The 144,179-nt window shown below is 44.2% G+C and overlaps 1 protein-coding gene across 2 annotated transcripts; it reads right to left on the reverse strand.

The window, feature by feature from the left end:
- Positions 1-17,729: 17,729 nt before the first annotated feature.
- WWTR1 (WW domain containing transcription regulator 1) lies at positions 17,730-103,619 on the reverse strand. Of its 2 annotated transcripts, none has more exons than XM_083178038.1 (6): positions 102,641-103,619; positions 55,819-55,955; positions 43,739-43,962; positions 25,889-26,022; positions 25,108-25,220; positions 17,730-24,311 (listed from the first exon to the last, which is right to left on the reverse strand). In XM_083178038.1, the coding sequence occupies exons 1-6, from the start codon at positions 103,048-103,050 to the stop codon at positions 24,130-24,132; spliced, it is 1,200 nt and encodes a 399-aa protein (XP_083034164.1). In that variant the 5' UTR covers positions 103,051-103,619; the 3' UTR covers positions 17,730-24,129. The 2 variants fall into 2 exon arrangements, with proteins under 2 accessions (XP_083034164.1, XP_083034165.1); XM_083178039.1 differs by having other exon boundaries at positions 43,754-43,962; positions 102,641-103,616.
- Between the last annotated feature and the right edge of the window lie 40,560 nt (positions 103,620-144,179).

The following is a 144,179-nucleotide window of genomic DNA, read 5'->3' on the forward strand; positions in this document are numbered from 1 at the left end:
ACCCCCTTGCGAGTCATCCAGACCCGCCCGGCGAATGGTGGTACACCCGCCCCAATTCGTACGCCGGGTTCGTTCGTCCGGCATGGGAATGGAAGTTTAACATAAACATCCATTCGCTTGCCAGTAGTAGCGGTAGCCGGCCATCGAATGATGGGAAAGGCACACACAAATGTACAGGTCGTACATATAAAGGAAGAAATGCAGTGATATGGGCGGGCAGCTGACATCTGATTATGTCAGCTAGCCCCCCTCACCCCCCCCCCCCCCCCCCCGCACGTGCGTTTTTTGGGAACGCCCATGAAACCCTGGGCGTATGCATATGATAATGCCCCTGGCTAGCTCCCCACACCCCTCTCCATCCCCTGCTCGGAAGGCAGGGAGTGTGCACTCGGCAAATAGATTTTACGTCATGTTCGCTCGCTCCCAACATATGCACATGCGCAGAAATGCTGCTGCACATACGCAAATCATCGGTTCTCAGGGCGAATTCACGCCCGAGCAAGTGAACCAGAATAAGGGCCATAATGTATTACATACATCATAACACGTAATGTATTTTTGTATATGCTAGGTCCCCCCCCCCCCCCCCCCATGACGGAGTGGTCGGTACTGTGCAGCTGACACTTGGCTGTCAGGACATGTTCACTACAGGGAGCAGTATGCTATTGCCTCCAGGGTCCATTTGGGCCTGTAGTGCTATTACAAAAAACACACACATATCGAAATAAAATGGGTGGTAAAGGGGAGTGGTCAGATAAAATCATGCATGTCACACAGCGTGTGATGAGTGCTTAAAATAGTAGTTGCAATCTCATTTGATAGTGGAGGGGGCCCTGTGTTCCAGGAGAGCTATTCAGCCTGTGTGTCTTTTCAGGCAATCAGAGTCTGTGATATTACTAGGGGTGTGCACCCGGACATTTTCCGAGTTTTGTGTTTTGGTTTTGGATCTGGATCTACTCCGTGTTTCGGATTTGGATGGGTTTTCGTTTTGGAACTGTTTTTTTTTTAAAACCCAGCTCAACACACAGAATTTGGAGGGTTATTTGTTTCTACAGTATCAATGACCTTAATAACATTAATTTACACTAATTTCCAGTCTATTGTGAACACCTCGAAGCTCACACTATTATTTTTAGGCCAAAAGGTTGCACCGGGTTGGCTGGGTAACTATGCTAAGCAACAGAAGTGTGCGGCACAAACACTGGACTGATACGGCACACTTAGCAGCACCTCTGGACTGATACGGCACACTTAGCAGCACCTCTGGACTGATACGGCACACTTAGCAGCACCCCTGGACTTATACGGCAAACATGGTAGCACCCCTGGAATTATAAAGGACAGTAAGCAGCACCCATGGACTGATACGGCACCCCTGGAATGATACAGCACACATTGCAGCACCCCTGGAATGATAAAGCACACATTGCAGCACCCCTGGAATGATAAAGCACACATTGCAGCACCCCTGGAATTATAAAACACACATTGCAGCACCCCTGGAATTATAAAGCACACATGGCAGGACACTTAGAATTAAACGGCACACATTGCAGCACCCATGGACTGATATGGCACACATGGCAGCACCCCAGGACTGATACGGCACACATGGCAGCACCCCTGGAATGATCTGGTAGGGTACACTTATCAGCACCCCTGGATTGATACAGCACACATGGCAGCACCCCTGGAATTATACAGCACAAATGGCAACCTCTTGAATTGTCGAGCCAGCCTCGGATCAGTTAAGTTCGGGGGCCCGCTCATCCCTAGATATTACCCAATCTGTGATGATGGTGACAATATTTCAGAAGTTGTACGCGGTCACACAGAAAGAAGGAGGTCAGCAGTGGCTGTCTCTATGCTCAGGTTAGCTTCTGAGAAAATAAGCATATACTTGGGGCACAACAACTGTGGGCATTATGTATATTAGCAGCACTGCTATTGTGGGTTTTATGTGTATAAGGGGTACTGCTACTGTGGGTGTTATGTGTATAAGGGGTACTGCTACTGTGGGTGTTATGTGTATAAGTGGCACTACTACTCTAATTTACAAAAAACTGGGATCAAAAACTGGACTCAACCAAGTTCACTCCATACAGATGCACTTATTGTATCCAATCTGGATGTTTTATATGTTTTAATGTATTAAGTAAAATATCTTGTATTAACAATTGATGTTTTATTATCACTTGAGTACTTTATGGGCTCCTCTTCCAAAGGGAAGTATACACTAGAAAAATAGCAAAGTGTTGAGGGGCTCCCCTTATCAATTAATGTTGTTATATATTTTGTAGTCCTTGGGGGACAAGGGATTATTTAGGAAATGGCTGCCTTTTGATATACCCTCATACCAACAAATGACCCCAAAAAATAAAAGCCCAAAGGCCACTCATTTTGTACTGCTAAAGTGTCTTAACCTATTGAGTGTAAATGTTGCTGTGAAAGATCCTCAAAATATCTGATAAAAATGCCAGCGTTGCTCACAGCGACTGTTCTTTTTTTGGGTGCGATATTTAACTAAACATCAATCAATTGACTTGGCTGTATTTAAATGTATTTAATTATACTAAAAGAACAGTTGCTGCTAGAGACGCTGGAATTTTTAGTGGTTATTTTGAGGATCGCTCATAGCAACATTTGGCACACAAAGGATAAACTCTTTCAAGTCCAATGTCTATTTAGGTTCAACAGCCCTAGCGCTAGTAGCAGATTCAGTGGGGAGCCACTTTAAAATTAGAACATTAACATTGTTTAACATTCAATGTAGACCATTTTTGAATTAAAAAAAAATTACAATTCATTTAAATATTTAAACCAGACTGTTTGGATTGCAAAAATAAATAAATAAAAATAAAATAAAAAAAATTGGACTGCAAAAGGTTCAAATAAAAATGATTTACAATTACAATATTTTATATTAATCCATTTTAACCGTATTTCTAGTTACTCAAAAATCGCCTTCAGGTTTAAGCTACTGATATGTATGTGTGTACATGTATGTGACTAAGGGCCTTATTCTAGTTCACTCTTTCTGACAAGATCCTTCTTAGATGGACAGAACCATGTGCACTGCAGATGGGGCAGATATAACATGTGCAGAGAGAATTAGATTTGGGTTTTACTTCAAAGTGCAGAGCTACCCGCTCAGCAAGTCCTGCAAAGCAGGGAGGCGCTGCGCTGGATAGGCGCTCCCCTGCTCTGCTACAGTTCGGATGTGGACTGCTGTCGGCTGCGGCAGCCTGCACCTGTCTGACTATGCATGGCAGCGGCGCTGGCAGCATTAAGAGCGGGCAGCGCCAGGTCTCTACTCTTCCTCAGCCCTGAATACTGTCCTCTCCTCTCAACATATCCAGTCTGTGGCAGGCCGTATAATCAATCTAAAATCCTACAACATAGCATTGCCGAGAGGCTTTTAGATTGATTATAAAGTCTGCCATAGACTGAATTAGTTGAGTCTTTCCCAGCTCAGCGGCTGTCAGCGTGCGTAGCAGCGGCGTAGCTACGTTTTGGCCCCCCCCCGCCATTAGGGGGGGGCGCCCCCGCCGCCCATTCAAACCCCCCCAATCCCCCGCAGCGTAACCTTTCGCGCTGGTCCCGGTGGCTCCGTTCTTCTGCTGAGGACCACCACAAAATGGCCGCCCCCATACAGCAGACAGTTTCAGAGAACTGTGTGCTATATGGGGGCGGCCATTTTGTGATGGTCCTCAGGAGAAGAACAGAGCCGCCGGGACCAGCGAAATAGGTAAGCCTGTGGGGGATTGGGGGGAGGTGTAACTATAGCACTGCAGCCCCCAGCGCCCCCATATGCACAGCGTCCCCCCGCGGTGGCGGGGGCTGCGGTGCTATAGTTATGCAACTTGTGCGGAGGTCCCTGCCTGGGCTCCTATTACCATGGCATCCGCTCCCTGCGCTTTAACATCTGCTGCAACGTTCTTCTTCCCTGTGAGTATGACCCGGGGTGTGTGTGCGCACCCACATCGCTGTAGGTAGGGGTCGTCCAATGCTTGAGATGCCCTACATCTGTGAGAGAAGTAAAGTACCAACCCCCCCCAATACCCTGCAGTAGCCGGCACATGGCAGGTGTGCTCCCCCTGTCACTGAAGGGGTGTTAATTGATCAGCGGTGGTGACACTGCGTAAATGAGGTGCCCATTCCCATTATACTGGTGTATGTGGCTGCTGCAAATAGACAGACAGTGGGGTGTCTCTCTCTCTGTCCTTTCTCCCCCCCCCCCCCTCCAAACAGCCCAGTACACTATGTGGGCACTATGTAGGTAGGGATGGTAAATAGATGGGCATGTGTGCTCGCACAGGCCGGGTGCGTGTAGTGCTGTGCTGTGGCTATAGCAGGAAGTACATGGCGGTGGCTGATGAAATCTCTCTCACTGGTTGCATCTAGCAGCTCGTCCCCTCCCCCAATGTAGAAGGGAGGGCACAGAGGGGGTGTGTGTGATTGGAGGGGGGGGGGGGGGGCACAGGGAAAATGGGCAGAGCCTGCAGGACCCCGTAAGTGGGTTAATGTGTAATGGGCAATACAGTGTGCATAATCCTGGTGCAATGTGTCTAAGGGGCTCTAGCTGACGCAATGTGTTTAAGTGGCACTACTCTGTTATGTAATGTGAATAACGTACACAACTGCGTGGCGTAATGTGAACGGGTGCTATCATGTGGCCACACCGCTTCCCCACGTTCTAAACTATTCTGTGCGCACTGTCTGTGTTTTTAGTGTGTGTGTGTGTGTGTGTGTGTGTGTGTGTGTTTGGTGGTGGTGGCACCAATTCCTTTTCTGCTGCAGGGCACTAAAATGTCAGGTTGTGGCATTGCTGCAACTGGGAACATTATGGGACTGATTCTTGGTCACTCTTAGTGAAAATAATTCAGCTCCTGCCCGATGGTCGGGGTTTCATTTCTGCACATGAGCAAATCCCAACTCTCAGAGGGCTGTGGCAGCGCCGGTACATGGCAATGCCCAGTGTTTAATGGAAATCCCCATGAAAATGCTGGGTGTTCCCATGGGTATGTGTGCGGGACAAAGTTTGTCGGGGGCGTGCGGCTGGCGTCAGCCTCCAGCCCTGTGTTTGTTGTGGCGCTCTCATATATACAGTCTCCCCTGACTTATGTTTGCGAAGGCAGGAGAAATCATTGGACGGTCAGCGACTATCTAATGATTTCTCCTGCTGCGGGCGCATGCGAGGGGATGTGTCTTCGGAACATATCTCCTCGCATGGTTGCAAGGGGATATGGCGGCAGGGGGGCGGGTATTCACCGGTGCAGCTTTGCCGCTTACAAGTCAATAAGAATCACTTCATGTGTATGAGGCACTACTACTATGGGCATGATACAACCTTTTTGCAGCATTTGCCTTCGGCGCGCGCTGTCTCTTTATAAAGTATGGGAGGGCGCAAGTTTATAGTTTGCAGGAGGGCGCCGAACACCCTAGCACCGGCCCTGTCAAAGTGAGATCTATACTGCAGTGTAAAAATAAAGCAGCCAGTATTTACCCTGCACAGAAACAAAATAACTCACCCAAATCTAATTCTCTCTGCACAAGTTACATCTGCCCCACCTGCAGTGTACATGGTTTAGTCCATCTAAGAAGGATTTTGTCAGAAAGAGTGAACTAGAATAAGGCCCTAAGTGCATACCTCCCACAATTCTTAAAGCTACAAGTCAGCCACTGGAAAATGCTTTGCCCGTGAGCCATGCTCTCTGGGAGCTGCTAGGAGTGCGCCCAGTCCCACTGTCCAATGAATCCATGTCATACATGTGTGCACACCCTCTACTCACTGCTTGCTCTGATAAGCAGAGCAGCAGGTAAGGAGGGACATCCTAACTCCCATCCACACATTCCCACATGGTGCACAGGTGAAATCACATGAGTTGTGTGTTACATTGTCACAACAATCGTTATTTATTATTTATTGCCTTTTACTTTGGTTTACTATTATGGAATCTATGTGCCTAATTCAGACCTGATCACAGGACATATTTTTTTTAAAATGGGCAAAAACAATGTTCAATGTAAGTGGGGAAAATGTGACATGTGCAGAGAGAGTTAGATGTGGGTGGATGTGTTCAAGAAAAATCGCAGTGTAAAATAAAGCATCCAGTAGTTACCCTGCACAGAAACAAAATAACACCCAAATCTAGATCTCTCTGCACATGTTACACATACTCACCTACTTTTTTTCTCCTCTCCGGGTTCTCCCGGAGAGGAGACCAGATACTGCTGCCAGGAGGGGCGGGACAATGCTGATGTCACCAGGCCCCATGAGTCCGTGGATTGGGAGAGGGGCTAAATGAAGCGAAATTATGCTATACGCTTCAATTTATCCCCGCCCATTTGCCGCAGACCTGCAAAATCCAGGACTTGGTGCAGCGGGGTAGGGGGGTGCGGGGACAAAGCGGGAGGGTAGGCAAGGATTATTGGTTTAGTCAATTTTGAGAACAAATTTATACTGCGATCAGGTCTGAATTAGGCCATATATGTACGTTTTAATGCACATATGATGAATAAGCATGTTACTATGGATGCAATATCACTGTCTGCAGGTAGATGGCAACAATGCTTCTCAGTGCAAAATACATTACAGGGAGTGGACAGCAGTAAAACAGGGAAACAACAGCAGATTAATGAATAACAATTATGTACTTGTCAGATTACTAGCACATAGAATGTAAATGAAAATATTAAGTTAATTTATGTTTCCCCCTTTATTTGTATACAAATGCAGCGAAATGAAATTATGAAAATGTTTCTGAGTAAATCCTTTTCTGCCTTGCTATGAATATATATTAAATTATAGCCCAGTTTTTTACCACACAGACATTTTAACCACTTCGCTGGCAAATCTTAATTATGAAAGTAAAGTAGAAAAGTAATTGTCCCTTGTTTATGAATAGTACCCCTACCCTGGGCCAATAAACTTTTATGGAGTATTACTCTGCACTCTACATTGTCCCTAGATCTCCAACTGTTGCCTTTTCCCCTTACAATTCTGCAGAGTGCAGCAGAGAATGGGCGGTATTCAAAACCGCCGACGAGGAGGTTTGTGCGGTGAGGATCGATTGTTTTCGGGGGAGGATCGCCGAAAACAAGCCATCTCCGCCGTCTAAGCCCCTCGCTGGCTGCTCACTGTATTCAATGTTCTGGTGAAATCCTCGCCGTCAGAGGATGGCAAGGATTCCCCGGAAGGGCTAGGTTTGCCACAAATGTAATGAACCCGATGCATTTTTTGGCGAGCCCGGCCATTTTGACGGCTGTCACTCGCTATTTCCACTTCGCTGAAAAGAACCAGCGAGGTGGAAAGGGCGAGTGAAGGGGAACACTATTGAATACTCTGACAGCGAGCTATCAGTACTGCTCGGCCTCAGAGGCTCACCTGACACAAATGTGTCAGGGTAGATCATTGCACCTGCTGATCTCTGCATTCAAAAACTGGAGGAAATTAAGTTGCCCCTCTCGCACTTTTGTGACAGGTGCATGTCATTTTTGGGTGCAAATTTGGCAGTGATGTCAGCGGTTAGAGCAGGGTTGGGCAACACCGGCCCTCCAGATGTTGATGAACTACACATCCCATCATGCCTTGCATCAGTTTCAGCATGGCCACATAGCAAAACTAATGCAAAGCATCCTGGGATGTGTAGTTCACTAACTGAGACTTCAATTCCAAGGGCTCTGTTCCATGGGGTATATCCTTGTCTGTGAAAGCTCAGCTGGCTGCAGGCTTAACCTATGTGACTGTGACAATTTATTGGTTAATGAAAGTGGGATAACGGTACTTGTTTCCTAGCAGGGCGTCCACTAAGCAAATAGCTTAGCGGGCGATTCTGCGTAAGAAAATCGCATCGCATGCCATTTTTGCATGCAATGCAATTTTCCTATGTAATTTATTCACTGCTATCCCCCCCCCCCTCCCGGGCGGTGCGATCGCAATGCACCACAAAATCGCATGCGATTGTAAAGGGTGCGATGCCATTTACTTTGTTATACAGTGTGGCGAGTGCAGCGAGCCCCGCTACCACACTATATAAAATCAACTCCACGCCGACGTGGATAGTGGAGGTATGAAAAGATCAGGAGGACGAGTTCGGCTGCGCTTGCCACGCTTCAGGGTGGCGTGAATACTGGGGGGTGCCTCAATCTTATTGCATCTCATACAACTGTATAGTAAAGTAAATGCGATGCGATAGCACCGCCCGGGGGTGAAAAATAGCAGTGAATAAATTACATAGGAAAATAGCATCGCATGCAATGAGATTTCACTACGGTACCGTACGTAGTGAAAGTGGGCGCCCTGCTAGGAAACAAGTACCGGGATAACTCCTTCCCCTCACTGTACAGTGGTTTTATTAGCTGCTTTGTGCTTTGGCAGGGCAGTGCCAGGATTACACAATGCTCATTATCAAGCCTCAACACAGGCTACCTAGATGTGTAGGTGGCTGGTCTACTATCTCAGGAGTCTAGGAAAGTATGGTGACCAACTCTTATATAATTAATTCCTCCCACTTTTTATTACATATTTTTATATAGTGACAACATACATCGTAGCACTTTATGATATAAACAAACAGCAAACATTTTAAACCGGGTACAAACATACAGAAAAAGTGGTATAATCTAAATGCATAGTTACCTACCCTCCTGCATTCTGCACAAGACTTCCTGAAATAACAGCAATCTCCCTCATTTCACCTAGCCCAGGCATGTCCAAAGTCCAGCCCGGGCGCCAATTGCGGCCCGTGTCATCGTTTCAAGTGGCCCGCAGCCTCCAGCCAGAAGCGGGCGGAGCATCAGATGCAGGATGTACAGCACAGGACACTAAAGGTGGGGTCCCGGCGAGCATGCCTTTACCTTGCTGTCTGCAGCAGTGAGGAGGTGCCGGACGCCACAGTGAGATGTGTTTGGTGGATTTCGGGCGAGTGTGCATCCAACCCCTGGCATTCAGAGAAGGGGGGGGGGGCAAGCTATGGGACAGATTGAATGGGTGCAAAGTGGGGAACATACAGTGAATGGGGGAATACAGTGAAGGAGGGGCAGGCTGGGGGACATACAGAGAAGGATGGTCAGGCAGGGGAATATAATGTGAAGGGGGCAGAGTAAAGGACATACAGCGAATGGGGGCAGGCAGGGGAATATACAGTGAAGGGGCAGGCTGGGGGACATACAGTGAATGGGGGCACGCTGGGGGACATAAAGTGAATGGGGGGAGAGTGGGGGACCATTCTGATGTGATTAATGATTCAAAGAATGTCAGGCTGAATGGTCGGCCCCCACACATTTTCACCTCACCAAATCTGGCCCTCGTCGCAAAAAGTTTGGACACCCCTGACCTAGCCTACATTACACTGTTACATTTTTTGGGAAAAAAAGGAATGAGAGATAGATGCATTTACATTGAATCATCTGCACCATTTCCCAGCACATTACCAAGTATAGTATCTCTTACTAACTGCTTTGGGGCTCATCTACACTTGGATAGAAGTCATTTTTAAAGATTTCTCTCAGATGTAGCAGTACACACCTACGCTTCTAGGTGCCATGTTCACAATCTCTTTTCACAATCTCTCCATATATGGAACTAGACACGCACTTTGGGTGGAGCATAACACGCCCCCTCAATGGGGTGCAGAGCAAAATTCTACTACCAATTATAATCTCCCTGAAATTAGTTTTCAAAAGTAGGCAAGTATGTCTAAACTAGGTGATTCATCGCGCCTTACGGGCGCTCTTCACACCGTCGTAAGGGGCTGCGCCCCCTTAATTTGTGAACATTTGTATATGAGAAATATGGTTAGAATTGTATGAAAGATGCCCTGTATTGCAACTTAGGTGTCCGCGAATCGCGGAAGGGGGGGTCGCGGAGGGTGCCGTGAATTGCAGGAGGGGGGGTCGCGGGGGGTGCCGCGAATTGCAGGAGGGGGGGTTGTGGGGGGGTGGATGCTGCGAATCGCGGGAGGGGAGGGATTGCAAAGAATCGCGGGAGGGGGGTCGCGGGGTGGGTTGCCGCAAATCGCGGGAGGGGGGTTACGGGGGCGGGGGTTGCGGCGAATCATGGTAGGAGGGGTCGCGGGGGGTGTGCCGTGAATCACGGGAGGGGGGGTCACGGGGTGGGGTGCCGAGAATCGCGGGGGTGTGTGTGTGTGCCGTGAATCGCGGGAGTGGGGGTTGCGGGGGGGGGTGGGGGGGTGTGACGCGAATCGCCACAAGAAAAAATCAACACAGAAAGGTCAACACATGTAAATGTTGACATAAGTGTGGCACTTCATTGGTGTCCATGTCGACACATGAGAATGAATATGAAAACATTCAAAAAAAAAAAACTTCAAAAACTCATGTCAACCTTTTTCATTGTCGACCATAGCCATGTCAGTGTTTTCCATGTGCAATTTAATTCTGGAGCTCCCGCGAATCGCGGGGGGGTGCCGCGAATTGCGGGAGGGGGGGTCGCGGGGGTGGGTGCCGCGAATCGCGGGAGGGGGGGTTACGGGGCGGGGGTTGCGGCGAATCATGGGAGGGGGGGGGGGTCGCGGGGGTGTGCCGTGAATCACGGGAGGGGGGTCACGGGGTGGGGTGCCGAGAATCGCGGGGGAGGTGTGTGTGTGTGTGCCGTGAATCGCGGGAGTGGGGGTTGTGGGGGGGGGGGGGTGTGACGCAAATCGCCACAAGAAAAAAATCAACACAGAAAGGTCAACACATGTAAATGTTGACATAAGTGTGGCACTTCATTGGTGTCCATGTCGACACATGAGAATGAATATGAAAATATTCAAAAAATGACAAAAAAACTTCAAAAACTCATGTCAACCTTTTTCATTGTCGACCATAGCCATGTCAGTGTTTTCCATGTGCAATTTAATTCTGGAGCTGCCGCAAATCACGGGGGACGTGGCGCGAATTTCGGGAGGGGGGGTCGCGGGGGTGGGTGCCGCGAATCGTGGGAGGGCGGGGTTCACAGGGGTTCCGGTGGGGGGTTGCCGCGAATTGCGGGAGGTGGGGGGTCACGGGGGGTGCCGCGAATCGCGGGAGGGGGGGTTGCGGGGGGGTGTGACGCGAATCGCCACAAGAAAAAATCAACACAGAAAGGTCAACACATGTAAATGTTGACATAAGTGTGCCACTTCATTGGTGTCCATGTCGACACATGACAATGAATATGAAAAAATTAAAAAAATTAAAAATAAATCTTCAAAAACTCATGTCAACCTTTTTCATTGTCGACCATAGTCATGTCAGTGTTTTGCATGTGCCATTTAATCCTGGGGCTGCTGCGAATTGCGGGGGGGTGCCGCGAATCGCGGGAGGGGGGTCGCAGGGGGGGTGCCGCCAATCGTGCAAGGGGGGGTCGCGGGGGGGTTCTTTTTGCCGCGAATCGCGGGAGGGAGGTCACGGGGGGGGGGGGTGTTTTTTCCGCGAATCGGGGGGGGGGTCACGGGGGAGGGTTTGCCGCGATTCGCGGGAGGGGGGGTCGCGGGGTGGTGGTTATGCCGCGAATTGCGGGAGGGGTCGTTGGGGGGTTCTTTTTGCAGCGAATCGCGGGAGGGGGGGTCGCGGGGGTGTTTTTGCTGCGAATCGCGGTAGGGGGGGTCGCGGGGGAGCGGGTGTTTTTGCCGGGAATCGCGGGAGGGGGGGGGGGGCGCGCGCGGGGGGAGGTTTTGCCGCAAATCGCGGGAGGGGGGCGCTCACCTGGTGGCTGTGGGATAGCAGTGCTGGGCAACATGGGAAGGCAGTGGGTGTCTGGCACTGTCTGTGGGCTCACTGGGCTGGTTCTCTGTCACATACCTCCCAACATGACCCTCTCCAGGAGGGACACAATGCTCTGTTTCTAGACTTCCCCTTAATGTATGATTGCCATCACCTGTTTTAAACAGGTTAATTTCTCAGAAAGGTGTTCAGCACAGATGAAGGCAATCACACATTAAGAGGAAAGTCCAGGAACCAGTGGCGGAACTACCGAGGGTGCAGGGGGTGCAGCTGCTATGGGGCCCGGTGGCTGGGGGGGCCCCATAGACAGCAAACAATCCCCAGCACCCTTAGTAGTTTTATTGATTTGTTAGGGAGCCACTGCCTGCTTGTGCGCGTGCCGCCACCGCAGGGCTCTCTTATACCTTAATAGCGCCGCTGCCACTGCAGGGAGAGCCAGGAGGGTGGTGGTGATGCGTGCAGGGCAGAAGAGCCAGGCGGGGGATGGCGCCATGTAGGGAGAGCCGGGCGGGGGGTGACGCCGTGCACTGTGCAGGAGAAGCCGGGCGAGGAGAGAAGCAACAATGACACTCCTGCTGGTGCCCGCCCCGTGATTTGACAGACAGAAGGCCATCCTCCTGCACTCCCAGCTGAGCTGAGGGACTGGGACAGGAAATGAGGAAGAACTTGAAGACGATCTTGCTGGCTGCTGCTGGTGAGCTGGGCTACAGCACATGAACATGTTGCAGCAGCAGCAGCAGCGATATTATATTGAAATAATACGTTTAACTTGTTTTATTTACAGTTTTCATTTTTTAGATTATTTTTTTCAATGTGTTTATCTGACCTATACAGATGTAATGTTTGCTGTGATGCGACATGCTGCACCGGGCTGTGACTATTCACAGGTGGTGATCATTCCATTAGAAATTAATGGAGCGATCACCAGCTACAAATAGACGGAGGCCGGCACAACATGCTGCATCCCAGCAAACATTAACATGGCTACATTCAATGGCATAACTATGGTTCTGCAGAGGGAGGACGGCTTGAGGGAGCCAGCCTCGGCAGTGTCTGCGGGAAGTGCCACTACTAGGATGATGTTGAATTGCGGTGTGGCACATAATGGGTAATGGGCATTGCGATGTGTTGCATTCGGGGCATTTGGGTGTGTCGGATATTGTGTAAGGGGCATTATGGTGTGTGCCAAATTGTGTAAGGGACATTACAGTGTTTGGCATATTGTGTAAGGGTCATTGCAATGTGTCACAATGTGTATGGGGCATTGCGGTGTGTCGCATATTGAGTAAGGGGCATTGCGGTGTGTCGCATATTGAGTAAGGGGCATTGCGGTGTGTCGCATATTGAGTAAGGGCATTACAGTGTGTCATATAATGTGTAATGGGCATTGCCCGGGGGCCCCATTATATCTTTTGCTATGGGGCCCACAAAGTTCTAGTTACGCCTCTGCCAGAAACAGAGCGTTATAGACACAGACACCCACTTTGAGTGACAGATGTAGCCAAATATATAGGAGATGACATTTCAGCGAGTTGCCTCAAAAGCACATTTTCTGATTTTTATCTTTGCTTCAGACTTTGTATTACGTAGAAAACCTCATGTTTTAAAAAAATCTGTAATAGTATATATATTTTTAAAAGAGAATTATTCAACATGTCTTGTCTGCAAGCTAGGGTTTGGTCTTTGGCTGCTTTACATGCATTGGACTGTTTAGGAGTTCATACTGGTCTGTGGTTTTTGTGGCAGTAATGTGTTCCAGGTCTGTAAATGATGCTGTTTTTGCGTGTCTGGGATGGAAATGCTAATTTCTGAGAGAGCTGTCTGGGTCTACTGGGCTGTGGTAAAGGTATGTCTGTATTAAATTGTGGATGGTGGACTGTACAATGCAGAAATGTTATTTACATTTGGGAACGATAAAGTTTGAGGTTAAAAATATGAAATGTATTTGATGCTTTTTTTAAAATGTTACTAAGGGGTTTATTTCCTAAGATGGGGGTTCTATTGAAGATCAGAATGTTGCCATTAGCAACCAATCTGAATCTACTTCTTATTAATTTAGCACCTTCTAGAAGATAATAAATCTGATTGGTCGCCCATAGCAATATCCCATATTCAATAGAACTCCCATCTTAGTAAATTTACCTCTAATAGTCATACTTACCAAACAGGTGCAAAACATGCGATTGCTGGCAGCAGAGCACAACTGGGTTTGTCCTTTAAGGCAAAATTGCAAGAGGTCCCTCAAAGTACCATCATGGAGTCATACCTTAACCACAAGCCATGTGAGGAAGACATCAGGGGTAAGGTGATCTGCTCCTGAGGGCTGGGGAGGGTGCAGGGCTGCTGTTGAGTGCTAGGGAGGAGGAGGGGGGTGCTGCTACTAAGGGCTGAGGAAGGGTGGGTGATGTTAATGAGGGCTGGGGTAGAGGCGGGAGCTGCCAATGAGGGCTGGGGAAAGGGGTGCTGCCACTGAGGGCTGGTGATGAGGGTGCTGCTACTGAGGGCTGGAAAGGGGGAGTACTGCCAGAGGGCTGTGGAAAGGGCAGGTGCTGCCACTGGGGGCTAGGGAGTACTGCCACTGAGGGCTGAGGAGAGGGCAGGTGCTGCCACTGAGGGCTGGGGAGAAGGGTCGTGCTGCTTATGAGTGCTTGGGAAGGGTTACTAAGCACTGGGGGGCTTAGATCTAGGCTGCAGAGGTCGAAGGTTAGGTTAGGCTATGGGGAGAAGAGGTTTGGGTTAGGCTGCTGGGTGGGGGGGTTATATTTAGGCAGCGGGGTACGGGGGTTAGGTACTAGCAGGGAGGGTTAGGGTTATGCTGGGGGGGGGGGGGCTGTAAGGAGGGGGCAGGGGAAAAGGTGAGTATACTGTACTTAGATGACCCATGTCAGAATTCTCTCCTTCAGGATGCCGGCATCAGAATTCAGAAAATGGCAGCCCCACCGCTGGACCTCCGAATGTATACCATATATATATGTATAGTAGGTATCCTATCTATATATATGTGGGTTAATTTTTAATTAACCGTTTGTGATCATACATGCCATCTTGAATGTAGTATAAATGGGCAGTAGATGCACATACCCCATTTTAAGCTGTCCTAATTACTAAATATGTATACATAATTAAAAATAAAAAAAATAGTTACAATGGGTTTCATATTATTCTATTACCAATCAATTGAAACAATCAGATTATTAGTTATTAGAAATGGTGGGAATGGGGGCATTACTGTTTTGCCTAGGGATGTGATGCCCTCAACCCTAAATTTGCACATGGTTGTATTCTCTCTTTTTGCTGTGCTGCATATCTGATACCATACCCCAGGGATTACTCACTAAAAAAGGGGTATTGCAAGGGGGATTCCAAATGTTTGATTTTACAGCAATTGTTACCAGCCTATGAATAATAACCAAGTAGAAAGATACATCGTCTGCCACAAACAAAGTGCAGATTATGTATTACAGCAGGGGTGTCAAACACAAGGCCCGCGGGCTAAATCCGGCCCGCCAGACCTCTTCATGTGGCCCGCGCAGCCGCCGCCAGCCTTCACCTTTTATTCTAGATTTTTTTTTAAAACAAGAAAGCCGCCTCTTCAGCGCATGCGCGGCAGCCTACAAGCCAGAGAACATCTGCCCTCTAGCACAGTGCTGCCGGTCGTCAACCCCTCCTCCGCTCCCACCTGCTGTATAGGAGCCAGAGAGAGGAAAGAGCAGGTCCGTCGTGGTGAATGGTGCTGCTGCTGCTGTGCGCTCCAGGTCACTTACTGCTGAGTGTGCACTGCACAGTGACCGGGAGCACGCTGCCCCCCACTCCTGGATAGATAGTGCGAGGAGCGCTACTCACAGGAGGGAGGGGGAAATGCGCCTGTGTGAGAGCGCAGCTGTGTCCTTGGTGATGGAGCAGCTCAGACTGGAGTGGACGCATCAGAGCGGGCAAGTGTCAAACTCTCTGCCTATGTGTGTGTGTGTGTGTGCACTGGCACATTGCAGCCCATCATTAATTGCTGTGTCCCATGATAATAAGCAGGACATATGCCCTAAGACTGAGTGCTGCCCCCCTGTGCAGGCAGCGTGTGCCCTAATGCACTGCAGTTCACAGCAATAGCAGGAGGGAAATGCTACTGCTGAGTTACAGTGGTATTATTTGGGACATACTTGTATGAAGGACATTATTATGATAATAAAGAGTGGACACATAGTCCTACAGATACAACCGGCCCTTTGAGGGTGACCAAACTGCTGATGCGGCCCCCGATGAATTTGAGTTTGACACCCCTGTATTACAGTATAGCTCATTTCATGACACTGTGTGTATGCTGTACCCGGCGGCTGATGAGTGCTCTCGCGGGTCGTTTATCCCCCCTTCCCCTCGTCGTGCACGTCATAGCATGCACAAATGACGGAGCGGATCATTAATGATGACCACGCAGAATGCAGGAAGCCCCACGCTCTTTGCCCACCGGCATTGACAAGACTGTATGCACGTGCCGAGACCCGCCGAGTCCCCATGTCCACCGATATCAGTGACTGCAGCGATCGCAGGTGTGCACGCACCTCTAGCCACTTACCAGATTCTCTCTCTGATGCAAAAATTGAGCACTAAGATACACAAACACACACACACACACACACACACACACACACACTAGACTTGGTAGGAAATTCTGCTGCCACTGGGCATGTGCAACATTCCACCTTTTGCCAGGTTGTGGGGGTTTTTCATTTGCCTATGAAATGTGCGGTACTTGTTTCCTAGCACGGCCACACCGATTTACATCGGGGTGGTCGTGTCGGAAAAATCGGGTCGATCGCATCGCATACGATTTGGTCGCATGCGATGCGATCGACGCGACCGACCGATTTTGGACCCGATTTTTTTTTTTTTTTTTTTATGTAAATCGGGTCCCTGGGACCCGATTTTACATTGCATTCAATGTAAAATATTCCCAACCCCCCCAAATTTAACGGCGTACACCGCACCCCACCATAGACGCCAACCCGAAGCGTGGCGAGTGCAGCGAGCCCGCGAGGGGCGGCGGTGCGCGTCCTCCGACCTTTTCATTCCCCTACTATCCACGTCGGCGTGGAGTTGAGAATAGAATAGTGTGGCGAGCGCAGCGAGCCACCGAGCCCGAAGCGTGGCGAGCGCAGCGAGCCCCGCGAGGGGACGCGTATACCTGTGAAGTTATACGCGTCCCCTCGCGGGGCTCGCTGCGCTCGCCACGCTTCGGGCTCGGTGGCTCGCTGCGCTCGCCACACTATTCTATTCTCACCTCCACGCCGACGTGGATAGTAGGGGAATGAAAAGGTCGGAGGACGCGCACCGCCGCCCCTCGCGGGCTCGCTGCGCTCGCCACGCTTCGGGTTGGCGTCGATAGTGGGGTGGCGTTTACAATGGGGGGGCATGACGGGGCCATATACAATGAGAAATGGCCCATATTGGCCCATTTCCCATTGATTACTATGTTAAGATGGACTTAATCAAGTCCATCTTATCTTGTGCCATTATAATGGCACAAGACCGACACGACCGACGCGATTTCAATGTTAAAAATATTTTAACATTGAACCCTATGGAGAAATCGGGTCCATCGCGTCGGTCGCGTCGTGTGCCTTATTAAAGGCACACGACCGACGCGATGGACCCGATTTTCCATTTGACGGTAAAATGGACCTGATTTTAAAGAAAATCGGGTCCATCGGGGGCATCGTGTGCCTTAAAGTTAAGGCACACGACCAAGAAGATTGTGGCCGTGCTAGGAAACAAGTACCAAATGTGCAAAGAAATTGCAGTAACCAATGAGACAGTTAGATACACAGCATAACTTGCACTACATAAGAATGCGAATTGCTGACTGGTTTATATGGGGCACTGTACAGCTGACCTTTGTCAGTAAACAAATCCTAAAGTATGGCTACCATTCACTCATTACTGTGCTCTGATAAGAGACAGAACAGACATACATACATACATACATACATACATACCGCAGTAAAAGTAAATAAGAGAACAAGGCAGAATTACTTTCTGGAGGGTTTATTGCATAGTTGGCCAAACAGGAAAGCAGCGTCGGCTATTCATTTCAACAAGATGGTATAAACCACGAAAGGAAATACTGTATTTGCCATTTGTTCTGTCCATGTGGCCCTCAGCTTCATAGGCAGCGTTTGTTCATATGCAGAACAGTCAAACAAACAGAACATTCACTTTGATTATAAAGTACATAAAGAGATGGAGCATAATACAACATTCTGAGGATTAATTGTAGTGCCTGAAATTAGTTTACAGAAAAAAAAAAAACATTTAAATGTAGTCATATCATATGTAAATAACACTGCATTGCACTGCACTGATGTAGCGCCAATCAGCACAGGGCTGCAAAATGGCGACTGTAGTGTTGTTCATACATCTTCACATTCAAGTACTTATTTAATGCCATAATGCAATGTGCTTAATGTGATATAACCCCTGCAACCAATCAGCTTATACAGTAACTGTCACTTTTCTGGGACAGTTAAAAGCTATAATTTGATTGGTAGTAGGAGGAGCAGGACGTTAACACACATTGTATCATTCTATTAAATAAACCCCTAGAAGTGCATGTGTCCAGCTACAAGGGACTGATACAAGATACTGTCATTTGTATTCAACCGTTTATAGGGTGATTATCAAACAACATTTTAGTGTTCAACAGTTCCATTATAGAATGGGAAAGAAAACAGAATTGTTCAATGAGAATAAGAGATGCAAAGCATTGCCCCATTTAATTACCAAGTTAGCAGATCTTAACATGTGTTTGGTAAAATTTGTATATCAATGGTTGTAATTTAAGGAACTTAGGGAGTTATTCAGGTTGATACGCAAGGCTAAGAATTCGCAGCCTTGCGAGTCCACCAAACCGCGCCTTGCGAATGTGGCCTGGCCACTACCCATTCGCAAGGGCGATTGGCAGGGCATGTGAATGGATGTTACACTGTAACATCCATTCGCAGCCTAGTGGGATTCACCCACAAAAGATGGCGAAGGTGCACGCATATAAAAGTGACTCTCAAGTCACATATGCGTGGACGCTCGGGAGGAAATGGGTGGGCAGCTGGCTGCCCCCCTGCACTCGCGTTCGCCGTGGCCGCACATACCGTGTGTCTGCACATGCACAGAAATGCATCTGCGCAGACACAAAACATAGCTCCCCCATGTGAACACACAGGGGAGTGAATGAACCAGAATAAGCCCCTTTATTTCCTCTGCACTATTTGATTGGACAACTTGAAAACGTTTTTAAACAAATGAAAACGTTCCTATACAAGGTCAAATATTCACAAATGAAAGCATGGATAATACCAATCAACTGAAATCCAAATGGCTTCGCCGGATGCATTTGGCATTACCTTATCGTATTATATATGTCACATTATTTAAATGTAAGTATTTTCAATATGGTCAATAACAAAAAAGAAAAAAACAGTAACACAATCGGATACTATGAGCCTGATTCAGACCTGATCACTGAGTTGCGAATCTTCGGAACCCAGCCAGTGGCTCCCTGTCCCTTTGCAGGGCTGCAATGACCATTCATTACTGGCTTAGTTCACACGCACAGCTCACACATGTGCACTGCATATTGTGCGCATGCGCTGTCATTCGATAATCAGCAGGGCTGCAAATTCCTGGCCCTGTGATAGGGTCTGTATCAGGCCAAATATCGCATGCACCCTGCAGTTGGGATGTCTATATATTTAATAATACAGCTCCTTGTTCTCCCCCATTTCACAGATGACTTTGATCAATGATCATTTTTAAATAAATGTTCAGTAGGGCATATACATTCCATTTACATCACCCTCTTTATTAAGCCTCCTGCTTAATACCACTAGCTTTGGCCTGTGTTTCAAGTGAATATAAAGAGGACGTTATGTTCCTGGGGCCTGACTACATTGCAGTGCGTGCCACAAAGTACCAATGTTCGGAACTTAGCGCATGCTCCTGGCCCCTACTGCACACGTGCGGTATGGGGCTGCGATGTAGCATGCAGATCAAAAACAGCATAGTCTGATAGATTGTCTGATGAAATGGGAAACGTTGGCTAGGAACAAGACCAGAAACGGGAAATGTTGGGGAGGGACAAGACCAGGATCCATGTAAGCAGCAGCGATAGCTACTCCGTCCACATCGGACACAAGTTCATTGTGTAAAATCAGCTCACAGTGGGAGATAAAGCACACACACACACACACACACACACACACACACACTGCCTCATAAGAGTTGTGTGCAGGATCTTGAGATAATATTGGTGGGAAATTTTAGTGCCATTTGGTTGTAAGCCAGGGCCAAATCTACCACTAGGTGGACCTAGACTACTCATTCAGAGTTTTAATTGTCACTGTGGAGCAGTGGCTGCTACTCTTTAAGGACCAATCCCGACAACTTTTTACCTATGAAGTTGCCAGGTGCTGTTCATCCATGTTGGCGATGGGAACGTCTAATGTGCCTATGATGTCACAGCCATGGTGGCATTCCCAAGAATAGAAGTCACCCATTATGTAAGAAGCTGGTGTTGACTTTGGGGCGAAAAGCCTAGAGCATCCAGGTCCCACCCATACCTCCTCAATGCTGTACTTTTACAGAGCACTCCCATATGAAATATGTAACATTTACAAATGCGCAATTAACACCACCTTTATATACAAGCAGCCCTCCTTTAACCGTTTTACTGATTAGAACAGGAGGTGGGAGAGGCCGGTGGAACATAGCCATTGCTTGGTAAGGTTAACCACACATGTTAAGATCTGGCATGGGTTTGAACCAAATTGAGCCAAAAATACCACCCCCCCCCCCCCCCCAAAAAAAAGCAGACAAACAAAAAAACCACTGCAAATTCCAAAATATGTATATTTCATATATACACAATAATGATTTGCTACACAGATTTCTGCTGGCCTACAGGAAAACAGTAGAGCCACGACAATTTTGTTTTTTTTCTCATTAACTTCTTTAATACAAGGTGGCATCTCCTTAGTTGCTATTTGACTCTTATGTTGTTCTGTTGGTTGCCAAGGTAGAACTCTCCCTCAAGCTTTTGCTGTATAGTAGGAAACGTACCAGACTGCCTTGAAGCTTTCACCAAGCATACTGTAAATGATCTCAGACTTATTTAAGGACATCTCGTATTGCATGACTATAAATGCTTCAGCTCCCTTGTAGTTCATTGGTATAGACCTCAGTAACTTTCCTATCAATTTCAACCTCCAAAATCTGTACTGCTTAAAATCCATGCAACATGCTGTAAAACATTAACTCCTGGCAGTAACTAAAATATTGGTATAAAGGCATAAGTTAGAAAGTGGAGTAACAAATATTTCATAAACAAGGCTTATTTCATAAAGGACAATCTAGGTGGCGCTACAAGTCAGAACCCCATGGCCACTGCTAGTCTACGGCTGCACTCCACTTTCCGTAAGCAACTGTCTCAACTACTTCCTAATCTCAATATTCAATTAACACTTTATTATTTAGCCATTCATTCTGCAATCTCGTGATAAATGAGAGTAAGTTATTCACCTACAAATAATTACCAGCCTACTTTGAAACACTGCTTTGGTACTTAAATCACATACATTGGGCCAGGTGCACAAAGTTTCAAGTGGCGAGTGATAAACAACCAGCCAATCAGCTCCTACCTGCCATGTTACAGACTGGGTTTGAAATATGACAGTTAGGAGCTGATTGGTTGATTGTTTATCTTTTTTTGAAGCTTAGTGCATCTGGCCCTTTGTGTCAAATCCTGATGCTTACAATAGAGAGATTGCAGTGCTGTAGAAATTAAAGTGTGCCCATTGCCTAAACTATAGCCCCTAACATTTAACGACAGATTGGGACAAAAGTAGATAAGACCACGAGCTCCCCCAGGGTCATACCTATTTCTCCCAAACATTACCCCATTATGCAAAGGTAGTTGCCCATTGGTACTGTAATGGGGAGGGTGCTACCTACAATGGAGGCAGGCATTTTCTGTGAATGCAGCCTGTCAACTGACAATGACCTAGTGACATGACGCAGTGAGCCAAAAGGATGTTTTTCCCCATTTTATTTATACGACCAGAAGACAATGGCTGTTTGTATTATTTAAGTTTAATTGGAACTTTTATTAGGTCGGTCTATATTTAATTGTATTTAACATTTTAAATGTGACTTATGCCTGTATTAATAAGTATCCAGTAAGACTTAAGTATATTACATGCCATTACAGCAATCCTCCAACCTTTTAGGCTCCTGACACGGGACGAGCGCATGCCGCCTCCTCTTGCAAAAAAAGGGGGAGTGGTCAGAACTTCTGACGTGTAGGACAGCTCCTTGTCCTGACCTCCTACCATAAACACACCCTTTGAATGCTGCACACACCATGGTATGTGTACTACCCACCCAATCACCTGCAATGACAAGCCTCCTTATCTTTTGGTTTAATTGGAACAAAGCTGTCCCGATCAGGACAGAGTTCTCAAATCCTCACAGTTGGGAGGTATAATTACAGGAGCATTTAACTGTAACACTGTCAAGTCACATCTTCTAGCATAAACCAAGATCCTTACCATATAATATTTTCTATAACACAGCATACTGAGCATCTTTCTTTGGGCTGATTTAATGTAAAATACGTCCACATCTGGCCCAGTGACATCACTAGTTGTCAGTTAAAAGGCTGTATTTCTGAATTTATTTTCTCAGCCCACAAAAAGTCTCCAAAGCATTCAAATAAAGCCCACACTTTAATTACTTTGAATTAAACTTGATTGTAATGTGATGCTACACACAATTTGTATATTGAATATAGTTTGGTCAACTATTATACAAACATGTTCTGTACCAGCAACTGTTAATGTTAAGTTTAAGGTCTCCATGAATGTGCTCTCTTTCAGTACCCATGTCACCAAGCCCACTAGATTCCAAACATCGCACTTCTAGAATTTATGTAATTCTTCATCTGCCCAAAGTAAAACAGAAGGTCTAGCCTGCCAAATAAAGTGGTGTACTGCAATACCAAGGCCGTACGCCCACAGTAAGTGCAAAGAATATCTCTTGTGGATTAAACAGCAAGAGACTTGGATCAATAATGCCTTTTAAAAATCCATTTACTCAAAAAAAAAGTTACAAATAATAAAGCTTAGTCTTTTATATAAATATTATATTTATTCAAAAATATTTATGGATTCTTAGGACGTCATCTGCATTTGTGACTAAGCTGTCTAACTGGTGCCCTCAATGCTTATTCAGTCCCACATCTCCGACATAATATACCATGTACTGCACTCCAACTGTGGCTAATGATTAACATATCATTGTTGGAAGAGCAGGTCAGAAAATACAGTATATTTTTATCTCACCTTTATAAGAATCATAAGGAATAAAAATATGTAAAGTGGGTTCCGATATATAGATCATATATAAACTGATTATATTTTCCCTAATTACCCTCCAATTGTAATATGCTCTTAGTAACCCACGTGCCACTATTTAATTTTGTATTCAAAATACTCCCTTTGATAGTGTCAGCGTTACATAATGTTATAAAAAAAACTGAATTCATCAGCTGCAATTAGTTAAAAAAAACAATAGTGCTTAATAAAATAAACAAAATCTAATATGCATTAAAAACAACAGTAAAAAAAATTGTAATCACATTGTAAAAAAGAAAAAAAAAAAGAAAAAAAAAATTAAAAAAGAAAAAAGTGGTAGTTAGTACCAAACTGATCAATGCTGTAGTGTTTTTAACGATTTCTGAACATACTGCTACTTTCAAACTGGAAGTATATATATATATTTTTTTTTTATCTAAAGCTATACAGTAATATACTGAAAAACAACTCTAAACATAATGTTTGTGCTTCTGCAAAAATAAAGTAAATGGAAAGAGAACTTTAAAAAAGGTAGCTTGGATGCAAAACTACGTTATTCTATTTCCAGCACAATTTTTTTCTAAAAATACAATGATTTTATTTAAAGCTTATATTAAAAAGTTTAAAATGCTTTAAGCCTTATAGTTATAAATAAAGTGTACATATACTGGACAGGGTGTATTTGATTCTCTTCTTGTAACTCATAACCTTCTTAAAAACTAAAACCATTTACAGATCTAAATACAGAAGCGTAACATGCAAATATGGCCCTTGTGTGCCACCGTAACTCTATATGATCACAGCCTGGGCGAAGTGGTGATGAATCAAATAGAAAAATATACACGCTAAGAAACAAATATATGTGATTCAGAAAACGATCCGTTTAGCTATCTTAATACAGCTCAAGTCAATATGGCAGTTTGTCTACGACAAACTCTTTCTGAGGCTCTTCGCATATTTCCACATGAGAAAAAGCTATTAAAGCAAGATTGCTGGAAAGGAAACAGGGCAGTCGGGGTGCCAGCATCTACAGCCAGGTGAGGTAGGTCTCATTTTTGTTCAGCACACATTCCACATCGTTGAGACTTGGAATCAAATCTTCAGACTCCAATGTCCCCAGATCCACGTTTGTCCCCGGAAGAGCATCAAGAAAGTCAGGAAAACGTGTTTGAGGGTTCAGATTAAGGGCTGGCTGTCCGAGAATTTCACCTATAAAAAGAAATTGGAAATCAGAAGTAGAAATAATTCCTACGAGAACATAACAGAAACTTGGCTTTAAATAAGCAGCAACTATGATCTGTTCGTCTAAAGAATGGAAGTATAGCTTAACTGGCCAAACATGGGAACAGCAAAACTTAACAGATCCTGGAGTCATTGGGTGGGCCAAGCATATGATTCCCACTGGGCACAATATAACTTTTGTTATGCTAGTTTGATACAACTGAAAGTTTGTAAAATGAAACAGACTTATCTGTGACCAAAGAATGAATCAGAAGCACCACAAAGGGGTTACGGGTGCCACAAGCTCTGGTGGCGGCCCATTGTTTCCAGGGATGCTGGGAACGTCCCTGGAAAGAGGTAAATTGGAGGCTTCCAGTAAGGCCACGCCCACTGTAGTGATGTCAGTGGTGGGACTTCTGCAAGGTCATGCCATATATATATAGCATTTACAAAGCCTAGATTTGAATGTAACAAGCAGTGAAATAGATTAAATAAACTAGAAAAGTGGACCAGTGGAGAAATTGCCCGTAGCAACCAATCAGCTTCTACCTTCCATTTTTATACAATGCACTTGATAAATCCTAAGTTAATATGCTGGTTGGTTACTGTGGCCAACAACTCGACTGGTCCACTTCTCTGGTGATTGCTATGGACAACTTCTCTACTGTTTTCACTGTTTGATACAACAGCCCCTAAATTTGAAAAACCTCCAAGTCTTCATGAAATACCACTATGCACACATAAAACACATAACAGGATTGGTTTATTTGTACTATTTTTATACCTGTGTCCATTTCTTCCATATTACTGAGAAAATCTTCAGGTGTTGTGGAGATGCTATAACATCCCAGGCCAAGGCCACTGTCTGTGCTTTGTTCTCTTGAGTGGTATGGCCCACTGTGGAGGAAAGAAAGAAAAAAAATTGTGAGTGATCCTTCACCTGTACCGCTCATGTGGATATCGCTACTTTGCGCGTTGAAGCAATATTCTTGACAACACATAGTACGAGGGACGTTTGATGAGTGGGGCACAAAAAAAAACAATTAAATAAAATTTCTGGAAAAATTGCATTTATATCTTTTTTTAATATACCATCGGAAACTCAGGGTGTTCAAAGTCTGCAAAATGCTCATTGATGGCGGCAATGACTTCCTCCTAAAGCAAGAATTTTACCACCAAGCCAGATTTTCAAATTTAGACAGGAAGAAGTGGTTATGTGCCAAATCAGGGGAATAGGGTGCATAGGGAATCAACATGAAGCCAAATTATATCATTTTGCACAATGTTTTTGCACATTTTTGTATCGACTGCTCAAATGACTAACGCAGGTGAACAATGCTATACTTCTGGCTGCAGTTTAGCATGGGGGGGGGTTTAGAAGGATGGAACTTACCAGGTTCAACATCACCAAAGGGATTGTGGTGCCATCTCTTAGAAATTTACCACATTTATCAAATTACCCTCGCAAAGGCCCTGTAGGCCTTATTTCGGCATATTACTTGCTCCAGCAATTTGGTCAGTTAAGAGCAAAATGAATGAAGAAAATGCGGTTGTTCATAACCTACCCATTGAGGAAAGGGTCAGATCCATTGCTTGTTATAGATCTTATATCCTGGTTAATGGCAGGGGGGCTCACTGTGGTTTGAACGGGGGCAATGCTTTCTGATTCCATGGGAAGTTGTCGGCATAATGCAGCTTCCTGGATGAAAATATAAGGACAGAAAGAGAAATGAGATCAGATATTAACTTCTCACACCGGAAAATCATAGATGAAGAAATAGCCGCACCCTCTGGGTAAAGTGGTTTAATCATCTTGACATTTTGGTTTTATATAACCTGCAATGCTTCCTACAATTAAACAGTACTGGAGTAGTTAAATACAATATATAAACTGTTTCCACTTGTCCCAATGACCTGGAGCCAATGGGTGGGTAGCTTACAGTGAAGTATGATCATTTAGAACAATAGAGACAAAACATGACTCAAGTGGAAGGAGGAAGCATGAGAGCCTACATACACGTGTTTCTCACCTCTTACCTCCTCCCTAGCTTGTCACCCATTTATTGCCCTCAATTTTATGTCTACTGTAATAACCAAGTTAAGTAAACTAATTATTCTTTAGGATTTTTTGGTTACTTCTATAAGCGTTTACTTGTATTCTTGTTTTGGAAAATAGACAAAGAGCTTCTGCTTCCATGAGTAAACCGCTACATTCACATCACTCATATAATGACACTACAGGAAGTTGTAAACCTAGCTCCGACTGGAGGGTTATTATGGGAAACTGATGTGCCACTTTCATATAATCTTTATTTAAGAAATAGAAACGTCCCTCGTAGCAACTGCACTCCGAGAACACTCCTTGCATGACTTTGCTGCCCTGGGCAGACAGTCTCACAAAAGAACGGCTATTATCTGCAAGTAATCCTAACTCCCTGATGACAATCTATAGGCGGGTGCTCCGCAGGAGAGCTTTGTAAAACGTCTCATGAAAACGGCTGGATAACTAAAGGGGATGTATTTGGGTATCGTGGGATATAATGACACTCAACACATAGCCAGAAGCTCTTTATGGTTATCAAATTCTAACAAAGGCTTATAATGCTTAGTACTAGTAAGAGGCCCAGATCAAGGGAAAAGCCATCACCCTTGTTGCTGTTATGTGTACTGTAGTTTGCTTTTTCTGTCTCAGGAGATGGTGTGTATTGGTTGCATATTGCTCGGGTAAACATACACACAGGGAATAACCATGTACTGGGGTAGATGTATGAAGCAGTGATAAAAGAGAAGTGAGCCAGAGGAGAAGTGGCCCATGGCAACCAATCAGCACTGAAGTAACATCCATAATTTGCATAACATAAAATTATGTAGAGCAGCTGATTGGTTGCCACAGGACAATTGGATGCGGGTTATAAGAGGGGTTAAACCTGGGTTGCCCTCTGTATAATGGGTGACCCAGATTTAATATGAAAGCGCTCCAACCCAGGATGGACTGCAAACCATTCTTCACTTCCTGGATCACAAATATTCTTCTTATTAAAAGTATATTATAGAGAATTAAGCTTATCACACAAAGGGCCAGATGTATCAAGCTTCAAAAAGTGATAAAGTGGAGAGTAATAGACAACCAGCCAATCAGCTCCATTCTTTAGGGGCTATAATTTAGGCAATGGACACACTTTTCTACAGCACTGCAATCTCTCTATTGTAAGCATCAGGATTTAGGCCAGATGCACTAAGCTTCAAAAAAAGATCAGCCAATCAGCTCCTAACTGTCATATTTCAAACCCAGCCTGTAACATGGCAGGCAGGAGCTGATTGGCTGGCTGTTTATCACTCTCTATTTTATTACTTTTTGAAGCTTGATGCATCTGGCCAAAAATGTGGTGTTTCCTACTCTCTAAGTCTATGTTATTGCAGGAGAGAATGCTGTTCTTTATGACACTAGTGATGAATAAAAGAAGTGTTCCTTATACTAAAGCTCTACTTTGAAATGACATGTGTGAAATAACACACCTTTAATCCAAATAATTATGGTATTAAGTCGTAAATAAACTGAAAAACCAAGAATTGTTCATAGACACGATAGTGCGTTCTGATTGGTTACTGGTTTTGTAGCTTTAAGTCAATAATAACTGTACAGGCTCCGAGAACATCTCTGTCACTGGATTGCACTGTAAATTTGCTTCATGAATGTGTTAGATAAAAATGCACTACAGGTCTTCACAAGTTCAAACAAGTTTTTAGAACTCTATTTTAGGCATCGCAGCAGCTGGGATTCATTTTTTATTTATCATGTGTAAGTGCCTTTCAAATTCTATTTGGTGCAACAAAATGTTAAGTGATCCAGTGCTTACACCTCAGAAAGTGTTCCTGGCAGTTCACAAGATAAAGGGGTTCACCAGTTATATAAAACATTAGAACCGTAAAGCACCCCTGGCTAATCTCCCTGTTCCAGGCTGTATGGTGACAGGTCTCCTGCCTCACTCATGCACTTTAATGTGATATATTTTACATTTAACAGCACAATGGAATTAAAAAAGCATCTGCTTAAACCTCAATCGCCAATTACTGTAGGTAGTGTAACCTAAAATACATATTTAAATGGAACTTAACACAAATAAGATGCTCATATTTTCCTTTTCATTGCAATCTAATTCTATCATGGAATGCTTTAAGGCCCATACACACTGGGCGACTTTAAGCTGAAAGCTGCTCAAAACAGCCTGTTTGAGCAGCTTTCAGCTCAAATCTGCCCAGTGTGTATGGCCCAGCGATGAGCGCTGCTGCAATAGGGCACTTTATGCATCATAAGATGCGATGGGATATCCCATCCGATTGCATAAGTGTATGGGAACCATAACTCTGTCCCTACCAAAATTGCTTGAAGATATGTAAAATCAGCCAGTAAAAGACTTGTATCTATTTCAGACAAATACTTAGAAGACTGACGGCTACTGCAGCGTGTGGGTGTCCTACTTCATCTCTTTCCTACGTTCTTGTTAATTAAGCAAAACAGCAGCTTCAGGCTATGATTACAAAGCATTGTTCCTCCGTGGGGCTTAAAGTACATAAGCAAAGGACTAAAGTCAACAAAACTTTCCAAAAGCATAGTGTTGCTTTTCGACATAATAGGTATGTAAAATAAGGAAATACAAGAAAACAATATTTACCAAAAAGCTAGTGTCCAACAGAATGAGTAGGTCATCTGTATAATAATTTAGCACGGGAAACGCCCCTTTTCCCCATAATATGTAAGGTGTGCCAAAATGAAAAGGAGACTATGGAGGTTTGTAAAGAATATTTTAATTAAAAGAATATTTAATTATGGTTCACCCATTCTCGCCAACTTCTGATTCTCTGACAGATGCTTGGGCACCCACTGTGCACAGACTCTGCCATGACCAAGCTTGTTGTGGATTATGTGATGCACAGTCCCCTTATCCCCTTATCTACAGTTCAGCAGCAATTTCATGTGTGGTGATCTGATGATTCTGATGAATGAGAACTTTCACAGCCGAAATCGTGGCAGGGTTGGTGACAACGTGTGCCTGCCTGGGCCATGGTAAGTCCTTGATGCTTTGACACCCTCCTAATGCTGACAACACCGGAACATGGTTCACCGTGCAACACACAGCTCTATCGGCAAACACATTAACCCACTGCAATCAGATACAACACCGCTACAGCAAAAGTCTCCTTTCCATTTGGGCACACCTTATAATAACCTGTATGTTCTATATGTGGCACTTGGCTTTAAGTTTACTTACTATGTATTGTTTTACATAAGATTCTGTCACTCGGTTCTTACTCATGTATCCTCCCAACTAGCGCACATTAGAGCGTGACATGAAATCTCTGCAAATGTTATGGTGGCCATACACTAAAGGCCCCCATACATTAGTCCGACTTGTCCTAGGGACAAGTGGGACCTGATTTTCCCCTGCAGCTCCCCGGGAGGGGGACACACGATTAGGCACTTGCTGTGCCAAGTTTTTCATATGATAAATCACATGCGATTTATCATATGCTACTCCCGGGGAGAGCCTAGGTGGGATATGCTGGGGAGCTGCAGGGAAGAGGCTGGCAGGGTGAGCTGACAAATAGTCAGCAGGCGGGGGAGGCCGGTGAGCCGGGCATGGGGAGAGGCTGGCAGGGGCAGCGCGGGGACGCCGGTGAACCAGCGAGGGGAACGGGTCAGGAGCTGGGCAGGAGGATCAAGCAGCCGCAAGGAAGATAAACCCCAATACAAGCAAATGGCCAGCCAGTGATTGGCTGAGAGATCTCTCAGCCAATCGGGCCCAAATCGCATAATGTATGGGGGCCTTAAGGCAATTTATCTGAGGCCTGAAATTGCATCAGATTTCCACTGAACTCCCCGGCAGCTTCCCTGGAGTCCTGCATGTCAGATTTTGTGCTTATTTCACTTAAGATATATTGCATGCAATTTATCAACCCGTGACAAATCATATGCAATTTATCTGCATACACTTGTACCATACAATTTATCTGATGGGCTGTACTACAGGGTGTAAGGGGGGCTGGCCTAAATAGTGTTATTGAAAGCTATGTAGAAGAGGCTAATAGCTACCCTACCTATGAAGCCAATTCAGACCCGGTCTGAAAATTCACAGTCCGACCGATTATCACACAAAGCCAGTGAAGACACAGGCATTACCCAGGCGTTGGGAGAGAGGGCAGCTGACGTCAGGGTCATCACAGCCCCGTAACCATGGAGAATACGGAAGCTTAGTAAATGTGCTGTATTCTCCATTCGTATTTTCGGCCAATCCCAGTTGTACACGTTTGCACATGTGATCAGCCTTCTTAGTAAATCTCCCCTCGTATTGCTGAATTCATCCGGTAATTCAGCAAACAATAGGACTGGAAAAATACTCCTCCTGGCCAGCAGGGGGCTGTTTCCGCCACCCCTGGGCTGTGGGTAGCAGCTGATGTAAATTGCCCAAATTGCATGTACATCGACCTAGTGTAAGGCCTTTACTTCCATTTCACTCTGTTCTGTTCTTATTCGTCTGACTTCTTGGTACTTGTGTAGTTTCATGGCGCCAGCATGGTGCCGTGCTACTTCCGGGTTCTACGCTCGACACAAAACTATGTAAAATAAAGTAACTTAACAAAATGCCAACATGGATAGTTCATACCCCCACTATCCATGTTGGCATGGAGTAGATTTTAGAAAGCGTGGTGAGCAGAGCGAGCCACCGAGTCCGCAGCGTGGGCGATCGAAGCGGCGCGCCGTGAAACTACACAAGTACTGACTTTTTTTGTCATCCCTTGTCTAGGTCCTGTTCAAATATTTAACTAATGTACAGTAAGAAATAGATATGACTGCAGTTTCTTTTGTCCTATATGCTATTCTTCAAAGTCCGCTCCATTGCGGTTTTGTTTGATTTGTTTTTGATTTTCTTATTAATGGATCTCAATAAACCTATATTGCATTAAAAAAAAATCCAGGCTTAAATATAATCTAATATCATGTGGCAAATACTTCTGATTATGCCATGCATGTTTACCCTATAAATCTGTAGCTTGTCAAAGCACCTTTAACTTTAAGTCATATTGGAGGCCATACATTTAAGCAGAGCCATCTTCCTCAAATTCTCCATACCGTTGAGGTTTAGTACCTCAACGGTACGGAGATGTTGAGGTACCATTGAGATGTACATTTTCTGGTTTACATAGGCTAATTTTTGGCTGGACTGGTTTTGATGCTTGGCCAAAATTCAAACAATCACATTTGTTGCAGATGGGCTTTTGTTTTGTTCAAATGCATCTTTGCTAATCTAGGTGTAGATTTATTAAACTCGGTGAAGTGATAAAGGTGTAGATTTATTAAACTCAGTGAAGTGATAAAGTGTCTGTGTCACGACTGAAGGGCTGGATGAAGTCGTGTGGTGTGTAGCAACCGGAGACGGACCAGAGGAGGAAGGATTAAATCGTGCAGGTTTAATAATAGAATTCATAAATGGAACAATACACACTTGAATACTTTCTTTAAGTGGCAGTTAATGGTAAATAATAATTGAGCCAGCACGGCACTTTGAAAGAAGAAAAGTTCATTTAAATAATGACAGTTCAAGGCACTGAGGACGGCAGGCTAGGGTCTTGAAGAATGAGAGGATCCGGAAAGAGAATGTACTTGATGGTATGAAGGATCCTTGAAGACTGAAAGAAGATGGATGATGACTGAAGAATGAAGAATTTGCTTGGAAGCAGAAGACTTGAAGAGCGAGGCCAGGGAGCTCAGGGATGCAGGCAGGAACCAGACTGTGGAGAGAACTGGCAGCGATGGGGTTAAGCAGGACCTGGATCAACCACAGAGCACTGGAAGCAAGGCACCAAGTCAGGAGAGGTGAGTCAGAGAGCCGGAGTCAGCTGGGAGCTGTGAACGCCTCTGGAGACTCTTTGTACTGACACTGAACAGGCCTAGGCAGATCCCCTATATCCCTAGAGGGCGGCTGCCATTGGCTGTCAGGTCAGTATGGGTGGAAACCTCAGACATGAGCCAATCTGCTATTTGCCCTTAACCAAGATGGCGGCGCCGGCCTCCCGGCACCCCTACAGCACACACCGCTACACTTGCCGGCGTCCCACGCTGCCTGCTGCCCACCAGACTGCCGCTGCCTGCTGCCGCTGACCTGGAGACCACTACACGCTAGCCGACGGCGGGCGCGGACGGGTGAGTAGTATGCCCGCCGCGCACCACCGCGGCTGCGTGTGACAGTACCCCCCCCTTTCTGGGTGACCCCAGGGCACCTACGCACCTTGTGTGGATTCCTTTGAAAGAATTGTCTCACCAGACGGGGAGCATGGAGGTCTGCAGCATCAACCCAGGAATTCTCTTCAGGACCGAATCCAAGCCACTCTACCAGATACTGAAGATGGGTATTGCGACAACGTGAGTCGATAATGCGCCTCACCTCGAACTCTGTCTCTCTCTCTGAGCCAATCTTGGGCGGCTTAGGCACCTTCTTCTGATATAAGTTCAATCTCAAAGGCTTCAGAAGAGACACATGGAAAGAATTCGATATCTTCAAGGAAGAAGGGAGCTGTAGTCTGTAGGCCACCGGATTAATCACTTGAGTGATTGGGTATGGCCCGATGAACCGGGGAGCCAGCTTCATGGAGGGTAACCGAAGGCGTATATGGCGGGTAGACAGCCATACTCGATCTCCAACCTTCAATCTAGGAGCCGCTCTTCTTTTTCTGTCCGCCATCCTTTTATATCGAGCGGATGCTTTGAGGAGAGCGGTATGAACGTCTGACCAGATTTTTGCAAACCGTTGTAGAGAAGAAGCAGCTGCAGGGACATCGGAAAACGATAAATCTGAGAACTCTGGAGATCGAGGATGTTTGCCAAAGACAGTAAAAAAGGGAGTGGTGCCGGAGGATGAATGATAGGAATTGTTGTGCGCAAATTCCGCCCAAGGCAGAAGGTCTACCCAGTCGTCTTGAGAGGAAGAGACAAACAAACGAATGAAGGCTTCCAAGTCCTGGTTGACACGTTCTGTCTGTCCGTTGGTTTGTGGGTGGAAAGCAGTGGAGAACTTGAGCTTGACTTGTACAGCGGAACAGAGGGCCCTCCAAAACTTTGCGACGAACTGTACTCCACGGTCGGATATAATCTCTTTGGGCAACCCATGGAGTTTGAAGATGGTGGAAATGAAGAGCTGAGCCAAAACTGGAGCGGATGGAAGGCCTTTCAATGGGAAGAAGTGCACCATTTTAGAAAACCGGTCAACTACCACCCAGATTACCGTATGCCCTTTGGAGGGAGGAAGTTCGCAGATAAAGTCCATAGACAGGTGGGACCATGGTTCTGTTGGTATGGCTAGAGGTAGAAGAGGACCGGCAGGGGACGTTCTGGAGGACTTATGCTGAGCGCATTTTACACAGGAGGCAACAAAGCTGGTTACATCGCGACGAATGGTAGGCCACCAGTATGAACGCAACAGGAACATTAAAGTCTTCTGTGCCCCCGTATGCCCTGCAAAACGGGAAGCGTGTGCCCAGGACAGCACTCTCTTGCGGAGATTGAGAGGAACGAAGGTCTTGCCTGGTGGGGGTGAAGGCTGGACTGTTACTTGAGCAAAGACCAGCGGATCAAGGATTGGTCGAGGCGGAGTCTCAAGGTCTGCTGGGGTTTTGAAAGAGCGTGAAAGAGCATCGGCCTTGGCATTCATCGTCCCGGGTCTGAATCTGATTTGAAAATTGAAACGTTCGAAGAACATGGCCCAGCGGGCTTGACGAGCTGTAAGACATTGGGCGTGCTTGAGGAATGAGAGATTCTTATGGTCTGAATATACAGTGATTTTATGTCGTGCCCCCTCCAGGAGGTACCGCCACTCCTCCAATGCTGATTTGACTGCCAGTAACTCCTGCTCCCCAATGGGGTAATTCTTTTCCGCTGGAAGAAACTTCTTGGAGAAGAAGGCACATGGGTGAAGTTCCTGGTCCTCCCCTCTCTGCGACAAGATTGCCCCTACCCCTTCTGAGGATGCGTCCACCTCGAGAATGAAGGGTTTGTCTAGGTTTGGCTGGAGAAGGATTGGGGCGGAGATAAAAGCATTCTTTAGTTGCTGGAAGGCTTGAGAGGCCTCAGGTGACCACTGACTTGGATCTGACCCCTTACGGGTTAGAGCAGTAAGAGGTGCAGCAAGGGTGGAGAAGTTCCGGATGAAGCGACGATAATAATTTGAAAAGCCCAGGAACCTCTGGATGCCTTTGAGCGTGGTGGGGGCTGTCCAGTCTAAGATGGCTTTTACTTTTTCTGGATCCATCTCTATCCCAGTGCTGGAGAGGATGTGGCCGAGGAATGGAATGGAGGTGACCTCAAAGACGCACTTGTCTAGCTTGCAGTATAGTTTATTTTGGCGAAGACGCCGCAGGACTTCAGATACTGTTTGACGATGGAGATGGAGGTTAGACGAGAAGATGAGGATGTCATCGAGATACACCACAATGGAATGATACAGCAAATCTCGAAATATGTCGTTTACAAATTGTTGGAAGACGGCTGGAGCATTGCAAAGACCAAATGGCATCACCAGGTATTCGTAGTGGCCGTCTCGGGTGTTGAAAGCCGTCTTCCACTCATCTCCAGAACGGATCCGGATCAAGTTGTACGCCCCTCTTAGATCCAGTTTAGTAAAAATAGAAGCCCCTCGGATCTTGTCAAAAAGTTCGGTGATAAGGGGTAAAGGATAGCGGTTCTTGATCGTGATATCGTTCAGACCCCTGTAGTCGATACACGGCCGGAGAGTTCCATCTTTTTTCTTTACGAAGAAAAACCCCGCTCCGGCTGGCGAAGTAGATGGGCGAATGAACCCTTTATTCAAGTTCTCACGAATGTAGTCAGACATAACCTTGGTCTCAGGTAGAGACAAGGGGTAGATGCGGCCCCGAGGTGGAAACTTCCCAGGCATCAACTCAATCGGACAGTCCCAGGGACGATGAGGCGGCAGGGTATCGGCACCTCCCTTGCTGAAGACGTCAGAAAAAGAAGAATATGGTGTGGGTATCGACAAGGGTGAAGCTGGTGAAGACGAAAGACTGGGGCCTCCCTCTTCTTGAGGATTAGTTTGATGGAGTGGAATGACACGAGGCATGCAAGTAGTTAGGCAGTTCGTACCCCAGGCTTTGATCTCCATACTGGACCAATCAATATGAGGATTGTGTTTAGCAAGCCATGGTAGGCCCAGGACTACCTGGTGTGACGACTGAGGAAGGACCAAAAACTCTAGAGTCTCTTGATGTAAAGCACCCACGAGAACCGTCACAGGATTGGTTTGAAGAGTGATTTGCCCACTGCTGATGCGACTCCCATCTACTGCAGTGAGGACCAAGGGATGGGCCAAAGGTTGCACCGCCAAGGAATGTTGAAGGACGAAAGAAGAAGAAAGGAAGTTTCCAGCCGCTCCGGAATCTAGTAAGGCCTGAATCTTGATTTTCCCCTGAGGGCACACAAGGGTAACCGGAATGGTGGAAACAGTTGAGGAGGGAGATGAAAGCAGGACTCCTAACCTGACCTCCCTCGGGGAGGTTAGGAGCGGTCGTTTCCCGGACGCAGTGGACAGGAAGACAGCAGATGAGCGGAAGAACCGCAGTACATGCAAAGATTCTCTCGACGTCTACGGGATTTTTCTTCTAAGGAGAGCCGGGAGCGGTTGATCTGCATGGGTTCATCTGGGGGTGTAGTTGTGGAGGAACCTGGTCTAGGAACAGGAACGGCGTTGGTGGTGAAACGAGAGCGGAGACGATCGGAGCGATTTCTCTCTAGTTGACGCTCCTGCATCCGTAGATCTACTTTGTTGCACAAGGAGATGAGTTCAACCAAAGTAGCAGGAGAGTCACGGGTAGTTAATTCGTCCTTGATACGACCTGCCAGCCCATTCCAGAAGGCGGAGACGAGAGCCTCTTCGTTCCATTTTAATTCCGAAGCCAGAGTCTGGAACTGCACAACATATTGTCCCACTGATCGACTACCCTGGCGAATCCTCAGGATCTCAGTAGCGGCAGAAGAAACTCTGCCAGGTTCGTCGAAGATGCGACGGAAAGAGGTAATGAAAGCTTCATAGTCATTGAGCAGGGGATCAGCGCGTTCCCAGAGGGGAGACACCCAGTCCAGAGCTGACCCTGCCAGGAGAGACACAATATATGCCACTTTTGCCTTGGAGGTAGGGAAGTGAGATGACTGTAAGGTGAAATGAACATCGCATTGGTTCAGAAACCCACGGCATCCCTTCGGTGAACCATCATATTTGCTGGGGGTTGGTAATTGCATATGATGAGGAACTACGGGTCCAGGTATAGGAACAGGAACTGGAACCTCTGGTGCTGCAGTCACAGAAACTGAGGGGGCCGCCTGGGGCGGAGACAAGGCCTGAAGAAATTGAGCCACTTGGCGTTGGGTAGCCTCTACTTGCTCCAGACGAGCCACGATGCTGTGAAATGCGTCCGCCATGGAAGCCTGTTCTTCACCCGACTCCATCGGGTCAGTACAAACTGTCACGACTGAAGGGCTGGATGAAGTCGTGTGGTGTGTAGCAACCGGAGACGGACCAGAGGAGGAAGGATTAAATCGTGCAGGTTTAATAATAGAATTCATAAATGGAACAATACACACTTGAATACTTTCTTTAAGTGGCAGTTAATGGTAAATAATAATTGAGCCAGCACGGCACTTTGAAAGAAGAAAAGTTCATTTAAATAATGACAGTTCAAGGCACTGAGGACGGCAGGCTAGGGTCTTGAAGAATGAGAGGATCCGGAAAGAGAATGTACTTGATGGTATGAAGGATCCTTGAAGACTGAAAGAAGATGGATGATGACTGAAGAATGAAGAATTTGCTTGGAAGCAGAAGACTTGAAGAGCGAGGCCAGGGAGCTCAGGGATGCAGGCAGGAACCAGACTGTGGAGAGAACTGGCAGCGATGGGGTTAAGCAGGACCTGGATCAACCACAGAGCACTGGAAGCAAGGCACCAAGTCAGGAGAGGTGAGTCAGAGAGCCGGAGTCAGCTGGGAGCTGTGAACGCCTCTGGAGACTCTTTGTACTGACACTGAACAGGCCTAGGCAGATCCCCTATATCCCTAGAGGGCGGCTGCCATTGGCTGTCAGGTCAGTATGGGTGGAAACCTCAGACATGAGCCAATCTGCTATTTGCCCTTAACCAAGATGGCGGCGCCGGCCTCCCGGCACCCCTACAGCACACACCGCTACACTTGCCGGCGTCCCACGCTGCCTGCTGCCCACCAGACTGCCGCTGCCTGCTGCCGCTGACCTGGAGACCACTACACGCTAGCCGACGGCGGGCGCGGACGGGTGAGTAGTATGCCCGCCGCGCACCACCGCGGCTGCGTGTGACAGTCTGGTTTTTATCACCGGCCAATCAGCTCCTACCTATTCATTTTTCAAACCAAGCCTGTAACTTCAGTTAGGATCTGATTGGCCGTTGATAAAAACCAGACACTTTATCACTTCACCGAGCTTAATAAATCTGCCCCCCTAGTCCTTACATAAATGTTTTTGTCTCCTGTCTACTCTCCTCTGCAAGCCAGACCTGTTCAATATGGTTTTGATGGGAGACTCCTAAACCTTAACATTTGCTATGTTGGTAAAGTCCTGTAGATCTCGGTCTATAGCTCTTTGACTCTTTGTGATGTCTTGGAGCATCATACTGTCTCTTCTATGGATACACTTATTGAGATGCCCACTCCAATGATTTCCAAGATCCTCTGTCCCTGTAGAAGGAGACTACATACTGTTTGGAAATGATCTTATAACCCTTTCTAGACTGATAAGTGGGAACAATTGTTTTTATGAGATCACTGAAGATGTTTTTTTCCCTAAGCATAATGTTGGCACAAATGTGAATGGTCCAGACCACACTGCCAAACATTCTGCTTTTATATTGTGGTGGGAGCAAATCCACATGATCATATAGTAAAGTACACTTCATTATTAGCAATCTGCTAAATTGACTCTCTTATTGATATAGAACTGTACTTACTTTTTCACATGTAAACTTGTTCATATTGGCTTATTTTTGTTGAATAATGACAAAGTAAAATCTGTCACATTAAATAAGATCAAAGACCTGCCCCTTATATAGTGGCCTGCTGTCTGCAGCAACTGGGGCAATTGGCTATTGCTACTTTAAATCTATGGGCTAAATGCTAGCGCCAGATTCCTGCAACTCTCAGGATAATGCATAAGGGCCTCTGGGGACAGAGGGGTAGATTCATGAACTGACGATCAGGGGAATATGCGCTATCAGCGCTTCCCCTGATCTATGACACCCGCTGAGCGGGTGTGTATCGTGCGGCGGTGTGGGGCAGGAGGCATAGCGCAGCTACAATATTTTGTATTGCGCACCTGCCTCCTGCCTGATTTATGAACGAAATGGAAAGTAAGTGTCAGGGACCACAGGTGTCTGGCACTTTAAGAAGCACAATCCTGCTCAGTAATTTGTGATTTATGAACGGTCAGCATCGCTGACCGTTCCGCCACCTGCAGCTATCGACAGCTGCAGGCGGCGATGCCCTATGCCTACAGCAGGGACTGCGCTGTCCCTGCTGCTGGCTCTGAGCTGCGCTGGGATCTCGTGAGAGTAGCAAGATCCCACACATGCCCAGTCGGCCGGCCGGGGGGGGGGGAATGAGATGGCGCATCAGTATTAACTGGAGGGGACATCGCCGGAGGGGGGAGTTAACGCTCCCCCGCTTCGGCCGGCAAGATGTTGATATATTTTGTCGGTGGCCACTTTAACACTTCACCATCTGTAATCATAATAAATCTGCCCCTGAGTGAGAACTAGAAGACTGATAAAAATGTAAAAACACAAATTTGAAAAGGTCACTTTCTTTCCATATGACTATAAGAAACAAGCAGAGGTGGTTCCTACCTCGGTCTCTGAGGGGGGCTGCCGTTGGCCACGATGCCGCTGCCCCCACCTCCGTTGCTGGTGCCCGCTACTTTTGCCCTCACTGGTCCATTCCGGCCCTGTCACAAGACTGGTGCATGCGCAGAAGCTTCCTCTGTACTGCGCATGCACTGGGCCCCAACTTCTATGGGCTGCTTTGGCAATACGGTCCTGGCACCTGTACACTTAAGATGACAGGCTCGGGACCAGCGTAGGTGCAATATTGGCCTCAGTACTGTGCATGCACAGACCCCGGATTTTATGAGCTGCAGCAGCCCATAGAGGCATCCCGGAGGGAGGTAACACCTACCGATAAGACTGCCTTGGGTGACTGACAGGTCGGACATCCAATAGGAAGTCACTGCCAGTCACAGTGAGGCCAGTGCAGTCTCACAGGCAGAGAGCAGTGGTTGATTTTATGGAGGGACTGCAGTCCTGAAGCCCATAGGTAAAAACTGCCAATGGAAACAAGGCGACCTAATTGATATGGCCAAAGCCTATTATTTGCTTGATATATTACCCCTGTGCTGAGTCACAGAGCTAATTGCTGTAGGTAATCTGAAACACAGAGAAGCCACACCACCCATGAGTAGAGATTATATGGAAATCTACATCAAAGTCCCCAACCCTACAAGTGCTATCCCAGTAATGCAGACTGGTCCAATACCCAAAAAGAGATCCAAATTATTAGGTGTGATACCCATATTTGAAGTAAGCTTAGAACTGATAAAGATAGATATAAAGCAATCACAATAAAGAGCTGTCAAGCTAATTGCCCAATAGGTTCCCCAAATTCCAGAACAGTTTCATCAGGGCATCATTTAAAATGAAAGAGATTTGGCTCTCTCACTAACAAATGCATTCAGCATTTATATATACAAGCACTGTATAGCAATATCTTTTCATGATTGCTTTCTGGGGTCTGTCAGGTAACATTCCATCTCATGTTGTTTTCCATGAACAAAGGCTTTCACTTATTTAATTAATTTATCCAGAAGGCGTCCTAAGGTTTCACCAAGCAAGATGCAAAACCCAATAAGAGAACTCCCTGAAACTGGTATTTTCTCTCAGCTGGGTGTGTCTGCTGCTTGCACAGCAGCTGTCGTGTCTGGAGTGGTTGGGAAACGGACCAGTAACTGCTGTCAGGTTAAAAAGAGACTAGAAAGACCTGCCAAAGGAATTCCACACCCTTCCACCCGTGCCAAAGGAATTCCACACCCTTTCACCCGAGCTCTTCCGCCTCATTCCTGTTACCTAGCAACCCCTCACAGTACTAAGTCAGCAGTTTTCTGGACAGGTTATATTAAGGATAATAAAGCAGGAGGGAAGGATTACATTGAAATCATTATAGGGGGGTGGGGGTTCTGTATGCCAAATATCCTTGATGAAGCCTAGCAATAGTCATGTCTTTTTTTTTTACCTGTATTTCAAAGCAAAAAAGACATGCCACTTCTGATTTCTCATGAGCGGACAGCAAATAAATCTTATCTCTATGGGACAGAGTTCCATAGTGGAGACTGAGCTACACTGGGAGATGTATCAAAGCTTCTAAAGAGAAGACAAATGGAGTTGTTCTTAGCAACCTGTGGGTAGTGAGCACAGGAAAAATATAATTTGGGCCCCCTCCTCCACCCCCAAACCAAGTTTACAATATGCAACATGGCAGTGAGTGTCAGGCAGAGGCAGAGGATGATAGAGAGAGGCAGAGGGAGGCAATGGGTGACAGGTAAAAAAGTGGGTGACAGAAAGAGGGGCATCAGTGGGCCCCTTAGTCCTCAGGGATCTCGGTGCACTGCACCAGCTGCTCCAATGGTAGTTCGGCCTCTGATAGCAACCAATCAGCTTCTACCTAGCATTTACCAGGAACATACTATAAATGAAAGGCAGAAGCAGATTGGTTGCTATGCCAACTTCTCCATTGGTGCACTATTTACCATATTTGATACCACTCCCCCATAATAAGATGTTCTAACATTGCTGTTCTATTATAATTACTAATATATTCATTTGTGCAGTTACATGTGACACAAATGCAATTCAAGTTGTTTACTTAGAGTATTATGGTCATTAAGTACTTCCCCACCCAACTATTACTCAACACAGGTTATTCTGGGCTCCTAACAAGAACCTCTAGTTCATGGAGCGTGCACAGGGCGCTGCTATGTTCTTTTTGTCACACAATTACCTTTTCTACCATCTATTTGAAAATAAACTCTAGCAACTGGGTTTGTACGTTCAGTTTATGTTGTTTTACATTATGAGTCATGTTGATTACTGTATCGGAATATCTACACATCACTCAATATTTGTTGCATGCTGTATGCACACAGCTGATGTCAGTATTTGTGTCTCTATGTATTCTGTATTAGTCAATGTGTCCCCTTAGAGCATGGGTCCTCAAACTGCGGCCCTCCAGATGTTGTGAAACTACAAATCCCAGCATGCCTTTCCACAGTTTTAACACTCCCTTATAGCAAAACTGTGGCAAGGCATGCTGGGATTTGTAGTTTCATAACATCTGGAGGGCCACAGTTTGAGGACCCATGCCTTAGAGGTTTGCCCAGAACATTGTTTTGGGTGAAAACAGGGTGTCTTTTATGAATTTTGGAACTTTTTCACCAATTTCTTTTTGCCCTGGGGAATTCAGTTTTTTGCCATTTTTGGTGCCTAGAAGTTTTTTCAGTTTTCGTGCAAAAGCACTTGGGATCCGGAATACGTCCCTGGACCTACGGTATGTGTTTTTGCGGCACTATCATGAAAATGGGGAATTTTATGGAAACTTTTTACCACCTGCCTTAAGCAGGCAAAACAAAATCCCAGAAGAGTGTTGGCTTTGGGACCAATTGTTTAATATCCAAAATCGCATATTTTCTGCAATTTGCTTGTGGTTTAAAAATACCAATTTTATTAAAGCCTATTTTAAATATATTATACATATAAATAAAAATAAAAAAAATAATCGGTATCCGAAGAATATATCTCCCTACTTGATTTAAGGTTGCCCACTTTTCTTATACACAAATTGGGCTATTTGTATGTTTAAATTGGAAGTTCCCTCCAATGTTTCCATCAATTGGAAACATTGCTGCTTCTGCTGTCGACCCGGTCATCATTTGTAGATAAACTTTAGTAAAACTCCATGAATTTCTGCTGTGGTAGAATCCGAGCTAGCTATTGGAACCTCCATGGTGATATTATTGGGCTTTAAACTGGCAATTTCATATAATCTTACTGACAATTATCATTTCTTTTTAGTATTATGTATATAAAACTAAACCAGAACGGGAAGTGAAGACACTAGCTACAAAAAGGATGTCTCCGGGGTTTAAATAACAGATTATCAACCCTTCACAATCTCAAGATCATTCAAGCTTAACACGTATTTTATTGTTGTGACAGTGGAGTGTACTTTTTTCCTTACTGGACTAAATCTGATTTGTGATTTTAATTAGCTTCAGAAAATAGAAAGAACATTATTCTGTTATATGAACGCTATCGGACACAAATCGCTTCTGAATTTTTTGCTTACCAAGTAGGTTACACAGGGGCTAATCAATATTGGACACTACAGATGGAGCCGCCCTCTTCAATGCAGGGGCTGGCAAAAGTATACACTCACGCTCCCCATGGCAATCGAGCTTCCCACGATTCCCCTCCCCCACTGTTCCCCCTCGCCGCCCGACCCCCCCCCCCCCCCCCTGACCACTGCCCGTCTCCCTGAAGCAGAGACGGGCAGGGAGCCGCTGTCCATCCGTTATGATTCCTGGGACGTGCGTGCGCGTGAGACACACGCGCGTCCCAGTCCCCGTCCGCCAGAGGAGAGCATCTGGCAGGCACCGGGATTGAAAGAGGTCGGCTGCATCTGTATTTGCCTGTCAAGTATCTGTCAAACGGAGCAGAAACGGCCTAGGATTCCAACTGTCAGGACGTAACAGCAATTGGAATCCCAGATTGAATACTGCCCACAGCCCTTCACTAGCTTACAGACAGTTTAAGATTCATTTGAATCCCAAAAAGCACCTTGATTCCTATTGGAGAAAGAGTGCTATATAAATAAAGTTATTATCATTATTTTTAGAAGAACTTGTTATTTGTTGTATGTGAGGCACTGCATATTATGCGAATATCCTGTAGGAATCTGTGCATACATCGTCATGCAATGTATAAATACTGTGGAAAAGCTGCCTCTGGTTGTACTTAACTGTCCATCATCAGTGGGTTTGACATTTTGGAAAGTACACTTAATACTTTGCACATGCTCAGTTAATAAAGCAAAGACTCTGGGAGAATACATTTGCCATTTTCAATTTTGTTACAGTCTGTACAGAGATATATTTGGAATATTGGCAAGATTTGGGCAATATAAATAAGAGTTGTTGCAAAGTGTAATAAAGAGCAGAAGTAAGATTGCATGCCTGCTTGGATAAACATAATGATATGCCATGCAACATAGATATCCGGCTATACAAACCGTGCTTGCAATCACCTGTCTCATCAACTCCTCTTGCCGCATTTTGATTCGTTCTTTCTCCATTTGGATTCTCTGGAGTCGGAGTTTCTGTTGCAGGTGCTGCTGGTTAGTGAGCGCATTGGGCAAATTGATCAAGGAGGCTTGGTGACTCTGGGAAGGGTGAGTCTGTTGGGATATGGCTGGGCTGGAAGTCATCTGCTGTTGCTGATGCTGATGATTCATTACTAGAAGAGAAGAAAGATGGATTAATCCCAGATTACCAAATGTTTATGTGTGATAATGCAATGTCTTCTTTGGGGAAACTGAACCTGGACAAGTCAGCAATTGCCAGTAATTTATGGGATAAAGAAATGCAAACATCATGGGGTGTACTCAGTGGTGAGAGTGATGGTTAGAATATGAATCATGTCTATTGTTGGGGAGGATCAATGATGCCACTGCTCAGAATCCAAAAACTTTATTTCCCATGTTCAACCCTTTAAACTAAATAACAGTTCAGCCTGACCCTACCATTAAGTGACAGCATAAGATTAGGAAGCAATAGGTGTCAACCACTGATGACCATTTGCATTTAGACAAGGATACAAATGGTCAATTTTATGGCAGCAATTCTACAGTGTCACTTTGTGTGTGTGTGTATGTATATATATATATATATATATATATATATATATATATATATATATATATATATACATACATACATACATACATACATACACGTTTCGATTGTGTTTACTTTTTTTCAAAAACATATGTGAGATTTGAACCCTGTGTGAGAGTTTTACTGTATATATGTAAGATCTTTGTATGTTTTTTTTATTATAGGTGTATGCAAGGCTTGGAAGCTTATGCAAACTCAGGTGATAAGCTTTGCTAGGCAGAAGGTGGGTTCTGTTATTACATTTGATGAAAGCGTATGTAGGATAGAATAGAACACTAATACCAATACATTCATTAACATAGGCTGTTGCGCTAGAATTACATCTTGGTACAATGAACAAGGAAACACTGCTTGTCCCCAAGCCACCCACCCCGAGATGCATACAACCTGATCCTCAACTTAATCCCAGCCATGTATTTCTCCTCTGTGTGAAACTTTATCTATAGGAGTGTCCCAATATTTTAAATACAGCCTGGAAACTTGGAAAAAAAAAAAAAACCTCAGTAAAAATAACATGATATGCAGGGTTCGCGGAGAGGTCTCCCTTACTGCTGCAGCGGCTCTTACTCCTCGAAGACTCATATGAAACTACAGAGGCCAGCAATGCAATCACATCCTAGGTTTAAAGCTACAGTGATATATTTCGTATATAATAACCCCTTCGTTGTTTCACCCAGTACAACCCAATCCCAGCTAATTATTTCTCTTACTGTGGTGATAAATGAAGAAAGGAAGTTGTGAAATGATCTTTTTGTTGTAAAGGTACGTCCATCTCTGTGCACATTTCTCGATCCTAAAAACTAAATTTGCAAACCAAATGCAATTATCTATATAACTTGTATCGATGGCTGGATGCACTTTGGGACCGATTCAGTCCTGTCCCAGACAGTGGGGGTCTGCACATGTGCATAGTTGCTCAAGCACATTTGTAAACCCCAGTAGTTAACACCTTCGGCAAATTTTACACTCGCCGGTGCATTCGCAAAAATGTTTGGCAGCCAGAGGGCGGTTGGGCAGTGGGTGCAGCCATTGAAATGCAGGGCGTATAATTGCGAACACAGGCATGCCCATGTCTGCTTGGGGTGGGCGGGTGACGTGACATGACGTCAGCGCCCGCACCAAATTTGGCTAACTTTTCATACCCAACAGAGGAAAATCATTTGATGGTAAGTAAACATCGAATGATTTTACCTTTGTTCGGCCACTTGTGAGCAGATGTGTAAGCGTATATATTGGCTCGCAGCGTAGTGCAGGGATTTGGGCGGCGGGGTGAGCGTGCGTTCGGTGCGGCAGTGTTTACCTGCTGCAGTTTATTGAGCAGGTCTGAATTACCCACTTTGAACCACAGTGAATCTAACGGAACCCGTATATACTAGAATAGAAGAGCCAGCATCTGTGTATGTTCCAAACATTCTCTTACACTGGGGGGATTTAGATAACACGGTCAACATTTCAAGTGACAGACTAACAAATGTATGCACTGAAGCAAACGAATGGACTGAAACAGGCTTCCTATGCATCAAAGGAAAACAATTTGTTACATAACAACCAATGTATATTTGGGAAAAATATGATTTTGCAGTTCCGCATTCAAGCATAACAACCGTGATTTTTTAATTAAATTAGATAAACAGTCAAACAAAATGTGCATTGTCAGTCAGTGTTACAGTGGTTAATAATTTAAAATTGAATGGAAGTGTTCATTTAAAAATTTTTGCTGCATTTCTCACACTCTCAATTCACTGCATGGCTGTTCTATGTTCTATGAAACAGGTGCTAACCTGACAGATCGCTTTCAACTGAGGTTTCATTCTGCCTGTGTCAGCAAACTGATTCAGCTGAGAGCCATTTTTATCCCCCCTACCATTTGTTTGTCTTCATGTTAGCTTATGAGGACTGTCCAATGTCAGGTGTCAGGCAGCAGAGAGCTTGATGGAAAACACATGTCTGTGGCTTTGTGGAAGAAAAAACCCACCGGCTTCATTTTTGTACAACACTTATTACACTGAAAATGAGGGGAAAAGGGAGGCTGGCCTCTTCTGTCCTTCCCACGGCATTGCCAGCAAAGAGAGCTGTACAGTATGTAGCACATATTTCTGAGAAGCAACGTTCGCCTTCCAAGCACGAATGAACTTTGTTCCAAACTTCTGCAAAACTCTTTTTTTTCTAATTAAGTATCCAAAAATCAGTTACAGTTCTACATATAAAATCCATGTACAGATGTAGCCACGCACATCATTGCTGCGCCAATCTCCACGTAGGACTCCTGTGGCGATTAGCGCAATCCCGCCAGAACATGCGTGCATCTAATTCGGGTGCAAATCGGTGGGACAAACAAGCTTTAGTGGCCAGGTTGCCGCAATGATGAGTGCGGCTACATCTGAATACAGGAAAAGGCTGCCCCGTCTGTTCACTCTGCAAGTGGCTGAGTAAGCAGATCTATGTATTCTTCACTGGGGGCTATTAGCGAGGCTGGCAGATGACAGTGGTCATCTTAATACCACATTTACTGGCAAACCATATAACCGGGCACAGGAAGTTAATCCAAATGCAAGATTTATTTTTCTGGAAGGTCATGGGCCAGATGTAGGGGTCGATCCTATTAACCTTGAAGGGTGCGAGTTCCCGTTTGGGTGCCTTTTTAATGCTGAAAACGGCACCCAAATTAACTCTAACTTGCACCCTTCGTAGGGCCGAATTCACTGATTTTTTTTTTCACTTTTCAGCGAATTTGGCCCACTGTAAAGTGAGCCCGGTGTAGTGATGATTCGCACTCGGCAAATCATCCGCATACATCGGGGTCAATTGGATCAACCCCGTAGGGCGAGATGCACTAAGCTTCAAAAGTGATAAAACAGAGAGTGATAAAAAAACAACCAATCAGCTCCAAAAAATTTCAAACACAGCCCTTGACATGGCAGGTAGGAGCTGATTGGCTGGCTGTTTATCACTATCCATTTTATTAATTTTGAAGCTTAGTGCATCTGGCCTGTAATGTGGTGCCAGTCCGGCCGGACTCAGAGGCTTTTTTAAAGGGGCAGTCATTTATGCGGCATGGTTTTGCCCTGTAAATGACTTGCTTTTGCCCTGTACATTACAAAAAAGTGCCACGTTTGGCCACATCCTGCACGGATGAGAATCGGCTGAGAACTATAAGTTTCAGGTCAAATCAGCAGATATAATGCATTTTTGCATGGTTGTTCTTATCTTCGCTTATTTTTTGTATAAACTATATACTTCTATAAATCAGACAATAATACTTCAACTAATTTTTTAACAAATTATAACCAAACATTGGGCTTGCTTTTATACACTGTGCTATGAAGCCAATTGCCTGATGCATGTACTGTAGCAGTTTATTACACATTCTGATCAGTCACCTGTGGCCTGGAATCTCAGGCATAGGTTTGAAAATGATTACATTTCATTGTTATTGTATTATTGACAGGTATTGTGCCAGGATATGATATTGAAGAAAATTGCTGACACTACGTCTAATGTACACACTGTAGTTAAAGTACTTAAACAAGTGAAATATATACAGTACTTACCAATAATGGTGGCATGGAAGCATTTGGAAATAGAAAACAGCCCATTAGGTTAAGTAAAATATAATTTTTAAGTAAATAAGTATCTTTTTGTGCAACAATAGTACATACCTAAAAGAATGATACATCCCCACGATGACTCAACATAATAATTCATAATGCAATGAAATTACTACACTTGTAGCACAACTAATAACATTGACCCTTATTCTGATCGGTGCGGCCGGATCCGAATATGCGGCCAGCACTGTGCGTCCTAAACCCCGCCTTCCATACGGATCGCCAACTCCGTCCGTACGCGGTAAGAAGCTGTCCGAATGGACCGCACGTGTATTTCTCATGAATACACCTCCTCCATCTCAGGGAACCTCCCCCATCATTCGATGGTCTCAGACCCAAAAGCAGGGATCTGGGCGGGCAGCTGACATCCGGCAATGTCATATGTCCGCCCCCTACACGTGCGTCACGGCCGCATTACCATACGTACGCCCAGCGTTTGCATGGGAACGCCCATGAAACGCGGGGTGTAAACATATGGTAATGAGCCCAAACAGCCCTTCACACCCCTCTCCACCCCCTGTTCGTAGTGTACACATTTCATGCGGAATGTGGCCGTGCGTCCCGCTCGCACATGCGCAGAGACGCCTCTGCACATGCGCAGACACAAAACATCGGCGGCACGAACGCACACGGATATTACCGCACCAGCCAGAATAAGGGCCATTGTTTCTTAAAGCATTAATATTAAAATTGTGAAAGCAGCTCTCTATAGTTCTATAAAAAAATAAGCAGTTTAATAACTAGATGAAAAAATATAGCCCATATTACATCTTGTGGACAGGTTCCACTAAACCCAAAAGACTTGGGGGAAAGATGAGAGATTCAGAAAGTGAGAGATTTGGAAATAAATCTCCAGTTTTTTAAAGTGGCAATCATTTACACTGCAAAAACTGTTTGATTTTGAAGTGTAAATGATTGAGCTTTAAAAAACCTGTAGATTTCTTACCAAATCTCTCACTTTCTGAATCTCTCATCCGATTACATTTCACCCTAGATCTTTACATTTAGCCTTACGATTGCATGTATGTGCATGATCACTATTTACAGAGACCTGGTTGTTGAGCGGTCAGACGGAGAGAAGCTTTAGCACATAGCACCCATGAGGATATCCTACAAACTAGAAGCAGGAGTAGAAATAAAGTTTAGTGGCTGGAAGCCAGTGCGAGCATACTGAGGACACTGTTGCTCTAACACTACTGTTTGATAAGAAAAAAAAATATTCACAAAAACTAAACCGATACATTTTTTGCCAAAATTTAAACCAACAAAAACAATTTACTCTGCCATTCTGGAAAACAGAAGTACGTCTCGCTAAAGTTCTAGTAACCCTGGCATGGCTCACTAATATTTTGCATGATCTCTATTGGTGCGTGGTGCCACAGTTAGCAGTAACAGTGAAAATCCTGAGCAGGAAATATTACAGAGAAGAGGGCCCTGGGTAACACTTGTGTTGGTGAAGGCCTTATCCCTTTGCTATAAATAAACACAATGCAAACTAGTGATAGCTCAAAGGGCGCTTACTGGAACAGGGGCATGCGGAAGAGACATTAACCTCATTCATTCACATAAAAGCCTATCTCCGTGTTATAGGGTTTCACTGCCTGTGGGCTGTATGGAAACCATGTTCTCCACCAAATACAGGAATATGTTCCTAAGCAGTTTATAATATGCACAGCTAAACAGCTATATTCAATACATCCATGTTCTAGTGAGCAGAGGTTGTATGGATTTTTATATCACTGATGATGTAGGCAATTCTCTAGTGCTACATTTTATGCACACATATGTAATATGTATACTTTGTAATAACATCCAAATGAAGAATATAGCATTGAACAGTGCACCCTGGGTAATTGGTAAGTGGTAATCTCTGATCCCTTGTGACACATCTCTCAATAGCTTAGCTCAGCGATTCCCAAACTTTTGTGAATCATGTCTCCCTAGACGAGCATCAAAATGTTTTCAAGGCACCCCTAGGCTAAAGGTTTCTTATGCAAAAATTCAGAAGAAAAATAATAAAGTTAAGTACATTGTGTTTATATATTACAGTTATGTGGTGAGGGACAGGATGTGCTTCTGTTTGTCCACATGTTATGATTGGCAGCCACTAGCACTGGTTTTGGCTGTTACGTTGCTCATAAATAATATGAATTAATCCTGGTCCACCAACCCAAGGCACCCCTTCATGTGTCCTGAGGAACCCCAGGTTTTCTAGGCACACAGTTTGGGAACCTCTGGTTTAGCTGTAAATAGCTCTAAATGTTCAAGATAGTGTCCATATCCATGGCACTGATATCCTGGTACAATAAAGTCTGCTCTATCTGTAAACACAGAAAGGTGGTGACAGCCCGTGGCTAAAATGTAAGAATTATTCTTGTGCTGTATTGGTATCACGTGTCGTACTCAGTGACTACTTAAAAAAAAAAAAAAAGTGTTCCCAAGGATATTAATATTTGATAGAATTTATCAAATTATGGTGTGGGGGCTCGTTAGTTATTACATTTATTTACATTTATCTCTACTCTGCTAAAGATTTCTGTCAGATAACAAAATACAACATACTTATTAGGGAACATGAAAAACTATACTGCCCTGAGGTGTATTGAAGTAAAATATCACCACCATGCCAAGTCTGCTTTTCCCCATGCTGTCCCCCCGAGGCTATGACTTCTAACCTACAAAATACGATACTGAGAAATGAGCCTTGTGCATACTTGAGAACTCTACATGAACAATCTGGTAGACTCCTGCATTGCAGACATCCTCGTGGACTCCTGGAAGTGCAGCGCACCCTTTTGCTTTCTGCCCACTCACCTAGTGAAAAAGGAGGCGATTGCATGCGATGATCAGGTCATCATCGTGGCCCCACCCCTCCTGCACAATGATGAGAATTGTGGGCAGGTCCATGAGTCCGCAATAGTGAAATGTAGTACAAAAGTCACACATTTGGCAGAGTGGGGATGGCATAAAACATTGCAAAGGGTAAGTTGTTTTTGATAAGAAAAGCAAGTCCAATACTATTTACTCCTAAAGCTGTGACTATTCTATGCTCATTAATATTGCCACTTTTGCACTGCCCATGTGAACCCAGTCAGACTGACAGACTCCGAAAAGAAATCCAACACGTAAGAGTTAACTAAATGCTAGTAAGTGGTGGTGGAAACAATGGGTTAAAAGCAAGGAAATTGAAAATGTCAGTTTTCCATGCTCGTTTAGTAATTTTTTATGCCAACATGAGCATTATTTCACGATATGTTCCCAAAACAATAGGACATTCTCCTCGTCAGTGCAGCAGGATATGGAAAATTCTGCTACATGTTTATAACTTTCTGGGCCCATTACTGAAACTGCTCATTGTTTTGGGGTTTCCTGACAATTTTAGTTCTGATAAAGATTAGCAGGTGTCACTTCTGCAGTTCTACGCTACTAACAAAGAACGGCCCCAAATGTCTTCTATAGCCTCCACTTATTTCATATTTTACATAGTATTTGTTTATTATAGTGTGCTATCCAATTGTAAAAACAGCATCATCACAGTGCTGGGAACAGCACCACTCATTCTGGACTATAATGTAATGCACTGTAGAGCATCTATTAACCAATGGAAGCAAATAAGTCTAAACCTACCTACAGTACCTGTGGGTGATGATCAAAGGTACTGACCAACAGTATCTAGGTCCATAGCCAATACTGTAGGTCAAAGATACCAAAAGGTGGACAGGCACTAGTTTGACATAAACAAAAGGTCAACACAGGAACAGATTGACCTGGAAAAGGTTGACATGAGTATTTTTAGTTTTCTTAGTGTCAATGTCAACACAGGAGCATGTTGACCCCCAATTAGTGTAACGCGTACCCCCGTGGCCTTGGGTTCCCAATCATAGTCCAAATGGTTCATGAAAAAGTCCAAGAAATCGTGAAAAACCCATGTTGACCTTTTCATGTGCTGACCATTGTCGATGTCAATAACTTTAGGTACTTTGTTTTTCGTTCGTCCACCCACCTATTTTTAGTATGTTAACTCTTATGAGTAGGGCCCTCCTTCCTCACGTACTCACCCTACCTCTTTACCTCACCTGTGCTCCTGTCCTGTTCTTCCCTTCCTCTACTTCATCTTTAGTCTCCTTGACAATTTTGACACCTACTTCTGAACTGATGCTGATTTTAGTTCTACCAGCTATACCCCCATTTATACTGTATTTTTCAACACACCCTGTACGTTACCTCGTCATTTTTTTTTGTTTGCTATGTACGGCGCTGCGGACACTTTGCGGCGCCATATAAATAAACGTACTACTACTACTACTACTACTTCCTGTATTTGATTAATAAGTCAGCACAATGGCAACAGATGACTATGCACTGGGTTAGGCGCTATGCTAGTGGCCTGTTATTTAAGTACATGAGTGAGTAGTCTTTCACAGGTTACTAAATCTATGGTTCACAGTGAGGGTCATTCCTTGGAAGCAGCAGTAATATCAGTATATTGTAACAGTGCAGGAGGAGGAGTCTATTACAAGCAGACACCTCTTGCTGCAGTAGTGTTCCCAGCTGCTTCCTAGAACACATCAGAGGAGCTCTCTCCCCCCAGAATCACTGAGAGTCTGCTGCCTTCCTGCATCAGACATCACAGGACCTGTTTGCACACGAGCAGAACGGGTCCTGCGCAATGCATAAAATACTGAACATCAGTACTTTGTACATGATATTGCAGATGCCACAGCACCTGAATGACCCCTGTATTTGAAAATATGGGCCAGACACTGGGTTTGACAGGTACCAAGTGGTATTTCAGCATCTAAAGTGTTGTCTCAATCCTTGCACAGTCAGATGCACACTTGTACACCAGGGGAATATAGCAAGCATGACATCGTAGCTGCGACTATGCCAGAAGACACTACAGCAACTCAAAATCAGCCCTTTAAGTGTTTGAAGTGTGGACATTTATATTGGGGTCTATTTAATTCGGCCTGATGTGCCACTCATTGCGATTTTTTAGCTGTGCACAAATTTGCCATTTATAGTAGCTATATAACGCCTCTATGGGTGGGAGACAAAATCGGTAAAGTGTGGTTCCCGCAATGTACAGTCTATCACCTAATAGGACTGACACTCATAAATCTTGCTTCAAATTGTTTAAGAATGTTTTTTTTAAGTAATAAAATTGTAGATTTGAATCGATTTTCCAGATTTTATTTTCCATAATTTTGTATTGCCTATTTTATTTAAAATAACAATAAAACAAAAACAATCTGGTGCGTAATAGTAAAGGTAAACATACAATCTGTTCTCATGGGCCTGAAACATTTCTTACGAATGTTCTGTCCATATGCATTAATAAACAATCCATTAACATGTGAAGAATATCATTACTCATTTTTAAAGTGCTTCACATGGGAATCTCTAACAGGATTGCCCACCTAGATATGAGGATCAACTGATATAAACAACTTGTTATAAGTGCACTAAATCCTTGGAGCAGACAACGCACCAGACCTCACCTTATGGTTGTTTGTTACAGTTTGGACTCCTTTCATAAGAGACTGTTGGACAGAGACTGTTGTAGCTATTAATATTACTATGAACTCTCACTTCAAAAGAGATGTCACGCAGTCTGGTGTTATACCATCCGTTTGGAAGGCACCGAATGCAAGAAAGCTATTACAGGGCTGTACTGAGTCATTATTGTTTACCAGAATTACCATCACCTAATTTCTAACAGATGGGTTTTGGAATAAACAGTCGATGTTTTGGAAAAGACGTTGAGAGCAGCTTGCAGAAGAAATGAACAAACAAATGGAAGGAAAGCAGGTTTCGCGGCTCTGGGTAAACTATTTGAAGATTAAGTGACCTCTACCCTGAGGTTTTTTTTTTCTTATTATTTGCTCCCAGTCATGTTAGGATGTGGTACTTGCTTAGTCACATTCATATTATTTTGATAAAAGTGTTTATAAGTGCTTTTGTATATTAAAACAAAGCCAACAACTAGTGCAAGCCAGGCAAGGAGGCTCTACAAAGCACACTACATTTTCCATGTTATAAATAAGTTCTTCAGCGAGAGACACATATGTTCCTGATTAAATGTAGAAACCAGGATCAATCTCTGGATGCTAAAAGCGACGAGCCAAGGGATGGCAGGCCTTCAAAAGAAAGTTATGTTATAATTCCAAGTCTAGGAAGAGAACGAGAAGGATAAAGACATAGGTGTAGACCTCCATTTCTTTCAAGATGGAACAGTTCAAAGTGGGTTCTGGGGTGGCGGCCAAGAAATCAGTTTAACTCGCTCTGCGTTTTTCATTATTTTCTTGAAAAGCCTACAAGGATGTTGGCATGCCGTGCATTGGCTGTCTCGCAATTAGGAATTTATGTGTGGTTAAGAATGTGACATTTGACGATTGGAAACCTACAAATAAAATCAAGCTACAGACTTTTAGAGCTACTCTTTTTCAAGATCTGCGGCCAGAAGAAAAAAAAAGTCACGAAAAACCTTGGAATATATATTTATTTTGTTATAACAGACCACAATGATATATCATTATGGGGGTGATTCTTCGGGGAAAGTATCCGATAGTCACTTTTGGGATCAGGGAAGGCGTTTTGAGTTTCTGCCTTTTACACTTAACAACACAATTAGAATAGATGAATGTTGAACCCGATGAACTTTTGTGTTTTTTTCAGCCTTATTAAATAAGTATAAACTGAAAAGGTCTGCGTGAGAGCTAGCACTGCATGTTTTCTGACACTGAGAATTCCTGGACCATCAGCAACCTTGGGGGGTCTGGAGTCTTACTGAAATTCTGGTAATCATCAATAAGGGCCAGGCGCTGGAACAGATAGTTACAGTGCTGTGCACATTCCTCATTCTGTTTACGTTAAATAAAGATGGTTAACGTTAAAATAAAGTTAACAGCCATCTATTCTGCATTGACAGTTTTTGTCATTGCATGATCACACATCAGAAGAGAGGCAAACATACATGTAATATAGCAAGCAGTGCTTAGTCACTGTTACCAGTCTATACAGTGCTGAAGGGAAGTAACAATGACTGGCGCTTAAGCCAACAAATCACAAACAAAAACCATCACCTCCTGGACAAGTCAAATGCAGCACATTACTTCTAAAGAACCAGGAAATATAGCATACAGTAGTTGCCAACTCTGTGGAACTTCCTTCCAGGACAGCCTGATGGGGGAGGTCACAGGGGCAAGTGTAGGGGTGGTACCATGATTTGCATTGATAGTATTTTGAAGTGAGAGCCGTGATAAAGCAATTAAAAGCACATAATGCCAATACAGTTCTTCATGCCTCACTGTAATAGTAGACTACTCTTCTGGGAGAGCCCCCTGATATTTTGTAAACCTACAGGGCAAATAGGAAACTCTTGCTGGGACAGCTTATAGCTGAGCAATTGATAAGAGGAATCAAAAAGAAAGGTTGCAGGGAGCCATATTTGTCTTGCAAACAACTAGTTGGTGGAAGTCACTGATTCATATGAAACCACTTGGCACATTTTGCAATTGGCCAATAGAGACACTTGCTTGAGAACCTATTTTGAATCTTGTGTATGAAAATGAATTGGTCTTTAGTGCTTTAGTGGTCTGGTGTTTCCATACAGAAGTGTGCAGCCTGATTACATCAGTATGTCATTGCCGGCAATGGCTTTAAGCTTTTCCTGTGCAAGGGTTCACAGTAAGAATACGTGTGCATATAAAATTAAAATCCCGCTCAGCAGAAATAACTAAGAATGGTAAATATTCCATACAATACTTTATATCCTAGCAATAAACATTGAGAGAAAAAAAACATACCAAGGTTGGGTTGTGACATCGCCAGTGATCTTTGGCTTATTGGGGTAGAAGTGGTAATAGGAAGGTGGCTCATATGGGTCATTGCCTGTGTCATTGTTTTTCGGGGGTCTTGCCATGTTGTAATTTTCTCCATGTGACTGTTACAAGCAAAAAGAAAGAACAAAGGTTATGATACAAACATGATAACAATTATTAAACAACAATCTAATTGAAATTAACCTGTCAATAATGTTTTAAATAATCTGTGCATAGGTAGACAACACAACTGTCACTTTATCCTGGAAAAATACATACTATACATTGACTTATAACTTTCTGGCAAATCTTCAATTAAATATATTGTTTTTTTGCGGATTCCTTCGTTTCCTTCCTTATCTGATAATTGTAGGATGACTGATCATCGGATTTGTCAGAACAGGGAATCACTATCATTCATAACACTGAGCATATAGAATTGTTACTGCACAATGGGCTAAAAATTTAAATTGTTTTTAAGCCAATTTTTGACTATTTTTTTCATTACAGAGGAAACCGTGTAAAGTAATGACCAAATAATGATCAACTCTCAGAAAGTTATGAAAAAAAGGAAAATTATTTAGTCTGTAAGCTGTCAGCAATAACTGAAATGGTAAATGCTTTTAATTAAAATTTATAGGCAGTGTGAAAATTTGTAGCAGTTTTATTGAGACTAACAAAACATTACAACTTTCCCTGATTAGAATGTATTTTTCTATCTTGACTTACATGGGCTATGCCCATAAACTGATCCATTACAATTTATTTTCTTTCATTATGGAATTTAAATGGATTCATTTGGAAATTCTCACCACTGATCAAATAAAAACAAAACAAAAAACACTGCTTTTTCTTAATGAAAAGTAGGTAAACACAGTTATTCACTACACCTCCTTTTTTAATATCTTGTAGAAGCCCCTGTAGTTGCAATTATGACTGAGGGGTATATTCAACGCTTCTTGCGAGCTGTGACAGCGAGCAGTGCTGACTGCTTGCTGTCACAGCTCGCACGGTCAGTATTCAACTGACCCCCTGCAAACGCTGTTTCTACTTCGCTGGGTTTTTACAGCGCCATGGAAACGACATGTGTGTAAAAACAGCGAGGCTCGCCACTAAATGCAGCGGCTCCCTGCATTAGCCGTGAACCTCACATTTGTCGGGTGACGGCGAGGGTTCCCCTGGAACATTGAATACGGTGAGTGGCCGGTGCTGGGGTTAAACTGCGATGGTCACTTGTTTTTGGCGATCCCCACCGTTTAACCCCCTTGCAGAACGCATTGAATACTGCCCTGAGTCTACTTGGCATGTTTCCATCAACTATGCACTTTTTAGGCAAAATTTCATGTGAATTTTCATTAACAATGTTTTCTTTACAACCCTCCATAATGTGCATATGTGTAAAGTTTCTCACATCTCTGCCACAGAAGACTGTAATTGTGTCAGAATATCCTGAGGCCTGTTGGTCAGCTAGGGAGCACATCCTGTGCTAGTCAAACTAAACAGTTGTTCAATATTCTTTCAATTTCTTTATACATTTTGTTTTAAATAACTTTTTATTGGTTTTTAAAGCAAGAACAAGGAAAAGCTTGATGACAATATGGCTAGGAGGGTGAAAAGGAACATAGAGATGGGAAAGACAGTGGGGGTAGCAAGCTAAGAGGGGTTGAGTCACATGCATAAAACATGTATTAGTAACTGAAAATGAATATGTGACCACATTAACCAACCAGAAGACAGGTGAGGTGAGGGGTAAATGAGGGGAACAAATCGCAAGATTTGCAGGAACACTGTTTGCTACTAAGTATTCATAGAGTGGAAGATGAGGGCTAAAAAGTGGAAGATGAGGTTCAATGTGGATAAATGCAAGGTTATGCATCTTGGGAGACGTAACCATTGTGCAAGTTACAACCTAAGCGGGGAGGCATTAGGTACTTCAGCACTTGAAAAGGATCTAGGAGTCCATATAGATAATAAGCTGGGGTGCAGTGTTCAATGTCACATTGCAACAAAAAAGGCCAACAGAATTCTAGCATGTATTAAAAGGGGCATGGAAACTAGGGACTCAAAAGTAATTATGCCACTGTACAAGGCATTGGTTAGACCACACCTTGAATATGGAGTACAGTTCTGGGCCCCACACTATAAAAAGGACATCATGGAATTGGAAAAAACCCAAAGAAGAGCAACAAAGCTTATTAGGGGAATGGAGAATTTAAGCTATGAGGAGAGATTAAGCAAGCTAGGACTATTTACACTAGAGAAGAGACGTTTAAGGGGGGACATGCTCAACATGTACAAATATATCAGGGGCCAATATAAGGAACTCTCAAGCACTCTTTTTACTGCAAGAAAGGAAACTAGGACAGGAGGGCACGAATTTAGATTAGAGGAAAGAAAATTTCGTTCCCTCAAAAGAAAAAATTTCTTTACGGTCAGAGCAGTCAAACTTTGGAACTCTCTTCCTGGAGAGGTGGTGTTGGCAGATACAATAAATACGTTCAAAATAAGGTTGGACAAGCATTTATTGGATAAAAATATCCAGGGTTACTAATAAGAACCATATTCTGTCTTTTACAAGGGATAAGCTATTAAAACGTAGGTTGAACTAGATGGACGCAAGTCTTTATTCAGCCTTATCTACTATGTATGTAAGTTTGGCCTCAACGTGATCTATAGTCTTTCTGTTTCTTTATTATGAATTTGGTAGTGCTTTGGGATCTTTTTAAAGTCTCTGAAATATTATTTCGCCCGCACCGTGTGTACGGGGCATTATAATATGTAGCCACTTTAGGAAATATTGTAAACAGCAGGTTTTGTACGATCATCAGATTTTCAAAACAATGGTATTTTAGAATATTTCTATGAAAGTATCAGTTGACATTAGTAAAATTAGTGATACAGTGGTGATAACATGGAAGGTGATAATGCACCAGCCAATAAACTATGGGGGTTATTCTGATTCACTTCGAAAGGCAAAATGACTCTCTAATGGTCAAAACCATATACACTGCAGGTGGGGCAGATGCAAATTGTGCAGAAAGAGTTAGATTTGGGTGGGGGGTGTACTTCAAACTGATATCTATATTGCAGTGTAAAAATAAATCACCCAGTATTTACCCTGCACAGAAACAATTAAACACCCAAATCTAACTCTCTCTGCACGTTACATCAGCCCCACCTGCTGTGCACATGGTTTTGTCCATTAGAGAGTGATTTTGCCTCTCCGAGTGAATCAGAATAACCCCCCATAGTTTATTGGCTGGTGCATTATCACCTTCCATTTTATCACCACTGTATCACTTTACCAAGCTTAAAACATCTGCATCACATCAATTTTACTAATGCCAACAGATCCTTTCATTGAAATATTCCAAAATACCATTATTTTGAAAATCTGATGATAGTACAAAAACTGCTGTTTACAATATTTCCTAAAGTGGCTACATATTATAAATGCCCCGTACACGCGGTGCGATTCAGTGTCACTTCCGATTCGCTGGACAGATATAAAAGAGACGGATGTAAAAGGACGGCATGTCTCTTTCTTTTTACTTATACAGTAACTTTATTTATTTAGATTTAATTACAACAAAAGGCACGCACACGAAAATACGCACTCTTTAAATATATTTTATAAAAATGTGCATTAGTAAATTGATAATGTATTCTACGCATAATGACAAGATAGTTTCATCATCATTGGAGCTGCCATTATGTAATATATCTGGCTTATTTGTGACCCAAAAACATTCCTTACATTGTTCAATTTTTTTAAAGCGCCAGGCAGATCAATTCAATCGTTCGGGCACAACTGCACTAATCATCATCTATCATGCCCAAAAGCACCGGGTTTAGACATGTAAAGCGTTCTACCTGTACAAAGTCATGATCAGCGCGAGCGAACAGCAGTTTGAGCATCCAAACAGCTGACTGTTAGCAGATTTCTGCTCACTGACTCAGGAGGCTGCAGCTACAGAAATCTTACAGTCGCAGCCAAACAGCAGAACTAGGGGGCGCCAATAGCTAACAGGTGCACACTATTCGATTAATGTTGCTAATCATCCGATTGGCTGTTGGGATCTGATGCACTGCACATGGTATTGCATACCGGAACTTCCTGACCCTGTTAAGGAGATCTAAAGAAAGTACACACTGAGCTAGATCTTGCCAGTGTGTACGGAGGCAAACCGATCCAAAAACTGCTCTGTCGGATCGGAGCCTTTATCAGATTGGCATGCACTATAGTGTGTATCTAGCTTTAATTGTTAAAATGACAACAGTCTCACTTTATTATGCGCTTTCACTTCTGCAAAAAAACACTGTAGCTACATCTTTTATTCACAGAGAAATAACTACGTATATTTCTTTATATAAACAGCCCAAGAAATGTCGACAAGAAAAGTCTGACTCTTTTGTTATGCAAACATATTGCAATTACAAAGAACAGTAGCTTGGAGTCAGACATACATTGTAATGACCCCTGGTGCCAAGATAGAAGCTTTGTCACTGGAAGTAAAGAGGAGATCTTATGACTCAGTCACATCAAAGCATGACCACCCTCTGGGTAAGTCAGGAAGGGATATGTCATAAAATTCAAACTCGTGAAGGTTTTATTCATTTATTGCCCTTTACTGACTGATAGCACACACAGTGCCAGGTCCCTGCTGAGACACCCACTCCAGATACACTGGCAGGAGTTGGGAAACCTATTGACATTGTAGTTGACTAAGTGATGCGTCACTCAGTGGAACACCAACAGTAATAAAGGGATTATACGCTGTGCCATTTCCCTTTCTGATATTCAAGGATTAATGAAATGACAGTGCTTTAAAGCAAACCATTATTGATGTATATGTCTGGGCTAACTGTGACAAAGTTCTCCAACTCTTCCCAGAGAGAGTACTTGGTAATGTAACTGTATTGCATACTTTGCAAAAAGTAAACCACAGCACAAAATAAATGTATTTGTGTAATAAAGACAAAAATCAGGGATGGTCTCTCTAGAAGATTTGTAAAAGTCCATGTTTGCTAATTGTAACACCGAGCAAAGTATGCTAAAGCTATGCTAATTCAAATACATAGTAGTAATATAATATAACGGATGACTTATCAATGCTCTTAGAGATCGCAGTTACAGTATAGTGTCAGTTGGAAAATCTCCCGTATCAATATTTGTTGATTTCATTATTATTATTGTCATTTGTCCAATGTACACGGCAAAAGGTGTGCGAGGAGGTGAACTGAAGTCAATTTCCTTATTTCTTATCAAGCGCTCTGTTTGAGGCGATAGATCTGTTGTTTTAATGTTGGCGGCTGCTACTTAACTGACAAGACAGGACATGTGAGAGCCTGTTCACCTTGCAGACCTGTAAACACACCTAGCACAGCAGAGGTTAGCCAGCCTCCCATACAGGTGCTGCTGCTGCGGCAGGCTGACTGGGGCACTGAAGTGCAAATGTTCACCTTATGAAAAGGCGGAAGCTCTATCCAGCCTGCCCACACCTAAGGACATGTAGGAAAACCGGCTATTCTGGCAGTGAGAAAGAAAGATAACAAAACACACAAAGTACTGTAAACAATTAACGAAAGAAAAACTGAGATTGTACGAAGAGATCACATCTTGTGCACAAACTGCATCCTGTGGGTTGTACGGTAATAACTACGGTGTCATTTTCACCGGTTTCAATGATTTAGTAACATCCCTTTTTTAGCTGTCTACATAAATGTAAAAGGACTTGTACACATGAGCTTAAAATAAACAAACAAAAAAAACAATAAAGGTTAAAGCATTGAGAAAACCTGGATGACACCAACGTGCTCGGTAATTTATCCTGGACCTGGGTGCAGGGAGGTGCTAGAAAATGCCAGGTGGAGCACCAAACAAAAAGGCCCAGGGGAGAACACTGAATTAAAACATATACTGGGCCTATGAGTGTGAAGCAGAAATAAATGATGAAACACTTCAAAAGGGGTATGGGTCATAGAGTCAACAGTCAACAGGTCAATCACTATTGGTCAACAGACAAAAGGTCGACAAACATTCGGCCGACTTGGTCAAAAGGTCAACAAGCAATAGCTCGCCATGAAAACTGTTGGCAATAACTATTAGACAACGCTAATTAATTCCTGGATTTCAATCGTCACTATTCCTAAAGGTCGTGATACAGAAACCAAATTTCTGAAGGAATGAGAAGATATCCACCATGCGCACCTTCTGAAACTATAGGACCGATTCAGACCTATTCGCAGCCCTGCTGATAGGCCGTGCATGCACACAGAACTCTGTGCACATGCACAAGGTCCCCCTGCGGGTTGCAAGGCGATTGACAGCTGGCTGGCATTTGTAGGTGGAGCCCCAGTGTTTTCAAAACACCTTTGCTATCCATGCATGGGGAGACCCTCTGGTGGGCAGCATTTACCTGGGCTCTGAAGATTCACAGCCCAGCGATCAGGTCTGAATATGGCTCTATGTGTAGTGTGCATACAGAGAGACTACTGCTCAGTCCTCATCATGCACAATAAATGCTAATCTGGAAGCAATGGGACCTTGTTATACTCAGAAAACCATTAATAGTGTCATAAAAAGTGCAATGTTGCTGCAAGCACCATGTCTTCATTGGGGCACACTTTGTATGATTCAGTAATGCTGGTTTTTGCATTGCTATATAAAGAATGTGTTCTTCATATGACAGTTTAACATGCATGTTGTGGAGTGTGCAACTGCGGTCTAGATATAGTAGGACTTCCGAGGTAATTACAAATTCATCAAGATAAAAATGGGGGTTACACTGCGCTAAAACTTGAAAAAAAGCTGCTCAATAAAATAAGGGCAATATAAAACAAGAAAATGAGCGCTAATGAGGATTTAGAAAAGGAATAGATAAAAGTGGGAAAAACACCTAAATATGTTTTTCCCATCATTTTTCTGCTAAACAGATCTGTACAAGATGGCCGCCCCGCACTTTATGGAAGAAACAATCATAATTCAATAATACATCTCTCATGGAGAAGATCCTCCTATATGCAGTTTAGCTGATAGACTTGAAAACCACTTTAAGATGTGGCTGGAACTGACTACAGTAGAAGAAGACTTCTCCTCACACATGTCCTCATCTCTTTTACAGTCTAGCAATGACTCATCCAATTGGAAATGAAGTTACTGTAATATAGCTTAATGACAAGACAGATGTCTTTGGCACCCATCAGGATACTTCTTCAATCTGGTCACTGTCTATTTAAGTCCTAGTCAGTCCTATTTGTGAATTGATATTATAGTATTGGGAAACATATTGATAGGAAGCAAAACATTTTTTTTAATGACAACAACAAAAAGAGTATCAGTACTCTTGAATACAGAAAGGATTTCACATAAGTAATCATAATAGTCACCAATCTTATCTAGATTTGGTCTTGATGTAACTGTTCTAGAACAGTTCTGTATAACTCACATGGAATTGGTCCAATGATTCATTCATTTGCAGATTTGCCAGCATTTCATAACATAAGGCCTGCCTCCGGGAGAGAATAAGTGCTGCAAGAATGTGCCCGGATCCACAGAACGCATATATTTATTTTGGAGTTATGTTAAAAAATCATGCAAAGTGATGAGACAGACTAACTATCATATCAGAAGCCCTTTATAGAATCTCTTGCCAATTGAGTGGGTTGAAGATTCATATATCTAGTTGTGTGCCTTTAGGAGTTATAAAACGGTAGGCAAATTTATTTATTGTAAAGCGCAATGGAATCTGCTGCGCTATATAAGAAACTGTAAATAAATAAATTAAGCCAGAAATCTAAATTGTCAAAGCCAGGGTTAATATACAGGGATATAAACTGTGCGAAATCGGTCAGAAATATTATGGCTAAATACTGTATTTACAGACCTGAATAACTTGCAAATGGGAGATTGGGATGACCCATAGCAAATTCAATCTAGGGCAAATCTGGAAATTCCAAGATCCAATAAACCAAAGTGTTTAAGTTATTACTGGAGTCAAAAAGTTGGTTTCACTGATGCCAAAGTAATCACATCCTGGCCAGAGACCATACCAACTTTCAGTCAACATTCCACTAGTTCCCTGGTTGGAACTAAAATCTGTTAATGTATTGGAGCAAATGACAAACAGCAATTTGCTCCCAAACACCAGAATGTGGACAAAAAGTGTTGCTCAAACTAGTTGATCAAATCAATATGGATTGAACCAACTTATCTAAATGACCGTTTTATGCTGATATAAGAGCAGATTGCGGATTGTTATTTGTTCCCATACCTTACCACATTTTCAACTAGTTGGATGAAAGATGGTGTGGTGTATGGTCAGCTTTAAGCTGGGTACAAACTAGGCAATGTGGAAAGGGCGCTATGGGTGTCCAGATTTACCTTAAACTCCCCAACAAATGAAATAGCGCATTTGCACATTGGCCCTTATTCTGGTTCACTCACAAAGGCAAATTCCTTCTCAAATGGACAAAACCATGTGCACTGCAGGTGGGGCAGATGTAACTTGTGCAGAGAGAATTAGATTTAGGTGGAGTTTTACTTCAAAGTGAGATCTATATTGCAATGTAAAAATAAAGCAGCCAGTATTTTCCCTGCACAGAAACAAAATAACTCACCCAAATCTAACTCTCTCTTCACAAATTACATCTGCCCCACCTGCAGTGCACATGGGTTTTGTCCATTTGAGAAGGAATTTGCCTTTGCGAGTGAACCAAAATACCCCCCCCCCCCCCGTGCAATTGTATAAACAACCTAACGATATATCATGCTTCCTTAGGCCAGTTGGTCGCTAATGATACATATGTATATTTATCAGGTAGTGTACACACTAGACCAGTGGTTCCCAACCCTGGTCTTCCGGACCCCCCAACAGTTAACGTTTTTCAGGTCTCCACACAGAATCACAAGTGACATAATTAGCTCCACCTGAGGATCTTTTAAAATGTGTCTGAATAATGAGTGCACCTGCTGCGTGACCTGGAAAAAGTGCACTGTTGGGGGTCCTTGAGGACCAGGGTTGGGAACCAGTGCACTAGACATTTGAACAAGATCGTTCACAGTATCCTCTGATATCACTGCATTACCATCAGATGAAAAGATGCGAATAAACACATGATAGAGATAATGCATAAATGGCTGATGCGTATGATTTATCGTTCCAATTTATCTCAAATGAAGAACTGTACTATTTATCCCTTAATGCAGTGGTTCCCAAACTGTGTGCCGTGGCACCCTGGGGTGCCTTGGAGGACATGCAGGGGTGCCCTGGGCTGGTGGTCCAGAACCAATTCAAGTTTTTTATGTCCATTATAATAGTCAAATTGTGGACAAACAGAAGTGAATCCTGTCTATTACCACATAACTGACCCCAATACCCCTTTCACACTGCAGCTATAACACAGTAAATTGCTGATTTTTAACCGTTTCAAAACGGTTATAGATGCAGTGTGAAAGTACCAGTTTTAAATTACCGGTTCAAGAGAACCGGTAATTCAATACGTTTAAAAAGCAGAGTCCTACAGGGTTCAGACCTGTGATTTCTGCAGTGTGAACGGGTCTGAACCGGTATTTTGGACCCTACACACTGGACCCCCCACTCCCCTGGTACCTGGCCAGTGGAAACTCGCGCCCCCCCTCGCACCTTGCAAGATGGGGCTCCCCCCCTTCCCGTGGAACCGCGGCATCTCCCACACCCTCCCCAGGTAAAGTGGCATCTCCCACACCCTCCCCAGGTACCTGGGGAGACAGCAGGAAGATAGCGTTGACGGCTGGGGTCACGGAGGGGAAGTCCGCCTGAAAAGGCTCCCCCGCGGCGAACAGCCGGTTCCCACGTCGACCCCTGCCTGCAGCCGGTCCCACTGGAGTCTCCATCAGAGAGGCGTGGGTGAGGGTGGCCCGGGAGCTGGGGGGACCCGAGCAGCGGCCGCTCTGGGAGCGCTCCTAACAGGCCTCCACAAATCATCCCAGCTGCACGGCCACAGCTCCCGCAGGTCGGAGCGGAGGGGGTGAAGGCAGCAGCCGCACAGCAAGATGCTGCTGCAGGCGGGTGAGTGGGGCTTCTGCCCGGGGAAGGGGAGGGAGGTAGGTACTGGTCTGGCTGTTGGTACGGCGGTGGGGGGCTGCTGCTTTGGCTGCCGCCTCCGGGTCACCCCCTGAGCAATGCAGCTCTAATGCCCAGCATTGGGGTAGCTTTGCTTGGTGTGCTTGAGTGCGCGCTGGCAAGCACCAGGGGAGGAATGACATATTACTGATTAATTACCGTGTACCTTTCACAACGGGTTCAATGTGAAAGGTACAAAAACGGTAATTAACCAGTAATATACCGTTTACAACATGCAATGTGAAGGGGGTTAAACTTGCTCTGACTCGGTTAAAGAAACGTTTAAAAAACCGGGTCAGAGCAGGTTGTGCAATGTGAAAGCAGCATTAGTATGAGAAATAAACACAATTTATAAACACAATTAAGTTAATATTTTTTTCTGACTTACTCAATAAGAAATCTTTAGCCTAGGGGGCGCCGCAAAAACATTTCTGATGCTTCAGGGTGCCGTGATTCAAAAACTTTGGGAACCCCTGCCTTAATGTGTGTATCCAGCTTTAATCTTTAAAAGAAAATATAAAACATCTAGGAATTAAAATGTAACAGTTTGGCTATTGAATTTTAAATAATGTTGTCCGTGGACCATTTCATTTCCAGTGGAGGAGAATGCCTTTAAAGCTTACCATTACGTCAAACAATGGTTTCACAGATGTAATGATGTCTGCCCGCTATGTCCGTTGCATTCAGTTGGATTTACCGTCATGTATGCGCAGGGCAATAATAGCACAAATTAAATAAATGAACCCATTTTTAAAAAATGATTTACTTCTGTTATACCAAGATCCTAGTAAAAATTTGCCACAAGACAAAGCACGGGGACTTTACAACCGGCGAATGTAAAGGGCGAAGCCCTATCTTTGGTGAAAACACCCAGCAGTGTTAATTGGGTGGTAAAAAGAGATAGCTTACTTTGCAAAGAGAGAAGCATCTTTAGGCAGGATTTAATTATTAACTTGGCAGTAGTCGCACCCACGCATTTATTTTAAATAATGATATGACCCGTTTCACTGTGAACAAGCCCATGTTTTGCTAATGTTATGCCCCGATCTATATTTATGTTCTAGGCTGTAAATGAATATCTTTAAACAGTTAAAGAGGCACAAACACAATTGCAAGTGGCTGGAGTGTGCCCAGCAGGTGTGTCAGGTAGAACCAGTAACTCTTCAAGAGTGGCCTAGTTATACTGCTTTAAATAGAATAATAAAGGTGATTATATGCCGACACCTACAATCACGTTTTGTGGGACATGAGGCACGTGGCTGAGAAGCGTACAGGTATAATGTGGCTTGTCTATGCAATGGAACATTTATAGTTCTAACATCAAGGTATATCATTCTAAGCTTCATCTCTCTAGTGTCAGATTTGATTGGTGGACCTACTGTAGTAGTGAAAACAAAGGAAAACATGGTTGCCTTTTAGACAATGAAATCAATACTAAATCCATGTTTCCATTGCAACCAAACATGGTCAGGATTCTGCCAAATCCCCAATATACCCAATAGGCCCATTTCTTTGGATTATATTATCTCTAATGTAGGAGATTTATTTTTAGAATCTAGTCTGCTACCTTGTGATTGCCTCTGTGTTTCTGTATGTGTGAAAGAGAAGTAGTTTCACTCGCTGCCAGCAGATGGTAATCTTTCAATTACACGTGGACACTAGACATCTATTTTTATTCTAAATATAGTAAGTAATTCATTAATGTTAGGAAATGAATTGATGAATAAAACTCAAGAGCCACACAACACACTTAGCGATATACAGGCATTTTCTAAGCGATCTTACTAGATCGCTTAGAAAATGCTCCTACATCGCTCAGTGTGTAGGGGCCATAGCGATGCGCGTCGCTACCGCCCAGTGATTAATATCCAGCACGCTAGATATTAATTGGTCAGGGTCAGTGAACACTGGCCCAGATAGATCACTCAGCACACAGAGCTGAAACACTTTGTCATGAGCGATCATGCTGAAGCATTCTGAGCGATCTAGCATCGCTCAGAACACTTCAGCATCGCTGTGTGTGTGGGCCCCTTAAAGTGTCAGGTTTGTATACAGACAGGGAGCTAACTAGTAAAGAGAGCAGTGTCACCACAGCATCCACAGCTCACAGAGAGCTCAGATATCTAGCAACCATATTCAAATATAAGTAGCCAGGAGTGCAGTACATATGGTCTATCTACAGTACTAAAAAGGTAGAAATCTCATATTTCCCTTTTAATAAAGCCACCACGGTGGTAATGACTATCATTGGGCACGGTCTTTGACAGTAACAATGATATTCGGTGCTCAGTACGTGGGAAAAATGCTCTATTTTTTTTTTATTACATTTTTGGCAAGATACATATATTAACTTTTTTCTAACATTTACTAATTTTTTGTGTTTTCTTTTCTTTTTTGAAAGTCGAATCCAAATTTAATGCTTCCAGACCACAGTGATTGGGTGATGAGCCTTGCATTTATCCATATATAAAATGGGACAAATGACCTGCATATGTCCCCTCAAATGGTTGGCCAAGCCACTGTGGTACAGTAGCTGTGCATTCCTACTGTGTCCCCTTTAGGCCCCAGTCCAACACTAAAAACATGATTAACTTACATCTAATCATAGAATCTGGTGCAACAAAAACATTCTGAAAACATCCATCAGCTATGGAACTAAGGTGGCAACACTTCTTGGAACTCCCACATATTGGGATCTTCAGCTTGTAAACTAGGTGTGATTTATTCCTCTAAAAGACAAATGAGGAACGGCAGAGGATAGAAATATCCATAAGCAGAACACTTTGTGCCCATGTTAAATAGACGTATATTACAGGCTGAACTAGGAATAGAACTCTAGTATAACAGGACTGACTTCCTGCTCGTACAACACTCCCCTTCATCCACTACCACTTGAAATGAGATGGAATCAATAACAACTCTGTTGTAGAACATGCCGTGTAGATTAAGGTAGGCTTTGAAGAAAATTGGAAACAAGTTGAAATGGCTTGTTTAGCAAATGCATAATACTTATCCCAATGTAGGATGAATCAAATACAGTTTGCAGAACGAACGGAAAATTGCTTCTTCAAGCATGATATAGCTGTCACACACGAGAGCTATTGAGCTATTTACGTATACTTCTGGCCTACACACAGCGTGCAGTAATTTTGGGTGTTGAAACAGTATTCAGCAAGCCAATAATTCATGTGTTGGTGGTCTACACCCCCAATAATCTTCTGCCTCAGTAACGTCACTAGTTCCTAATGACAGAATAGGCACAATATTGGTTCAATTGTCTGTAGATAATAGGTAGACTAGATGACTCTATGGTACTGAACTGAAGGCCTTCATGATACTATTGAGATTTATCAAACCTTTGAGAGATAAAGTTGAGGTAGCCTATAGCAACGGATTAGCTTCTGTCGTTCTATAGGCTGTGCTAGATAATTGATAGCTACATGCACGGATTTATTGGTCAGTCTACCCCTATCTATAACATTAATAGCCGCCCCCACGCTCAAATTGTATTATTTTCATTATCAGGTTATAAGCCCTGAATTGGAAAACTTCACATGTCCTACCCCATCCATAGTTCACTCAACGTGGAAGACAGTGGACATATTGTGAAATGGGAAATTTCAGACTGCATAATAAAGTAAGCATACAATTGCTGCCCACAGAAAGTGGCGCCCCCCAACATAGTGCCTAGTGGGAAATGGGCCACTGACTAGAAGCAGATGTCTATGGGCAACTTCTCTACAATATCACTCTCTAAGGTTTGATACATCTACTCCTGAGGTGAACATCTGCTGGGCTGGTTCCCAGATTCTGTTGGCTGGACACCAGAACTGACTATGAGCTTGTCCATTGACCCTGTCCCTACCTAATAATTTTAGACTGTTCATTCTGGGTAAAGAGGCTGGAGTCACATCAATATAAGTTACATACACATGTCGGGCCTTATTCTGGTTGGCTCACTCGGATACACATTCGGTCGGAATGCGTTTTTCTGCTGAGTGCGCATGCGTACCATAGACAATGTGCATGTGCAATGGCGGCACACCGCACTCGGATGGAACTCTGTGTATAACACCGAGCACAACCAGTCAATATGGGCATAATGTGGGCGTATCGTTGGGCGCAGTCTGAAAAGTGGGCAAAACTGGGCATAAACCGGGGAATATACATGGGTGTGGACCAAACCGGCAGGGCGGTGGCCTCAGTCTGCTCACCGAGCGATCATACCACTACAGCCCCATAACCTTCGGTGGAAAAAAACACAGGTTTCATGACTCGCATGCCCACCCAGTTAATTGGCACCGCATTCGCTCGGGCAATCACCACGCACCGTAGCGAAAATACTCCCAGCTGCACACAATACTAACCCAGTGCTCGGGTCAATTTAGTTTCATTAACCCATTAAGTCACTGCAGCCCACAAACACGGAAGGCAGACATTTGGAAGAAACTTATCTGCATTCATAGCTATCCAGTCTCCGAGCGGTAAGAATGAGATCCGTCTGAGCACGGTAGCGTACGTGCATTTGCAAGCCACTCCCCTTTGCTTGTGCGACCGACCAAACGTGTGCGGTGCAGGGGTGGATTTAGGGATGAGAGCGCCCCTAGGCACAACAATAATGTTCACACTCCCCCCACCTCCTGCCTAATTGTATTATTTTTATTGATTACTAATAAGCCCTCATTTGATAATAGCCAATATATTGGATTTATAAAAAAGCCACTAACTGCAACATATTCTTTTATTATGAATACATATTTACTAAGTAGGACAGTTTACAGGGGCAGTATCTGCATGTCCTATCCATTTACACTCTATTTAAGATGGAATATAGTACAGTACAGTTGATATTTTGCAGTTACTGTATTGGTACATTTTGGGCTGGTAGTACTATCACAGGCATCCAAGTGCCGCCCCCAAACATGTGCCGCCCCTAGGCACGTGCCTCACGTGCCTAAAGGGAATTTCGGCTCTGGTGCGGTGGCTTAATGCGTGTGCTTTCACTCTCTGAGCAAGTGAGCAAGGTGTACGTTTGGATACGTGTGAATTTGTATTCGAGCAAGTCAACCAGAATAAGGGCAGTGTTGTCCATCTTTCCATCACAGTTTTGTTTTTTAGAAAGCCCTCTTCCCATCGTACAAGTAAAATTTTGTGAGATCACAGCAGTTAAAAACACAAAAAAAGGTACACGAACTTTCGCGCAAAAACTGGATATTTAACCAGCACAAAAAAAACTGAATAGCCCGTAGCTAAAAAAATTAAATAAGGAAAAGCTCGAGGCTACCCCAGTTTTTCACAGCTGTTACATTTTTGGGGCTAATTGAAATCCCCCTTATTCTGAAGAGACAGCAATTTATACCCATGTAAAATTACATTACAAATGTATTGAATGGTTCTTGAACAAAGAAAGTGTACCATGTATTAGGAGGATGCTCAATATCATTTTTTATTTAAAACACATAAAACCCAGGATTCTCACAGAATTCCTTTTTAAACCATTATTCTTCTCCAAGAACTTGGGCACTATTTGTTTTGCAACGTTTGTCTGTGTTATTTTTAAGGACATTTAATGCTACCTTTTGTTCTGTGGACAGAGACTGATTTTAAGATGTGGAGCCCCTGATTATGCTCCATACATGGCCGAATGTCCCAGCGTGGAGGTGAAGATTCCAATGGGACGGCTTGTTTGTGTCTATTCTTAGGCTGCTCTTAAAATACTCTGTTGGCACACATTATAAACTTCTTGCCTTCGTCCCACATTTACAGCTGTTGCAAAGCACTCTGGGTGGCTCCACGCTATACCCTTGAAAACAACTGGTGGGAACATTGAACCGGTCTCTGTGCAGCTGTCAAACTTTACAGTCAAGCTTAAGAAATGGTCCTGCCCTCTTAAAAGCAATATCTGTCTGCAATGCAATTTAACAAAGTATAATACATCTCACCCACTTAATGAGCAATAGTCCAAGTATTTACATTATGAGGGTGGGTCAAAAGATTAACAAATATATCCCTCTAAAAGCTGCACTGAAAACATATTATTCTTCACAACCCTGCACAATGGATGTTTCCCAGCAACTTTTAGTTTTTAACGCTCTCATCTCCAGATAGCTCAGCAGTGATGTGGGCAGTAAATTATTGGTGTCTTGCAAATGTCCGGATGACAACAGACATCTAGCTGAGTTCTGGGCTGTTGACTGAGTTCATTGTTAGTATACTGAATGCTCTAGACTTACCACTGTAACCAATGACACATATGGAAACAAAACCGTCTTTATTTCTATTGGTAATTTAACATTTTAAATCTGGAATGGACCCAGAGAGTGAGAACAAAGGGGGAGAAACTGAAACAGACAATTCACATTGTGTTTCTTGCTGCAAACAGACTGATACAGTATGTCTGTAACCCATTAGTAGAGATGCATTTATCTAGCTAATAATGTCGCCATTGAACTATCCAAGCAATTGTGCTCTAGGTCTTTGAAGTGTAGAGTCTCATACATACAAGTATTCATTTTCCATATTTAATTTGATTTCTTTATACTTCTTAAAAGCACTTTGGTGCCAACAACTCAAAAAATAATGGAAGTGATTGTTGCATTTACTCCTATTTGCGTTAATTGTGACATTGACACAACTTCCAAAAGCTTCAAGTTTGGTAGAAATAATGGGTTTCTATGAGAAGGCTCAGGAGAGAACAGACTATGCTCAAGGATGCTTTAACTATATGCTTGTAACTTTAATAGGGAGATTCATCAAACCTTCGACGGAGGTGTTGCCCAACCAATCAAACTCCAGCTATCATTTCATATAATGTACTCTGCTGCTCTTTGGTAGCCGGCATTGTGGAAAAGGAAACGGGGCAACCATATCATCAATCACACGGCCCACTGTACTGGGAAAGAGGCTGGGATCCTATAGGCTGGTGTACTCTCCCTGGAGTTTGGGAGATTTCCCTAGAATTCAGTTGCAGGATAGTAGACAAGTAGTGTTCATTCTAGCACCTGCCATCTTTAAAAACCCATGCAGTTCATCTTCCCTGCCTGGGGTGTCGCTGTCTACTGTAGTGCTTCTAGCACAGTGTGGTCTGTATATCAGCACTGATAAAGACCTGTGCTAGAAACATTACAGCAGACAGCGACACCCCAGGCAGTGAACAGGAACTGCATGGGTTTTCAAAGATAGCGGGTGCTATAATGAACACTATATATTATACATATATACACATACTTGCCTACTTTAAAAAACTAGTTTTAGGGAGATTATAGCATACCTCCCAACATGACAATCTCCAGGAGGGACACAATGCTCTGTTCCTGGACTTCCCTCTTAATTTATGGATTGCCTTCAACCTGTGTGGGACTGGTTAATTGAAAAGAAAGGAGTTTTACCACAGGTGATGGTAATCATACATTAAGTGGAAAATCCAGGAACAGAGCATTGTGTCCCTCCTGGAGAGGGTCATGTTGGGAGCAGTGGCGTAACTACTGTAAGGCAGCTTGGGGGAGCAAGCAGCAGCGGGGTCTATGTGGGTGCCAGCACCCGCTCAACACACTGACATGCTGCTGCCTGCCGTTGCCCACTGGCTGAGCATCGGAGGTGAGTCAGCCTCAGCGTGGGTGTGCCATGGTAGACGACAAATCCCCCCACTGATTCAATTGACTGTACACAGAGCTTGCTATTGACTACTGTGTACAGGATGGGCATGCTAGAGCAGCCAGGGATGTGTTGAAGCCAAGTGTCTGCTGGTCTCTCTTCCTCTATTCTGCTTCAGCTTCTCCATTATGCGTGTGACGTCATCACGTCACACACTGGAGAGGAGCGGGGGGCGCCGCAAACTTTTTGGCAGGGGGACCAAAATGTATAGTTACGCCACTGGTTGGGAGGTATGTTATAGTTGGTAATAGACTTTTGCAAGGCACCCCACTGAGGCGGCGTGCGGAGAGATTGTGAACATGGCACCTAGTGCGTACTTACATCTGGGAGGAATCTTTTGAAATTACTTATATCCAAATTTAGAGCCTCAAAGCAGTTAGTAAGACCTACTGTACTATACTTGCTAAAGTGCTGGGAAATAGTACTGATGATTTAATGTAAATGTATCTATCTCCCATACATTTTTTCCCCAAAAAATGTAACATCGTCATGTTGGCTAGGTGAAATGAAGGAGATTGCTAGACTAATGAGGGAGAGAGGGAGATTGCTGCTATTTCAGGGAGTCTCCTGCAGAATGCAGGAGGGTAGGCCACTATGATATACATACACACACACACACACACACACACACACACACATTATTACAAACATAAAACATACACATATATCATATTGCACAGCTTAAAAAGTACTGAAGATTTAGAACATCTGTGCTTTCTGTATTATGGTACAGGATCTACATGGTTAAAAATAAGCATCAGCACTTTTAAGTGTAAGGTGTTTGGCAGGTTGGATTCCTGACACTTGTGAAGGGGGATGTTTTCAACTTAGTGACAACCTAACTTCTCCCTGTGCTCAGAGTTTCCAGTGGATAATGTGAGAGGTCTCGCAGAGTTCAGCTGTCTGACAGAGCAGTCCCCTTCTGTGGAAAATTAGCACCATCCCTTCAAATGCATTTGTGCAAAGCAGGTCCTGGCACAGCAAGTAACACTAATCATTCTCAGAGCCCAAACTTTAAACTTAGGAAAGGATTAACCTCTTCACCACCTGTTCCCAGGCGAGCCACAGCGTCAGTTTGTTTCAACAAAACATTATTTTACAAGCAAGAGCAATATCAAACTGTATGGGTGAAATTTAATAGGATGAGAGATTCAGAAAGTGAGAGATTTGGTGAGAAATCTCCAGTTTTTTTTAAAGCGGCAATCAATTTACACACACACACACACACACACACACACACACACGTACGTACAGGCATCAGTTGCATCTCCATTTGCAGTAGAAGATAATGGAACATCCGCATGTAGGGAGGGTTTGTAGACAGTATTGCAGGTTATGCAGAGTTTTGCGTACATGTAATTACATCCTATTTCCAGATAGAACGTTTGTTGGAGCAAGTGCCCATTGATTATGATGAGGACAGCTATGAACCCGAGCATACGCACAGGAGCAGTCTACCCCATGCATTCAATTGTGCATCAGCCCATATGTATGTATATGGTATATGCTTATTAATGTTTCACCACCACCCACAGACAAAGGGCCAGATGCACTAAGCTTCAAAAGTGATAAAATTGAGAGTGATCAACAGCCAGCCAATCAGCTCCTACCTGCCATGTCACGGGCTGCGTTTGAAAAATGTCAGGCAGGAGCCGATTGGCTGGCCGTTTATCACTCTCCATTTTATCACTTTTGACGCTTAGTGCATCTGGCCCAAAGAGTGCTCAGGGGGAACATATAGCAACACAAGGAAAACATACAAATCCTTGACAGATACAGATGCTAACCAATGTGCTACCATGCCATACAATTCAGTTTCTGTTCTGCTACTATGCACTTTCCTACATGAACGCACACTGCTGTACATCCCAACTTTAAAGATATACGCTGGTACTATAGAAAATAAAAAATAAAAAAGAATCTGAATTTTTTCCGCACTGCTGCTTTACGGTTACATAATGAAGATTCTTCCCTGCAAAGTACTTTATTCCTGTACTAAGTCGGTTGTTACACATGAAATAAAAAGGAAAACAGCCTCTATAACCAGGGTAATCACGAGAAGTTCAAAATGTTGGCCTTCAGCGATTCCACTGTCTGCTGTATCCAGGATATCCTGCCAGACAGACACTGTTTGCAAATGACTGGGGAAAATGGTCCATTGCCATGAAAAACACATGAAAAAAAAAAACGAGAATCCACTTTAAACAGCCAGCCTTGTGCCCCAACTGCGCCCTGTCCAAGATAAAGAAACCGTGTCTAGTTAAACCAGTTGGTAAATGATCTCACTTCAAAAAGAGATTGCATTAAAATCGATCCTTTCTAAGGCCCCCAGTTTAAAAGACAGGAGGGATTTTTCATGTTGATGGGAAACTCAAGCAGTTCCACCTCTATGGGCTTAAGCAGCGGCAGATGGACAGAACAGCAATAAAGAAGGAATTTTAGAACTTTCTCAGCTGGGAGACCAACATAGTACAGTTTGAATGAATGTTAAAAGTTGTGAAAAAGAAGAAATAAACTTATGAAACATTGAAACTTATCACATAAACTTGAGTTTTTAGAATGTTCAAGAGAGTTATTGGGATGTGCGTCTGTATATATTATTCTTTCTGTAACACTTCACACCTGGCAGCATGGAAGAATGTGGTATAAAAACAACATATTTAGCGGGGAGTTGCTGCTAATTCTCGTATGTATTTTAGAATAAAAATAAAAATGAACATGAGACCATGCAAGATGAAAGTGAGAAATGTTTAACTTCCAATAAGAGATGCTTTAGGTGGACATAAAATACCTTTTTCTGTTTTCCCACTGAATTAAATTATCATTATTCCTGTTTAAGGACAGCACACTGGACCATGTTCAGGTTCGGTCGTTGGTATTTTAATGCAGTTCTTCCGCTGATTGACACTGTACAGCCGTTGAAGGTCGGGGAGGGGGAGGAGATGTTTTCCATTCCACAAAACAGAGGTGCGTTGCTTCCGTTTTGTGTGAGTGACAAGACCAGGGGTGCCATCTTCCGATGGAGACTGACTTGCCTCAGCAACAAAGCTGCGCAGTCTGCACAATCCGAGGGTTATTTAGCTGAGCGATGGTGTCGCAGAGTCATCCGATATTGCATCCTCGGACATAGCAAGAGGCATCTGTTTGTAGCAGGGCAAGAAGCAGCAGCTATGCTTGATCCATCAAAACCTGTATCAGGCCTTCAAAACTAGCCATCAAATTTTGACTTATTTATTATTAGTTTTTTTATTTTATTTTTGCTTTTTTTTATACTTTATTATCCAAATGGACACAAAGAGAGAATAGAATAATATATATTTAGACTATAACCTTGCCCGAAACATTGCGAACAAAGCGGTACACTTAGTCGGTGTCCATGTCAACGTAAGTCGACATAGACACCAGAAAACTCATGAAAAACTTGTCAGCCTTTTTCTTGTCAAATGAATGCATGTTTACCTATTACATGTTGTCGGCCCAGTGACTGTCGACCCATGGGGGTCGACCCATGGTGGTCGACCCATACCCCAAATAAGTGCAGTTATATTTAAGTTCCAGATTTCCAGAAGGAAGTGTGATCTTCCATAGTGAGCTTCTGCTGAGCCGAGAACAATAAGTAGGAGTACAGAAAATGACATCAGATCAGGGCACCGTTGTGAGACCCTGTACAGTCTTTTCCTGGACAGGTGCTGAGCTTCCTGTCATCTTAAAATATCTCAACATTTGCAGTTTGAAAAGATGTCTCCACACCATGACTCAGTTCTTAGCTGACCATAAGCCATGCCTCGTGTGACATAAAGAGTACCAGATGCTGTTGGGAAACGGTCGGATTTCTCTCAGGTTTTCCCCACCAGGTCCTAAATAAAAGCTCTTCTTTGATAATACATTTTTCCATATTAGATCTTTGACGTATATTATACAGAGAGAAAACCTGTGAAGACAAGTACAGATATGCTCTTCTCACTAACCCCACAGTACGTAATAGCCTGGCCATATATGACGGGAAACCTTTGGCCATTACTGTCAGTATACATCTTTTCATCGAGCTTGTTTTTATAGCACGTCACTTGCAAGGGAGAAGTCCATTACCCTACACTAATGGCCTCTCATACAGGGTGAAACAGCCAGTCTGTAAAGTGAACGTCTCGTTCATCTGTTATAGACTACTTCATACTCTAAACACCCATTGCATTAAACGTTGAATTAAGGGGTTATGTATGTGAAAGGCAAATGCTGCAATGTAGGTAGAAGCTTTAAAAGTCTTTCTTGTCTCACTCTCTTTATTGGCAAGATTACCTTTATTTCCAAAACTAATTTAGAAAAATTCAGGAATTATGTATTGAAAACATTTATTACCGATGAATAGCACAAATCTACACTTGTAACAAGGCACATCCATTAAGCTTAAAATCACACATGTCTACAGATATACAGTGGGATTCTTCATTGCACATCCTGTCTAGAAAACATATACAGTAGTTAATTAGTAAATACCATTATATACATGAAGAACTACTAATCTCGAGTATAGGTTTTCACACTATAGTAAAAATAACACTTCACTTACAGTATCTCAAAATATCTTCCAACCCGACCTCTTCGCTCCTCACAAGATCTAGGTCTCTCATCCACACTCATTACTCAATCACATTCCCGATTGCAGGACTTTCTTTGGGCTGCAAATACTCTGTGGAATGCCCTCCCATGCACAATAAGACTCTCTTCCAGTCTCCAAAATTACAAGCATTCCCTGAAAACTCACCTCTTCAGGCAAGCTTATCAGATTCCAGAACCAGTCACTTAACCTTCATATACCATTTTGATCCAATCACATCCCCACTGTACATGCCACACATATCCACTATCTTTCTTTTTCACATTTTCCATCCTCCTGACCTCTGGCCAAACTGATGGTCACCGTATCATACAGCACACCAGGAACCAGGAAATGCCTACATTGTAAGCTTGCCAGCAGGGCCCTCATACCTTTGACCGTCTGTAAATACCCAGTTTGATGTATCACTGTTTCCTATTGTAAAGCGCAACGGAATATGCTGCACTATAAGAACCTGTTAATAAATAACTAAATAAATAAAACATGGTGCAGTTTAGGAATCATAAAACAATTGAAATAGCAGACAAGGCATATCCTCCAACATCTGTAGAGCAAAAACCGGTACAAATTCAGAAAGGGGGCTTGGTCACGGGTAAAGTGGGCATGGCCACACCCCCATTCCTATACTTACAATGGGCAGTTAAAGACCTCCAAAAAAGTTACAGGCCATAAAAAAAACGGTACTGTACCCGCCAAAAAGGTACAGTTGGAGGGTATGGACAAGGCAGTAGAGAGAGAGAACACTTCTAATCTAGAATGCTTGGATGTCGGAAAACCTAGGCTAAAGTATTCTATGTTTAAATGAGATTTTAAATTGCATTTGAACTTCTTTACTATAACCCATCAAGGGGGCACTTAACCCAATCAATGGTAGCCTTTCGCTATCTTTTCTTGGCTAAGTACTGAATGCATATTGCTGAAATATCATGATTTTCCCCATTCAGTCCTCATTCGAGAAGTTTGGGTCAAGAGATGTACGTTTGTGCCAGGATTGCTGCAGGCTTGAGTGCATCATTGCAAAGTCTGGTAGGATTTATTATTCAGATGTAGCATGTCTAAATGTTCAGAGGTCACGTGATTAGCAAAGGTCAAAACAATGAATTTCCTCCAAAAACAGTAAAAGTAAAAGAAAAAAGAAAATTAACAAAATATTTACATTTACAATAAACTTTTTTTATTTTATTTTTATTTAAAATGATTATAACCCCCATAAAAGAACATCAATTGCATTACAGAAATAGTGGTTAACTAGGTTTCCCCATGTAAATCATTCTATCGATGAGGGTTATTGATGGCAAAAGCCATGTTATCACTGCTAATAATCTATTAGTAGAGTGAAATAAGATAAAAACTATTGATAATTCAGCTCCTCTGAAACAGAGGTCAGGCAGAAAAGCCCAAAAACAACCTGAATAAATTTTACATGCAGCGCCGTTACAGGACTATATAAAAATGGAAAATCACAGTCCCAAAGAATGTGTGGGTCTCAAGCTTATTTACTAAATGCATCAAAGATCAAAGTATCCGATTCACTTAAGTTGGCCACTAAATAAAACAAAGAAGCAAGCCTGTTTTCCATCATCCTGCTAGGCCACAATGGGAAGAAATATATTAACTCACACTTGGCCATTATGCATGGCAACCCACCTCTGTCAATATTATTTTTGGGAATGGTATAGATTTTCATTGTACTTTGCAGTTTCCTGTTTTCAGTAGGAAAATGAATCAGTCCTTTGCTTATTTAAGATAAAACTGGAAAAATACCCTAGAATTATATTGTTCTTTAACAGGAGATGGAATAGCTCATGAGTCAATATCCTGCGCTAGTGATCTCTCCCCTCAAGTCACTCAAGACGTTGCAGGTTATGTCAACCCAACGCCTGGATGATGCACTTAAAAAGACACATACATGACAATAAATATTTTGTTAGAATATGCCCTCACTATCAAAACACTCCAAAATATGGAATATTACAAATACATTTTCTAATACTGCCCTAAACACACCTACAACAGTATTCCATCACATTCTTCATCAAAGCCAACAGTCTCTAATCCTACCCAATCTGTGTCACCACAGTGGCATGTATTCAATGCTCCTATGTCGCTGTAAAAAACGGTGAGAGTGCATGTTTTTTGGAGAGTGGTGAACTTTTCTCTCCTATTTTGTGCTTCCCTCTATTCAGCTCTGTTGCTTCTCCAAAAATATTTTGCGAAGCTAACTCAGTTCACCCTTCACTTCTCACCATTTCTGTTCAATGGGGATTTTAGTGTCTCTCTCCAAAAGTGTATTCAATGCACAAATTGCGAGTCCTGCTGGTTTCTTTTTTTACAGCAGTTCACCATTTTTCCCTCGGCATCTTTTTTAGGTGAACTGTAGGACTATCTTTGTTAAAGTTGTTATTTTTTTTGTTTTTTTATGGCTTATAAATTAAAAAAAATGTACTCTAATGTATTTATTGCAAGTGCCATAATGCTGTACTTCTATATTAATTTATTTGGAATTAATAAGTTATTTTAATGGTAACCAATAAGAAATCATTTTGGAATGCTCCTAGTAATTTCCCATGCTTCCTCACCTAACCCCCAAACAGGCTTTTAAACACACTAACAATTATAAAATAAATTAAATAAAAACACAGGGCAAAGAAACAATGCTAAAAGCACAACACAAGGATAAAGGCCAAACAGAACAAAATACACCCTGCACAAACCCAATTAAAATAGTCACACAGCCATTTGTTGTAAAATAAATACTGAACAAAACATTTACCTTTCTAAACCTTTGTAAAAAAATATAAGTCCACAAATGTGAGGAACACGCTGCTGAGAATATCCCAGTCTGACCAGCTCACAGAGCAGGAGATAACAGAAGTCTCCAGTTACAGCTCTCCCATTTGAACTCGCATAATTATGCTAAGTTCGCAAAAGGGGTCAGTGAGCTGGACACACGTTGAATACTGAGGAAGCCAGAAATGAGGAGATAAGAAAAAGTGGTGAGCACTTCAGCGAGATCACAGGGACACAGAACAGTGAGCGGTGAGCCAGACTCTCAAAAAACATTGAATACTCCTCAGTGTGTCAGCCCCTCCCTTTAGAATGTAAGCTCTCACGAGCATGGCCGCTTCGATGATGTGCTATTCCTTCTCTTATTTATACTATCTCCTACTCTTAATAATATCCCTGGGTTCTGCCGCCCTGATGCTTTTTTCAGTCTGCAAAAGTATAAATGTCTATATACCATGTACTTTTCCAACATCATCTTATACTTGAAGTCAGGCATGTCCAAACTATGGCCCTCCATCTGTTGTGAAACTTCAAGTCCCATCGTGCCTTGCTGCAGTTTTGCGATTAGGAAATGCTAAAACTATAGCAAAGCATGCTGGGATGTGTAGATTCACAACAGCTGGAGGGCCATAGTTTGCACTTGCTTGCTTTAAGTGGTTTTTCTTATTAATCTGCTAATTTCTGTACTTTGTTGTTAGGTGCTTCTGAACCATTTTAGCACCATATAGATAATAATAATAATAATAATAATAATAATAATAATTCTTCTCTCCCTTCTCAATCTCCCCAATCACCTACGCCCCCACCACCACCACTTCACCCTTTCCCTGATTGGCCTGTCCGGCCTAAAAGCCAGGCCAAGCAGCCTGCTCTGCAAAGAAACGGGGCATGCCGCACATATCCCATGAGACCTGGCCATGCCCCCCTGTCGCAAGCTTGACATATTACAATGCCAGGGCTGATTTAGACCACAAGACCATCCCTGCTTACTACTCCTTTCTTTCATCTCAGTTTCAGTAACAGGAGCTATGATAAAGTGAAGAGACACATGTGCAAACACATGTGGTCACAAAAGGCCAAAGCCATCAATCCTGAAATACAATTTACACCATGGCATAAAGAAATATGCCTCGGCCTACTATGCTTATTGGGTAGACAAACAAACAGACAGTTTTAACACAAACTGACCAATGGGAAATATAAATAAAGAAAAAATATGTTCTAAAACTTTTAACATATTTTTTGGGTGAATGTTACGGTGAGTTATTTCATATTAAACAAATTCTATTTTTGCAACAGTTTTCCTTAAACAAACACATTGGATGACATCCAAGATGAAAATTCCTCGGCAATAACTGTCTTTTGCAGTGTAAAACCAATTACATCCCACGAAGTCTGAACGTGGTAGATATTTTCGGTTGACAGAAAAGTAGCTTTGAGCATCTGATAGGTGGAAAGATCTCAACTATAATTCAATAATCACTACCCTCTGCTGATCTGATCAACAACAATTGAAGTTGCCTCAAATAAACTTCAAAAATAATATTAAGCCTTTCAGGTCCAACGCCTAGACAGGTTCAACAGCCATAGCGCTAGTAGAAGATCCAATGGTGATCCCCTTTAAAATAAGAACATTAACATTGTTCAACATTCAATGTAGATCACTTCTGAATAAAAAAAAAAAACTGCAAATGGTTAAGAAGAAATAGTTTTAGATACTTTCCTCAAACCTCTTTGCACTCAGCTGGCATAGAGGATGTCAATGTTCCTATCCCACTCACATCAATGGGAAGTTCAATATGAAACCGGCCAAGCGTTGAGAGAGTAGAGCAGCACTAGACCGTTACATACATCTACAGATGCCTCAAGTCATAGAGTAGTGGTTCAAACTCGGCCCTCATGACCCCATACAGGTCGTGTTTTCCAGGTCAACTGACAGGTGCACTGCGCATCACCAATTGTCACATTTTAAAAATCAACAAGTGACCTGGACAACATGAACTGTGGGGTGTCCTAAGGACCGAGTTTGAGAACCTGTACAATAGAGAAATTGTTATCACTCTTGTCGATATATTCACCTAACCATGCTAGGTGCAAGAGATAAGACTAAAATAGGCAGAATGCATCCATTACTCGCCAACAATATCATTCTCCTTTATGTGTTTGCCCAGTTGCCACCAAGGATTAGTACGTCTACCCCATAACATCCAATATCTAGAGAGCACATGGAGATTGTTAAATCTAATATGCAGGGAAATTTGTAATTGGGATTATGAATTTACAGGCACCCATTCCTTATTAGAAAACTGCATTTCTTGTGTTCTGCCAGCATGGTCTGTGTTAGCACTAAATAGTAGTAAATGCACATTAAAGGAATGTATAACCACAAATTGCGTCACCAAGCCCTGGGACTGCCCACTTCACTGGGGATGGGGGCGGGATCTGGGAGTGTGATCTAATGTTGCGGGAGAACTCTGTGGAATTGTGAGTCTCCCAGGTTCCAAGAGGGTAGGCCTTTATGCGTATATGGCACATGCAAAGATCAGTCTAATTCTACAGAACGTATCATGACAGGGATTTCCCCTTTGCAAAACTACACTTGAAAAAATAAATCATACTAGTCCAATATGTCACATATTAAATGTCGTCGTATCAGTCCCTTCTTCTAGTGTTACTTTTGGACAGGCAATTAATCCCTCCCTAGAAAACAGAAAATAGAGGGGTAGAAAGTATTAATCAGAGCTGTGGTTTTGTTTATTTCAATTTGGCCAGCATGACATTTCCTTCTTTAATGCTGCCATACAATTTATATCTGCTAGTCACGCTAGGATTCTCACTTCTAACACATGGTGTTTCAAAGGAACTCTTGTCCTTTAATAACCTCCAGAAAGTCTGTCCAGTGAACTATGGGCAAGACCCATAGGCCCTGAGTGAAACAAACAGGTTTTTTCACTTCATCTAGGACATATTGGAGCAGGAAGTAAGTCTGTTCTAACCATGAAATTGTCCGCAGGCACTGAACGGAAAAAGCGATCCAAAGCAACCTGCTACGATATGCAACATTACAACCCTGACCTACAGTAATAAAGCTTACAGCAGGATCACCCTGGCAGGCCAGAATCAGGATCATCAGAACAATACCCAGCCATATGGAGGAGACGTGCTGGCCTGTTTCTCATTTTATGAAGAGACTGTTACACAACATTTTGCTTCATCTGCCAGACTTGGTTCAGACACATCTCCCTACGCCTTAGAAAAGTGCAGGACATACTGTAGCTCATAGTGTGGGGGAGTTTTTAAAGAGCAAGTATCAGAAATGATTCAAAACTAAACAGGATCTACAACAGCGTCCTCATGCATAGGACACCGCCATCCACTGTCCTGAGATCAGGTCAGGAGCTCTACTGTATCAGTCATTAGAGCAGTGCTGGTATGGAAAAAGATAATTAAACTTTTGGTGAATGTTCCATTAATGCTTTGAGGCAGATGTAAAAAAAAAAAAAAAAAGACAGAGAGTGGTAACGGACCAGATCAACCACATGCAATTTGGTCACTTTTCATCCAATTTCTCGACGGAATTGACCAAATCGCGGTGGAATCACCCTAGTGTATGGGCACCATAATGCACTATGGCTCATTTTTTGGGGGTTGAGTGCCAATTAGCATATCAGTATATCTGTGAAATCGGAAGCTATTACATAAACCCCCATAGGTCTGTTGGCGGCCCATCTATAAGTTTATGCAAGAATTCCTTACCTAATATATATATATATCCACTCACTTTTAGAGACACTAACTTTTAGCCAACATACACATTGTAATACAGATTGCTACATTCTACCATCGGTTGCACCATTGAAACTTGCATCAGCCTATGGCAGTGCATTGACACACCCATGACAGAGCCATAACACACCCACTGAACACACCAGTTTGGCATTTATAACCACCTTCAGTGACCACCTGGAAACACCCATCATGTTTCCGACAAACTTCTGATACAGTCTGTCCCAATACTAACAGCCCCTTTGTGCAGACACTCTTGGTATTGCTTGTTCTGTAGACTTCAGAATGTTACCATGCACAGTTGCAAATAATCACTCAACTGCATGAATATTGGCACTGCGCACGGAGGATTAGAACCAGACCCACTGTGTTAGGTGTCGAGTATGACTGGCAAGTGCCCACACCAGCACTTCAATTTTTTTTTCTTTTATAATAGTCTAGCAAAGAAGAACTATTGTGTCTATAAGTCCTTCTCTTCAGAGTGTGCAAAGCAGTGGAGGTATCCTTTTTCTCCTGCTATAAAGCATAATGGGGCCTACACACGTAGCGATGCCTACAGGTGAGCCTTCTGAGAGATATCTTTTAAAATATTGTGTATGTTTATTGTTCTTTAACAATGCCCTCTGTCGTCCTTTATGTACAGATGAGGTAGTGCATCGTTAACGAAGGCCATGCTGCAGAATGCAGCATAGCCCCCCCCCCCACAGTTAACTCCCGCATCGCAAAAGTGTGTATTCACTTACCGATTCCAGCACTACGCCGGGTCCGTCACCACCAATATCGTGTAGTGTGAACCCAGATTACATAAGAGAAGGAAAAGCACATGAGCGGAAGGGACGTAGACACAAGCTGATATTCTCCATGAGCAATGTTTGCAATATTGTACTTTAGATTGTACGATATTGTGCATACATACGAAACAATATTGGTAAAAGATATCGTTCAGTGATGTTACCGGGGCACCGGCTGCTGCATGCCTTGTTAATGATATAGTCAAAATTGTGCATGCACAACAATGACAGATTGGGCTCGTTAACGATGTGAGTGAGCACACATCATTAACAATATTGATTATAAACAGACTAAATGATTTTTTTAAAGATATCGCTCAGAAGAGCCAAAATGAGCAAAAGTTTTTTTTTTTTAAATTGATTACCGTATTTAGCTGAACACACACAGCTTCGGTTCAATGTCAATAAAGAAGGCAATATTTGGGTCACCCTCTGCTAGTCTAGTGCACGTCATTATTTGGCCATCGGGTAATTATTATGGAAAGTGAGGGGGTCCAGGACATGTGAACACCATATTTATGACAGTTAAGCTGTGTACACACAGGGGCAATTTCAGCATATATCGCTGTCAATATGGTCGATGAGCGATTGCATGTGCTGTGGGAGATAAATCGCCGGTAGCGCGCTTCCGCAGCCAGCCCTTCATGGTCGCTGGTAGCAGGAGCATGTTCCTCCGATTATGGCTAGAAGTTGCTGGTCACTGGTGCACAATGCACTGTGCACCAGTGAGCAGTGATTTCTAGTCAAAATGAGGTAAGGTGCGTACACACGGGGGCGATTTTGTGTAATATCACGGGAAATATGGTCGCTAAGCGACCATATTGCCCGCGATGGGAGTGTGCACCGGCGATATATATCGCCGGGTGCGCGCTCCCGTTTTTACCCTTGTAGTGATCGCTGGTCGCAGGAACATGCTCCTGCGACCAGCTGATTACCACTGCCCCCGGCAGTTTCTTTTTCATCAGCGACCATCTCTGGTCGCTGATGAAAAGGAGAAACTGAGCAATATATTGCTGAGAGATATTGGCAGTACACTGAGCAATATATTGCTGAGAGATATTGGCAGTACACTGAGCAATATATTGCTTAGAGATATATTAGCAGTACACTGAGCAATATATTTGCTGAGAGATATTGGCAGTACACTGAGCAATATATTGCTGAGAGATATATTAGCAGTACACTGAGCAATATATTGCTGAGCGATTTTAAGCCAAAATTGCTCAGCGACCAAATCGCACTGTGTGTCCACAGCTTCAGGGAGGGGTTTGGAATTCTTCATTATACATCAACATAAGTATAGAATTTCACAGACGTAAATAAGCACAGTAGATGCGATCGCAATGATTGCCTTTAAAAATAGAGAGAAGTTTGTTTTTAGAAAATAGAAAACCAAGAGCTCGAACACCAGCATCTCTGTAAGACCATATGTTCAATCCAATCACCTCTTTACTTCTCTCCTGAAGTTTCTACAAGTCACAAGTTACTGGAAATGTCTCGCACTTGGTAAACTGATAACTCGGTCTTAGCACTGTGCTACAATACACTACAAAAGAGAAATAAATGCCATGAGAGTTCAAAAACTGAACATGCAGGTTATACAACATTTATGTCTGAGAACTAAATGCGAAAAATAAATAAATGAAATAAAACATCAGTTTTTTTTTTCTTTTTGTCATTTCCTAAAAAAGCAACTTCTGTGCTGCTCCAAAACTTGTTTTTACAACACAAAGCTCACTTTGTAAGACCAGGCATTTTGAGGCAGCATCAGTAAACCCAATCTGTGACTTTAAGTTCAGCAGCCAGAGTCAAGTTACAGCATGTTAGCAGAGAACGGTCATGGCCCTTTTTATACAGCAAGTTTACAGTAAGACCAAAATAGACATCAAGTGCTGCATAAAATGGTTCTGCGAGTCCTCTGCTAATGCGAAGACCAGGCTCTGCAACTATTTTACCATATCAAAAGGCTTATCATACACAGAATAAAAAAATCTACCTATAAAATATATATCCCTTAATTCACTTGTCTACTTTGATGTTCTCCTCTCTGGAAGAAGCCTGGAGAGTACACAGTGATCTGCAGTTCCAGGGGCAGAGTGGATGTAATTAAGCCCCGCCCTCACTGCAGCCAAATGCAGTGGTTTGCGGCAATTAAGGGGGGGGGGGGGGGGCGGTGATAAAGTTATGTGATCAGCGTTATTTTAGCCCCACCCCCGTCCCAAACATCAGTTTTTATCTCTGTGCTCAAGGGCAATGCAGGGTGGCGGTAGATCCAGGGGTCAGAGCACAATGCGGGGTGCTTACCAACCTTTCCAGGATGCCAGGAGGCGGACCCAATCTTTGGAAGCCTTACAGATATTGAGGGAGGTTAGGTAAATATGCTCATGGTATAGCCCTTAAACAAAGTCTAGGTCAACTCAAAAAATGCTGACATGCACAAAGTAAACACCTTAAAAAGTTTGAGGCTGAAAAAGGGCATTTTTTCGCATTTTCTGGTGTCAATGTCGACACAAGAGCATGTGGACTCCCAATTAGCAGTCGCCATGTTTTGGGACAGGTGTCTTGCTCCCCTACCACTGCCCTCAACACACTTTACCATTCCCAATTAAGGTGTCCATGTAGATAGTAAATTATGAAAAAGTAAAAAAAAAAAAAAAAAATGTCAAAAAACTCAAGTCAACCTTTTCATATGGTGACCATTGCCATGTCAACATATTGCTTGTGTCAACAAACTGACTATGTCGATACCGAGTCAAGAGATTGAATCAAACTAGGCTGTCAGCCATCTGTATATCAATCATGGTGGAGTCAGGCACTATAGATGAAAATGCAGTCTATCAATTCACTGTAAGTGACGTCCCTGAGGCATAAAGGTGGAGTATTGGTTCATACTTCAAGACTGGTGCCTCCACTATGTAGGGGAAAGGGTGCACTGAATATTTGTACAGCAAAGTCCTAAAACGTATGACAGATCTTGAACACTAGTTCTTGGCTTCATTTTGTGCTCACACTGTAACTCTTGCATACTCAGGGAAAATGATAGATGTCTGATTCAGAGAGGGTACATACAAATTGGTCAGCCTTTGTGTAAACAGATGTAGGCTGCACGAAGCCGCTTATGTAAGTAGATGCCTCCTGACAGCTTCTTTGATTTACTGCAGCATCAGATCACGGTGCGCAATATCAGTCACCTGACTAACACTTGGGTTATTCAGAATGGCCGGCGTATTCAATCAGCCAGGACCAGTAGGACACAATTTCGTTACAGCTATTGCGACTTGTTGCTTCAGGTTGTTTTTAGACAACCGGGACCCCACGTCTTCTGCACCCATTATACATTGGTCCCGTGAGTTACTAGGCAAATGGGGCATCAGACAGCTCTAGTTGCAGTTGCCTGATGCTGTAGCTACTTGCAGCACTGCAGTTGCACACAATTTTTTATTTAGTGAGGTCTTCCTGTTCTGACTTTAGCTGATTGAACCAATTTGCTGTTATAAAGCAGCAGTGCCCAGCTCACCCTTGCCAGTTATAGCTTATACCTGTGATATGTAGATATTCCCTGTCCTGGATTCCTATTCTCTAAACTACTTCCTGTGGATACTCTGCATGCCTTAACCTTGGTCTCCCAGTCGTGCCTGATCCTTGCCTTGTCTATGTTATCTGTTGTTGATATTATTATTATTCCTTTGTCTACATTTTATTATTCTTTTCCTACAGCTCATCCTGCAAGTAAATATTTCAGCTGCAGTACCAACACGCAAGGTGCCCCTCCTGCTGCTGCTGAGTTCTAGACCCTGATCTGCCAGTTAAGAAAGTGTACTATTCCTCTCTGGTTTGCAGCCTGCATTATATTACTCCAGCAACTTATCCAATGGTCTCATGCTAACTATATAGGACTCCACTACTTGATGATCAAGACCTGGCAGTATCCTAAGTACCGGTACATGCGTAATAAATAAGGGAACAATGGGTGGAAGACTCTAGTGGTCTGGAGTACCATACAGAACGTCAGTAACAAAACTGATTCTGTACATGCACCGTTCAATAAAAAAAGGCGATGTATACAAACTGAATTACATATTGGAATCAAATTATGGGTCTTAATTGGCCCCATAATTTTTTAGTAATGTTACATTTTTTAAATAAATTCAGTGCTATATTATATATGCTATGTATAAATATATTAGTAAAATAAAAAATAAAAAAAAGCCAACTGAGGAGTTTCCCATTTTTAGATATTATTTTATTCTTTGGTCGTCTAGGGAAATGTTTATTATACAGTATGTGTAATTAACCTATGTTCATATGCTACTTACAGAACATTACAATAAAATAAAGTCCATATTTGAATAAATGGAGCTATCCTCCAAATAAGGAGTATTGAGCACTAGAGGTCTCACATTATTCTGCTCCTGGGGAACGTAGTGTATCTTTCTGCTAGACCTTATAAAGGGATAACTGTACCAGGAATACTATGAAAAGGAATAGCTTTCACCATAACAATAAGCAATACATTTACATCTGAAAACTAATTTAATGACGTACTTGTCTCATCCACACCACTGTAGACGGGAGAACATACAAGTTGGGCTTGTTAGTAAATATTGGGGGTAGGAGAACCTTTGGCCTCTACTTAAAAATTCTGAGGTCATATGCTTATGACTGCTCATCTATGCAGGCTGAGTAAAACACTGCATGCATTTCACCTTAAACCACACCAGAAAATACAGGGACTTACCAGGGAATTCAGTTTTGGGATCATACCGGGGCTATCCCGTGTTGGCCCCTTTCACACCAGCCTAGTTTCCTGGGCCGATGCTGGTGTGAATGGGTCCCAGGCCAAAAATCTCTGTACTTTTTCTAGGCACAGATAAAGACCCAGCTAATTCAGCAGCTGTTGGGACCTTATTAGATGTTATAGTCACTATAAAGTTTATGTTTCTTCCGGAACTAGAATTGGTTATCTGAATTATACTTCATCAGAAATCAGAGCCTTCAGCCTTTACCATTGGTACTCTAGGTGGTTAAAAGCTCTGTTAGAACACTAACATTGATATTTTCGGTACTCTTTACCTAGAACGGCGCCAGCGATTGAAATCGCGGGCGTCGGGGGTAAAAATCGCGGTGATCGCGGTCATCGCGGGTAAATCGGGATGGCCGCGATGCCCGCGATCACCGCGATTTTCCCATAGGGAACAATGTTAAAACGGCTGATTGACCGCGATTTTACTGTTAAATGCCTCAATGGACCCGATTTGGGGCCAAATAGGCCAAATTAACCCTTAAATGTCCCCCCAAATGTTTAACGCCACCCCACGATCCACGCCAACCCGAAGCGTGGCGAGCGCAGCGAGCCCGCGAGGGGCGGCGGTACGCGTCCTCCGACCTTTTCATGCCCTACTATCCACTAGGGCGTGGTGTGAGAATATAATAGTGTGGCGAGCGCAGCGAGCCACCGAGCCCGAAGCGTGGCGAGCGCAGCGAGCCCCGCGAGGGGACGCGGATACCTTCACAGGTAGACGCGTCCCCTCGCGGGCTTCACAGGTGTCCACCTCGCCACGGACACCTGTGAAGCCCGCGAGGGGACGCGTCTACCTGTGAAGGTATCCGCGTCCGCTCGCCACGCTTCGGGCTCGGTGGCTCGCTGCGCTCGCCACACTATTATATTCTCACACCACGCCCTAGTGGATAGTAGGGCATGAAAAGGTCGGAGGACGCGTACCGCCGCCCCTCGCGGGCTCGCTGCGCTCGCCACGCTTCGGGTTGGCGTGGATCGTGGGGTGGTTTTAAAAATTTGGGGGGACATTTAAGGGTTAATGGGCTCTGTGGCCCATTTAACATTGATTCCTATGGCCAAATCGGGTGGATTGAGCCATTTAACAGTAAAATCGGGTCCATCGCGCCTTTTAACATTGATTCCTATGGGAAATCGGGAGCATCGCGTCGCGGGCATCGCGGGTACATTTATGGACGGCCGCGACGCGACCGACACGATTTCAAAGTTTAACATTGGTTTCAATGGGAAATCGCGGGCATCGCGTCGGTCGCGTCGCGGCCATACATAAATGTACCCGCGATGCCCGCGACGGGCGCCCTTCTAGGTAAAGAGTACCATATTTTCTTCAGAAATCATATGAAGCAGTCTAAAGGCTGGTAGAACTAACAAGAAGTAATAAGTGACTGGCATGCTCACACATGTACTGTTATTAAACCTCCCAGCAGATTTCATTCTGTTCCCTATGGGATACTTACAGAACCAAATATGACAAGTAAATAAAGCTGAATTATTGCCCTCTGCAAAGAAAACTGAAGCACATTTTATGAGCGCCAAGCAAACAACATCCTAAATGTACCTGCAAATGTACTGCCAAGTTATGATAACGGATGCCAGCATCATGTTGTCCTCTATAGCACCGGAATGCAGCTCTTTTCTCAATGTTAAACATAATCTCAGTTAATAAATACCAGTAACTCAATAATTATTAAAATTTAAGCATCAGACAAATAGGAGGAACAATGGATGCTCTATGTCCTGCACAGTCATGAGCTTTAGATTCCAACTTTTTGAGCACTTCATGTACAAGTTTTTTTTTTCATTGTCCCAGTAACTCTTTCACTACTTATGTCATAAAAAGGTATAAGGCTGAAGAGGGTTTCACCTTGTATGTTTAGTATTATAAGGATGAGTCCCAGATGGTACAGCAGTGTTTAGGGTGACCGTTTAGCCCCATCATCAGAAAGCGCATACACACTAGCCAATGCAGGCAGGGAAGGGAATGACAGTGTGTGCGTGTGTGTGGGCGACATGCTGTGCAGCATGGTCATCGTCAACTAGGACCTTCCTACGTGGGAGCACGCAATGTTAACGATATTGAAGGCACACACTAAAAGATATTGTAAAATATATCAAACAAAAAGCACTTTCTGAGCGATATAATTTACTTTATCTTCTAATCTAGTGTGCATGGGGCTTGTGTGAATTTTAGAATGTGCTGCAGCCCCACCTTAGAAGCAGCCACTGGCAAGCAAGTCCAGGGACAGAGCATTTTGTACCCATTGGAATGGGTCATGTTGGAGGGTATGTTCCTCTCAGTTTACAGCAGTTTTAACCTCTTCTCAGGGTCAGATGAACAGTGGGGCAGATGGAAATACAACATAAAGAAGTCTGGTCACTGGTCGGTGCAAACGGGATGGCGAACTAGCAGTTCACCGTGCCCGCTTGCACCCAACGTATGCACATGTGCAGAAATGCGCATTAGGGAAACATCGAGCTGATTAGAATAAGGCCCCATATGTGAATCAATATTCCATTTAAAAAAATGCATACAAAACATTTTTTAAAGCATTTTTGTTATTCCAAAAACACCAAGTACAGGCATAAAAATGAAAACTGCCACCTACAGATGGAGCGCCTCTAAACCTTGCCCAGGGATCACCAGCATGCATGATTGGGCGCCCCTGGCGAGAGCCGGCTGCTGGCAATAGAAGGAAGAGGCCGGCTCCATCTGTATTTCACATACCTAGCTTGAGCTACATGAAAAATGTCCCTACCATTGGACTTATAGGTAGTAGACGCTCACAAGCTCGGCACATTCGGTCTTTGGCCTTATCTGCACTTCTTCATCAACATTGCTCTTAACTATTTAGTTCTATATGCATATTTTTTCATCCCCAATGTCCAATGCTGTTGAGAATACAATATACCAACCTAGGATGGAGCAGTAGAAATAGGCTACATACTGTATGAACCTTATCAATGTAAAAAAACTTAGATTAAAAGGATGATGGAGGATTGTCCCTATTTGTCCCGGTCATTCCTTTTGCAGACACAGCATCTGCTCTAAGGCAAGCAGCTCCGTTGCATTCCACTGATCTCCACTTCAAACACAAACTGCAAATCAGAGAACCCTCAGCAACTGTGCGCTGCAGTTGTCTCTCGACCTCGAATGTGCGTTTTGGTGTAATTTTAGAGAGATCACTCTGGGGTTCATCTTTCCACCCTGTAACTCCATTCTGGTGACAGTGTGCCATGCGAAAAAAACTAAGTGGTATAATATTATTAAAAGCAAAATGATTATGAGCACCTTAGAAGCCAGGACATACAAACAAAATATGTATGCTTTGTATAATCCATCAATGCAGGGACTGTTCAAAATGGAACTTCAAGACCACTTGAGATATAGATAGATAGATAGATAGATAGATAGATAGATAGATAGATAGATAGATAGATAGATAGATAGATAGATAGATCTTTTCATCTACCTCTGTACAAGGGTATATGTGCACAATATCACTGTACTAGGCACAGAATTTGAAACTCGGGTTTAGTGATAGTGATTGGTTACAAAGTTAATTTATATTCATCCCACTTGAATGCAAGGGTGTGTGGTACTGTAAATGTAATGAAATAGTTCCGTGAACACAGTTGCATGAAATGTGTTAATCTGGGAGCATAAGCAGTATATGAGTATATGAATGTAAGAATTCTAAATTTCAGTTGTCCATTGCAGAATAATCCTCTATGTCCCAGCTGTCATTCTATAAAGATGTCTAAAATGTGGCAGAGTTTAAACTGTGGAAGTAACAGCAACAAACAATGCTTTAAAAATGCATTTTCATTTCTTTACCTGCTCTGCAGAGTGCAAATGTGGGTTGAAGAGTCGATTACTGATGACCTCTCTATGATTAATGAATGAATTATCTACACAGGATGTGTTGCCCCTGCATAATCTTTTCTTTCTACCATCCAGATGCAGTGATTGAAAATACTGGTTCTAGTTATATTAATAATTGCCTGTTCACACTGCCAACAATATCCTGGGTTATTGCATGGGAATGAGCAGCAATCTGGGATATTGGATAGTGTTAAAGCACCATTTGAAATAAACCAAGAAGAGCAACCTGACATTTCAACTCGGGTAGAGGTGTGAATGGGTAAGCCGTGTCAATGATACCCAGCACAAGTTCACAGCATAAGACCCATCAGCGGTGACATCACCAACTGACAATAAGACAGGTTAAGCTGCCAACCTGAAAGGGGTCTCAGCCGAGTCACACCCGGGAATGACCCGTGTCCAAAAGCTTGGTGCGGCCTGACTTTAGCGATGTGAAAAGGGGTATAAAATGCATATTGACCAAAGATGGTTTTTGAATATTTAGCATAAATAATAACTATTTTTAAACATTAGTTTTGTTTTTTTTAATCTCTTCAAATTAAACTGAAAGCCCAAATGAAGCCAGCATACACAATTGCAGGAAGTTAGCTCCTACCACCCCAGGATGGGAGCCATGGACAATTAACCATTTTCTACCGGACACTGTATGCGATCAAAAACCGGTCATTCATACAAATTGGTTAAATCCATGATTTAACCAATTCATCTGAAGTGGATATGAGGAGTATGACTGAGAAATGATCCAACCTCCAGAGTTGATTTGAATAAGTCATTTCACAAAGACCTCAACCCATAGGGATCATTAAAGAGTACTGGTTAGTTTGTTACACAATGGAGGCAGCCATTTGTCGAACTGGTAAATATACATTGATGAAGAGCTTCATGACCCAGACATTCCGATTATAACTTCATAGCGAAGGGGTTTCGCAACTCTGAACATAGTCCGTCAAAAAAAGACTGGCAGGAGCCCATGATCATAACTCATTACGGTACCTTGACAATTGACTAACATTCTGTATATTATTGTTTTCACTAAACTCAAACCAACATGAACAGTACATAATATGTTGTCAGTGGAATGAGTCCTATCCCTGAGAATTAAAGTATCCCAATATCGCCAAATGTCCTAAACAAGTACAAGGGAAAATTGCCAACATTGTTGCGCACACTGTTGAAAGTTGAATCCCCCAGACTGTTTATTTACTGTTTATTTAGAACTTTATCCAATGACTACACAGGAAATATTTGCAACACTGTTTCTGCACTCACTGTAGATGGGATTGAGACTTCAGAGATATCGAGTACAACAAATCTAAGCTCCAGTGATGTCAGCTTGAACACTTGGATTTCGCTGTCTCCTATGAAATACTTGTCAGATTATTCATTAAGCTTTGTTGCTGCTGGACAGGGTACTATGGCATGGAAACTCTCTTTGAAGTCAATGTGATTTTCCATTCACTACATCTCTGACTGGCGCCTCCAGAGCTTAAAGAGACAGTAACTTAATCAATCAAAATAGCTCATATGCAACAGGCTCAGGGAACCTGTGGATGTTACCCTGTACTTGAATTACACCTCACAGAATTGTGTGCCAGCTAAGGATCGGCCATTTGAGGCAGCAGGCAATAGACTATGTGTGGCTGCACTTAGCTACCTTGACAAATGGTGAAACCAGTGACCACAACACAGCTCAGTATTTTCAAAGTGTTAGATATAATTATTCACAGATATTCTACACGCTACCAAGCCAGCAAAATACTGGAAGTGAAAATAAAAAAAACTGTAAATGATAATAGAGAGACAATGGATTGTTGAAAAAGTTAAGTTTAACTCTCTCTGCACATGTTACATCTGCCCCACCTGCAATGCACATGGTTTTGCCCATTTAGAGAACAAATTTGTACTGCAATCAGATTTGAATAAGGGCCATTGAACTGATCACAACAATAATCCCTCTTTTAAAATCACTGCCTCTCATCTTGCAACCATGTGCCCATAATTACAGGTAATTCTACATCACATTTTAGTACAAGATTCTATTTATCACCACAGTGCAAGCATAAACCAGGAGTCCGTCTGGATGCTTATTTACTTATTTATTAACAGTTTCTTATATAGCGCACACATATTCCAGTCCCAGTGGAACTTACAATCTATATTCCCTACCACATATACACGCGCACACACAGACATTCTAGGGTTATTTTTGTTGCGAGCCAATTAGCCTACCTGTATATTTTTGGATTGTGGGAGGAAACCGGAGGACCCGGAGGAAACCCACGCAAGTATGGGAGACTATGCAAACTCCGCACAGTTAGGGTCATGGTGGGAATCGAACCCATGACCTCAGTTCTGTGAGGCAGTAATGCTAACCATTACACCATCCGTACTGCCCAATGCTTCTAGGTGATTGGAAAAAACAGTAACAATTTTTTTTTCCTTTGTCCAATAGAAAATAGTTTCATAGTAAATAATGGTATTCACCATAAGAGTAAAGCTGGCCATACACGTATACGATCTGAGACCTTTTCACCTGATTCTGATGGATCAGGCCAAGAAGTAGGGTGAAAAGTGCACAAATCGTATTTGTGCATTACCTTCGATTCTTATCCGATGGGTGGTCCTCTGCGCATTGGATCCTGAGATTACTAGTGCCGCTCATAAGATTTATGGGATCCGGCAGCACTTGCCGTAGGTCGCATATCCTAAAGCAGGGCTTGACAAATTTTTTTGAAATCTAGGAGCCAGGATGAAATTATAGGAGCCAGCCATACTAAAGGTGCCCTTACACAGTGTGATGCACATCGTGCATTTTTATTTAGATCTCATTGTAACTAGGTTAAAATGCATGTGTGTATGGGCATCATAACTCGCCCACAAATAAAAGCAAGAAGGGGGGGGGGGGGGGGTTGGCCATCGCCATTACAGGTCCTGCCCCGCTGAGAGGGGATGGGGAGACAGTAACAGGTGGTGAGGGGAGGTTAATGAGGTGATGGGCGGCAAAAAGAGGGTGGGGACGAGGTGAGAGGGGGTCAGGTGTGAGGGGAGAGGTGTCGGTGGGTAAAAGTGGGTGAGACAACAGGAGGGAGTGAGGTGATACGGAGTCAGGTGGAGTCGATGGGTGTGCGCTAGGGGAAGAGTGAGAGTGTGTAAGGTGATTGTACAAGAGTGGGTGAGGTTGAAAGGGTCACTTGAAATTTGACAGAGGGCTAGGTGACAGGATGAAGGAACGACAGCTGGTTAGGTGGAAGAGGAGAGGGTTTGGAGAGGACGCAGGAGTCATTCTTACCAGCAGGCCTCCCGTTCACTGGTGGCAGGCTCTCCATCTCCCCACTGTCGGCCACCGCTGCTTTAATCTCTCCTGCACCGCCCACCCCGCTGCTTTGTTCTCCCCAATGCCGCCCACCGCGCCTGATCCCTGACATAGGCCAATGCTTCTCCCTGCTGGTGCCTTGGGTCAGATTTCACCTTGTCCCGCTGCTTATGAGGAAAGAGGACTCCTGCACTTAGGAGGGGGAGATGGGAGGTGGGCACCGGTGCCTGCGCTGCTGGCTGTCTGTTAGGAGGGGGACAGGAACTGGTGCCTGCACTGTCACTTAGGAGGGGAGGGGGGTCAGGTGTTGTGCCTGCGCTGCTTTCTGTTAGGAGGGGGAGATGGGAGGTGGGCACCGGTGCCTGCGCTGCTGGCTGTCTGTTAGGAGGGAGAGAGGGGGGCAGGCGCCGGTGCCTGCCCTGCTGGCTGTCTGTTAGGAGGGGGACAGGAACTGGTGCCTGCACTGCCGCGGGTCACTTAGGAGGGGAGGGGGGTCAGGTGTTGTGCCTGCACTGCTGTCTGTTAGGAGGGGGTGGGGGGGGGGTGGTGGATACAGCTGCCCACGCCACTGACTTCCAGCAGAATGGGGAAAGGGTCGGCCGCCGGTGCCTTTGCAGATGTTTGTCTGCCAGGAGGGGGGGGGGGGGGGCGGGTACTGCTGCCAGTGCTGCTGCTGACTTCCAGCAACAGGGGGATCTGGAAACGCTGCCCGCGCTGCCGCTGACCTGCCCACGACCAGGCTCGGGCTTCCTCCCTACCTATAAAAAAAATCTGGTCGCCAGGAAGCAGAATCTGGTCGCCATGGCGACCTGGTGCCCGGTATTTGTCTAGCCCTATCCTAAAGGACAACATATGATAAATCCAGCCACAGGGGAACTCAGAGGGCTGTTGCCAAGGTTTCGCATGCCAGGCTGCATTCAAAACATGGGAGTATGGGGCCTTAAGAGCCCTTACTATGGAACAATTGGGACAATTATATACCCTTGTTTGCTGTATCTTTAAAAACTATACAAACGAACACACACACACACACACACACACACACTATAGAACATTTTAGAGGACACAGGCCTACAGATATTGATTCCATAGGGTAGAGACTGGAGAATGCTACTTAGTAGCTTTGACGTACTGTACTTTTCTGTGCAAATGGTGAAGTACAAAGGAATGTGTGAAAGTCAGAAGAGAAAGACGCCATCACAAATTTACTGCACTGTGAGGTGTTTGTTGCCGTTAGCCATGACAGATCATGGTCCTAGCGCGGCATCTGCCAGATTTGGCCAGCCTCACCTCCCCAGAAGTCCCCTTTCTCAGCTGTTTCATGTAAATATTGACATACTGTATAGTAAAAAGGAAACCAGAGATCACCTTCACATACATAATGCAGTGTGGTTACTGGATAAGCAGGCCCAAGAACCACTGCAGCGTTACAGTCTACTGTATGTTGTTATTATTTATACAATGCCAGCAATATTCTATTCATCGGCGAGTAATAATAATAGTTTATTAAACCCCACTCCTGAGGGCTCACAACGTTTTTGTGACTCTATAACAAGCCAAGGTGCTAAAAAAAAAAGATTTTATTCAGATAGAACAACATGCCACAGAGGTTTACTTATATTTGCTAAATGTCAAAAAAGAGAGATCCTTTAAAGCATGGGTCTTCAACCTATCGCCCTCCAGATGTTGTGAAACTACATGTTCCAACATGCATTGCCACATTTTTCCAATAAGAGCATGCCCAAACTGTCAGGGCATGCTGGGAAATGTAGTTCCACAACATCTGGGAGGGCCACAGGTTGAAGAAATGTGCTTTAAAGTGCACATCATACAGTGTGCAGCCAGCTTTAGCTAGATCTGGTGTTTTACAGATTAGAGCAGGCATGTCCGAACTGTGGCCATCCAGCTGTTGTGAAACTACACATCCCAGCATGCTTTGTCATAGTTTAAGTATTCCCTAATAGCAAAACTGTGGCAAGGCATGATGGGACTTGTAGTTACACAACAGCCGGAGGGCCATAGTTTGGACATGCCTTGATTAGAGGATGTGGACGCTCATAATATTCAAAGCAAGAGATTCCATTGTGGTCATCATTGCCACAAATGGGTTGCAATAGATTTGACTGCCGCCATCAGGTTGCACTAGTCATAACTGAGCATACGTATCCATACTCATGTGATTCTAAGGATCGTGGGTGAAGGCGAAGTGCACCCTCATAGGAGGGCACAATAATCACAGCCAGTGGCAAAGATGAGCGAGGACTCATTTGCAGATCCATGGTAGGATTCGATTCCATTATCTCAGTAATGTGGTTGCTGGATAGCCTCCGGACAGCCGGGATTCTGAGGGTCAGTAGGCCGATTTTGGAATACCGACAGTTAAATGCCCAGCAGTCAGGATCCCGACTGACAGGGGCTATTCTCCCTCATGGCGGTCCACAACCCACATAGAGGGAGAATAGAACCTGTGGCGAGGGCAGTGAGGCCGCAAGTGCCTTTGCTGCGCTCGCCCCATCTGGGTACCTGCAGTTGGGATTCCGATGTCGGACTACTGACTGTTGGAATCCCGACCGTCGGAGTGCTATACCACACCCCAGTAATATGAGGCAGCAATGCTACCCATTACATCATCTGCACTGTCCAAAACCACTGTGGGCCTATCACCCCCTATCCTGATTATAACAAAAATAAAAGAAATATTGCTGGCCACCTGGGTGATACTCCGGTGATACAGACTCACTTTTGCAGTTCTGTGCACATGTGCAGACCTGTGTAATCTGGGGAACTTTTACTGAGCATGCAACAATTTACCAGCCCACGTATGTCCAGTATGGAGATACTGGAAATGAATGCTGTGAATGCACTGACTCCTTCTTGCACATGCTACTTGTATATGCTGACTGCAACAAAGAATACAACTGGACGCATCACACTTCCACTGGTTGGGCCTAATAACTAGGATTACCACCTGTCCAGAATTAATCCGGACAGTCCAGTAATTAAGACAGGTGTCTGGATGGCTAGTCCGGGAACGCCAGCCCTACAGGCTCTGATCTTAATTACTGGACTGGTGGTGGTAACCCTAATCATCATTACCGCAACAGGAGGTGGACGGGATGACGGCAGTCAGAATACTGTCGCCGGCATCACGACTAATCCGTTGCTGGAATCCCTAAATCGATGAGGATGCCAATACTGGAATCCTGAAAGTAAATATGGGGGGGAGGGGGTTTAGTTTTAGGCTGGGGGAATAGGGAGGTTAGGGTTAGGCTGTGGAAAGGGAGGGTTAGGGTTAGGCTACAGGGGGTTTGGGGGTTAGGCAGAAGGTACGTATACTTAGCGGACCCTGTGGGATTCCGGAGTCAGTTTTCTGACCGCCGGCATCAACACCGCCGGTATTCCCTGCAATAATAGGCGCCTTTGGTGAATTGAATTGGTAACGCATTTTGAACCACTGTGGTACAAAACAAGTTACCACTTCAGTAACATATGTCATTATACCTCTATGGGTCACAATAAACATTTGTACCACCTACCCCCTAGATTTATTATTCTAAAATATGATGACTTATAATTACTATATATTGTTTTCTGCATTAATACGGTGTAATTACATAACATGCCCAGAGAACATTAACACACCACAGATAAACATATGAGCCATACATCAGGCATGGTCCTTGTTATGCAATGGTCAACAGAATGTCTACCGGATGCATTACATTGTCTGCAGAACCAGAATTTAGCATGGTTTATTTAAAAAGCCTCACAATAATCCACAATGCTGAATGAACAAACTTATCTATACTCGCTTATTAATAATACAGAACAATGCAATTATTGTTTTGCAGAACTGGGGTTTAGCCAGAGGGGCCTACTGTATAAATTACAGCATTTTGACAAAAACTAGAACGCTGGTCACTTAAATGATACTCAGCTGCACTGGAGATACTGGCTCAGTGATTGGGGATAACCTATGGTTTTGCTAGACCAGATATTGTATAGGTTCTTACCTGTGAGTGGTGATAAGAGAACAGGGTATGCACTAAGCTTGGAGAATAGGCTTCCCCATGCAAATGGCAGACGTCACAAAACAATAACATTTCACAACAATAATTATGCGCCACAGAGAATAAAGAGATCTGGCAAATAATGCCAATGCTGTGCAGATTACAAACAACATAAAGACCTCATATACTTTTCTTAACCTTTGCGGTTTGCTAGACTGTCTTTCGTATGGAAAGGAAAGTGTTACAATGGACTGTTAGAACAACTCCATTGCAGCAGTTACTGGACTGTTTAGTGTTGTACTGCGAAATGCTCTGTTCATGATCCAGCCAAGTAGAACAATGCAATGATTATAGTTATAAAGATGATTAAATGCCCGGAGACACTACGCCGAGGTATCGCATGCAGCCTTGGATGCAATACCTCAACCGGGAGCTGTCAGGGAGCCAGCTAGGATCGCATACGATACACCATGAGGTCCTTTTGCATACGATGTATCTGATCCGATACGCACGGGACCGTGCATCGAATCGGAGGCAAAACACATATGATTTGGGACTTTTTTACATGATTTAATCGCCCAATGAATCGAAATCATGTTAAAAAGGGCCATATTGTAGAAGTGTATGGGCACCTTAACCATTTGCTTTGTATTGAATTCCAGTTGTGTTTGAGCAGCAAAGGAGTTAAACCCAGAGCACACAGACACCTCTGGAGCAGGCTGTGGATTGCACAATCCTCTGACAGCAAAGGAAATGGCAACATTCCTTTACTGGACGCTTGGGGTGTAAAGGGTTAATACAAGCAGTTTTCGGATTCTATGCCCCATGAGTCATCCCCAGCATGGGGGCACTGTGGCATATGTGACCTAAGGTTTTTGTGTGGCATAATGTGACCTGGGGGCACTACAGTAACACATCTGTAAAATGCTGGGAGTATTCCTACTGTACTACTTTGGAATAGCATCACCAGCAGATCATATTGGCAATTTTAATGATGTGGCCCCTACAAGTTAGCTGCCCTGGGGCCCCCACAAGCCTTAGCATGTCAGAATGCAGAGAAGTGCCACTTACTTCAGGAAGTATCTCTGCCCCGTGTGGGTGTATGCCATCTCCCAGCCGGGTGGCAGGGGCAGCTCATCTGTCACATCATATGACTGCTGGCGGAGGTGAGCGTGCTGCTGGCTTGGGCTCGGAAGCGACCCGGTGCCGCCACCCAGCTGTAGGGAAGCGGGAGACGAATGGGATCGGACGTGCTGTATCCCCAGCCTGGGAGGGTGACTGCCAGAGTCCGTGCTAGACTGCCTGGAGTGGGAGCCCGAGTCCGGCTCTTTAAAGAAAGACTCTGGAAGGATTTTCTTTCTCCAAGAATTGGGTTTCGGGTTCATCACAGAGTTAAAGAGATTCTCTAAGTCCGTGTCCAGGTCCTGGGTGACATGGATGACTTGCTGTCCTGGTGGGGGGAGACCTGGATTCTGGTTCATCCTGGCAGAACCAATAACAACAATCTCAGGGAACTTCTGGGTCAGCAGTGACACCCCTGACAGATACGTAGGGACAGATCGGGGTCAGTCACTTCTCTGCCAGGACCACGGACTCTGATCAAACTATTTAGAAAGTTGGGAGACTGAAAGTTCCGATAGAGTTCAGGAGCATTGTGACGTCACGGCTGGAGAGTTCCCGTCCGCTCCCTCCCGTCCGTTCCCAGACCTGGATCAGCCTCCTCCGGGAAACCCACGAAAGCTTAGCGGCGTCCAGTACTCCCTGCTCTGGTTCCCGGCCGTCTCACAGCTCCCGGGATCCTCACTGACTTCCCCAGCAAAGTGAGAAAATGTCAGCTCACAGGACGGGGAGAGGCACTTTCCCTGACTATGAATAATGCATGAGCTGCAATCCTTGTGCCCTGCCCTGCCCTTCTGTACCTCCTCCTCCAGACCGGGACTTTACCTTACAGGGCCACAGCCCCAGGCTCTCACTCCCACGTACAGTTCGGGTTACAAGTGGGGGAAAACGTGCAGGAGTCTGCCTGGCATGGAGATCGCTTTCCCAGCACGCTATGTTCTCACTACACTTTTCTATGTGCGACTCAGAGGAGTAAATGTACTAAAGTGGGAGTTTTTAGAAGAGAGATATGTTGTCCATAGTAACCAGTCAGATTGTAGTTATTATTCCTTTAGAAGGTGCTAGATAAATGACAAGTAGATTGTAAATGGTTGCTGTGGGCAACAATTCATCCAAAAACTCACACTTTAGTAAATTTACCCTAGAAAGTAATACAATTTTTTATTTTATTTACAGTTTCTTATATAGCACATACATATTCCACAGCGCTTTACAGAGTATAGTTGAACATTCACATCAGTCCCTGCCCCAGTGGAGCTTACAATCTATATTCCCTACCACATGTACATGCACACACAGACATTGTAGGGTTCATTTTTGTTGGAATCCAGTATATTTTTGGATTGTGGGAGGAAACCGGAGTAAACCCACGCAAACACGGAGAGAATATACAAACTCCGCACAGTTAGGGCAGGGTTGCCGACCCTCCCGGAATTTCCGGGAGTCTCCCGAAAATCGGGGCTCCCTCCCGGCCCCCCGGAAGGGTGGGCAACCCTCCCGGATTCAGGGGGGACCCCCGCTGTCCCCCGGATCGCGGCATTAAAATGCCGCAATCCTCGGGTCTCAGAGGAGGGGGCGGAGCTAAAATGACACAATCGCGTCATTTTAGCCCCGCCCCCTCCACGGAGATCACTGAATTAGCTGGTTTAACAGCATGGGGGCGGGGCTTAGTGATGTCACGCTTAAGCCCCGCCCCCTGAGCGGCTTCTGAATCTCTCCTCTCCGGGATTCTCCCGGAGAGGAGAAGAAGAAAGTCGGCAACCCTGAGTTAGGGCCATGGTGGGTATTGAACTCATGACCTCAGTGCTGCATACCTCCCAACTGTCACGATTTTAGAGGGACAGTCCCGATTTTCGGGTCCTGTCCCTCTGTCCCACCCGCGGCAGGCATTGTCCCGCTGCGGGGGGTGGCAGTTGGGAGACCCCCCAATCTAGTAGAATAGACGCTGTGCGCATGCGCACAGCGTCTATTCTCGTATGAAAATGAGGTCGCGGCTAATTAGCATAAGCCGCGCCCTCATTTGCATACGCCCCACCACCTTTTCGGGCGCTATTTCGGGCGCTATTTCTTCAAGCCAAAAGTTGGGAGGTATGGTGCTGTGAGGCAGTAATGCTAACCATCACACTGTCCGTACTGCCCACAATTGTGTTTTTATGACATTTAATCAGAATCAGGTTTATTGGCTGTGTATACTTGGATTGCTGGGCAACAGCCAGTTAAGTAACTGTTAAACAGTGACAGTACAGATATACATAACACATACAGGTATATGCCAGATGTGGGGAGGGGCGGCTGATGTACATACAGATGGACCCCCTCTCATTTAGCCTCAACGCTCGCCAGAATGTCCCTGCTGGCAGACTCCATCAGATGCTGGGCGGCTGAAACCGTGCCCATCTCCACTTCAGGAAGATGGGCAGCGTTGGGGGGGGGGGGGGGGAGTTCGCGGACAGCAGCGGGGAGCTCCGTCGGAACAGGGCCTGCAAGCGTCTCGCGTGCGCGCGTCCCCTGCCGATGGATGGCGGGGCCTAAGGGCTGGTGATTCTATCACCAGCCCAGGCAGTGCTGAAGCTGGCTCCATCTGTATACAGGGGAGACACAGGGAACGTATATTAGCTGAGCTGCACAGTGGCTAAGAAGCCGGTGCCAATTGGTCGCTTCAACAGCCAGATAGGTAAAAAACTGTACAGATAAGGACACTACAGGGGAGACACGGGTTACATACAAAGTTGGCTGAGCTAAACAGATTCTAGGCAGCCATCAGCAGCGCCATATTGATTGTTGCTATTCGCAGGGAAGCAGTGAAGGGGCTCAACGGGCCATCTCTCCTTCAGCACCCATGGGAGTCAGCCAGCGTGGATGGATCCAGAGGCTGTCCTGCCATGGGGTTAGGGGTGGGTGTGCAGTGTGTCAGGGGCCCTGGTTGGAGCCATGGCTGGAGGAAGAGCCAGCGTTTGGGGGGGGGGGGGGAGCCAGTGAGGTCTAGGGCTGGAGTTGGGCCCTCTCTGCGCTGAGGTCCACTGCCCCCCCATACTGAAGCCATGCCTCCTACTTGGGGGCTTCTCCCGGGCGGGGCATCGCTTGGTTCACCCTGGAGCTGAGATATCGGGTGGGGCAGCTGGGCTCTTCCATCCACCTGAGGTCATTTAGCCAGGGCCTTCAGGCCAGTAGTCCCTCTGCTGTGCAGGCCGAGTGTCTGGGGTGTAGATGCCGTGGGTCCTGCTGGCCGGGATGTACCCAAGGGACTTTGCTAGGGGATTTCTGGCCAATGGTGTAGCCACACCTGGGGGTCATGCCGGGGGCAGCGGCTGTGGCGCCACCTGTCTCCAAATGGAGGTTGGACAGACTTGGTGCTCTTCTACGCTCTCCGTCTCCCCCTCCATTCTCCTCCCTCATCCTCCTCCTTCATCCCGTCAACAAGGCTCCCCATCTCCGAAGCCGAGGATGGAAGCATCCCCAGCCCCCACTGGACGCTGCTTATTTACTTGCATATGAAAAATGCAATGAATGCAACCTCTAGGGGTAAGGAATTAATACTGTTACTGCTGCTTTCATTTTATTACAATATATTTGTTATCGTGTTTCAATGATTGATAAACCAGTACTGAATAGTATTCTTGGAGCCTGATTAAAGGTTTCAGGTGCCCTAGGCTAATACACATGTAGCTCCCCTTGTAATGCTCCTAAACTGGGATACGGTCACTAGGTTGACCCTATTTAGGTTACTCGGTTTTTTTGAGCTGACATGTGCCGACAGGTGGTATTTCATACCCTACCTTCCACTACGGCGTGGTGGGAGAATCTAATAGTGTGACCGAAGCATGTAACGAGCCATGCAAGGGGACACAGTACACTAAAGGCCCCCTTCAGACAAGTCGGACCTAATCATCCTGACAGCTCCCCGGGGATCACACATGATTTGGCACTGGCAAGTTTTGCATGTGATAAATTGCATGCAACATCACAGGGGGGGAGGGAGGGAGCCATGTATGTGAAGCCGGGCAGCAGGCACACGTAGAAGGTGGAGGGAGCTGGGTAGCGTAGAGGAAGCTGGGCAGCATAGTGGAAGCGGGCGGACAGCAGGCGCACATAGAAAAAAAAAACCTATACAAATGAATGGGCAGCCAATGATTGGCCTAGAGCTCTCTCATCCAATCAGCAATTGGCTGAGATAGCTCTCAGCCAATCAATGGCTGCCCATTCATTTGTTTGAGGTTTTTTTTCTATGTGCACTCACTACCCGCCAGTATCCACTATGCTGCCTGGCTTCCATTGCCCTATGCTACCCGGCTCCTTCTGCCTTCTACGTGCACCCGCCACCCGGCTTATCATACCCGGCTCACTGGTCACTCTCTGGTCTGGTCTCTGTTTACCAGATTTACCAGCCCGTCCAGCCTCCCGACTCCAACCCGATGTGCATCAGGTCAGAAGGGATGTCTACACATGCGATTTGGGACGATTTCACAGCCCGATCCATCCGAATCGGGTGAAATTGGGCCCAAATTGCATAGTGTATGGGGGCCTTTAGACGGTGTCCATGTCATTCCGGACAAAAAAAAGTTACAAATTCATGTTGACCTTTTGACTGTTGACTTCCCATTGTTGACCTAATGCTTGTGTCGACCTTAGCCATGTCGACCTATTTCAGGTGTCAACCTAAGCCCTGTCAACTTTCAGATGTCGATCCAATGCTTGTCAATGGTGTAAGTTCGTCCCAGTTGCCCAGAGGCAAGATATATATTGGTGCCCCCCAAACAGCTCAAGCAGTAAGGTGTCTGTCTTCAGTAAGACAGGTCATGGGTTCTTAAAAAGTGTGTGATACTTGCAAATATGATGTTACGATGGGGAGTCAGCCACAGAAGCAATATCGATGGCTTTTAATAAATGGATTAAAAACTTCCAGGGGAGGAGAGGTGCCCCCTTCAGAGCAGGAGCCCGGCAGCAGATGACTCCATTGCCTCCCAGAGTTACGCCTCTGACTTCTTGGCTGTCACCTACAAGTCCCCCCCCCCCGCAGTCCTGGTGCCCTGGGCTGCAGCTTAATCAGATGTTTTAAGGGAGGGTGAGGGGCGTCAGCGTCAAGCCGCGATCAGCTTGTCTCTGTTGAAGAGTTGTGGAAGGACTTACATTTGCACAGACTTGGAAAATCATTTGAGGGTAAATAAATTGCATATGGATGTGCGGCAGGATACCAGATAACGGGCCAGATTCTCTAAGCTTCAAAAGTGATAAAATAGAGAGTGATAAACAGCCAGCCAATCAGCTCCTGCCTGACACATTTCATACACAGTCTGTGACATGGCAGGTAGGAGCTGATTGGCTGGCTGTTTATCACTCTCCATTTTATCACTTTTAAAGGTTAGAGAATCTGGCCCAACGTCCTTTTCACAATTCACCTGCAGGTTTACACAAGGCAGGTTTTCTGTCTGCATCAGAGATCGGAGATCAGGTCTGAATCAGTCCCTTCATGTAAATTTTCGGGTTTATTCAGACCTGACACAGTACAGCTTTGAATTCACAGGTCAAGCAATAATCGAATAACTGCGCATGTGCAAGGCAATCCTACAATGAAAACCTGCTACTTTTTTTTATTGCTGCCCGTGACATGAAGCTGGCATTTATGAGTGGTCACCAGCCATTTCTGAGAGTGTCATGGAAACCGCAGGTGTGCGCAGGAGTTTGAAGGGTTGTTGTGTGATGTCAGCTCAGGCCCCAAACAGCCTGTTTCTATTGCTGCCACAGGGTAACTCCTGGGCTAGACACAGACTGTACACAGCGGGAAAATCATTAAATGGTGAGCGGGTTACATATTGATTGGCTGCTAATTGGATTGGATGATTGGTTGAAGGATTGGATGATTGGTTGAAGGATTGGATGATTGGTTGAAGGATTGGATGGTTGGATGAAGGATTGAAAGATTGGTTGCAGGATTGGAAAGATGAAGTCCAGATGAATCTGTGCTGAGTATGATCGTAGCTGCAGGACCAGGGATGACCACAGAGAATAACCGTCAGGAATGAAGAAGAAGATATTACCCCTTTGGGGGGTTAACCTTGTCCTTTTCGTATCGGCAGCAGCGGGTTCCGTGATGATATGGTAGCAGTAAACGAACAGCAGGAGATTGGAGAAGACTTCACCAGAAGCGCAAGGACTGTAGTGGAAACTACAGATAGCCAGGAGGGATCAATGATGTGTGCGGTTGGACATCATGTTACTGACTGCCGGTCTTGCCCGGCAAGTCAGTATTTGAAGGGTGAGCTGCATGATGATTGGCCGTGTCTGTGACCTCACTGAATGAGCCGTGCAGCATAGGCTGAAGGATCCCAAAAGATGGCCGCCACCAGATGCGGCAACAGAAACCAATCGGCAGTATTTGTGCAAGGAGGCGCTGCAGCCGGCGTGTCCAGCCAGAGGCCTGACCTGACGCGGACCCATCATGATGGCTCATACCTCACGCCATCCAGACCCTGCATGGCATGAGACTGCACGCCACCACTGTCACCTGGTGGTGACAAGGCGACGGGACCCCGACAACCAGCATGGGAATCAGTAGTGGAGGTGAGCGCCAGGGCAGGAGTTAACCTGTCAGAGGTCTGTGGGCTTGGGACAGCACAGAGAGCTAGGGTAGCTGACCTGGTGGTCATGACAATATGCTCACAATTAGTTGCAGAGGGTCGCAAATTCAGCCTATTATACACGCCCAATTGCGAATCTATAATGGAACCTCCCACAAAGAGTTTCTCTCACCCAAAGACCTCTCTGCTGAACTCTCTGCTGAACAAGACCAGGACATAAGTGACCGACCCCCTCCACCAAGCAACTCAACCAACTCACCCACCACAGTTTAACGTCTGATAGATCTACACCTGTCAACTCCTCTTAAAAGATAACGCTCATCCAAGATAATAACATGTTAATAAGACGGCCACCGATGTTATCTGCCAACAGCACAAGCAATGATGCAGATGTTTCCATGCTTATGTGACTCTTCTCCTCTCCTCCACCCCCCCTGGAGGACTTCCTGATAAACACTGTTATCATGGTCGCCCCATGGTTACCCTCATTAGATGACTGATTTTTTTTTCAGGTAAACTCATGACTGGGAACACCCCCCCCCCCTCTCTTCTACCTTTCCTTCCCTGCCTCGCCCTTATACACGGATCTCTGCACCTGCAGACTACCTGTATACAAGGACTATCCCCCCCCCCCCCACTGCCTTTGGCGGGGTGTGGTACAATTCACAGACAGTCAGGATTCCGAAAGTCATTACTCAGACGTCGGAATCTCGACTGCACAGCGGGGCGGAGCGCAATGAAGCCCCTTGCGGGATCGCTGCGCTCACCATGTTGCGCTCGCCACGCTGCGGGCACGGTGGCGAGATGCTCTCACCATCTATTTTATTCTCCCTCTATGGGAGTCGTGGACCCCCACGAGGGAGCAGTCGGGATTCCGATGTCGGAGTAATGACAGTCGGATTCCCGACTGTCGGGGAGCCGTCCGGCACCCCCTTTGGCGATAAAGGATTTACATTTTGATTGAAGACATGCCAGATACAGTCTACAGAGATGCAGACCATACCCCAAGTTGTTTAAACTCTATGTCTTCAGACCATCTCCAACCTGGACATATGTTTCTTCTTCTGTTTTACAGCCTTGCTATATATGGAAAATATAGTAATATACCCTTATTCACCACCTCTCAGTATGCACCCCTTCCCACACACCACCCTCCCCCTCCAACTCAATAATCCCCCCCGCCTACTGGCACCCTACACTTCCGTATCCCCCGGCTCATGCACCACAGATGCCGGGTTATGTAGAGGTGATGGGCCAATTGAATGGCTCTGTCGCCTCGCACAGTTCTCCAAGTTGGCGGATGGAATCAGTGGTTGCGGTATTGTTATGCTCACTCATCCATGTTCCGCTTTGTTACAGTTTTAGTGTAGTACATTACGCTTTTAACAGCAGATTTTTATAATCTAGGAAGTTACCCATCTTTGTCTCCGTATCAAAACACTAGCGATGTGCTCTATCTTACAAAGATGGTTAATAATGTTAGTATTGTTTATTTTTCTCTTTATGATGCACTTTTCCGTTATTACTCCTTGTCTCCCCCTGTTTGTTCTTCCCAGCCCTCTTTCCCTCCCCCCAGACTGGGGACAAATTCTCTGAATTCAGATATACACATTCTATATCTCCCTGTACAGCTTGGGATACATAACCTAAAGATTGGCTCATGGAATATTGGAGGCTTTAATTCTCCCGCAAATAGATGGAAAATTCTAATCAACCTGAACAAGCAAGGTGTTCATCTGGCTTTCTTTCAAGAAACCCACCTAACTCCCCCTGAGGTACTAAACATGCTTGGCTGGAGGGTCATAGGTTCTAGCCCATACAATTCTAAGGCAAGAGGAGTAGTAATAATGATTAAAACTGGTATTCCCTATGAGATAAAGGGAGTTATCTCTATATCAATACACGCCAAACTATACACCCTATAAAACATATATACATTTAACAACTACTCTAGAACATTTTTTAAAAAACTAACCGCACAATTAGCCCCACTATCCCACTAGCTCATCTCACACAACACCTCTCCCAAAACTCCCCAAACTAGGGATCCTGGCTTTAGCAAATAGCCTACAGGTAATAGATGTGTGGAGAGCTATACATCCTACTGAAAAGGAGTATACTTGCCTATCAGCTGCACACGCCTCCTTTTCCAGAATCGATTATATTCTCCTTTCCCATTCCCAATTCCCTTTAGTAAATGATGCAGAAACTGATGCCATTTCCTTATCTGACCATACACTCATTACGGTTACTCTAACGAGGGTTCCTCCACCCGCTTATGGAAATTTCCCTCCTATCTATCCAAATCAATTAAGTTTCAAAAGCGTCTAGAAGCAGTATGGAAATCCTATAACTCCGATAATGCTGCACACTTAGAGACTGACCCAGCATTATTTTGGATGATGGCCAAAGCAGTCATTAGAGGAGAGATCCCTCTCATATATATAGCAGCCACCAACAAAGAATACACCTCCAAATATCTTGGCCACCAGGTAAAGCTGACCACAGCTTTTCAGCTATATAAATCACACCAAAACAAGCTTACATGGCGACCAAGACTACCTTTGAGGAATACTTCCAGACCTTAGGAGAAGAACATCTCTTTTCCACCAACTATAGATTCCATAAATTTGGAAACAAAACAGGTAGACTCCTCCCCAACCTCCTAAATGGCACTAGGGCTCCAATGGTAGTAAACCCACTTAAAAATGCCCAGGGCCAACTCACTAAATCCAATACAGACATTGCAGAAGTACTCAGACTATTTTACACAGTTATATTCAGGACCCACTTCCACAATCACCCTGCCCCCCCTCCCCACCCAATTAAGACTCCCTATCACACTGGGACTCCTTGCCCTTTCCTCAAATCCTACAAGAGGCAGCACAAGCCTTACTATCCCCAATTGATCGAGAAGTCCTCAGGGCAATCTCTAATCTGAAAAGTGATAAAGCCCCTGGCCCTGATGGATTCAGTGGAGACTTTTATAAAATATTGCGCTCGAGACCTTCCTTCCTCTCAATATTAGTTATTTTCTTTAATCACATCAGATTGCCCACCCCTACATTTTAACACAGCCGTACTGAGAGTCCTCCCAAAACCCGGCCAAGACCTGACACAACCAGGTTCCTACCGCCCCATATCTCTCCTTAACTTAGAATATGTTATTCACTAAAATAGTAGTAGATAGGGTCAAACCGCTTCTCCCTTTTATCATAAACCCTGACCAATCAGGATTCATATGGGTCGCCACTCTGAAACTAACGTCCGTAAAGCAATAAGTGCCATTTATGCTTCCACATCCCCAACTCTCAGTAAGCATGATAACCCTGTCCACATCTCGCATCCTCAGAGACTAGATGGTCCCAACTAACATCACAGTGGGACAGGGATATCCCCGGCATCACTACCCACGGGATATTAAGCAAGCACTATATATCCACCATGAAGACCTTGAGCTCCTCTTATCTGCAGGAAGTACACTTTAAAACCCTTCAACGTGCATATATATCTCCTGGTCGCCTTGCACATTTTGTTCCCTCGGTATCTGGGGAATGCCCTAAGTGCCACGTGTCTAAAGCCTCTTTTTACCACTGTTTCTGGGAGTACGGAAAGGTAAGATGATTCTGGAACAAACTCCTTGCCAGTATGAACACCCTGTTTAATATTAGATTCTCACCCGACCCCCTAGGATGGGTATGTGCTAATTTTAGCTCATGGAGCTTAGGTAACAACAGAAATCGTCTCCTGCCTATTCTTACGATTTTTGTCACCTTGGCAAAGAAAGCCATACTCACACACATTGGATTATTCCCTCTGCTCCTACTGTCGCAGAAGTCCACAGTAAACTCCTTCAACAGATGTACTTTGATAGAAAATCAGCCCTAACAAACATTGAGTCTGGGGTGTTATCTTTCTACAAAAAATGGGGTCTATACATAGACACCCTACCACAGCCTACTCAGGAACAAATATTATCCGTCTTTGATTCAACCAACATATTTTATTACATCTAGACTAAAGTCTTTCCTGATATATCCTCCATCTGACTAATTAGAAACTATATGCTTCTTATCCCACCAGCGTATGTTCCGCAATCGCTCCCTTCCCCGTCCCAACCCGTCTTGTACTATCCCTATATGTCTCTCTCATTTGTTGTCCGTTGTCTATTTGTTTGTATCTGATTGAACTCCTTGATTGACATCGAAATGATAGATTCTTCCGTTTTGTTATAATAGATAGAAAAATTGTACTGATATATGATATTTGGGTACTTATGTATTATCTGGGCTCCCATGTTAAATGCACCCCATTTTTTCATACCCCTACTATCCAACTACGCATGGAGTTGATTTTATATAGTGTGGCAAGCGCAGCGAGCAACCGTGCCCGAAGCGTGGTGAGCGCAGCGAGCCCCGCGAGGAGACGCGGTCTCATAAGAAAAACGGGAGCCCAGATATTACATAAGTACCGATATTAGTTATAGCACACAACTTCGATGGGCAACGGTGGCGGGCATTCCTGCGGACGGCATTACATGGCTCGCTAAGCAGCAAATTTTCGCTGCTTAGTGAGTCAATCAGAATCACCCCCTTAGTCCACAATCACCAGAACCCACTACAGCCACATAGGCTGCCAATTTACACTCTACCACCATTGCTGACTGTAGGTAAGCAAGCACATAACTGACCACACAGTGAGTGCAGAGCCTTATGGTGCAGTCTGCACCAGACACACTACAACCATGACTCTTAACTGTTCTGATGTTTGTGGAACAATCCCATTTTTGGGACTGTCTGCAGGCAGCAGTGTCCCCCTGACACTCGCTGCTCTGCTGCAATTTGCAGACTAGCGATTAATAGACTTTGTGTGCATGTCCACAGTATCTATTCACGGAGACAAAGTAAGTGGAGGCATGGGCAGAAGCTCACAGTGTTCAGGTCATGTCCACATAGTGACAAATATGGGGGAGTGGATCACAATCCCGCTTCGTTGTCAGGAGGCTACAACACTTGCTAAAATAGAATAGAATCCCTTTATTCGTCTCACAATGGAGAAATTTCAGTGTGACAGCAAGGTTCAAGTACAGATAAGAGTAGTAGCATAATAATCATAAAAACACACATAATAAGATAAGATCCAAACAATATAACTCAAGAATCTAGGAACATGCAGGTCTTCTTCAGACCATGACAGTTGTACATTCTAATTGCAGCCGGAAGGAAAGATCTGCGATATCTCTCCGTTGAGAATCTAGGGTGAAGCAACCTATCACTGAAAGTGCTACACAGATCTGTCAAAAGCATTATCCAATAATGATGTCATCTTGTTGATCATTCTCCTCTCACCCACAATCTCTACAGAATCCAAAGGCATTCCTAGGACAGAACTGCCCTTCCTTACCAGTCTGTTTAGTCTCTTATTGTCGGCTGATTAAACACTGCTGCCCCAGCAGACCACTCCATAGAATATGGCCGATGCCACAACACAGTGGAAGAAGGTCTTCAGGAGCGCTCCCTGCACTCCAAAGGATCTCAGTCTCCTCAGCAGATAGAGTCTACTTTGCCCATTCCTATACAGAGCAGCAGAATTATCAGACCAGTCCAGTTAATTGTTAAGGTGAAAACCCAGATACTTGTAAGCTCTTACGATCTCAATATCCATTCCCTGAATGCTCACAGGAGTTGGGGGGGGGGGGGGGGGGGGGTATGCTGATGTTTCCTGAAATCAACTACCAGCTCCCCAGTATTAAGTTGAAGATGGTTCCCCACACATCAGGTAGCAAAGTTCTGCACAAGTTCTCTGTACTCCCTATCGTCCCCATCTACGATAAGGCCCACAATAGCAGAGTCATCAGAGAACTTCTGTAGATGACAGGTTGATAATGCTGAGACTGTTACTGCTATAAAACCACTGTGCATGAAACCATTGTGTTGAGTGTCAAAGTACTGCATGGATTTGCAGCACCAAGCGCCTCATACATGTAAGTACTTATTACCACTGTTACCACTATTACATGGATCTACCAAGGCTGCATTTATTACTACTGTTACTAAATGTTCCCCAATAGACCTGTAAACCTGGCTAAGGATCATTGTGTGGCCTAACCCATACCTCCGAACATTGTTATAAAATTGAGTCGGGATTCCCAGGAAAGCTGTTGACATGAACTCAAAGCAGGGTATATGGGTTTTTCTACTACTGGCGGGCAGTTCGTGGCTCACTGGCTTTGGTCTAGGAACTGATGGTTCAGATTTTGGTCTGGGAATCGATGGCTCAGATATCGGTCTGGGAACTGATGCTCAGGTTTCGGCCTGGGAACCAATGGCTCTGATATTGGTCTGGGAATCGATGGTCAGGTTTCGATCTGGGAACCAATGGTCAGGTTTAAGTTTGGGAACCGATGGTTCGAGTATCGGTATGGGAACTGATGGTTTGCGTATCCTGTGCTGTAGCCAGCAAGCCGTGGATAACTCAGGAATCTAGAGATGGTAACAGGCAGGTGGCAGAAGAACCAGGAGCAAATTCAGCAGCCGGGGATGTCCTTCCGGCTGCAGGGAGGAGTAGGAGACGCCGGGGACCGCCGCAGAACCCAGGAGCATAGGCGAATCTAGGGGGTGGTCCGGGGGTGCACAGGACCACCCATTAGCCCATTTTGTAGCTGAGGGATGGGGCTTTCCAACGAGCCCATCCCCGTGTCTCTAGCCCCCTGGGAACTGGAGATACTGCCAGACTAAGCTGGAACATTTTCCCTATAGGATAACATGGGACCCGCTAATTCCGACCCCTACCCAGTTCAAAGGCTGCCAGTTCCCCCTTCGGCATCACTGAAGCTCGAGGTTGATCTCAGTCGAACCCAAATCGCTGGGCTTTCAATCTGATACCAGGCTGGATCCATATGGGTAAATTGGTTCCAGGGATATTGAGGTTAAACTGTTTTTTTTTTTCATTTCTTAAATGTAATTTCATGACTGTTTATGCTCTTTGAGGGCATATTTCTCTGGAACCAAACAGCCCAGTTTCACGGGACTAAAATCATTAGAAGCCAACTCAAAAGTTCTTCAATATGATACTGGTCTCATGTAAATGGGTCAGTTGGTTCCGAAGATATAGCTGGTTGGTTAAAGGAGGGTAGGGAGAGCGGAGTGGTTGTCTCTACCCCTCCCACCAGAAAATGCAGGGACTAGGCTGGTGTATAAGGGGTCAGCCTGGGAATGTCCCTGCATGATCCTGGGACCATATTCTCTGGTAAATCCCTGCATTTTCTGTTGTGAAAGGGGTATTATTTTTAACAGCTGTGACCTGCAGTGCTCTGAACACAATGACTGTCACCCCTGCAGCTTCCGCCCCAATTCTTCTCCCCGCTTTCACCTCAGCCCCCCCCCTTAAATCATGTGGTGCCGGCACCCGGCATGCTCCCCCGACGTCACGCACAACAACAGCGCCCACAATATTTAAAATGTCCACTCAGCTAGAGGGGACACCAGGAGGGGAGTGGGAGTGTGCGCTGCGCTCTGCTCCTCTCCCCATAGAAGCAGCTGCACCGCTCTCCATCTCTCCCTGCAGCAGCAGCGAAGGCTCATATAAAAATTTACAGTAAGTGGCACTTTTGGGGGCATTACTTAAGGGACGATACAAGTGGCGGTATGTGGGGGCATTACGCATAATGTGTGGCTTAATGTGTAAGAAGCATTACGGTGTGCAGCATCATGTGTAAGCGGTCTTATGTGTGCAGCATCATGTTTAAGGGACATTATGTGTGCAGCATCATGTGTAATGGGTACTATGGTGCGCGGCATCATGTGTAATAGGTACTATGGTGTGCAGCATCATGTGTAATGGGTACTATGGTGTGCGGCACCATGTGTAATGGGTACTATGGTGTGCGGCATCATGTGTAATGGGTACTATGGTGGCATCAAGCAAGAACCCCCTAGCAATGAGCACGTAGGTAAGCAGCACTTAATACAGGAGAGAGCTTGCATAAGCTTGAAACAATATAAGCACCCAGTTTTATGTAGAACTTTCTAGAAGTTTAGCTGTGCAGGGGGGGTTAGGGTAGCTAGTGGTTAGATTAGCTGTCAATCAATTATTCACCCAATGGCAGCATCCTGCTGGGAAGGCTTGTGAGGTTATATAAGTATCAGCCTGAGGTGATCACTTCCTCTTTGCTGTTAGTTCCAGTGGATCCCACCCACCCGCCCTGGAAGGTAATATTTTTTTTTTTTTACTGGTGAATTTTCGTTGGATGGCTATTAGGCGTGATTAGCCAAGTCCGACATAAAGGCCACAGCGGGGCGGAGAACAGGGCTCCTCGATGGCTCAAATTATTGCACAACTAGCTTTTGACTAGCATTTCCCCTTTGAGGACAGCGAGTCGGTCACTACCTTAGGGGAGGACCAGGTCGCCATCTTAGGGAGGGGCTAGCACTCTGCCAGTTAAGGGGAAATGATTTCTACCCAACATGGTTGTGCGGGGGTGGCTTTAAGCCACTCCCATTTGGTTAATTAAGCGAGCAAGTTATGAGCCGCAACCGAGGAGCACTGCTCAGGTCGCCACCTTGGCTTCAATTAAAATTAATTACATTTCAATAAATTTGGCTGTGACCTTTAATTTCCATTACTCAGTTGTCCGTGTCGTTATTTATTTCTAAGGTTTAATAAAGTGTTCAGTAAAACTTATGGGTGACTTATGTGGCAAATATGTAATGGGCATTATGGTTTGTTATATAGTATGTAATGGGCATCATGATGTGTGGCACAATGTGTAATGGGCATTATGGTGTTTGGCCTTATGTGTAATTGGCATTACGACATGTGGCTTTATGTGTAATGGGTATTACAGAGTTTTCTAAAATGTGTAATGCGCATTACTGTGTATGGTCTAAAGTGTAATACCACACCCCTTTTTGTGATGCCATGCCTCCTTCTCATGAGACCACGCCCCCTTTTTGCTACGCCGCGCAAAGGTCCCCCTGCTATTATGTCTAGATCTGGGACCACATTACCATTATTCTAGATTCGCCTATGCCCAGGAGGTGATGGAGACCCCCGCACACCACATCACAGGTATTGCGGGGATCCTCCCTTAATACATTCCTCCCATGATGAGAGGTATGTATGTCAGTACACCTGTGCTGTCGCTGCTCCCCTGTCCAGTCCAGTAGTCCATTTGTCTGCCTGTAACCGGTATTGCTTTGCATTCCGGTTCTATTTGTTTGTCTACTCATATTGCACTAAGGCGCTACAGCGACTGCATCGTTAAATACCTTGCCATTGCGGTTCACTACCCTTTACTTTTGTACAGTGACTCTAGTGTAGGTGTCCTCAAACCATTTTGCTCTGGGACCCCATCAGACAATAAAATTAATTACAGGACCCCAGCAAGTTACTGCAGAAGGTCATCACATCACATGTGTAGTCAGCAGACAGCACATACATGGAGGCACAAAATGATGCGAGAGACAATTTAACAGATTTTTTCAGACTCTGGATGTGAGCTGCCTGCCCCCCGCATCACCGGGCGATTACCATGGGAATGCTCATGAAACACTGGGCATTCCCATGGGCAGAAATGCACCTGCACATGTGCAAAACATTGGTCCCCCATGCAAACCAAGCAGAATAACCCCCATATGCCCACAATTGACGGAGAGCGAACACGGCCCAAGGTCAACAGACAAATCGCTTTCTGTAGCCAAAAATGAGTCTGACAAAAATGGAAATATTTCTTCCAAAGTGTCCTTTACTTTAATCAAGGGCTTAAGCCAGTTCTCTGAAGTGACTATTAGCAGGGTTTAGCTAGGTGGTAGTTGTCCACATCACAAGATGGCTACATCATGCCTCAGAGATCTGTAAAGTTCTTGTTTACAAAATAGAAAAGCTTTATTTACACACACATATACAATGCATTCTGTTTATTAGTCAACTGGGCAGAAAATAATCTTTGTTTGTTTGTAATGTCTGAACGTACTAACAAAAGCATTTAAATCAGTGGGAAAGGATAGACACATGATAATTGAGAGCTCTAACAATACTTCAAAATACAGTAAATGTTAAGTCTTTTGTGAGACCTAGATATAGGAATGACTGGGAATTTAAATTGCATTATCTTGTCCAAAAACCAGCACACCAAGACTAGTTTTTCTAGTTCTCTCCCTAGTTTATTGGTGGGCCTTAAATGAGATGGACCAATTAGCAACAAATGTAAGAATTATTTTCCATTATGTGGTTTGCGCTCAAGTAGTAGGTTTTATGATACAGTATCAGAATACCCGTGCTTTGCTACAGGATGAGGATGGTAAATTAGTGCCCCAGTGAAATGATCTATTTATTTACAGTCTCCCCAAAGTGTTTGGTCGCAGATGGTATGTCATATGTGTACCAAGTTTTGTGTCAATTGCATCAGCCAATCCGGAGTTATTCTGGAAAAAAAATATGCTGTGAGGCCTCACAATGAGTGTACAGCAAAAATTGTGTTTTTTGATTAAATAAAAAATAAACAGTAATTAATTTCGATTTCAAATTATTTGTGTCGTCTGATCCATGTTTTAATGTGCTCGTACAGGTAGAGCCCCTCTCATGCTTGCCGGCGCTCACCGGAACACCCCCGCTGGTATGAGCTGGCGGAGAAGGACTCCCTCAAACTGGGATGTGCGTGGTACATGGGGAACGGCGAAGGTGGCAGGGAGCGAAGTCGCATCAGGGTGCTGGCGGCTGCTGGCGATGGAATCACCAGCCCACGGCTGAAAGAGCTGCACTCCATCTGTATGTAAAATTTCACTATCTGCGCTTGTTAACTGTGGATCTGTATACAGAGACAGAAGGACACATTTTCGCTATTAAATGAGATGGTTACTGTACAATGCACTAAGACAAAAAGCCACCTGGGTAATTGAGCACATGAGTGGTACCTCCAGCAGGATGACTAAGCCATAATTACACATTAACCACTCACTTGTCAGGATGCAAGAGATGTCAGCATAGCTGTCAAATGGTCTTATAAAGATTTAACCAAAGTGAATCTTTATTAGCCCCCAGCAACACTTGTACTAGCAGATTACCTGCATAGAACTAACTCTGTCCTTCCATCCTTTATAATTAAACTATTGAATTAAACCTATTTTCCCTGGATGCTCACTATATGCGGTCCATGAAAGAGGCACAGTTTGGAAAAATTCACTAGTTACTTTAGAACGGTCATCTCTCTGTGGCTCATACTGTACTTGCCTAGAGCAGCCAGTTCGCAAAGGAGGGGGCATTGTAAAGCAGAGAATCGTACGATTGAGCTGATGAGCTGATGGAGCCAGGCGGTGAGCAGATGACGCGGGGGTTTGAGCTTGATGCAGGAGACTTGCCCACTTCCCCAGGTCGGGGCGGTGGAGTGCCACCCAATTTTCAGGAGCCACCCATCCACTCAGAGAGAGTAGGAAAGCATGTGTTACCAGCAGAACAGTAGATCAGTGTGCAACAGGGACAGATTTGTGCATTATTTATTTATTATCAGTTACAGAGAACATCTGAACATTCTCTTCATTCCCTGCCCCAGTGGGGCTTACAATCTATATTCCCTAACATACAGTATATATACACACACACATTCATTCATTCTAGGGTTAATTTTTTGTGGGAGCCAATTAACCTACCAGTATATTTTTGGATTGTGGGAGGAAACAGGAGAACCCAGGAGTACCCAGAGGAAACCCACGCAAGCACCCACGCAAGCAAGGGAAGAAAATACAAACTCCACACACTTTGGGCCATGGAGGGAATCGAACCCTTGATCTCAGCGCTGTGAGGCAGTAATGCTAACCACTACAATGTCCGCAGTATGAACGCATTAGAAAGGTGCAAACCTGTGACTCTCTGTATGCCGGGCAGGTGAGCACAGCTCCGGGAGGTTGAGCTGCTTGGATCAGAGCAGATCAGCACTGCTTGGTTAGGCTATTAGGGCGGACTAGCCTACCAGGCCATCGGCCATTTTGGTATTTGCCAGAAGTGACAGATGGTCAGTCTGGCTCTGGTAGTCAGGCTGGTCTGAAGAACGACTAGTGCCTTCTGTGAAGTTTCCAGCATATGGGGAACAATGTTGAACTGGGGCATGAAAGTTCCGCTGAGTAAATAAAGTGTTCATGAAATAGCACCAATGACGTCATGTAAGAATCCATTAGAGGTGGTATAGCCATTATAACTATTTGTATTCTTCAAAAATAATAAAAATATTCTAAAAGTTATACCTAGGGTAAGTTAAGCCTTTAAACTATACCTACCTATATTAACAGAACCTCAGGGATACTCACGAATGTTCGGGCTGCCCCTGATTTCCTTAATGGGTGAATGCTCCTCCCACTTCCTAGTAAAGCAGGCAGAATAATGTCAGGAATCAAACATTGGTGGGAAGCGGATGGGCAGATATGATGTCATTGTACATGTACTTGTATGAATATGGCATTATTTGGCTCTGTGTCCTCTTCTTATGGGGCCTACACATGGGGAGATTTCTAAGCGATCTGATTTCATTTGACTAGATCCCTTAGAAAATGCCCCTACATCACTCCGTGTGTAAGGGCCATAGCGATAGCGCTGGGCGGGCCATGCGTGTCGATATCGCCCGCGATTAAGATCCAGCATGCTGGATAAATCTAGTTCATTCACTGGTCAGGGCCAGTGTTCTCACCGGAGAACACTGGCCCGACAGATGGCTCAGCACACATCGCTGTGCATGATCTTGCTGAGCGATCTAGCATTGCTCTGATCGCTCAGCAAAATCTCTAGGCCCCACATTTTATGGCATTTTCCTTTTAGGGGGCTGGACCTAGTGACATAAATAGTCCGGCCTCATCTCTATACGCTGCTACCTGCATTTCCTCTCATTCCTCCCTAAGTAAACTCCTACGAATAATTATACCTTCTATAAGCTCATTGAATATAACACTCAGTCACCTACAGTAGATGGACTTTAAATGCCCACTTGGACCGGGATTCTATATTATAGGATGCTGTCAAATCACATGTTGTGGACCATTGCATGTCATTGTTCTGGAGTTTATTGTGGGGGCTGTGTTGCCAAATGTGATAAAAAGGAGTTTCCAGTAATGCTCAGGCTTGGCTCTGTGAATCAAAGTCTGTGTGTGCGTTGTGGCGTCAGCGCTGAGAAAAACAAAACAGAAATCTTGTGTAAGAGAAGATGAAGCCCAGAGGGGGAGACAGTTTCTAATCTACTGAAACACAAACACTCCGATGTTATAAACTCTTATTCAAGACTAAACTTTGTGCAGCTTCATGGCCTCCATTTAATGCCCATCTCACGCTTTCTTTCCTTAGAGTTTATAACTGCTGTCATATCAATCTGGTTACAAACTCTTCTAAAAAAAGCATATGTCTTGTTTTTATTCTTACCATAATAGGCATCATACGGATTCTGGCATCCTGCAGTCAGAGGCTGGCTACTTGACAGATACAAACAAGTATTCTTCTGCCGCAAACTATGTACTCCTAGGGGGAAATTTATCAAGCAGCGATTTAGTTACATTGTGGCTTTTCTATGTGTAATGAATTGTCAGATCTATTAAAGGAAAATAGGCACCAAAAATCTGTTTTTAAATCTGATACTTTGCAAATTATCCCAATATTTGACATATAAAGCAGCTGTTATGAGGCGTACACATGGTTCGATCCCAGCGGCCGGCGATACCGATTCGGGAAGGGAGGGAGAGTGGCGGGAGGACGGTATGCAGGTTATGCTGCATAGAGCAGTATGTAACTGTATCCAATCTTCCAGATGGAAGCCAGACAAGTCTATTTCTGCTTTCTATCCCAGTGCCGCGGTGCCGCGGATCGGAATCAAATCTAGATAGCAGGTAGTTAACACTGTTCGATTTCGCTTCTAGAAGCAAAATAAAAACGTGTCCAAATCGAACCGTGTGTACGCCCAACAACACACGTCACCTGAAATCCCACTGGAAAAACCTGCCTCTGACCTTCGATATTGGGCTAATCACACATCATTGGCCTATTCCGGAAGCCTGTGACCAAAGCTTTCCATACCTCTATAGCCGATAACCAAAGCTCTTGCAATTGTGAGTGTGACAGTATGGCAGTGGTTGGTGGCCTGTTTGCGGGGCCCCTTTATGGAGTCCATTCCCCGTGAGAACACAGAGGAGGGCTGCAGGCCACAGACAGCCTCAATGACACATTGTTCTCATGTGTTTATGCACAATTCACATTCATCATGCTCATGAGGCTTTAACCCTTTATAGCAGGCATGTCCCATCATGACTTGCCACAGTTTTGCTAATAGGGAATGATAAGACTATGGCAAGGAATGCTGGGATGTGTAGTTTCACAATAGCTGGAGGGCCACAGTTTGGACATGCCTGCTTTATAGTAAACGTAAGTCATGTTGGGTATTCGCTGTATGTAGAGCATTGCCCAGTATATTTTATTGTCACTAGAGGATGTGCCTACCCAGCAACAGTGGCATGACTGGACCCAAACCCGTAAAAGTACCCCCAAAAACTTAAAGTACCTGTACTTGCAGGTGACAGGCAGGGAATTTAACTGAATGCTAATTTATTCCATGCTTCTTAGCTATTACCCGTTCCAATGTACTGTGGGGGGTAAAGTTCTTAAGGTGACAGCCAGGTGGGGCTGTGCCGATGTAACTTATTGATGGAAATGTTACTTTATGTACATTGTGCTACAGTGTCAGCAGGGCACCCTAAAGCCAAAGGACCTTATTCTGGTCTGTTCGCAGCCGGCGTTCGTTCGCACAGGGACCCATTTTTGGCATATGCGCAGCCGCATTTCTGTGCATATGCTGGGTGCATGCAGCCACAGTGAACAGACTGTTCTTAGGGTGCACTCACACAAGGCTGCGTGCGGGGGGTGGCGGAGGATAGTCACACCCATGGGTGTTCCAATGTAAATGCTGGGCGTTCCCATGGTAATCGGGCTGTGACGTGGGTGCTGGGGGCGGGCAGCTGGCCGCCCACTTTCTCCCGAGGGTGCACGCAAATTGAAGTGCACGTTCCATATCATTCGATGGTCGGCGTTGCGAGGGGGGCATACCACCATTCGCAGGGCGGGTTTTGGTTAACTCGCAAGGATGCCAATTTACATCCGAGCGAATCAACCAGAATAACCCCCAAAGTCTCTTTCACACACCACAAGCTTTAGATCATACATGCAAGTTGTATGACCTTCGTTACATGCACATAGGCAGTATGATTGGTGAATCCCTGAAAACCTGTAAATGTGTGTTTAACAGCAGTACAAGAAAGACTACACGTGTATTAGCCAAGGGATCCTGGGACCTTTAATCAGAAACTGTACATGTATGCTGATGCCTGCATGTGGGACCAACAGAGGATGCCGCTGACATAGTGGGTACACACTAGAGCAGGCATGGTTAAACCTGTGTTTAAGATCTGCAGTTCCAACAGGGGTTCTTGTGTAGTTTCACAGCGGCAGCCTACGCTACGTTTTCAGCGTAGGCTAAGCTACGTCAAGTAATCCGCATCCGCTCGCTTCACTGTGCTCGCTACACTTTATAAAATCAAGTCCACGCCGACATAGATAGTGGAGGACATGTACCACGTCCGCTCACCACGCTTCGGGGATAGTGGGGTGTTTCAGGAACACATTCACACCTGTCATGTCAGGAACGTTAAAAATTGTCAATGGTTCCCACACAATGTAATAAGCACTGGCTGACTACGCTAACTGCGTAACGCTGACTGACTACGCTAACTATGTAAGCTCCGGCTAGCCGCGAACAGGAACACAACACTGATACTGACAGGGACACTGACTACGCTAACTATGCTGGCTGCGGGAACACTATGCTGGTTCTGACAGGGACTCTACGCTGACTACGTAACTGCCTCTGTGAATCTACACAAGTACCCCAACAGGTCATGTATTTCATGCAACCTGTAGATAGTAGGAATGAATGCAGCATGTTTGAAAAAGTGATAGCTAGTAATGACTACAGCTATGCACCAGCTAGGTAATTGGGAAAACGTGGACCATTGGTAGATCTCGAGGACTGGTTTGGCCCAAACTTGCCTACTTTTGAAAACTAGTTTCAGGGAGATTATAGTTGGTAATAGAATTTTGCAAGGTGTCCCATTGAGGGGGCGTGTCATGCTCCACCCAAGCGCGTGTCTAGTTCCATATATAGAGAGATTGTGAAAAGAGATTGTGAACATGGCCCCTAGAAGCGTGGGTATGTACTGCTACATCTGAGAGGAATCTTTTAAAATAACTTATACTCAAATGTAGATGAGCCCCAAAGCAGTTAGTTAGAGCTACTATACTTGGTAAAGTGCTGGGAAATTGTGCTGATGATTCAATGTAAATGTATTTATGTCTCATTCCTTTTTCCCCAAAAATGTAACAGTGTAATGTGGGCTTGTTGAAATGAGGGAGATTGCTAGACTAATGAGGGAGAGAGGGAGATTTCTGGTATTTCAGAGAGTCTCTTGCAGAATGCAGGAGGGTAGGCAACTATGGTTTGGCCACCCCTGCACTGGAGGATGTTCTGGATATGTCATCCAGATTGGACAACATAATGTTAATCATGCCGCACCTGAGCCGAAAGTTTGACCTCCAACTCTGCCTCCTTTGCGGCGGCGGGAAACGGGGTTGCATGCAATGCATTGCATGTGAAAGGACCGTATGTGATGCATTGCATGCAATCCTGTTGCCTGGGAAGGTCCTGGGCAGCTCAGAGGGGTCAGATGGCCATTTACTGCTGCGATACATCACAGTATTGTATGACTACATTATGGGGCACACATATGGCCCGAGTAGATTTAAAAGGCAATCAGCCACCTTTCAACTAAAATCGGACTCCCTGAGCTATGAAACCTGAGTCTGAAGTATATGAAATTTATATTGGCATACTCAATATTTAGAATCTGAAAAACTTAAGATATCTACAAATTTGGAGGGGAGATCATTTGTCCTCTTGAACAGGAGGCCTGATCACCTTAGATGTGCCCGAGTCTGGGTAATTTTTACCAGCTTCCCGCCAACTCGACACTCCTGTCTACTTTCCCCTGCAACTGACCAAGCTCAAGTAGCATTAGTCATCAGGTATAACCAGCAGTATCCTGTATAAATATTGTACATTAGATATTGCAGAAAGCTGAAACAGAACATAATGCATATTGAAGGCCTTACAGAGCATCCCTTATAGCGGCTAAGATGGCACGTATTAAATCTGCTGTTAGAACCACTTTATAAGATGCAGCATCGTGATATGTACCGAGTATTGGCCTTAGCAGGTGGCTTACATTAGCAGCAACCTGAAGAATGTGGATCGGCTTGGATCTTAATTCCTGCAGGAGGCCAAAGCCCATCATATACTGGGAAAGTTTATTCAGACATTGGGAGCAATACAGCCTTTTCAAATGGAAGGTCAGTAATGAAGACCCTCAGGACTACCCAGACTATAAGCAGCCAATTAGATGCAGATCAGGACTTGGCATAAGCTCAAAGTACAGAGAAAATAAAGCTGCCTCTCAGAAGTAATAGTTCAAGGCATTATTCCTTGTCTGGATGTTACAGACATTGCAGATCTCATAGTTGTAACTTTAGTTCAACCTCATGTTGGACTTGACGAGCAGTGACACTGGTAAGTAGTCCATTACAGTTAGATGGCGCCTCCACCTGTGTTTTGCGAATACTGCTCAGATGTACAAATGACAGCTCAGGTAAATGCAAGTATTACTGGATTTTACACAGCTAGCATTCTTCCCTTGTAACACAACACATCACACAAGGTGTTAAAGATATATTAAATTCCAATTAATCTGGAGTTTATCATTTTATTACATAATTAATGTAGCCCGGGAAGTAGAGAGCCTGGCCAGGCTCAGGCACTTTTTGGGGTGTGGCCTAATGCAGGAGGCATGGCCATTCACCCTTGAATGAAATACAGAAAAAATACCGGTAGCACTTTCCTGGCCACACTGCAGCCCAGCACACAGCAGCATGTGCTGGGTTGATAAGAGCTGCTGCAGCTGCCAGGTAACAGGGACCCTGCGGGACCTGGGCCCTGGTTATTGGCACCTTGGCACCACTGATTATAACTATTAAAATTAGGGATGACATTTAATATGAAAACCAACTCCTCTGCCTTCATTATGTCTGTCAGTCTGGTAAAGGTAAAAATAAATTGCCTTCTCCATAATTAAAATGTGCATGTCTTTTATTTCTTAATATATAGTGAGGGGAAGCAGGAAGGTACACCAATAAGACCTACCAACATCTCGTTTGCCAGAGGCGGGAGTGAAAATGATCCCCCATGGCAATCCCCGCCAGAGCACACAGTGCATCAGCTCAGTGTAGATGCGATTTGTCTCTCCTCCCAACTGGTTCTCTAGGCATGTGCAAGATGTCTGTACTATTGTGAGATTTCCCATAAATTATACGTTGGTCTGCCCTGACCCTGCTTTCTCTCTGACAACTTTAAAAACATAATGCTTTCTTGTGTTCCTATGTATTTGGTAATTTTGGGCTTTTTTTGTCTCCTCCATGATGGCATCCTAAAAAACATATATTATTATACTGCTCTATCCCACAGTGTGGTATAATGAATAGCAAGCTGGAGTGTTTTATGTTTTTTACACTTTGATATTGTTGGACCCCGTCTGCTAACCACCAGTTCTTCATTTGTCATCCTCTTTGCTGGTTTTTTCTCCCTGTTGACACTCAGAAATTTACAGCAGCACTGAGACTTCAGGTGGATACACTGTGTGTGTGTTCCAACAAGTGTGACATTTCCTTGCCTCCCTGTATACAGTCTAGGCAACCTTGTGTAGCGTGTGTACACACCTTTACATCTGTACCAGTATTATATCACAATTTTGGCTTCACATGATAAAATGTTAGATTTACTCAGATTTATTAATAGTAAAATGGGATAAGAAAAGAGAGTTTGACAAAATCTCTGATCAGTAAACCTAATTTTTCAAGACAGTGATAGCCATCTTGCCACATCTGGCTGGGGACACACGTCTCTCTCAGAACTGAACATCATAGCTCCAAGGTATGCAACATGCATACTGCGGAATTACACATGCTGGAATGTCTAGTTCTACAGCAGCAGGAGGCCTTATGTTGAATAACCCTGACATAGATCTTGTTCCAGCTGGTATACTTGCAAGATGAGCAGTAACGTGATCGGACAGAAGCTACTAAATAGCAACTGGCAGCATATTTTTTTATGATGTCAAACTACTGAACAGTACATGCAAATCTGAAAAGGATTGTGCCTCATTGATATTTGTCCAGACACAAAAAAGAACACAAGCTTTGGTACTTATGTAATATCTGGACTCACGTTTTTCTTATGAGACCGCATCCCCTCGCGGGGCTCGCTGCGCTCACCACGATTCGGGCACGGTGGCCCGCTGCGTTTGCCACACTATATAAAATCAACTCCATGCGTAGTTGGATAGTAGGGGTATGAAAAAATGGGGTGCATTTAACATGGGAGTCCAGATAATATATAAGTACCCAAGCTTCATATCCTCCAACATCTGATGGGTAAAAACTGGCAAAAATTCTGAAATAGGGTGAGACTCCGGGTAAATGGGGCGTAGTTCCCCCCCCCCCTTTACTATACTTTCAATGGAGAGTAATGGACCCAGAAAACCAATACAAAGCCATTTTTCGCTGGTACAGACCCCAAAAAAATGGCGATGTACCGGCCAAAAAGGTACAGTTGGAGGGTATGAAGTTTAAGGGGCCCATTTATCAATATTATTTTTACTAAAATAACGTGATAACGGGTGTTTTCGCACCCTTTTCACATTATTTTAGTATCACCTAAATGTATTAACTATGAATTGTCTTTTCGCAAAACTTTAGACTTAAAATATATTTTCGCAATTTTTAAGTAAGTAATTCGCAGTTCACATACTTGCAATGGAAAATGTGAACAACTCATATTTATCAACCTCAATTGTATAAATAATTCGGGACCTTGACAGGTGTTAAATTCGCCATATCTCAGCTGCGTTATCCCTGTTCTTCCTTCTGAATGTGAGATCTGGCAGTATAAAAAGTGAGTTTAACCTCTCCTATCTCCCCTGTTTTTACAAAGGCAATTCAGCACATATCTTTCTCTGTGCTGAGACTACTGTTTGTGTATCTTATCCAAAGGTTACATTCTATCTATCTATCTATCTATCTATCTATCTATCTATCTATCTATCTATCTATCTATCTATCTATCTATCTATCTATCTATCTATCTAGAGAGAGATATGTAGATGTGTTTATATATGTGTGTATATATATATATATATATATATATCCAAAAGGTCCGGCACTCCCAATAAGAAAAGATATCTGTGGCCGGTGCCTGCACATATAATGGAAGTATGTTGCAGGAGGTGCGGCACTCGGTGCAAATGAAATAAATAAATACCAACAGCGGTGGTTTAGACAACGTTTCAGTTGTATTATCACAACTTTTTTCAAGTCACATAAAACATGATACAAAACGACATACCTTTATAGTGCTTAAACACCCTTGTGCAGTGTGGGCCGGGTGGGACGTACAACCGGCAGGCGCCGTACAATGACGTCATCACGCCGACCACTAAATCGTGACAACAATAGTAAAACCATCACCAAGCTAACCAGCAACGCTGTGGAAAGAAACAAAGCAATGTATGAAAAAATAGCAATGTGCTGAGAAACAAATGGAATAATAAATGAAATGACAATGCGGGCTGAAGGAAAAAACATCAATATATCATTGATGTTTTTTCCTTCATTTATTTATTTCTGTATTTATATATGTGTGTGTGTGTATATATGTGTGTATTTCTGTGCATGTATATATATGTGTATTTATATGTGTGCAAATGTTATAATGCATCTATTTAGTATGAGCAGTTGTTAACTATATATCGCAATACTATAAGACTGCTGACTAAATATATGCGAAAAATATGCGAAAAAAATTCGCAAAGAGAAGTCATGGTACTTGTTTATTATAGCGGCGCCCCCGATGTCCATCGCGCGATGTTTTTATCGCATCGCATTGCATGCCATGCACCCGATGGCATGCGATGAAACAAGATTTTGGCCCCCTATGCGATGAAACACTAAAGGGTGCTTTTAAGCACCCAAATGGGTGCTTACAATGTTAAATGAACCCCCACGCCACCCCCCCACTATAAACGTGAATCCGAAGCATGGCGAGCGTAGCGAGCTTGCGAGGGGCGTCGGTACGCGTCCTCCGACCTTTTCATACCCCCACTATCCACGTCGGCGTGGAGTTGAGAATAGAAAGTGTGGCGAGCGCAGCGAGCCACCGACCCCTAAGCGTGGCGAGCGCAGCGAGCCCCGCGAGGGGACGCGGATACCTTCACAGATATCCGTGTCCCTTCGCGGGCCTCACAGGTATCCGCGTGTGCTCGCCTCGCTTCGGGCTCAGAGGCTCGCTGCGCTCGCCACACTTTCTATTCTCAACTCCACGCCGACGTGGATAGTGGGGGTATGAAAAGGTCGGAGGATGCGTACCGCCGCCCCTCGCGGGCTCGCTGCGCTCGCCACGCTTCGGGTTCACGTTTATAGTGGTGGGGTGGCGTGGGGGTGCATTTAACATTGTAAGCACCCATTAGGGTGCTTATACAATGTTTAATCGCATCGCATTGTATGGCATTGTATGCCATATACAATGTCATACAATTTTAAAATTGTATGACATTGTACAATATCGCGCGATATTGCATCGCATACCATGGCATGCCTTTTGGTATGCAATGCGATGGGCGCCGCTATAATACACAAGTACCGAAGTCATTAACGGAGGCTCTCTCCAGGCTCACGAATATTAATACATTTGCACGATAAATGCATTTATCGCAATGCGAAATGAATCGAAAATAATGTGAAAAATTCGCAAATCATTTCATAATATTGATAAATGGGCCTCTTAGTGTATTACTTAATACTGTGAAAAGGGACAACTGACAGTGGGGTGTGAGAGTGTGCTGCTGTTAGCTAGGTGACCAACTCTCCACTAAACTGATGAGATTTGCAGATCAGAGATTCCTGCACACTGTTTTATGTAATGGGCTGCTTTCCACCTGGCAAGAATTTTGAATGGGTGCAGGGTGTATGGTTTGGGCTCCCCTTGTATAGTGCTGTCAGCCAGTGTGCAGGGACCGGAGCCTGCAGTGAATTGACAGGGCTCCAGCTACACTGTATGACAAGTCAATGGCTGGTGGGTCAGACTCACGAGATTCAGCATGCAAAATCAGTGATCAGTGGCTCCATCTCACAGTCCAGCAGCTGGCAGGAGCCATCCTACCCCCTATAGTAGGTGTTGGCAGAACACACAGGGCAGGGCTGATTAAAACTGCAGCAGAGCTCCATTGGAAGAGCAGCGGTCACACTTGGATGTCACTGTGAACCAAACAGGTGCTGCTGTACATGCATGGTGTTCCCCTTTAGGGCTTGGAGCAATGTAATGGGTCATAATAATTTGGCCACACAGTGTACACAGGTACAAACATACAGATTCACACATACAGTAGGTACACACACACACACACACACATATATATATATATATATATATATATATATATATACTGTATATACATATACAGATACATAAGTACATACCACGGTTGCACAATGTGCACTATAAATTCTTGGTCTGGCAGCTTGCTCTGTGTCAGGGTGTTAAGCTCAGTGGTTAAAGTGGGGGGGAACTGGGTGGAACTGAGTTCCACCACCTCTAATGGTAGGGGGAACTAAGTTCCCCCTCCACCACAGTCCTGCATAGTAATTCCAACAGAAAACCTGTCCCAACGACTTCCTTTTCTGCCAAGGCGTATGTGATGTCATCCTGTCACTGACACTGACGTGAAGAAAAGCCACTAAAAGAAGCAGGATTTGTGCATGCTGAAGACAATATGTTCTCCTTATACATGTATATGTGACATACAGTACATGTATAAAGAGTACTACTGTGTAGCGTAACTTGAATAAGGGACACTGCTGTGTGTCATAATGTGATTACTATGTGGTGTAATATGAATCAGGGACACTACATGTGGCATAATTAGAATTGGGACACTATTGTGAGACTACTGTCCCTTTATAAAGCATGGCAGGTAAAGCACAAATTTGCCGTTTGTAGGGGGGTGCTGAAAACCCTGACACTGGCCTGATCTCAGTTGGGGGCGCGCGCGAGCGGGAGGGGGGGAATGCGCATGGGAAATGAGTTCCACCACCTCTCCAGGACCACTTTAAGCCCTGGTTAAGCTGATCACACACTAATACAATTTGGCCCAAATCATATGTGCCCAACCTACAATTCCAATGCACGGTGCCTTGTACCGTACATTGGATCCAGGGATTGCAAGTGCTGCATGTACAGTATGATTTGTCAGATCTGGCAGCATTTGCTGGGGGTTGCATACAAAATATAGTATAATGCAGTCCAGCTGCCAGGCAGTTGCCGAGTTATCACTTGGTACAACATGTCTGAATGCAAAAACTTGGATTAGCCTTTACAAAATTAAGGCCCCCATACACTAGGCTGACTTATCTGAAGGAGAAGTCGGACCTGATTTCCCTGGCAGTTCCCTGTCAGGCTCACATATGATTTGGCATATGGGGAGCTGCAGACATAGGGAGCCGGGTGGGGGGATGCCAAGAGCCGGACTGCATGCTCCCTCCACCCTGCGCTCCTGGCTCCCCCCCCCCGCATCGGATGGGATACATCGCGGGTTCTAAAAAGCACCCACAATGTGCCACTGACAGCTGCATATAATATCTCTGGCTCCGATCAAATGCGCTCTGGCTCCGATCAAATGCGCACAGGACCATATCGGGGCCTTTCCCAATTTGGGAAGGAGAGAGACGGGGGGCTGGGGGTTGATGCCAGCGTTAATGTCCCAGGAAGCAGGCATCAGCATTGTGAGAACCTGGGTGACATAGGCACACTTGGATTTGTGTGGTGATGGGTCACAGTGGGGTTGGAAATAGCAGCAGCTATTTTTTGTTAGTGGAATTTAGTAGCAACCCCTGGGGCCATTCTTTAGGCAGCTGCATAAATGTAGCACCAGCCCTATATATAACTAGATACAGATCTGTCCTTCCACGTGTTTTTAGGTGGCAAGTCTCCCATAGAACAAAACAGAGTTTGAAACAATCTACAGTATGGCTTGTAAATCTTATTAGTTCAGGGGAGGTAAGGCCACCTAGTAACAAGTAGGTCACCTTAACATCTGAATGTACAAATGTTGTCAGTTGCTAATTTTCACAAATTTACATTAGTGCTTGAAGCCAACAAACAGGGACAATCCTCCACTCTGTAATACAACTGTGGGCAAATAACGGGTAACTGTAGGAACGTTACTGTGGGGCAGATGTACTATGCTGCCCCTAACGTTTTTAAAATAACGGGTCCCGCTTCTCCTGCATAATGTATTACCTCACCCCCAGCCGATAAGGAGAGCCGTTATGCCCAGCGTTAACGGATCTCCTTATCAGCGGCCCCGCGCATGCATGAACCCTCTCTCCCCGGGCCAGCTGGAATGGGCATGGGCTCGCTATTACCGCAAGATCTCCAGCGCAGCTGGAGCCAGCAGCAGGGCTAGCTTTGTCTCTGCAGTGGGGATAGGACAACGCTAGCCCTGAGCTGGCATTGCGGCTGTTAATACATCGCCCCGGCCGCTAAACACTGGGAGGATTACAGGGGACAGCCCCGTCGAGCGTTGCCCCTAGTGTACGGGGATAGTACATTAGGAAAAACGTAATCCCCCCCAGTCAACCAGCATTAATTGCAGAAATGCACTTAACGCTGGTTATTACATCTGCTGTGTGTGTGTGTGTGGGGGGGGAGATAAGTTACTGAAAGTGATTAAAGCAGGCTTGGACAGGGGGCCTTATCCAGAACTGATTGCACGGTGGCGAATTTGTACGTTTCAGTGAAATCCTGCCTTGCGAATGAATGTGCTCAATTTGCAAATGGATGTGTGTAGCTACACATCCGATCGCACCTGATCAAATTGGTCCAAATTCCGTCAGAAGCCGCTCATACATGAATTAGGTTAATACTGGGCACCATTCATCTCAGCTGCCGCATAGCCCTGCCCCCATAGCTCGTGGCTGCGATGAATACAGGCACATCCGGGCTGCTACTGGCATTACACACCCTCCCCTAACATGCTTTTGCACCCCTGAGTTTTCCCTGACACTCCCAGCTTTTTTTTTCTGCTCACTGCAGTTTTCTTGGCGCTTTCATGAAACGGTCGATTTGTACCCCCATACGCCCACTCCCTGTCAGTTACCGTGCACACGGCCAGCAAACAGAAAAATCACTTCTTTGTGTGCTAAAAGATGTAATAACAGAAAGTAAAAGCTATTTTTGCAGGGACACTGATCTGTTTTCAAACTTGCTGGATATGGAGAGAGGGAGCTGTGAATACAGAGATTGGAGGTAGGAGCAGATAGGGGATGGGGTGGAGAGTTTGTTGGCTAAAACTGTCACTGCTTAAAGTAAAAGTAAAAACTGTCACAGCTCAAAGTGAAAGTACATTGCAGGAGCCTTCATTTTGACGGGCTCTTAACTAGGGTTTATATAACTGATAACACTAAAAACATGTGCAAAGTGTAGTTTCTGCATGTTGGCTGTCCAAGTCTATTTTGCTTATACACAAAACTAAGCTTATTACAATTACATTACATTAGTTTATAGCAGCATGTAATTGTTGCATCTTCACTCCTTGAGCGGTGGGTTTTGCTGGGCAGGACAAACCTACCAGGGCAGGTTTGTCCTTCCCCAGCAAAACCCACCACAGAACGAAGGAGCTCCCTTCTCACATTCGCTCCGGTGTTTGTATGCCGGAGGCTGAGATCCCCTGCTGCCGCTGCCCCAGCCACCAGTTACAGCAGTGACCACAGACAGCAGGCTCGGGGATGTTCGCGGCGGCTCGTGAGGACTCAGGTGCCTGAACTCCTGACCGCTCCCGAGTCCTCCCGTGCTGCTCCAAACCTGCCGCCTTCGTCACTGCTGTAAAGGGAATGGCGGCTGGGGAAGCGGCATGGTTCAGGGGAGCTCCGGTGTACGATTGCCAGAGTGGAGGTGATGGGGGGGGGGGGGGGGGTGGCATAAACGATGGGGGGATACCACCAGGCATACCACCCAAGAGGTTAAGGCTCATACACACTGGGCGATTTTGTGCTGAAAACAGCTCAGTTTTGTCCGTTTTCAGCTCAAAAGCCACCCAGTGTGTACGGGGCAGCGCTAACCGCTGATGTGCGCTCCCGCATCATCGCCGGCGACCGCCACTCATCTGCTGGTATTACGAGTAGATGAGTGATGGGGTGGACATCTTTCATAGCATCTTCCTCCTATGGAAAGTCATCCACCACGGAGAAAATCGCTAAAACGGGCGAAAATTGCTCAGTGTATATGCACTGACTGATTTTAAGCCCAGCTATTTTCCCCATCATTGCTGTCCATCACGCTGGGCAAAATCGCCCAGTGCGTATGGACCTTTAGGGCTTTTTTGTTGTACTGCTAAAGATATTAGCATTTTCAAATGAAACTATTTGAATATTTTTAAGTAAGAATTTCCTCTGCCCATTACACAGATATATAGCAGGCTGCCCACTCTTCTAATTGGATTCTACAACCATAACTCTACATAGCAGTAAAGAACATATTTTGTACAATACTTTATACTGTAATCTTAGCATGCAGACTATTTAATCACTTTAGGAGAATGTTTTTGTTTTGTTTTAGTTCTGGCTGTTATGCGAAGCACGCCAAGCATGCTATTAGTGCCTTCTTAGAGGAACACCACCCACCCATATAATTCAGGACGTCTGGGTGACTAAGGACAGATGATGCTGGGACAGGTGGCCCAAGTGATACTGTAAGGGAACAACTGCAGAGCCTTTGAAAGATTAATGGTGGAACAGGGTGTAAATACTAGAAGGAGTATTACTGTATGTTCAGAGACTGGAATTAGAAATCCACTTCAGGAGGAATACCGGTTCCATCACATTCATTAATATGTCTGTAACGGAGCCAGTAGGCAAGAACACAAACTAGACATGTCGGGAAAATCCAGAGAATGGCTGCTGTCAGTAATGTAGAAACAGAAAAGTTAAAATAAAAAAACATTACAAAACCATGTCGACCTTTTTTATGTCGACCTAATGTTTGTGTAGACTTTATAACCATGTCTTCCTAATGACTCTCAACCTAATGCTTGTAGACCTAGTGTTTATATACAAACTCCAGGTAGTGAGCATTGACGCCGGTTCCAACAGTGGCCAATTTCTCTAAAACGGTCCAGTAGTGCTAATTAGGAGCATGAGTGATATTTGCACATACAGTTTCTCTATAGCATTTCTCTTTAAAACACTTGAAAAAACAGGCAGCTGTGCTCCAGTGAGGTTATAAATTCCACCCAAATGGAAACTTCACTATAAGTTGGAAATTGGGTAAAAAACTAAAACAAGGTCATATTTACATTTGTGGTGCTTAATCCACTTCAGTCTGATGCCTGTAACACATTATGGTTTGACTGCCATAGTGGATCTGTAGAAGAGGATCCTATCCCAGTATTTCCCAGGAGTGCCTCAGGAAACTTTTGCAGGGGTGCCTTTGGATGATGGTCCAGGACCAATCAAATTATTTATGGTCAATGTAACAGGTAAATCCAGTGTTGGTGGCTACCAATCATAACAAATGTGGACAGAAGCAAATCCTGTTCCTGAAGTGGCCCCCTCCCCAAGAACAACCATCCCTAAGCTGAAATAAAGACTGTTCTTTATAGAACCCAGGCATGAATGACAGGTCACTGGCAATTCCAATATAACATAAATAAAAATAATATATGATCTACTGTATACATTATATCAATATATACAGTTATCTGACACAATTCCCAAGGAAGTGTATTTTATAAGTAACTGCTCTTTTTGTATCCATAGAAATAAAGTGCATGTAATACCAGTCACTGAGCCAACACCTACAGTGTACATGAATTCAATAAATTGGGACCTGCTCCTGATCCAACAGTTTGTAAATAATAAACCGTCTCACTGGACAAATCCAAGTGCTGTCCGGAATTACACTCAAATACTGGTTATTTGGATGAAAAACCTAGATGCATGAGCTTGTGTTCCAGTGTTACCTATTCTCTACTGCAGGAGATATTTCCTGCCAAGCCAGAGGGCTGATTCTTCACTGCTGCAGAGTGTGAACTGTGTAGTCACCAGTTGTCCCGGCTGATGGGCTATATGGCTCCGTGCAAGAGTTCTAAATGGCAAGTGAGAGACAATTGGGTTCCCTTCTAACCTGGTTCCATTCCTAGCAAGGAGCATTATTAAGGAAACATTTCCATCCTAATAAGAAAAAAAGCTGCTGAAAAAAAGTATAAGTAAAAACCATAGTGGCCTAACCTCAGTGGTGTAACTACTGTAAGGCAGCCCCAGCAGCCGCTTGGGGGAGCAAGCAGCAGCAGGGTCTGTGTGGTCACCGGCACCCACTCAACGCACTGACATGCTGCTGCCTGCCGCTGCCCACTGACTGAGCATTGGACGCGAGTCAGCTGCAGCGCGGGTGGGGCCATGGCAAAGATGACAAATTCCCCCACTGATTCAATTGACTGTACACAGAGCTGGCTATTGGCTACTGTGTACAGGATGGGCGGGCCGATGGGCGTGCTAGGGCGGCCTGGGATGTGTCGGAGCCAAGGGAAGCAGCAGTGTCTGCTGGTCTCTCTTCCTCTCTCCTACTTCAGTTTCTCCGTTATGCGTGTAACGTCATCACGTCACACGCTGGTGAAAAATCGCCATACACTTTTTGGCAGGGGGGAGCAAAATTTATAGTTACACCACTGCCTAACCTGGTTTAGGATAAACACCCAGTACTCATTTATTAACAGTTATTTAAATAGCACATGCATATTATGCAGAACTTCACAAAGAATATTTGGTAATTTGCATCTGCTCTGCCCTAGTGGAGTTTACTGTCTGCTGTGCTGTATATTCCATACAAAATTATATATGTATATACATACACACAAAGATTATTTTTTTAATCAGAATACAAATTAACCTACTGTATCACCTCTTTATGTGATGCATTTCTTGGCTATAGATTATTTACAAAGGTTTACTTCCAAACTTTCTTGAGGTCTTGAAGCTCATAGCACCCTAGAGCAACAGAATTTGATTCACAGCACCCCATGGATTTTTTATTAATTGATTTGGAAAAAAATATAAAAAAAATGAAGTAAATTATGCGTACCTGTTCGGGTTAAACTATGACTTTGACCATAAATAATTTCATTTTGTCCTGAACCACCAAACCGAGACATACCTACAAAAGCCTTGTGGCATCCCAGAGTGCATCTACTCACATTTTGGGACTTGAACTGTTAGTGCACCTTGAGGACTGTGGTACAAACTAAAGGTATAAAAAGCTACAGATGAAGATACTTGATTTTATGTCCACTGTGTATGTTGAGCGATGATGTGAAAATTGCTGGACAATAAATCGCCCAGTGCATACACACTGATTGATTTTCACCTGGCCCAATAATTTTCACGGGGGTTGAACCACTTTTTATAGTAGGAGACTGTGGAAAGTGGTTCACTCGGCCTGTAAAACAGGCTGATGGCCAGCAATGATGCGGGAACGCGCATCAGCGCTCATCGCCCGCCCATACACACTATGCGATTTTGAGCTCAAAACAAGTCAGCTACTTTGAACACAAGTGTGTATGCATCTTAATTAAACCATCAACAAATACACGGTTCTTAACATTGAGTAATTGCAGTTTATATAAACTATAATGCACCTGGAAAGTATTCACAGCGTTTATTTTTCCACATATTGTTATATTATAGCCTTATTCCAAAATGGAATAAAGCCATATTTCCCCCTCAAAATTCTACACACAATACCCAATAATTACAATGTGAATTTATTTTGGGCAGACTTTTGCTAATTTATTAAAAATAAAAAACTAAGAAAACAGATGTACATACAGATGTAGCAGGCTACAACTTTGCAGGGGCTTGCGCGCCCCGTGGCAATGGAGCCTGCCGTCTGTCCCCCTCGCCACCCCGACCCCCCCCCCCCCGAACTGGGCAGCGTCTCCCTAAAGCAGAGACGGGTAAGAAGACGCTGCCCAGTCACCGTGATACTGGGACGCGCATCCCAGTCCCTATCCCCGGCGCTCGGCAGTGAAGGGGATCTGGCGGGCGCCGGGAACAGATGGCGCCGGCTCCATCTGTAAGTATTCACAGACTTTGCCAAGAAGCTCAAGATTTAACTTAGGTGCTTCCGGTTTCCACTCATCATCATTCGAGATTTTCACTACAGCTTAATTGGATTCCACCTGTGGTAAATTCACTTGATTGCACATGATTTGGAAAAATATTTGCTGCTTTATTTTATTTATTTATTTATTAACAGTTTCTTATATAGCGCAGCATATATATAAGGAGACAGTGATACAACAAACAGGGTATTTAACGACAGTCAAAAGGTATGAGGGCCCTGCTCGCAAGCTTATAATCTATAGGGAAATAGGCATTGATACATAAGGATAGATACCGTATTCTTTATTGCATCGATTCTGGGCTTTGAAGGTCCCAATGAACACAGTGGCCTCCATCATCCATAAATGAATGTTCAGAACATCCAGGATTCTTCCTAGGGCTGGCCATCTAAACTGAGCAATCGGGGGAGAAGGACCCTAGTCAGGGAGGTGACCAAGAACCAGATAGTCACTCTGTCAAAACTACAGCATTCCTTTGTGGGGAGAGGAGAACCTTCCAGAAGGACAACCATCTCTGCAGCAATCCACCAATCAGGCTTGTATGGTAGAGTGGCCAGACAGAAGCCACCTCTTAGTAAAAAGCACAGGGCAGCCCACCTGGAGTTTGCCAAAATTCACCTGAAGGACTCTCAGACCATGAGAAACAAAATTCTCTGAGACCAAGATTGAACTCTTTAGCATGAATGCCAGGCATCATGTTTGGAGGTTATTAGGCACCGCTGACCACAAGGCCAATAACCTCCCTACAGTGAAGCATGGTGGTGGTGGTGGCAGCATCATGCTGTGGGGATGTTTTTCATTGGTAGGAACTGGGAGACTAGTCAGTAGGGAAATATGAATGCAGCATTTTACAGAGATATCCTGGACGAAAACCTATGGTAGAGTAGTAAATTAGAGGGGGATCGCAATTGAAAAAAACCCTTATTTTTATTGCCAGGCAATTCAGTTCAAGCCCTTTTTACGGTAAGATTTGCTAGCGATGGTGAAAAAAATTAAGTTTGTGGATCCATGTGTTTTCACACCCAAATAAACATGAAACTGGGCAGGGGAAACAAAATCCCTGGTTGACTGGCTATCAGAGGTAATTGAATTACATCCCAGGAATCAATTAGCCACGTTACTAGCCTTAAATATTTGTGAATTGTCCATGTTGACATGATTATAAAAGAAATTTAGGAGAACAATGCAGATACGGTCGCATTGTTGACCCAACTTAGGTCGACAGTCATTAGGTCGACACCATTGGGTCGACAGGCCACAAGGTCAACAGGGTTTAAGGTCGACAGGTCTCTAGGTCGACATGGGACAAGGTCGACATGGTTTTAGGTTGACAAATGCGTTAGGTTGACATGGGTAAGGTGGACAGGTTGCGAGGTCGACATGGTTTTTTTCACTGTTTTTTTAGCTGACAGGCGGTATCTCATGCCCTACCATCCACTAGGGCATGGTGGGAGAATAAAATACTGTGCCCGAAGCATTGCGATCGAAGCGAGGGGCTGTGGTTGACTTCCAACTGTGTCCATGTCGACATTCGGGTCAAAAAACGGTGAAAAAACACGTCGATCTCCCATGTCGACCTAGACACCCGTCGACCTTCACCCATGTCGACCTAGAACCCTGTTGACCTTGCTGCCTGTCGACCCAACGGTGTCGACCATACGATCCACACCCCAATAATGATGTATCTCTTTCTGTTTTAAAGAACATATTACCTCTCAGAATTTTCTAAGTAATCTATGATGTTGTCTCTCACATTTTTAATTGTTCATAAAAATCACAGCAGTCCCATAGTCTTTTTCATTTTCTGTGCATTATAAATAGCAACAGGTATCTGGTGATCTGCCGCAAGCAGCTGAGATGTGACAAATGGAAATAGGAGACCTCAGAGTTACCTTTTGCTGGCAACTGTTTCTGACAATTGTTATCCCATCCTGGAGAAGCTGGCAAATGCTGTTCACTAATTTAAGGTCCCATGTTTGCAGATGGCATTGAACTGCTGTCTAAATACCATCCTGGAGAATCTTACAATGCGACAGGAATGACTAACATTTGTTGATTTATCATTACAGATCTACCAACTACATTGCATCTATATTGACAAGTATAAAAATACTGCATATTCTTACTGCATACATTGTATTTGAATATCTTCTTTTGCGAAAAAAATATCTTTTTTTTTATGCGCAGCGAAAGGCATAGAAGAATTTTATTGCAGTAGTATTAGTAAATACGTTTTCTTTTTAGAATGAAAACATTACACTGCGAATGGTGGTAAATTGAGTGTAGTCCTAATTATAATTACTCGGCATTGTCTATATAGACTATCCCTAAGTCGTCTGCTAAATACTATGAGCCTGAATCATAGGCGCAAACTGAAACAGCAGCAATTTGCACCTTGGTGACAAAATGCTGCCCTGCAGGTGGGGCAGATTTCATGTGCAGAAAGATTTATAGCTGGGGAGGTATGTCCTAGCTTAATACTAAATTCAGCATCAAAACAAAGAAGCCCAGTATTTACTCATTACATGCAAAAGACAGCCAGTCTTTCTCTGCAGCCATTCAATGTATTTCCACCCCTTGCAACATGGTTTGTTCCAGGAGCATATTGTGATGCGCACCGCGCGTTATGGCCCAGAACGCATCTAGTTCAAAATGCATGCGATATGCTAAAGCAGCGTGCGTTTTAAACTAGATGCGATGCTATCTACTCCAAAAAAGTACATGCTGCACATACTTTTTGTACCTTGCGATATGATGTACGAGGGATAGCACTGTGGTGTAGATTTATTAAGCTCAGTGAAGTGATAAACTGTCTGTTTTTTATCTCCGGCCAATCAGCTCCTACCTGTAAAGTTACAGGCTTGGTTTGAAACATGACAGGTAGGAGCTGATTAGACAGTGAAAAAAACTAGACACTTTATCACTTCACCAAGCTTAATAAATCTACCCCTGTGTGGGAAGACGAAACCTTCAGTTTCATCTTCCAGTATTAAAGTTGGGCAATATCTAAAGCTCCCTATACACACTGCAGTTCTTTCTGTACTAGATTGTATCCCATCGCCTCTAGTACAGAAAGCATGCGATGTGTTAAAGCAGTGCATTTCTTGTACTAGATGCAATGCGATCTAGTACAAAAAGAACGGGCTGCACAGACTTTGATGTGATGGGCGCAGGAGCGCACATCACATGACACATGTACATCGCTGAGCGTATGAGTCTAGCCATCTCCATTAAAGCTCAAACAATGTCTAAGTGATACAAATAATGGGCCACATAAATCAGCGGTCGCAATTCCCAGATCCATTAAATGGTGGCCAGTGATGATTGGCAATCCGTTTAGGGAAATTAAAAATACTCGATTCTCCAGCGCTGACTGGAACTGGTTGGGCTTAGGGAATTAGGATTTCAAATTATGTTTAGTACTGCAGTGATTTATTACTGATGTATGAGGTTCATTGGTGCTTTTCTTTTTTTTTTTGTTAAAAAAAAAACTTTTAAAATTGTAGTTCTAGAACTATAGTTATATATTCAGAGTTGTCTTGCAAAGCCAGTGTCGCTCACTTTAGTTATATAAATTAAAATAAAAAATGTTGTGTAAAAAAGCTTATATTTCATATATAAAGGTAAACATGACAAGTCATTATGATGAATACAAATGTTTGTCAAAATTGCCAAGCAAAGTCACCTGGCACTCAAAGGGTTAAACATTACAGCAACCGCTACCATTTCCTTAAGAGAAACATATACCATCAATGTTTTTTTTTTTATTTATTAGACAACTAAAATGGTACATTAGCCATTTATGAGTTTGCAGGCAACATGGTATTAAAGATGGGTCTGGATTCAGATGTCAGGATTGGAATTTTGAACTGCCAACAGCTGCTCTAATAATGTATCACTGTACAGCTATTGCTACGAACATCCATTAAGTACTAGGGCTATTCAATTGCTTTTGTCATATGCAAGGGAAAATATTTTATAAGCGTTGTTTTTTCAGAGTGGCAAATTGTAAATGTCTCCATCAGAATTTAAACCAGCAATAATATTAGACTCATTCTGCATAAATCTTTTGGACAGAACCATTTTCTCCCGGAACTCTCTAGCCTCCTCACACTCCCTAAAAACTCAAAAACTCACACAAAGAGAATGCCCAAACCATTGTCAGTCCTACTAGGTCAGTGGTTCCCAACCTGGGGTACTAGTACCCCTTGGGGTACTCTGCAGACCAGTTGGGGGTACAGATGGAGCGCCTCTCATTCAACCTACCTATGGCGATTGTATCGCCAGTCCGCCATGGCGTGCGGCATCGCAATACATTTTATAAGCTTGGCGATTTGCAGTGGCGTCTCCGGATGAGTGCAATATCAGATTGTCACAGATGTCACTTTTTGAAATCCTCATTGCACATGCATGAAATGTGTGCTGCAGCGTGTGCATGAAGTGACTACAGTATTAAAAAGCTCTGTAGCGCAGGAACTACTTTGCTACTACTGTACTGTCCAGTAAGCTACAGTACTGTAGATAGACAGCTCTTATCAGGTGTGTAGGCTAGTGGATAAGTGTGCA

This window comes from Crinia signifera, chromosome 3 (genome assembly GCF_055691185.1).
Source record: "Crinia signifera chromosome 3, ASM5569118v1, whole genome shotgun sequence".
Taxonomy (NCBI): domain Eukaryota; kingdom Metazoa; phylum Chordata; class Amphibia; order Anura; family Myobatrachidae; genus Crinia; species Crinia signifera.

What these genes read in the sequence shown, in the direction of transcription:
- WWTR1 (XM_083178038.1), bottom strand. Translation starts at nt 103,050, where the DNA reads ATGAACCAGAATCCAGGTCTCCCCCCACCAGGACAGCAAGTCATCCAT. An exon ending in GACAGGTGATTGCAAGCACG is followed by an intron (nt 26,023 to 43,738) that starts GTTTGTATAGCC and finishes ATTTTCATCCAG; the next exon opens with GAAGCTGCATTATGCCGACA. An exon ending in TCTGACCCTTTCCTCAATGG is followed by an intron (nt 25,221 to 25,888) that starts GTAGGTTATGAA and finishes TTTCCTCCACAG; the next exon opens with TGGGCCATACCACTCAAGAG.